Here is a 106,559-nt window from a genome sequence, read left to right on the forward strand (position 1 = left end):
TTTGTCTTAGTGGACCTGTTACATCATAAGGGGTGGAGCCTGGGGTGCCTACCTCAATGCGAAGCACCAGATATGGTGCTGTATGTGGGGCAGGGGTAGGAGAGAGAACAATGCCACTTGTTTGGTTCTTGCCAGCTTTTACTGACTTCTCCTGCTTCCCACAAGCAAATTTGGCCTTTCTGGGGCTGATTCCTGGGTGGGTGGGTTTGTGTACATTACAGGACCCTGTGGGTCTCTCCAACAAAGTCTCCTATGAGGCTGGGAGTTTCTCCTGCTGCAGCAACTTCCACAGGTTTTTACAGCCAGAGGTTTTGAGGCTTTATATTCCAGCACTGGAACCCTGGGTTGTGTGATCTGTCTCACTTCTCAATTGTTCTTCCCAGCTTCTTTGCATGTGATTCTGGGACTGCTCAGTTACCAGTCACTGCCTCACTCACCTGGTCTGCCAGCCACTGCCTTGCAGCGTATCTCCTCTGCCTCCAGCTGCCTATGTACACCCCTCCTACCAGTCTGGGTGAAAGTTTCTTCTTTAACTTCTTGGTTGTTGGACTTCCATGCAGTTCACTTTTCTGTCAGTTCTGGTTGTTTTTGTTTTTAAATTTGTTGTTGTCCTTCTTTCAGTTGTGCAAGGAAGTGAAGCGTATCTATCTACACCTCCATCTTGGCCAGAAGCTCTCTTTTAAGTTTTTTAAACATATTTCAGATTTATAGAAAAGTTACAAAAATAGTAGAAATAAATAGAAAGGAACATCTTCGACTAGATAAAGGGCATGCATGAAAACCCATAGCTAATATTATACGTATTGGTAAAAGAACAAAAATTTTCCCTACAGAGTCAGGAACAAGACAAAGATGTCAGCTCTTGTAACCTCTAGTCAACATTGTACTAGAGGTCCTAGCCAGAGAAATTATGCAAGATAAAGAAATAAAAGGCATCCAAATTGGAGAGGAAGAAATAAAACTATCCTTAGTCATAAATAACATGATCTTGAAATGTAGAAAATCCTAAGAAATCCACTAAAAATAGCTTATTAGCATTAATAAACATGCTTAGTAAGGTTGCAGGATATTAGGTCAATGTACAAAAATCTATTGTATTTCTAGTATACAGTAATGACCAGTTCAAATAAAATTAAGCAAACACTTATATTTATAAAGCATTAAAAAATAAAATAGTTAGAAATACATTTAACAAAAGAAAGTCAAGTCCTGGATGGTGTGGCTCAGTGGGTTGAACACTGGACTGTGAACCAAAAGGTCGCCAGTTTGATTCCCAGTCAGGGCACTATGTGGGTTGTGGGTCAGGTCCCTGGTTGGGGGCATGTGAGAGGCAACCCATTGATATTTCTCTCACACATTGATGTTTCTCTCCCTCTCTTTCTTCCTCTCTCTCCCCTCTCTAGAAATGAATAAATGAAATCTAAAAAAGAAAAGAAAAGAAAGGCAAGAGCGTACAGCAATATATTGTTGAAGGATGTTGAAGAACATTTCAATAAGTAGAAAGACATCCCATGTTCATGAATAAAATAATTAATATTAAGATAAAAATACTAAAAATACTCTCCAAGTGGATTTACAGATTCAATGCAATGCCTATCAAAATACTAGCTGGCAAAAATGCCAATCCTAAAATTCACATGGAAATGCAAGGGACCCTAGTAGCCAAAACAATCTTGAAAAAGAACAAAGTTGAAAGACTCACACTTCCCTGTTTGAATACTTACTACAAAGTTATAGGAATCAAGACTGTGTGATATTGGCATAAGGATAGACTTACAAATTAATGACTATTGCCCTGGCTGGTGTTGCTCAGTGGATTGAGTACCAGCCTGTGCACTAAAGGGTCTCTGGTTTGATTCCCAGTCAGGGCATATGTCTGGGTTGCAGGCCATGTCCTCAGTAGGTGGTGCGTGAAAGGTAACCACACACTGATGTTTCTCTCCCTCTTTTTCTCCCTCCCTTCCCCTCTCTTTAAGAATACATACATAAAATCTTTAAAAGAATTAATGGCTATAATTGAGAATCCAGAAATAAACCTTTACATTCATGGGTAATTAAGTTTTCGGAAGGGTGCCAAGATAATTCAGTGGGAGAAACAATAGTTTTTCAACAAGTGGTGTTTGAATGACTTGATATGTATGTGTAAAAAAAATGAAGTTGGATTCCTGCCTCACACCATGCTAAAAAAGTAACAAAATGGAACAGAGGCCTAAATGTAAGGAATAAGACTATTAAACTCTTAGAAGAAAACATAGGTGTATATCTTCATGACCTTGGATCAGGCAGTGGTTTCCTAGTTATGACACCAAAAGCATAAGTGACAAATGATAAATTAAACTTCATTAAAATAGTTCTGTGCTGCAAATGATACCACCAAGAAAGTGAAAAGACAATCCAATCCACAGAATGAGGATAAATATTCACAATGTATCAGATAAGGGACTTGCGTTTAGAATATATAAAAAACGTATAACTCTACAATAAAAATACAAATTACTCAATTCTAAAAGTGGGCAAGGAATGCAAAGAGAAAATGTGCAAGTGGTCAATGAGCACATGAAAATATGCTCAGCATCATTAGCCATTAGAGAAATGCAAATCAAAATCGTCATGAGATACCACTGTATACTGACTAAAATGACTGGAATCAAAAAGATGGACAAACATGTTGGTGAGAATACCAAGAAACTGAAACCCTCAGACATTGCTGATGGGGACATACAGTGGTACAAGTGGTTTAGAGTTTGGCAATTTCTGAAAATGTTAAACATAAAGTTACCATATGCCCCAGCAATTCCACTCCTGGGTGTAATCCCAATAGGTGAATTGTATGGCATGTGAATTATATTTCAATATTACTGTTAGAAAAAGAATAGGAGATAGATTTCTTCTATATCCTCTACATAGATTTTCTAAACGTTGACACTTTACTATGATTGCTTTATTCTTGTTGCCATACACATACGTATGCATACACACACACGCAATTATTTTGTGAATATTTAAAATCAATGGAGACATTATTCCCCTTTATTTCTAAATACTTAAGTGTGTATTTCCTAAAAACAAGGAACATTCTCTTATCTAACCATAGTACAGTTATCAAAATAATGAAATAAACATTGATAAAATACTATAATCTACAGATCTTATCCAGAGTTTGCCAATTGTCCCAACAATGTTCTTTCTAGAAAAGGAGCATCTCTGATCATGCATTGCCTTCAATGCCGTATCTTAGTCTCCTTTAATCTGGAGCTGTTGTCTTTATGTTTATGACAGTAACATTTTTCAAGGGCACAGGCCAGTTATTTTGTAAAATGTCCCTCTCTTTGAGTTTATCTGATGTCTCCTCACCATTAGATTCAGGTTTTGTACTTTTGGTAAGAATGTCAGAGAAGTGATGTGTCCTCGGTGCCTCAGATATGTAGGCACACGATGGCAGATTGTCCCCTTATGGGTTATAGTAACTTTGATCACTTGGTGAAGGTCGTGTCTGCCAAGTTTTTCCATGGTCAAGTTGCTGTTGTTTGCTGTCATTTTTCATTTGTGGGAAGACAATTTGAGGCCACTCTTTATTATACCTTCACCCACTAGTTTTTTCATCCATTATTAATTATTGCTTGAGCCAATCATTACTATAACGGTTGCCAAATGGTGATTTTACAGTTCAATTTTTACTTCTATGAGTATATTTATTATTTGGCTTTCTACTGTGAGGAAGAGCTTTCTTTCTCTCCATTTACTTATTTATTTATATAAATATGGACTCAGGGACTCCTAACCTTCTGGAAGAACAAGATGCTCTAAGCTTCTCCAGACTTTCCCTGTCCCACATTCCTAGGACCAGCCATTTAGTCTAGAATCTCTGGTTCATTTTGAGTGGATAACTGCACTTAGAAACCTATTTGGAAATTATACACACAGATACACACCCACATACATGTGTAGGTATATATATATATTCATGCATATATGTAGATATATGTATATATGTACGCTCCCACACATCTGTATTTATCATCTATCATCTATCTATCAACTATATATCATCTGTCTACCTATCTTCTATCAATTATCTACCCATCCATTCATCTATCTATCACCATAAGTTCATACTGACACCTCTAATTCCAGGTATGTTTTAGCTTTCTTCCCACTTACTTATTTGTAACTTCTTTATCTGTTACTGAGAAAGCTGGTTTCCATAATCTACAATATATTTATGTACTTGCTCAGCCCTAGAATACTCAGAAAGTAGTTTCAAGACTTCACTATGTCTTTGAAAAAAAATGCCCCCCAAAACAAAAACTCCTGCTCTCTAGAGTTTAATGTTTGTTTCTAGTTCTTTGTCTTTAGCCTGAGGCCATATAGGCCAAAGACTACTTTGGGAAGGTCCTTGGGTTAGTTCTCCTCCTCTTCAGGGTGGTTACAATATCGTGTGGTGTATGGTTTGGTCCATTTGTTTCTGTTTGTATTTCATTTTAGGACATTTCCACTAGACTTGTGATTTTATTTATTTTAGATAATTTGAAGCTCAGATGCTCTCTGTCTTCCAGTTGTGTTAGGGGCATGGGTTCTGTGTGGTTTTATTTATTCTTGTATTTTTTAAATGGATTTTTATTTGGAAACTCTGTGGAGACTTCCAGATTTACTTGGCTGCCATTGTCTTGGCTACTCAGAATTCTCCCCCCAAAATCAATGTTTTGAACATGCCAATTCTTTCCAATTTGATTTATAAATTGAATGCAGTTGTCATCTAAAGGCCATTTTTTTGAATGGGACTGGAGAAGGTGGCTCTTAAATTTATATGGAAGAGCAAATGGCCAAGAATAGTTTAGACACTGCTAAAGGAGGAGGTGGAAGGAGTTGCCTTAGCAAATTCTAGGAATTATTCTAAAGGTACTGAATTAAGACAGTAGAGCATTGGCAAAAGGTTGGGAAAATAGACCGATGGGACAAAAACAGAGAATTTGAAAGCATACAAGCACACGTACAAACTCAATTTATGACAAAGCTGGTATTACAGGCCAGTGGGAGAAGGAGGTGTTTTTTAAATAAATAATACTTGAACGATTAGTTATCCATATGGAAAATAAAGTCTGACAGCATCAGCTGTTGGCAAGCCTGAGGAAGCGTAAGGAAACAGGTACCACAGGTGGGCCTGGATTGGACAAAATTGCTTGGAAAAGTGATTTGTAATTCCTTAGTAAAGTGGAGGTTTCCTGTGGCCCACGAAGTTCCCCCTGGATGTGACCACTAGAGAAACCTGTGCTGGGCATCTAGAGGCCTGTCCACGACCTTGGAGAGTTGCCCTGTTTGTAACAGCACAGAGAGTGCAAAAAACCCAACTGTCCTTCCAGCCAATGTGTGGACCAGACGGATGGAGATTAGTTGTGAAACAGAATAGGAGGCTGAGAGGATGAATGGATTCCAGCTCTTATGGAGCAGCATGGATGAGTCTTGGGAATTCCATGTTCTATGTAAAAGCAGTTTGCAGAAGAATACGAACAGCATGATTCCATTTAAATAAAGTTCGCATCAGGTGAAATGAAACAATATAGTGTTTGGGGATGCATACCAAGGCAGCGAAACTATAAAGAAAAGCACGGGAGTGGTAAATGCAAAATTTAAGAAAGAGGTCACTTCTGAAGTGGGGAGGGGAGAGTGTGTGGGGCGGGGGGAAGGAGAAGGGACACCCAAGGTCCTTCACAGGCAATGTCACCCTTCTTTTTTCTAAGGTGGGTGGTGAGTATGCTGGGGCTCATGGTATTTATTGTTCTTTCTACTCACACATATTTTGTGAATTTCTTTTGCGTCTTCTCAATTCTAATAGAAGCAATCTTAAGCCCCAAGGGTTTTGCTGAATTACCTATGGAGAGACATTGTGAGCCTGTAGTGGCTGGGAACCTCCAGAGTTGCCTCTGGGCCCCTGTGTCTCCCCAGGGAGCTCGGCCCTGTGCTCTGACCCCGTAGTCTTGGTCACAGCAGCCGGTACCCTGGGTGAGCCGGTGCTGGAGTTAAAGTACTGAAGTACTTCTGTACCTGTGGGCTACATTTCAGTTGAAGTGCTCCCCACCAGCTGATCGTCCCAGCCTCCACTTCCCGATTTCCTCCCCTATCCCGCTCCTGTAACTAGTACCTCACACGGGGCTCAGCAGAGAGGCCCTCTGAGACCCTGCTTGGGGCCCCTGAGCAGCCTCCGTGCTGGGCCACCAGGGTCAAGAGGAACATTTGTACTTCCTCCTGAGGCCCCTACTCTGCAGCAAGACCCCGCACCAGACTCAAGGTTATATCCACCCACCGGATCCATTCGCTACCCCATCCACCCACAGCCAGTTTGCCTAATGACCAATTCACCTAATTACCAGGTCACCTCGAGACCCGAATTTGGAATTCAAATGAAGGAGTTTATTTTTACCTCTTATTCTAACAGTGACTCCAGCTTAATCAGTTCTTTAATGATCAATTTGCCTAATGAAAAAAAATTAAGCATTTTGAAACCATTTCAGCAAAGGCTCTTCTGTTTCTACGGTGTGTTTGCAAGGACCTGCTTTGTTGCTGGGTTAGGGTTACTCGCTCTCCTGCGGGCTTTTTTTCTGTTTCTTTCCGAAGTAGCTGGACTACACCTCGCTGTAAACACGTCTCCATGTCACAGCGTTTTCCAGAGCTGCTCATTCGCCCTTGGCTTCAGAGTTGCCTGCCTCTGGTTCTAACTGGTGAAGGACCCAGTGGGAACGAAACGCATGCTATGTGCCGCTCTATTGAATTCGTAAGGAAAAATGGAATTGGGAGACATAAATGATGTACAACATGTCTTCATAAAATATACTACTCAAAGAACAAAGCAATCTTTGTAAAAGACCCTTAGACCAAAAGGCAAAAAATGTCCGTCCTGTATTCCAGAGAAGAGGAAATGGAAAAAGACAAGTGGAAGGTGTCGCAAGTATGCTGACCGCCCTCCTGGCTTCTCTTGGCCTCTGGACCCAACAGCTTTGCTGTCAAAGGACCTTCTTGACCCCCGGACAGGTCACGCCAGCCTCCTCTTACGTAAATTGGGGCAAGGCTGGTGTGTCCTTCGGATTGTTAGAGGTCTGTTAATCCATGTACTGTTTACTATGGAGCTGGCTCGGAGATCTACTTTAACTACTATAGAAACACAGATTAAAGCAAGCTGCCCTGAGAGGAATGCTTTGTTATCTTTTGTTTGTTTTTTAAAAAAATCCTTAAAATGTCAAACAGTTGGGAGAAAAGACAGCCCCGATATAGACGTAGACCCTGTCTGCACCTGGAGGTCTCCTAGAAGCTTCCAAATGTAACCCCGGTATCTCCCTGTGACTCATTCACGCTCATTCCTTGGCCTTAAGAGCTCTACTCATATCTTTAGATCCTTCTCTCCATCCAGAACCCTCCCCCGGAGGCCTTCCTTGAGTATCTCCCTACCTCTGTGAGCCTCTGCCATCTTGGAAGGGTGAGGCTTGTGCCCCTCATTCTGCCTCCTCCACTGTCCCTCACACAAAAGCTGTTAATGGTTTAATGGGAGAGGAGGAGTAACCCCCAGCCCAATGAGGGGGTGACTCAAAGAGTGTCACTTGGAAAGAAGGAACCGTTACTCTCCTTCTGGGAAGCTCAGTTCCAGGCTGCCTTCCGAACAGGAAGTGAAATGTAGCCTCAGGAATGGAAGTGCGTGCTGGACTCCTGGATGGGTACCTGTGTCTGCCTGCTGGGGTTTCTGGAGGCAGCAGTCTTGCTGGAGGTGCTGCCCAGATGGGTCGGGAGAAGCAGAGTGTGTGCTGGGGAGGAAAAGTTGAGGCACCCATATCCCAACTCCCCTCCAGGAGCGGGAGACACGGGGACCAGAGGGCTGAGGTTGGGAGGACAGCCTAGGCAGCTAACCTTGCAGGAGATACCCACCTAGAGAGGGGGATGGGAGGTGGATACAACTGGAGTCCAAAGAGGACAGGGCTGGCCAGCCCCAAAGAGTCCTTAGCAAGGAGGGGGCTGAGCCCACCTTGAGAAAGGGGTGACCCCCCTGGCGGAAACCACAGGCAAAGATGGAGCACACTCCTCCCCTTGACCTTGGGCCAGTGCTTGAGGGGGGGTTGGTAGAGGAGGGGAGGTCAGAGCACCCTGTCTCCATTCCAGTCCATTCTGGCCCTGGGGATGGGGAGGGGTAGCTTTGAGTGGGATGTGAGTCTGGGCTGAATTTTAATCACTCAAAAGGACCAGAAAAGTTAATGGTTGGGGGCGAAGGGGTGGGGGTGGGAGGAGGTGCCAGAACACACCGTGACTGGCATAAACAGACCCTATTGTGAGTTACACTAGTGGAAAAGGTTGGTGGGGCCCCAGGAAGTGCTGGAGGGGCTATAGGCCCAGGTCTGATCCATATTCCGGGGCTCTGAGTGCCCAGCCCCCACCTCCAAGGCCTTAGGGTGGCCTCCTCACCCCTCCCCTCCAGAGAGGTTCAGCAGGTGGGCCTCATCTGAAACTGTCACATGAGCAGAGCAGGGAATAGCAGCTGAACCCAGGGGGGCAGGGGGTAACCCCAAGAAGGCAGTCAGGAAAGGGGTCTGGGGGGTAGGAAGGCAGGTGCCCTACCTTCCTAAAGTCGAGCTGGGTTGACTTTCATCTTCTCCCTATCCTGGGAGACATTTCCCATAATTGAGGCTATGGAAGGAGAGTGGGGAGAGACTCTGTGTGGGACAGAGAAAAATCACCAGGCTGTGCTTTGGGGACAAACAGCAGGAGAGAGGTGAGAGGGTCCCTGAGTCTGCACAGAGGCAGCCTGCAGGTCTGGAGACCAGAGGGACTCTTTTCCTTGTCTACTCTCCTGGGAGGGTGGTAGGCTGCCCGGCGTGCGCAGGCCTACAGGGAATCTCTGGGTCCATGGAGAACAGACAGGGCCCAGCAGAGATGCTGCAGCCCATGGGGCTCCCAGCTCAGACCTACTAGCAATTTCCTAGACTCCAAACATCAAGGCACAAGAGAGCTGGACTTCAGAGTTTCTTGTGCTGTGCAGGCTGGTGATCCCTGAGACACCTCTCTGTGGGGAACATGGCCGAGGGGTTCTCCCCTTCATTGTGTTTCTCTGGCCAGAAGATGAGCATCCCTGTCCCGAGAACCCATGTCCAGTGCAGTACAACAGTACATTCTGCCCAAGCATGTGTTGGCTTTAACGCTCTTATTTCCCGCATAGCTTCTCATCAAGGCTTTTTGATCTGTGCACTCAAAACTATAAAATGCCCTGATAATTGCTCTCTGGCCAGTGGGATTTCTGGAACCAGGTTTTTTGCTTTTTTTTTTTTTTTTTTTTACCTGTCTTTTGTTTGGTCACACCACCAGCTGCACATCCAGGCGGCTCCAGCATCCCATTGCGGAGAAATGGCTTCCACCCCATCGGCTGCCTGGTAGCTGAGTGGAAACCATGGCAACAGGAAGCAGGGAGGATCTTCCCCTCACCCCGTAGAAAGGGCAGCCTATTTCTGGGACCTGAGCCCAGTTATTCACTAGTTTTGCATTTTCCTGTGAATTTCAATTCTGGTGAACTGGTGTTGACGGTGCTGGGCCTGAGTTTGGGAGGGCTGGATGAGTGACCTGCTCCCCTTCTGTGTCCAAAGGAGACTCACTCAACTCCTGGCTCCAAACCTTCAATGCCGTTTGTACTGTCACAAGACTCAGTCTCTAGCTCCCAGTTGAATCCCTTCTTTGGCCAGAACAAGAGAAAATGTATGCTTTGGGGGTGACTGGGGTGGGACCTGGACCCATGGGGTGCTTCCCCTCACTGTGTGACCTCTTACTAAGAACCTGTTTCCCTATTTGGGCCCACTTGGCACAGCGTGAAGGCTCTGACATGGGAGGCAGACAGTCACGTTCCTTCAATCCAGCGACAAGCACTTCTCAACACACGTACACACACACTCACGTGTGAGTTCGTGCCTGAGTGCATGCACACGTGCACACTCTAGTTGTGTGGCTTTTGGTGTAGACGACTCTGCCCCCTAGCGGCAGACTTCAGCCAGCGTGCTGGACTGAGGGGCAGGCTGCCACCCTGGCTCACTGAGATTCCTTCCAGTCTTGACTTAGGTGCAGGGTCTTTGAAGATGAAGGAGACAGACAGGAGACTGGCCCTCCCATGCTAGGTCCAAAGAGAAAACCGCACAAAAAACTTGGGGCAGGAGAGCATGACAGAACATCCCAGAAGAGGATAGCACCTGGCTCCTACCTGGCTGTTCTTTCCACCTGCCCCTCTCTCTTTGGGTGACAGCAGCTCCTCTCATGGCTGCCCAGGCCTTTCCCTTCAGGTTGCCCCAAACTGGGGACAACTCCTTGATGCTCCCCACTTCCTGCTTCCCAACACCCAACTCATCATCCATCCTGGGGTGTTTACATCCCAAATAGCTTTTAAATAATTCTCTTGTGGTAGGCAGAATTTTAACTTCTGTGAACTTGGTCTTTTGATATCATACCCACAAATGTTACATTGTGTGGCTTTTGCAGATGTAATTAAGGCTACTAACTGATTGACCTGAACATAGGGAGATTAGCCTGGATTATTGGCTGGGCCCGACTTAGTCACAAGAATACTTACAAGCAGAGCTTCACTGACTGAGACCTGAGGGGAGTCAGAAAGTTTCAAAGACAATGGGAAGGACTCCATCTGCCATTACCAGCTTGAAGATGAAGGGGCTTCGGGTCAAGGAAACTTTGACCTCAGTCTTACAGCTTCAAAGAACTGGATTCTGCAAATTTGAATGAACTTGGAAGCAGAACCTTCCAGAGCCTCCAGATAAAAGTACAGTCCATCTGATATCTTTTGTTTGTTTTGTTTTTATTTTGAAATTATTACAGATTCACAGGAAGTTCCAAAGACAGTAGAGGGTGGTCCTATGTATCATTACCCCATCTTCCCCCAGTGGTGACATCTTACATGAATATAGTGCAGTATCAAACCTGGCCTCTTGGGTCATTGTCTGACTCCCTCACAGTGTCTCTGAGACCCGACCTCCTTTACCTTCTCGCTAGAGTTTGCCTTAGGTCACTAACCATTTAAGGGTTCCCTTCTGGCTTTCATTAAAGAAATACATTTTTATTGAGATAAAAGTTACATACCAATTCATCCATTTAAGCTATAGAATTCAGTGATTTTTAGAATATTCACCACTATCACCATATTGTTGAGCAAGCATCACCACTATCTTATTCCAGAACATTTCCGTCAGCTCCATTCCCAAAAGCCCATACCCACTAACTAGTCACTTCTCATTCCACTCTCCTCAGTCCTTGTAACATGCAGTCCTTTCTGTGTCTATGGATTTCTGACCTATTCTGACCTTTCACATAAAGGGAATCATATAGTATGTAACCTTTTGTGTTTTACTTCTTTGAATTAATATAGTATTTTCAAAGTCCATCTATGTTGTAGCATGTATCAGTATTTCATTCATTTTTATGGCCAAATTATATTTTGGTTATCCATTTGTCAGTTGATGAACATTTGGGTTGATTCCACTTTTTGGTTATCATGAATAAATCTGCCATGAGAATTCATGTATGAGATTCTGTGTGGCCATATGCTTCCATTTCTCTTGGGTCTATATCTAGGAGTGGATTTGCTGTGTCATATGGTAACTCTATGTTTAACTTTTTGAGGAACTGCCAAACTTTCCCATAGTGGCTGCACCATTTTACATACCCACCAGCAATGTTTGAGGGTTCCAATTTCTTCACATCCTTGACAACACTTGTTATTCCCTCTTTTTTTTATTATGGCTACCCTACTGGATGTGAAGTGGTGTCTCATGGTTTTGATTTGCATTTCCCTAATATCCAGTGATGATGAGCAGCTTTTCATAAACTCATGGCACATTGTACATAGTCTTCAGAGAAATGTCTTTTCAGAACTTTGCTGCTTTTTATTTGGATTATATGTCTTGCTATTGAGTTGTAATGATTCTTTATATATTCTAGATACAAGTCCCCTATCAGCTATATGATTTGCAGATAGACCTCCCATTCTGTGCACAGTCTAGTTACTTTCTTGGTGGTATCATTTGAAGCAGAGAACTGTTTCATTTTGATGAAGTTCAGCTTACCTAGTTTTTCTTTTGTAGTTTGTGTTATTGGTATAATATCTAAGAAACCATTGCCTCATCTTTGGTCACAAAGATTCATGTCTATGTTTTTAAAAGAGGTTTATACTCTTAGCTCTTACATTTAGGCTTATGATCCATTTTGAGTTAACTTTTCTATATGGTGTGAGGTAGGGCGTCCAACTTCATTCTTTTGTTTGTGGCTATCCAGTTGTCCCAGCACCATTCTTGGAAAAGATTTTATTTATTTATTTTTAGAGAGAGGGGAAGGGAGGGAGAAAGAAAGGGAGAGAAAAAAATCAATGTGTGAGAGAAACATCCATCAGTTGCTTGCGTGCTCCCCACCAGGGACCTGGCCCACAACACAGGCATATGACCTGACTGGGAATGAAACCAGCAACCTTTCAGTGTGTGGGCAGTGCCCCATCCACTGAGCCACACCAGCCAGGGCTCCAGCATCGTTTGTGGAAGAGACTTCCCATTGGATTGCTGTCTTGTCATCCTTGTTGAAAATCAGTTGACTATAGCAGTATGGATTTATTTCTGGGCTCCCAATTCTATTCCATTGATCTATATTTCTATCGGTACAAGACTATGTCATCTGCAAATAGTGATAGTTGTATTTTTCCCTTTCCAGTCTGAATGTACTTCATTATTTTGTTTGCTTATCTTCACCTTAATATTGTAACTCTTCTGATAGTTGCCTTCATATCACTAGACAAATGACTTCCACATCTATTTCTTCATGTACCAATTTAGACACTCTCTACTGACTGCTTGCCAAAGGAGTTGAAGATTTGACTTCTTTGCCCAGTGAACAGATAGCAAATAGCAAAGACAAGATCTCTGACCTTACCCATCCTTTTCCCTGAGTCTGTTTCTAGGTGTATGGTGATGGTGCACAAAGCATGACATCTGAGGCAATGGGCTCAGGCGCCCGTAGAGTAGCCCTGCCAATCGGGTTCCTGCCTCCTTCCCCACACTCCTTTCCACAAGAACTTGTGCATACAATCAACCACCCCACCAGCAGATTTCACCAAAGTTGGCTTTGTGTTTCAGAGGAACATGTTCCTATACTAGGCTCATCTAGTTAGACTCTCCCTCTGGACTTTGAACCTCAGAGGCAGAGTTGGTCAAATGATGGTGGGCACATGATGGAAAGTCTGGGCTTTCCACGTGCTGGCTCCACGGCCAAGGAAACAGGAGTGGGGAATCCGGGAGTAGGAAGTCAGGAAGGCAGTGGTTCTGGCCCTGAGCCTCAGCCATCCCAGCCACAGTAAGGATTTGCTGGCAGTCACCTCGAGAAGGTCCAATGGAAACGCCCAGTGGCTGGAGTTAGAAAGGTACAATGATAGTATACAGGAGAGGGGGGCCTGGGAAGGATGACAAAAATGGTAAGAACTTTCCAACCTCAGTGGGGGCTGCTTGGGATAGTAGGTAATGGCATCTACATGCTGAGTGACCTTGAGAAGTCATCTGGTCTTTTCGGATCTGATTTCTTCATCTACGTTCTTTCCATCTGTTTTTTTCTTACTGCCATGGGATGAACATTATGCCTCCTTGGGCCTTCTTCCCATCAACAGGGGTTATGAGGGGCCCATGCATTGGAAGTGATATCTGTCTTCTTTACAATCTCAAGTTCATCAGCAGAAGTCAAGGGAAAGGCTTAACTACTCCCTTACTTGCCCTCTTGTATGAGTGTCCTGGGGCTGCTGCAACAAATAACAACAAACTCAGATCTTAAAAACAGAAATTTCTTCTTTCACAGTTCTGGAGATTGGATGTCTAAAATTAAGGTGTTTGCAGGGCTGTGCTGCCTCCAGAGGTCCCAGGGGTTCCAGATGTCTCCTGGCTTGTGGACACATGACTCTAATCCCTGTATCTGTCTCCATGTGGCCTATGGGTTAAGGTGGTCACCTGTGAGATGGACCCTGGTCAAGATGTTCCCATCAGCACCTGCTCTGGCCATGAAGAACTATAGAGTGAAGTTTCCCCCAGCACCTTCAGGCTCCGGTGTTCCCCCATCTCTGACAATCTACTTAAGCTCCCCGCCTCTGCCAGGAGCCCTGGGTTTCAGAACTGACACCATTAACCCATGTCACTGCTTTGAGGGTGCACCTCACCCCTAAGGGTCCTCGCTGCACTTGCCTGCACCTTCTGTCTTCTTGGTATGCAGAGTCCCTGGGCTACCCTCACTGCAGCTGTACTACTGCGGATGTCCTGTGGCTTCTTGGCTTCTGCTCTGTGGGTCTGTGCGTTCACTTGTTCGCACAGAGCCTTAGCTCTTTGAAGAACTCCCTGACTCCGAAAACATCTCACAGTCCTTCCACTGGCACCGCTCTACCCTCTGCCTTTCTTTGCTGGCCAGTCTTCTGGCTCTTGTTTATGACATCCTTTCTCCCCACAGGAGGGTTTTGTTCTTGATGGCACAATTGTCTCTGGTAACTTTCAAAATACCAGCTTTATTGAGAGAAAATTCACATGCCATAGAATTCACCCATTTAAACGGTACAATGCAATGTTTTTTTTTTTTAGTATATTCACAGAGTTGTGCACCCATCACCATAATCTAACATTTTCATCACCCTCCAAAAAACCCCCAATCCCATTAGTGGTCACCCCATTTCTCCTGCAGCCCCCCAACCCCTGGAACCCACGAATGTACTTTCTGTCTCGGATTTGTAGCAGCTGCTCATGCATATCTATCGCTGGGGTGGGTTTTCTGCCTTCATGCGCCTCATGCAGCTCTCGGCACCTCTCCTGAGGCCCATGTTGGTCACATACAAGATCTTGATCTTGTGGGTGCTCAGAGCTTGCTCCATGTTTCTCTCTTGAGCCTCTTTTTACTCCAAACTTTGAAAAAGGAAATAACCCCAGGCAGCGAATTAACAAAGAAGTATCATCCCAGCAGTGTCCTTACTTCCAAGGAAACTCCCACCTTCTTTAATAAAACCGAACCCTGACCTGCCAGGTAAATGGAGCTGCATTCTGGCAGCTGGTCTGGCTCCTGCGGACTCGGAGAGGGAGGGGCCCTGATCAGACTTCAGTTTTACAAAGGTTGCTCTGTCTGGAGTGTGGGGGGTGGGGAGGAGGGCAAGGCTACTGAAGGGAGACCCTGTCTGCTTTGTCCCAGCCCCAGGCTTGATCGCGGCCCACGTGGGCACTCAGTCAACAGGGAGGGAGGAGGGGAGCCAGGGCAGCCAGCCGGAACCCACAAGGGGCAAGTGTTGGGGCAGAAGAGAGTGTGTTGTGGTCACTCTGTGGAAATAGGATGGACCCCCACCCCAAATTCGGTTTGGATGGTGCCACACCTACCAACAGGTTATGAAGTTTCCTTACTCATATACTGTGGCTCTCTGGGGGAAAGCAGGGCAGGTCCCCCAAACTGGTTAGAAAATAGCTTGAGAGGTCATGGGAGGGAGACGGGTGGGGTGCTTTATCCTGGTTGGGGCTGGGGTCGGGGTGAGGGTTCCTGTGTGTGGTTTGAACTCCCTTTCAGCACCAAGATGAGGGAGTAGTACCCAGGCTTTTCCAGATGTGGGCTCAAGGGGGACAGGGTGGATGAGGCTTCACAGTTGTCAGCAGTTACACATTGGAGTTTGGAGACAGACTATTACAGAGTGGTCAATTGCAGCGAGTGCTGCTGGGAGGAGACAGTTCGGAGGTGGCACATGACCTTGGCAGGCGCTATGGTCTGAATGTGTGCGTCCCCCCTGCCAAACTCATATGGTGAAATCCTAAGCCTCAAGGCGATAGTATTGGGAGGTGGGGTCTTTGGGAGGTGATTGGGTTATGAGGGCAGAACCCTCAAGAATGGAATTATGACATTCCAGAGAGATCCCTTGCCCCTTCCACCATGTGAAGACACAGTGTAAAGATGGCTATCTGGAACCCAGAAGAGGGTTCTTTCCAGAACATCACCTTGCTGCCACCCTGATCTTGGATTTTCATTCTCCGGAACAGTGAGAAATAAATTTGCGTTGTTTATAAGTCACCCAGTCTGTGGTATTTTGTTGTATCACATAAACAATCTAGGATAAGGATAGGGCTGGGGTGGGAAACAGTCTCATACATCAGGGGCCAGATTTGGGGAGCCAAGGGCAGAGCAAGCGGGAGACCATGGAGTCCAGCGACACAAATTGCTCGCTAGGGTGGTTGGTGATGCAGGCTGTCAAAGAATTTACAAAGAGAAGAAAGTGTACAGAATAAAGTTTTTATTCACTCCCCAAGAAAGGAGAGGGGCAAGGTGTGGAGAGATACATCGGCATTGAGGGGTGGGGGCTTTGAGCTTTCATTGGATTATAGTTGAATTTAAAAAGGTTGGAGGGGGTGCTGTTGGGTAGCCCCTGGGCAGCCGGGGGAATTGTAACAGAGACTGAAATGTTATCTCCTGCCTGTGGCGTAGGGAGTGGTTAGTCATGTTCTGTTCTTGCTTTTCCAGTAACTTCCAGCCCTGGGGACAGAAACTCAGAAGAGCAAAATGGCAGTCATGTTTAACAAGGTCATAGGCCCGCTCGGAAAATGGTGCTGTGATAGCAAATGGCACTGGCTTTGTCCTTTCACATATGGCTTTGGAGATGTAGAGTTAAGAAAGGTGGGTGGGTAGAGGGCGGCAGGGGCAGGAAGGGACACCCAAAGTGAGGCTGCTGGGTTAGCTGATGGTGGGAGGGAAGAGGCTTGAGCCGCTGCTCACGCTGGCACAGAGGTGCTGGTGGAAAGACGGAGGGGTAGGAAAAAACCGGGTGACAGTGGAACTTGGTTCTTAAGTATTAAGAAGATTCCAAAGACAAGAGGCAGGACTGGACTTTGATGAGGCTGCTCTTCAATTGACTGCACCTCTGCGAGGTGGAGGTGGGTGGCTCCGAGCACTTTGGATGCCCCCTGTCTTTGTAGATCTTCCAGGCTTTCCTTTGACCCTGCCTGGGCACAGCCTTTGTTCTGCACCAAAAATACCTTTCCCCTCTTGTTTTCCTTTGAGCTTCAGCCTGAGCCCCTCTCCCTCCCTCTTGTGTTAGACAATAGCATTATAAGAGGGAGTTTGTGGCTTACTTAAGGGTAGAGGCACGACAGTAAGGGTTAGATAAGGAAATAATACCATACAATCCTCTTCTGGTATCACTGTCCATCCCACCATTATGGACCATTTTCTCTGGATCAGGTCTGGAAATGATCTCTAGGGGAGGTCAAGGGTCCAGGGCGTGGGGAAAGAGGGGAAGATCAACATTTCAGAGAAGGGGAGGCCCCCTTGTTGGGTGTGTGGCTTCATGATAGGAGATGAGGTGCTGCCCAGGGGGTTGCTAGTTTCAATTGGTGGCTAGTGAATTATTCATTTATCAACCACTGCACCCAGGCTGCCTGCCAGGAGAATGCCCTGTGACCCAGGGCTTTAAAAATGAATGTGTTCATTGATTCATTCCCTCAATTCACAGTCATAGGGTACCTATGACTTGCTAAGCCGACTCTTCACGTCGCAAAGGGCCCAGGGGAAAAGAAGGAGTTCGAGTTGCACTGTTTAACTGGCAAACACAGTGGGTGTGGAGGTGACAGGCAGGGACCAGAGGAAAGGGGGACACAATTTGGGTGTGTGCATGTGTGTACACACATGAACCTCTACATCAGTGGTGGGAGTGCCTGATGTGTGTGCATGCATATGTTTGTGTGTGACTGCATGGAGAGCATGTGGAGTGTGCATGGATGTGGGAAGCTAGGAGGCAGCAGCCTGATCCTCCAAGACCCACAGCTCCTTTAGGTGGGTGCTTCAGGCTCTCTGAGTTTCAGCCTCAGGCTCAGAAGAGGGTGAAAATGTCACAGGTGGGCACAGGTAACCAGGTTCTTGGTGATTACAGATAAAGAATACAACCGAACACACAGACAGTTTATAGCAGAAAGAGAGAAGCAGATTAAGCAATAGTGCACTCCACAGAACATAGGAATGGATCGGCTCTGAGCAGAGACTGACCCTCAGTGGCTGGAGGGATTCTATTCTTACAGGGTGGATACTTCCTGGCTAGTTTTGGCGGGGTTTTATTGCACATGTACAAATAGTTATATTGCTTTAAAGGTCATGTGGTCTCCCATGATTTTTCTTGATTGGTCACTGGAGAAGGGGGGTCCCACAATGTTAATTTATTATGATGCTATTATATTGAAGCAGGGGTTATGGAGGTGCATTCATGATTCATTCACCATGACTCAGTGCTTTCCCAGAAAAGCAGAAACAACAGGTCTTGGAACAAGGTCTTTGTCCTGTATCAGTGTCCTTTGTCTTAGCCCTGGGGCAACTCCGGAGTTAACTCCCTTGTGACTATCTCCTGCCTCAGCACTGCTCCCCACCCAGGGTCAGATACCAGCGATGGAGGGCTCAAGATATGACAGAGGCCAGCAGCACAGGAGCTGGGCATCCTGAGCCCTTCCACACACGTACACACGGGTTTCTCACACGCAGGGACTCAGCCCAGAAGGCCTGAGCCTTGCCTCAGACAGAGGAAGCTAGGGAGAGGGATGTGAGGCAGAAATTCCTTCACTGGGTGGAGCATGTGCAAAGACCCTGATCTGGGAGTCCATTTATCTTCAGGCAGCTACCCTAGGCCCTGCCACAAGTGTCAAAGTGGTGAGATTCAAGGCTGGCTCGTTGACAGGGAGACTCCACAAGGACCGACATGTCAGGCCAAGGCCTCAAGCTTTCTCCGAGGTGAAGGGGCTCAGGAAGGTGTTAGGCAAGGTGGGGCCCATTCAGCCTCACATGTTAGGAAGCTCGCTCACTCTGGTGGCTGATCTTGTGGGCTAAATAGTATTGCCCCTGAAGGTGTGTCCACGTTCTAATCTCTGGAACCTGTGAATGTGACCTTATTTGGCAAAAGGGTCTTTGCAGATGTGATGAATTTAAAGATCTTCAGATGAGGTCATCTTAGATTACCCTGGTGGGCCCCCAATACAGTAAGTGTCTTTATGTGAAAGTGGAGGCAGGTATGGGAGTGGTACAGCCATAAGCCAAGGGGGATGCCAGGGGCCACCAAAAGCTGGAAGAGGCAAGAAAGGGTCCTCCCCTGTTGCTTTCGGGTGGAGCATGGTTCTGCAGGCACCTAATTTCAGACTTCTGGCCTCCGGAACCGGGGAAGAATAAATCCCTGCTGTTGTAAGCCCCCCACCTTGTGGTCATTTGTTTCAGCAGCCACAGGAAACTAACAGAGCTGATGCAGAAAGAGCACTGGGAGGAGCTGGGTGGTGGTGGGGATCTGAGGAAGGGGACCAAGGCTGGGTGGGTGGAAGGTGACTTCGGGATCCTCACTAGGGTCCAGTCACCCAGGTAGAAAGGCTTGGGAACAGTGGCATTTGCCTCTCAACTTCCTAGCTGTCTCAAATCCTATTCAACTGTATTGGAATGACCTCAGAGAGCTTGGGAGTCCCTTTGGTGAGCTACAAATATCCCTAGTGCCTGACGCACAATTTCCTGTTTGTGCAAGACACTAATAAAACGCGGGATGGTTTTGTGAGTTGAATATTCATTCAGCAAACATTTATTAAGTTCCTACTCTGTGCCAGGCTGGAAAGGAGAGCAGTAACCAGATCCTAAAGGGATGCTGAGACAAACACCCCCGATGCCCTCGTTCTGTGCACAACATTTCCTCTGGGGCTCTTCTGAGTGTTCTGGGCATTACAGCAAACCTGGATTCGGGTTTTACGGACACTGACGCTGAACCACACGCCATCTCCTGTTGGGAGGCGCCCAAGGCTCAGCGTGAACTCCTGTGCGTGCCTTTCGCCCACGGCTTGGCAGATGCCGCCAACTCTCCCCGTCCTATGTATACTACGCTGGACCACCAGCCCACTGAGAAATCTTAGTGGGCCCCCCAGCTCAGGTGCCTGGGGGTGGCCTCGCAGTGGCCCCATAGGTTCCGGCTGCCTGGGCGGTGTGGGGGTTAGGGCGTGCAGCTCCCTAAGGTGGGGTATGTGGCCTTCGGGGATTGAGCAACTGTGGGTAGAGCTCCCAAGTGCGGGGCTTGAGGTTCCCAAGGCCAAGGCATGAGGCGTCTGAAGGCGGAGCGGTCTGTGTCCCACGGGGAAAAAGAAGGCTCCCGGAGGCGGAGCTTGCGTATTGTGGCGGCCCGGGAAAAGCCTCTGAGGCGCGTGGTTGGCAGCAACTCGTGCTTGCTATCAGCCAGCATCGGTTTCTGCGCCTGCGCCTGGGCCTGCGCCATCCAGCTCCACCCGCTGGCCCGTAGCGCGCAGCCGCGCGCTCACCCCGCCCCCCCCGTTGGGGGCGGGGGCGCGGGCCGACTCGGGCGGGGCGGGGCGGGGCGGGGCGGGGCGGCCGCGCCCGCCGCTAGGACCCCCCCCGGGGCCGGCCAGCGCGTGCTGGGGACTCTAGTCCTTATGGCCGGGGGGTCTGGGGCCTTTGGGCGGGGTCCCATGGAAAGCGTCGGTCTGGACTGCTATGGAGGGGGAGACGCGACACGGGGAGCCCAGGGGTGGGCTGCTCCCGAGGCAAGGGTGCACTTCCGTGTAACGAGGTTCATCATGGAGGCAGGTAACCGTGGCCGGGAAGAGACCGTTCCCTGAGCAAATGGGGCTTGGAGGCCATGGTGCTGCACTTTCACGGAGGCGGCCCTGGCCAGCCCTTGGGGGGCGGGGCCTGTGACCTGTGGCCAGCGTCGAGGGGCCCTGCTTGGCAGGGGAGGGGACTTAAAGGACTTGGAGCTGGCGCGGCTAGGTAGAGGGAAGAGATCGGGCCTGAAACGGGCCTCTGCCTTTCCGCACGCCGTGTGTATTAGGCTTTGTGCTGCGAGGCAGACGCGGTCATTGTCATTTCATGATCCGGCGCTCAGACCCAAAGAGACGGCATGGAAAGAAACTGGCTCTAGCTACAAGGTGGCCAAGTCGGGGTGCCTGCAGCTGGGTTGAGTGTACTGTACCTTTTGCCACACCTATCTGTAGCAACGGGGATGGGGACACTGTATAGCGCTTGGTTTCATGGAGCCTTTTTTTTTTAAGAAAAAAATATTTTAGAGAGATAGGAAAAGAGGGAGAGAAACAGCAATCGGCTGCATGTGCGCCAGATGGGGACTGAACCCACAACCCAGGCATGTGCCCTGAATGGGAACCAAACTGGTGACCTCTAGGTCTGCAGGCTGGCTCTCAGTCCACTGAGGCACACCAGCCAGGGCTCATAGAACCTTTTGAAGCACACTCTTGGTGAGGTTCAGGACAAGCCTTGTTGGAGAGGTCCCAGGGTGCATCTGGCATTTTCAACCCTGTCAGGGCGTCCACAGTGGTTTTGGATGCCCCTGGTTCCAAGGCAGGATATGAAACCAACCAGATTCCTGTAAAAACATTATTCATCTTAATCACCTGAGGGACAGTTAGTTACTTTTTGTTACTTTGTGTGCACTTTGAGGGAGAGGGGATTGGATGAGTCTGCTATCAAGTGAAGGGGAGCAGAGAGTTTGTGGAAATGATGCAGGCTCATATTTCTAAGAAGAGTTGCAGAGTGTATCAGGAAGGATGGTAATGTCCCCTCAAATGCTCCATCCATCTGCTCCGAGGGTCCATGTAAACCAGGGAAGCATGCTGCCCTTTGAGACTTTGCTGTATAAAATAAGACTTCCTGGGAGGTCAGATGCAGCAGTACTACTACCTTATGGACATCTCTGGGAATGAGGGGTCCCGTGTAGGAACTCTTGATGTAACAACTGAAGTTGAAACTTTGGAATGCTAAAAGCTCTTTAGGTATCACTTTTGAAGGGCTTCTTTATAAAACTTACTGTGCATACTTTTGCCCTCTGTGCTGGGATGAATACCGGTCCTCTAGAGATGTCCCCATTCTCAGCCTTGGAACCTGTGACTGTTACCTTATGTAGCAAAAGAGATTTGACAGATGGACTTAAGCATCTTGCTGTGGGGGAACTATTCTAGATTTCCCAGTGGGCCTGACACACCCTTATTTTGCTGTGTATAATGCACACTTTTTTGCCCGAATTTTTGAGGGAAAAATAAGGATGCTCATTATACATGGGTAGTACTAATTCCATAGCTAGATACATGTTTTTAATTCTTTTAAGTATTCGTTACATGTAATTTCTTATAGTATGTTTAAAAAGAAATACTAAAATTCCTTTATAATACAACAAACAAGTATCTAAATATAAATAAGTAAATAATTGAATTCAAAAATTAAAAGAAAAGCCTTTTTTTTTAATCCTGAAAATTTGGGCCAAGAACGTGGGTGCGCATTACACATAGGAATGCATTATACACGGCAAAATGTGGTAATCACATCCATCCTCAAAGAGGGAGGCAGGAAGAGGGGCAGGCAGAGGAGAGGCTGTTTGATGGTGGAAGCAGACTTAGAGGATGCTGCACTGCTGGCTTTCAAGAGACAAAGGGGCCATGAGCTACAGACTGCAAGTGTCTCTAGAAGCTGGAAAGGGCAAGGAAACAGATTCTCCCCTGGAGCCCCCAGAGGAAACCGGTCCTGCCAAGCACCTTGAGCTTAACTCTGTAAGACTCACTTTGGATTTCTGATCACCAGGATCGTGAGAGGGGAAAAAAAAGTGTCTTGTTTTAAGCCACCAAATTTGTGGTAAATTGTTAATGTAGCCTTAGGGAACTAATACACTTTTTCTTTTAAAAGATTTTCTTTCTTTATTTATTTATTGGAGAGGGGGAAGGGAGGGAGAAAGAGAGGGACAGAAACATCAATGTGTAGTTGCCCCATTGCCTCTTCCATGCTCTCAACTGAGGGCCTGGCCCGCAACCCAGACATGTGCCCTGACTGGGAATCGAACTGACAACTGTTTGATTTGCAGGGCAGTGCTCAACCTACTGAGCCACACCAGCCGGGGCCTAATTATATCTTCTTAGGTGGAAGATATTGAAGGTGATCTTAATGATGGTTGGTTGTTCTCCACTTTTTTTTTCAGTTTATTAGATGTCATTTGACCTTATTTTGTTAATCCTGGTCCTTGTGAATTTGTTTCAGTTCTGTGACCCATTGCAGTGATTTCCTTAGGATCTGTCTAGGGATGGAGTCGGGGATGGACCTTAAACCCTAAATCAAACCACTGTGCTCTGGTTTTTGAGTTCTGTTCACTTTTCAGTGTGTCAGTCTTCTGTGGGGCCTGGCTGGGGCTATTCTGTTTTGCCTGCACTTGCCTTTGGCAGGTACTCTGCTTGTTTTTTCTAGCCTGCAGACTAGGAAACCAGTGCTGAGTATAATCTTTAACTGTAACCTCAGGACTTGAGGTATCTGTTTGATGCTCAGAGGGCTTTTTTTGCTCCTGTCATCTTGGCAGGATTTCAGTGAGGTGAGCCTAGTTAAATGCTTGTTAAGCAGGAAGCAGGCACGCAACAGTGTGTGGTCCTTTGCAAGATATTGTGCGGAAGCTGAGATGCCAGGTGCTAACCAAGCAGTAATTTAAAGCTTCGCTTCACCTAGTGGGGTCTGCAGACCTGGAGCTTGGGTGTGACCTGGGGGCTGGGTAGAAGAGGAGAATTTGCAGAGCTATTGAAGTACTTAACGCACAAGCCACAGGTGCTTGTTAGCCCATTAGAGTATAAAAAGGCTTTCTCTAATCCCCTCAGGCAGGTAGGGGACTTGGTGAGAGACCCAGTAGTCAGTGCTAGCTAGGATGCAAGCTCTTGGTCTTGACTGAGCAGAGGTGTGCACCGTAGGGCCCAACTCAGCAGGTGTCCTCACAATTTAGGAGGGGATGAGTACTGGGTTGAGTTATCTCTTGCCTACTTTCTCTTGGTAGGTGTCAAGCTAGGGATGCAGTCCATTCCTGTCGCCACCGCCTGTGCCATTTACCATAAGTTCTTCTGCGAGATCAACCTGGATGCCTATGACCCCTACTTAATCGCCATGTCTTCCCTTTACTTGGCTGGCAAAGTGGAAGAGCAGCACCTGCGTACTCGTGACATCATCAATGTGTCCAACAGGTAACAGCTTCCTGGTCCATGCATTTGGGAAGACGTCCTGGTGTCCACCCAAAAGGGGGGGCAGAGAAGGGTCCCATGGTGCCCTGCCTTCCAGGCTCCAGCAGTCAAGCTTAGAAGGAAGCACCTGGGTGATCTTGAACCAGGGCTGGAAGCAGCAGCAGCAAAGGTGGGAATGAGCCTGGTATCAGAAGCGTGGAGGGAGAATCTGTGGGAAAGAAGCTTGGACCAGATTATGGGGAGCCTCAAAGACCAGATGGAATGGGGAGGGGGTGGGTATGAAGAAGTCCCTGGAGTCACGGTGTTGGGAGGGAGGGGTGTGTGGCTGGAGTAGAGGGAGCTGGGAGCTGGGAGAGATGTGTCGGAGAAGGTTCCTCTGGAGGCTTAGACAGGACAGAATACACCATTTGGGTTCTGTGGGCTCCGCAGCTCAGCCCATCATATGGGGTGGGGGCGGAGCCAGCTTGGCCTTTATCTTATTTAGATGGTGAGAGAAACCCAGTTAGAGTTGCTAAGGAGCTTCTCCAGCCCTGATGTTGGCACAGTGGTCCGTGGGTGGCACCCCTGGGCCCAAGAAACTGTGTTCCTGTTGGGGAAGGGTGCAGGGGTCCAGCCAGCCAGACGCGCTGCGTTGAGGCCTGTAGGAGAGTGATTTATGGAACGTTATTGACTAGTGGTGCATCATAGCCTTTCCAAGAACTCTAATCATTAGGAAAGAAAACGATTTTGTGCTGTTTTTCTTTTAATAGACAGGTAACAGCGAAAGCACTCCCCACCCCCGAAAAGCATGACAGGTTCATGGTGTACCTCAAAAGACTAAGAGTGAAACAGGAGAGGGAAGCGAGGGAGGGTGGCGGGAGTCCACCCATAATTGCCAGGGCCGCAGCAGGGAGGACTGACAGGAGAAGAAATTGGATGGATCGCTAATTAGACATGGGGCCCCAGGTGGGGTTCTGTGGGAACTGGAAAACAAGTAATGAGCTAGGAAGGATGAGTCATCAGCAGAGAGTTTTGATTACTTGCGTGTGAATTTTGTACATCTCGGTTGGCGATCCTGCAAAGGGGAGAGTGTTGCAGACATGTATGGTGTAAAAAAAAAAAAGGACAGAATGATCTGGAAAGACGGAAAGACAGTCTGGGAAATACTAAGCTGAAATACATTCACTCTCCTGTACACATCATCCCCATGATATTTGAAGACCTTCCTTGTGCCCAGAGCGAGAACCCTGGGCATTGCCATCCCGGGTGCTAAAAACTGTCCCTGATGCCAGGCTGGCTGTAACAGGAAACATAGCTGACGCGGCCTGCCAGAGCTTCCAGTGCCTCTGGAGCAATTGCAAAGAGCCTGTCCTTACAGTGTCCTGCTGAGTGATATGGGACTAAAACTAGAAGTTGGCTTCTTTCCTCCGTCAGTTATTGTCTTTATTCTGTACACTAGACATATAGATGAAGAATGATTTGTAAAAACACAAGTAGAGCCCTGACTGGATGGCTCAGTTGGTTGGAGTGTTGTCCTGTACACCAGATGGTTGCAGGCTCCATCCCTGGTCAGTGGGGGCCAGAGGGTGTGAATTAATGGGAGGCAACAGAGGCAACAGATTGATGTTTCTCTCACATGCTGGTGGTCTCGCTCCCTCCTCCTCCTCCCCACTTTTCCCCTCCCCCTCCTCTATACTGCCTCCCTCCCTCTCCTCCTCCCTCTCTCCCCTCTCCCTCTCTCTTCCTCTCCTCTCCCTCTAAAATCAACATATCCTTGGTGAGGATTTTTTTTTAAAAGAGTAGAATGACACTATGTTAATTGTACTGCAGAAGGACATTGGGGCTTATATCTGGACATCAGGTGACTTCAGGGGTTCCTCAAGGCCACCCGTCTGGCTGCCGTGAGCATCGCCGTTTCTCTGTGCAGGTACTTCCACCCAGGCAGTGAGCCCTTGGAGTTGGACTCCCGGTTCTGGGTGCTTCGGGACAGCATCGTACAGTGTGAGCTCCTTGTGCTGAGGGTGCTGCGTTTCCAAGTCTCCTTTCAGCACCCGCACAAGGTATGAACCTCTTTGTTCTTTATACCAAAGGTGCACCCATCCGATCTCTGAGAGCATGTGGGGGACATAGGAAGAGCAGGGTCACAGCTGGACAACCAGGCGGCACACAGTGACTGGCTCAGGTGGCCTCTCCTGTCCCATTCTCAGAGTTTTCTCAGCTTCTGCCTTTCTGCCTGCTCAGCTGTGGCCACAGGTCGGGATCCATGTGAGCCCCTGAAGCCCTCGCAGATCCTGTGACCCGCATAGATTCTGTGCGCAGTGAGCCGTGGGGAAACACGGCTGGTTTCGTGACCTGCCAGAGTTTCTGTCCCTGAGAGTTGCTGCTCTGTCTTGGAGCTTGCATCCAGTTCAGTTTTGCTTAGAATTAGAAACCCATGAGAAAAGCCGGGTCACTCAAGTGAAATAGCACACTCTTGACTGCTAGGACCGCGAAAGTCCCAACAGAAGCGCTGTCTCACATAGCTGCAAAAGGGACCCATTAAACCCTAAGGCACTTGGAAATTGTGACCTGCGGGGGTGGGGGGGGAGGTTGTGAAGCTCTCTGCCAGGATTATTACTTCTTTTTAATTGCATTTTCATTGAGGCAAGTGTAGATGTACAAGCAGTTGGGGAAAGTAACAATGACATCTCGTTTAAGAGGGAGACTTTGCCCAGTCTCCCTGAATGGAAACATTTTGTAAAGTTGATACGATGTAGCTGCTGGGGCGTGGCGGTGTGGCTACAGTGTCCCCGGTTCATGGGGTACTTGGGCATGACTTGTACGGTGCTAGTGCCATACGAAATAATTTTATGGCTTGTGAGCCATGGTGGCATCTCAGTTAACTATAAAACAACTCCAGCACCGCAGGGGCCCCTCATGTTGCCCTTTTCACAATGTCACCCCTCCCTTCCAAACCACCAACATGCTCCTGGAAACCCCCGGCAGAGATTTCGAAGGCGATTTTAAAACAGTTGCATGTCCCTGTGCTGGCTCGATGCAGGGGCAAGGCAGGAGGGCCCTGGCTCTGTGGGGCAGTCACGCAGCAGAGTCTGGGGAAGGACAGCACACACCCGGAGTGGGGCCTTTCCCTTCCGTAGGGCTTAGGACAGGCATAAAGCAGAGGGTGAATCCCCTCCTCCACATGTGCTGGAGCCCCATGCACGAGTGTTCACACCTGTCAAGTAGGCTTATTAGTATGTTCAGTTGATCAGGAGATTCACACAAAGCAGCTGTCTTCCCAGGCAGACAGCTGAGCTGGAAGGTCATTCGTGAAGTGTTTACAGCCATCAGTGCTATTGCAAAATGCAGTCACCTGGCTCTGATTCTCCTGAAAGCAGGCGCCCTAGTACCGGCTGGCCCCCAGCCTGAGCCTGGGCACACGGCACCGTGTTCTGTTCTTCAGATAAGGACGCTCTTCCTGGAGCTTATGTTTGGGGAGGGGCAGAGTGATTGCTGACAGTGGCCAGTGCAGGACCATGTGGTGGAGAGGGATTTCCATGGGGGTGGCCATCAAGAGTGGCCCAGGTGGGGATCAGGAGCAGGGCATGGAGGACAAGAGTAGGTGGGCACATAGGGATTGGGGCAGGAACAGAGATGGTTTCAGGCACAGGGAGTGAGTGCAGGGCCCAGAAGAGGAGAGAACCTGGTACAATCAAACCCAGTGAGGGGGAGTAGGGTGTGGGCGATGAGGCTGAGAGGGGGGCTGGGCTTGGGTGCCAGCGGAAGGCACTGGGGCTTTTTTCTAAGTGATACAGGGCACCATTGGAGGGTTCGAATGGGAGGTAACTGGATTCAATCTGTGTTTTATACACATCAAGACAGTTTATGGTAGAGTGGCTGGCAGGCAGAGGAACCGCCGTGCCTCCCAGTGAGGAGGCGGGTGACTAGGGGCCAGAGCCCTGAAAGCCACCTGGCTGACTGGCTTGTCTTTGCAGTACCTGCTCCACTACCTGATTTCCCTCAAGAACTGGCTGAATCGTTACAGCTGGCAGCGGACCCCCATCTCCGTCACGGCCTGGGCCCTGCTGCGGGACAGCTACCACGGCGGGCTGTGCCTTCGGTTCCGGGCTCAGCACATAGCTGTGGCAGTGCTCCATCTGGCCCTGCAGGTGTATGGGGTTGAGGTGCCCGCCGAGGCGGAGGCTGAGAAGCCGTGGTGGCAGGTGAGGTGATGCTCAGTACACTGGCATGTGTCCCCTTCCTTTGCCTAAGGACCTTCACAAGTCTCTGTACCTGGGTGTTCATGTTCCTTTCTAGTAATAAAACCATAAGAGAGGTGAGGGCTTCTTGGGAATATCGCAGCTTGAAAATACCCTGTAATTTCGAAGTCTGAGGCAGAGATTCTCCCCCTTGGCATTGTGGACACTTGGGGCTGGGTCATTCTCTGCGGCGGGGCATCCTGGGCAGTGTAGGGTATGGAGCACCGTCACTCCACCCACTCAGAGCCAGGGGCAGCTTCCCCGCCAGTCATGACAACCAAACTTGTCTCTTGATATTGCCGAGTGTCCCAGGGTAGGGGTCCCCTCCCAGCTGAGACCTGCTGAGCTCAGACCGACACTTTTATTGAATTGAGTGGGAGCTTGGCATAGTTCAGACAGTAATAAACCTGGTTTCACACAAGAAGTATAGAGGGCGCTCTAAAAAGATGGGTGGATGATAGATAGCTACATAGATGGTAGAGATAGGCAGGTAGGTAGGTAGGTAGGTAGAAGATGGATGAATGGATACCTTAGATGATAGGTAGGTAGATGGATGATAAATGGGTGGGTGGATGAATAGGTTAGGTGGATGATAGGTAGGTGGAGAGAGATGAGACTGACGATTGATAAATTCCTGTCTCCCCAAGACCTACAGAATCCACAGTGATGTTCGTAGATACTGAGTTGAAACCTGTCCATCAGAAGGGCTGTGCTCAAGGACTTCTGCAGTCTTGTCAGATGTTCCCTGGGAAGTCCCATTGTTTCAAAATGGGATTTTGAGATCATTTTGTTTTTTTCTTTCCCATACTCGAAGTTTGCCATTCCTTTCTTCATGAAACGTTATTGCTTCGCCTTGTCCTAGAATGAGGTTCTTTTGTAAGCAGGATTTCAGGTAACTGAAGGTCTCTCCTTTTGGTACATCCCCCGTCCTCCACAAACCCACAGTGACCAGAAACTTTCTAAATGTGTCATCGATTTCCCTGAAGGGAATGTGCCCCGTGGGTGCCTTCCTGGGCCTGCCCCTCACTGCCTCTCCCCTCCTGCAGCTCTTGGCTTATATGGTGCCTTCGCCTTTCCTGACACTCCCTCCCCCTGGTCTGCTTGCCTCCCATGGGAGACCACAGCCTTCCCTGCCCTTTGCTCTGCCGGCCTTTATTGTCTGTCTGGTCTCCCCTGCCCCCCCCCCACTTGCCAGACTGTAAGCACCTGGAGGCCAGGGGTCTTCTCTGCTTGACCAACTGCCCCATACCCAGTGCCTACACCTGGCATATAGTAGGTGCTCACATATGTGAAGAAATGCATCCATACCCGGGTCTTGGGCTACATGAATCCCCCAGCAGCATGGGGATGAAAGGGCATCTGTGTGGACAGAATTATTGCTCCGTGCTGGGGCTTCTTAGGGAGCTCCGGATCATGTGCCTGCAGTGCCTCTGCTCTGCTGGGGCTGCCACTTGCTGGCCCTGCTCTCCGAGGCCATCTGGTGGACATAGAGTCCCCAGTCCATTGGGTGCTTGGATCCACAGTGTCGTCACTGGTTTCCCATTGTCCCTGCGGGTTGTCCTCTGTGTCTGCCTTCTCTTCGCTTGCTCCTGAACTTAACAGGGCGCCACTGTATTACCTGTGCTCCACACTCTCAGCCCTCACGAGATCAGAGCACCAGGAAGCAGCACCACCATGAGCTTGTTTTCTGGGCACCACCGACCTAACCAGTACTCTCACAACTGGGAAGAAGGGCTTCTTTGGGGGGTGGTGTGCTCACGTTTACTCAGCTCTTCACCTTTTCTGGATGGCTCTGGGCCCTTGGCACTGGTAGCATCTAGAATCCGGACACCTTTTGAACTCATGAGCGGTGAAGGCTGGCTCCCAAATGATGTCTCGCCTGCCCGGTCCTGGAACACTTATGTCTGATTTGCAAAACACTTTCCCTGCTTGCGTGCTCTCTGCCCGCCACTGTTTGCTGCAACTGCTTGTCATCACTTGTCTGCTGTGGGCTGGGGCTCCACTATGCTGGTCAGGAGACCTAGCAAAGCTTGACACGTTTCCCCGCTGCTAGCCTGCCAGCACTCGAGTGTGTGAGTTGCAGCAGGCCTTTGCGCCAAGCCTTGTTGAGCCTCTGGGTCCATGAGGCACTGCCTCTAACTCAGTAGCATGTTGTAGAGTGTGTCAGTTTCTGTCCTCTAATGCTGAATACTATTCCATGGTCTGGATGGACCACGTTGTGTTTGTCCAGCCCTATATGGAGTGACACCTGGGTTGCTTGCAGTTTTTGGCCGAAACTACTTTTAATGGTCACTTCTCAGTTTGGGGTCTCCAGGAGCACAGAGGTAGTGGACAAAGACAAGCCCATATTTCTGAGGTATTTGTTTTTCACCCGGAGCCCAGGGCGAGACAGACAGCCTTCCTCAGCCAGGGCTCAGGGGGTGTTCAGGTCACTGTTTCCCACGTGAGGTGGTAGCCTGTGGAGGGTCCTATGAGGACTTTGGAGGGGGTGGATTCAAGTCCAGTTTTTGTCCTGGCTCAGCCCCAGGCCTGACCCTCATGGCACCTTGGTTCCCCAGGCAGCAACCCCGTGGCCCAGGGTGGACACAGCATCCAACCAAGGTCTCTTTGTGTTGCTTGCTTTTTATTTCCCATGTCATCAGGAGCCCCCAAGAACGCCCCCAGGCTCCATGCTTGGCTAGGAGGACTCACAGAACTCAGAAAAGCCGTTATACTTGTGGCGATGGTTGTTAGGGTTAATTATAGTGAAAGGTGTGTGTAGGGCGGGTCCAGGAGAGACCAGGAGCAAGCTTCCAGGTCCCCCGCCAGTGGAGTTGTGCAGACAGCACAGTGTCTCTCAGCAATGATGTGTGACAACGTGCACAGAGGGCTACCACCAGGGAAGCCCCCCTGAGCAGTGGTGCCCAGGGACTTTACTGGGAGTCGGCCCTGCAGTCCTGCAGCGGCCACGTGGCTGACCTCAGCCACTCAGTCTGCAGCCCCTGCAGGTCAAACTCATATGTTCTCTCCAAGCCCCCAGCAGAGCGCAGTCTGTTGTCAGCACAGACTACCTGGCAGGGCCCTTGTGCCGGGGGCCTAGAATTCCCCTCCCAGGAGCCAGGCAAGGGCCAGACCTTCCTTGGGATCATTCAGAGTCAGCCCTGAGCTGCACACTACTCTTGGTTTGGGCCCCTGGGGACTCATCTTACAAGTTTATAATCTCTCTGGCACAGTCAAGAGGATCTTTTGTCCAGACTATAGAGCCAGATCCATGTGTTCCCCATGGGCCAGCCTAGGGTGGGGTGGGGTCAAGGTGATCTAGCATGTTTATTTCTTGAAATGGATTCCTGCCCCTTTCTCTCCCAAGATTCCTAGAGATCTCCAAGCTGAGAGAGGCCAGGCGGAGGTTGTGGGGAGGCAGGCGCCTGTGCTCTTGGCCCACCTCTATTGCCAACTCCCTGGGTAACCCAAGGCAAGCCCCCTATCCTGTCTGGGTCAGATGATGACCCAGGCCTCTTCCACCTGGAATGTTCTGTGATCTGCTTTGCGATCGACCTTGGCAGGCTGGAACTGGACTGGCATTGCAGAGAGCCATCGTCATTTTCCAATAGTGAAGTCCTCATGCCGTTCCCCCCACGTCCCCCGCCATGCAGTGTGATTTGCACTTAGCGGTGGGAGCCTTGTGTGACACAGAGGGAGTCTAATCGGAACCTGTTTCCTTCTCCTTTCTAGGTGTTCAGTGACGACCTCACCAAGCCAACCATTGATAACATTGTGTGCGATCTCATTCAGATTTACACCATGGACACGGAGATCCCCTAAGGTCCAGGTGCAGGCCTGCCCAAAGAGAGGCCTGAGGTGCTCAGTTGCCAGGGGACGGTGCCACCACATTGCCATCATGGCCAGTGCCCAGAGGACTGGCTGGGAGAACTGGTTTCCTGCTGCCGGAGATGGGCTGGTGAAGGCAATGGCATGTTGCCATGTTGAGCCTAATGCCATGACTGTCCCCGGCAGCCATGGTCCTGACAGTGACAGGAGCTGTACCCCTAGCAGGCAGGCGTGTGCTGTGTGGGGCGGCTCCGAGGCACCCCTGTCTGCCTTTGTCCTTGGAGAGGACACAGACTGCCGTCGAGATTTGGAATCATTGGAAGGAACATCAAAGAACAGATGGCACAGTACTTTGGGGGATATTTTTTAAAGGCCAGATTTATAGAAGGTATAAATAGATGAAGTTTTATTTTGTTTAATAAAAGATGATGCAAATGAATGGACACACCCTGACTTTGCTTTGTAGCCAGCGCTGCCCTGGGGTGTTTCTGGGTGCTGTCCGGACTCTGTTTCTCCTTCCATGCTCTGCTGTCCACGTGGGACTGCACCTTGTGCTCCCAAGACGTTTCTGGGGAAGGCCCTCTGTCACTTCTTCAGGGCATGACGGCACAGCACGGGCCCGTGTCGTGGCGGTGTCTTCTGAGGAAGCCCACATGTCATCACTGCTCCACCACTGGCACATTTGCAGGGCTTGGCGATCATCCTGCCCGGGTGAGAGCATATGTTTTGGAGGGGGGGGGTTAGGCATTATTGTGCGGGTTCGAAACACAAAGATCTGACCAAAATGTAATTAGGAAGTAATACATTTAAAAAAACATTTTATTTATTGGTTGGGGGGAGGGAGATCAATTTCTTGTTCCACCACCTCAGTGGTGGACCCTTGTATGTGTCCTGACTGCGGATGGAATCCACAGCCGTGGCACATGCAGATGACGTTCTAACCACGTGAGCCACCCGGCCAGGGCAGGAGCAATAAACGTTTAGTGTTGAGGTACTGAGTTTGAATGGGAAATGTAGAGAATTTCAGAGCCATGGCACCCCCGTCTCCAACTCCCACTCAGAAGGCACTTCGTGAAGGACTGCTCTTGGGTGAGTCAGGGAAGCAGACCAGCCTGGGTTCTGATCCCTGTGAACCCCCACTGGGCTCAGTGCACACTGGTGGGACCGTCCTGTCAACACATGATGGCATAGGGTCTAGAGGGCTGTCCCAAGTACTTCCCTTCATTTGGGAGGTTGTCACCAGGGGACCGTGGGCTGTGAACACTGGCTGCCATGCCCCGTGGCAGCCACTGCGGTGGGGGGTGGCTGGAACACCTGGAGTCTGCCAGGGCGCTTCCGGGCGTTCATCCCTGGTTGGCACAGGGAGGAGTCACACTCGTAACAAGTCAGGCAGTGCAGCTTGCTCGAGTTTACAAAGTAGGCTATTTAATCTTCAGGGTGAGGGACCAAAGTACATGTCAGTAAGTGTCCCCTTTTTCATTGTGTCCTTTTCACATCTGCACTCCCAGCTTAATTGGGAGCCCTTGGAGGGCAGGGTCAGCATCTAGGTTGGGGACCCGGGGTGAGGGGCCCAGCCCAGCAGGCCTCTGAGGACAGCTTCAGTGCCCTTGCCAGTCCTGTCTGCCTTCTGCTGTTCAAAAGGCACCTTGCCTGTGCCATACCCTTCTTCCCTGCAAACTGGGCCCCAGCACCCCCGGGCCTTGCCCGTGTTGTATCGACAGGGCACTGCTCTTGGCCAGTGCCTACCATTGATTTGAAGGGACCTAAGAGACGGGTGTTTTGCTTATTGAATTCTCTGTTGTCTCTGCCCTGACAAGGTCGCAGACTCCTATAGAAGTGTCCATTTCTTTGGATCTCCTCAGGTTCAGCTGCCAACGAGGTGGCTGGCCCCATGCAGTTGATGGGGCCATGTTCTTAACTCTCAGAAGGAAGAACCCCCCTGGTCTGGATGGGAGGGCGCTCCAACTCTGCCTGTTCCAGTTTGTCCCCTCCCTATACCCCGCCCCGGGACAGATCAGAACCAAGTGGGGATGGTTGGATGAAGCTCTCTAAGGATTCAGCAAGCATCCCTACCCGCCCCCCCGCCCCCCGACAGCCACCATACCAAACCCAGAAAGCGTGGCCTGCAAAGCTCTGGGTGGGTGGCAGGGGCTAATGCAGTCTCTGTGGAGATTCTGTGGGTCTAGGTTTCCTTTCCTGATGACTGGATACCAGGTGAGTGGCTTTCTCTCTATGGGACTCAGTTTCCCACTTTATAAATTCAGCAGGTTGGACCAAATCGTCTCAGACTATAATTGTTATTTTGAAATCCCATGGTAAAAAAAAGCGGGGAGTGGGAGGAGGTGGAGAAAGCAAAGAAGAAAAACCAAGAAATGAAAATCCCTTGACCTGCGTGTATACAAGTCGCACTGTCCTGGGGACTTGCTGGCTTTGCGTACTGGCCTCGGCCTGTCATCTCAGTGTCTGGCACTCTGTGTGTTTTGCTGGAAGTCACACCTTTGGTGTGTGTTGCCATTGGAATAGAGACGAAGGGAAGGCATTGGGATGTATGTGACACTGTCTGGGAATATGTGACTTGCCGGCCCTGCTTTGTAAGGACACTTGGCCATAGGATATAAATTAACATCAGTGGTACAAGGTGGCTTTTTTGTTGTTGTTGTTCATTTTGGCTTCCTATAACTGAGGCTTTTGTAAAACACCTAATGGGGATTGAGGATATACAGCCTCCCATCTCCTTTATTGTAAGTTTAAAAAGGTCAGCAATGGCAAATCAAGAAGATTTTCCAGAACCTGAAACTTCCAGGAGCTTTTTAATGTATAGCAGTTTTTTCAAAAGAGCTTTGAAGAGATTTTGAAAACAGATTTTACTTATGTTTTAGAGAGGGGAAGGGAGGGAGAAAGAAAGGGAGAAAAACATCACTGTGTGGTTACCTCTCTCATGCAACCAACCTGGGACCTGGCTTGCAGCCCAGGCATGTGCCCTGACTGGGAGTGGAACTGGTGACCTTTCAGTTTGCAGGCTGATGCTCGATCCAGGGAGCCACACCAGCCAGGGCTAGAGCACATCTTAATCACTATAAAGTGGTAAATGACTGAGTCTTACTCAACATGTCAACCTGGTAGAAGGAGGAATGCAAACCAGGTTCTATGAGGGACTTGGCCCATCTGTTCCTTTTCAGCTGCGATGGAGTGAATGGTGTCCCCAGAAGAGGTTCACATCCATCCCAACCCCCTGAGAACAGGTCCTTATTTGGAAATACGGTCTTTGCAGATGTTGTCAAGATTATATGAGATCCTTCAGGAGTAGGGGCCCTAATGCAACGTGACTGGTGTCCTTAGAAGAAGAAACATACACAGAGGGAAAAGATCATGTGACAACAGGAGTAGGGACTAGTGATGTGGCCATGAGCCAAAGATTGCCGGCCACCAGCTGAAGCTGGAAAAGACAAGTTTTCTTCCTTAGAGCCTTGGAGGAAGCGTGGCTCTGTTTACTCCTTGCTTTCCGACTTCGGGTTTCCAGAGCTGTGGCAGGATAAGTGTTTGTTGTTGGAAGCCCCCCAGTTTGTGGAACTGTGTTATAGCAGCACCAGGAAAATCCTACGTGGCCTTCCCCAGAGTACCAGTATGCACCCTTGCTCCCAGGGTGTCACTGGGTGATGAAGATGGTGTTGGCTTTGTGGATAGATGAGTGTTGTAGTGTTTCCTTACCCGAGCCATTCTACTAAGTACCAATTTTTCCCCCTGTCATATTTGATACTGTGAATCAGTGGGAAAAAGAATCCCTAGACACATGAACCATTCTTTTGAGGGAGCACAATACCTCTCCAGGAGTGAGGTGCTATCTGGCATTTGGCCTAATGCAGACTTACATAGCTTTATGGTTTGAGTTGGACTTGCACATCAATGAAGAAGCAAGTGCTCTTTGTTATTTGTTTGCTGTTTGCAGCTATTTATCCTTTTGCTTTTTTTTTTTTTAGAAGTGTAGGTTCTGGTGGTGGTAGGGAGGGAACTGAGAAGCCATTTTTCTCCTTTCTTGGCACCCTCCCTGGAAAATGCATCCTCTGGTACTGCCAAGTCTAAAAGGGTAACGTGCAGAGTAGAGAAATAGAAATATGAGGAAATGGGACGCGGGGAGTCTAGGAGCCATCACTGCAGTAGTCACTTGCAAGTGTCAAGCCAGCATTGACTTTGTGGCTCTGCTGGTGAAGCAGAGGGGGCGGGGTGCATGTAGAGCACAGATGTCCGCATGCACAGGTGCTCAAAGTCACCTGGTGAGTGAAGGGATGAGTGGCAGAATGACTCATGGAGCAAGTGAATGAGTAAAATAATGGGTTTTCGTTCCATGGCTTGGGGCTAAAGAAGTCTCTGATTATAAGCCTTGGGTATCACTTGGTGAGGATGGGAGTGGGTGGGGGAGGGTGGCTGGATATAAAAGGTGCAGGTGCTGTGGTAAACGGTTTGGCAGTTCCTCAAAAATGTAAACGTAGCGTTACCATATGATCCCACATTTCCAACTCTGGGTATATACCCCAATGGACTGAATGCAGAAACTTGAACAGATATTTTTACACACTTGTGTTTACAGCAGCAATGCTTGCAGCAGCCAAAAGATGGAAGCAACCCACGTGTCCATTGATGGATGAATGGATTAACAAAAAATTGTCTACCCATGTTACAGAATGCCATTCAGTCTGAAAAAAGTAGGAAATTCTGATACATCTTTCCACATGGATGAACCTTGAGGATATTATGTTGAGTGAAATAAGCCAGTCACAAAAGCACAGATTTTCCGTTCTGTGAGGGTTCTGGAGGAGTCAAACTCATAAGACAGTAGAATGGTTGGAGCCAGGGACTGGGAGAGGGTGATGGGGAGTTAGTGTCTCATGGGGACAGACTTCACTTTGGGAAGATGCAAAAGTTCAGGAGACGGATGGTGGGGATGGTTACACAACAATGTGAATGCACTTAACGCTGCGGAACTGGTTAAAATGGTTATGATGGTAAATTTTATATTGTATATATTTTACCAGAATAAAAAGAAGAAGAGGGAATTCACTCGTGTGCCAGGTTCTGCCATTTGGGTTGGTTTGCTGGCATTGGATTGTTGCAATCATCTCTAGTCCCTGACCCATACCTTCCTCTGAAGACACATGGAGGGGGGAGGCGACAGTCAGGCCAGGCCCTTCCAGGTCAAGACATTTAGAGGACTACCATGCACACCTCTGTCAGGAGTGCCTCTGACCCCACAGGATGGGTGAACCCCTTCCATAAGGACTAGAAAGGCAGAAAGGATGCTGTATGCTCAGGGGAATGCCACCACTCGCAGGGCTTGGCCTAGCTGGGCAAAGCAGATGAAGACATTTTCTTTTTGTCCCGGATGATAATTCACCAAAGAATAAATCACACACATCACCCAGACCAGGATTGTAGGAGCCTTTCATTTTTTTTATACACAGAAATTTTGGTCTATTCTTTAATTAGGAAATTCAACTACAGACTTTAAATTATTATGCATCTGTGGTCTTCCTCATTAAGATATTTTTGTTCATCTTTATAACAAGCAGATAAAAATGTAAAACATTTAATAACTGAACACAGTGGACCAAGCCATTCCATATAATATAATGTTTTATAGAGAGGGGCTCCCTGATGAGACAGGTCCCTTGGCCTGAAGACTACAGAAACCAGAGCAATAATCCGAGGTCACGGCCCCCCTTTTCTGAACCACACACCCCACGGATAGGCGATCTAGGGACTAAACAATTGACGTGTACAGTAGGCAACTTTGTACAGCAGCAGCGAGGGTTGTTTAAATACATGTGGACCATTAGTTCTATCAATGTGTCTACAACAGAGTGAAAAGAAGCCCATGAGTGTAGCGTTATGGAGCTTATCTTCTTCAATTGAAACGTTTCCAATTTTATTTCTTGTTTAAGAACACACAGACCCTCAACAAATTGAGTTGCCCTTTTTGTTGTGGTTGTTTAAACAAGGACATAGGGAACAATTTACAAATGGGTAACATTCTCAGTGTGCCCTTTGGAAAAAAGGGATGGCTTTAAGTTATCTGTAGCTGGCATTTTAAGTGGGATTTTCTTTTCTAACCGAAATTCCTTTGCCCGAGATTTGACTACTCCTGCTCAGGGGTAACATGGCATTCATGTTAATGGCGGAGTCCCAGCATGGATGCTTACAGATGCAGGTGGAGGTAAGATAGGACCCCGCCTGTGGGTGCTGGAGGAGGGGTGTGATGGGCGGACCAGCCTTGCTATCAGTCCAGCTGCTGCTCAGCTGCTGAGTGTGCCCATATGCACCTGCAGTTTCCACTCTGACCTATGGCCCTCAGTTCTCAGTTGACCTCCAGTGGCTCAGCCTCAGGCCCAAGCCACAGGTACATGGAGGAACCGTGGTTGGACCCCAACTGCCTCCCTGAAAAATGTGAGACAGATGAATTCAGATGGTAAAAGAACCCTTGCTGCTTTTTTTTTTTTTGCATTTCCCTCCCTGGCTAGGGTGCATTTGGGGGAAACTGAGACTTGGCTCACTGGATTCCCACACTGCAAAGCGGGGGCTCCCGAGGGAACTATCTGAGGAGCCCAGGGCCAGCTCTCCCCACCTGCAGACCAGGTGTTCGGCTGATGCGGTGAAACTGACCTCCTCAGTCTTTCAGACTCATGAGAAAGGGCCACAGGTGTGATTAGAGCAACAGCCACGAGGTGCCATGGCTCCCAGAGGCTTTGCTTCAGCATCTGTTTCCCTGATGTCTCTGTAGGTGGCTGCAGACACAAATGCATGTTGTCCATGGGTCATAGTTGTCTTTGAATGAGAAGACTTGGGGTCAGAAGAGTGCTTTGGCGAGTTGTGACTGAACTTTTCCCACTCGCTTTATGGGCGCCTCGGCAACAACTTGTTGGCATTTGCCAAAGCAAAGAGTGGGAGTCTAGTTGGAGGTGCCGAGAGGGCTGGGGTCTGCATTGCAGCCGAGTCAGCTCCTCTTGGGTTTTGATGGTACCTCTTCCTCTGCTTTCTGGCTGACTCTTGTCACTGCCTCCCCCATTCTGGGTCCCCCCATGGGGTCACAGGTGGCAAGGGGCAGAGGTTCATGCTCTTGAGGTTGAGTTAAAGACAAAGAAAGCCCACCAGCCAGAATTCAGCACTTGAAGTTGAAATGAAAGGAGACTGACAGCAAAACTCCCCGTTCTACCTCCTGTAAGGGATCCTTCTCATGAATACTTTGGTATTTTCCTTTTAAGTAAAAATTCCATTGAAATGATGTTTTCCCCTCTATAAGCAGAGGTCTCAAAGTGCAAATGTTCCAATTGTAACTTCTTTCACTTTAACCACGTCCTTCTCTCCCCCAACCTTCTACTGGGAATCTCAATGGTGACTTCGCCAGGAACGTGCCAGGAGGAGGGAGAACAGAGGGGAGGAGCAGGGGAGTCAGGGATGGGGCAAGCAATCAAAAAGATATTCTTGCAGTCTAGTTCCCTGAAAAAAAAAAAAAAACCCGCCACAATAAATAATGAAATTTCAAAATAAAAACACTGATAAGAGGAATGGAAATATCATGCCGATAAATAGTTCCTTATTCTTTAAATATGCATCTAGTCATATATGTACGTATATGTCTATATGCACACACGCACACACAGACTGCACATGTGTCCTGGGGATGGGGTGCTTGGCAGTTCCAGTATGTTTGCAGGTGGCTCCCTCTGGCGGCCGTCTGGTTAGGGGCATCCTTCCCATTCCTGCAAAGCAGTGCTTGGCCTATTTTCCTTTTGTATGAATCTGTTTATCCAATTGCTATCCAGTGGGCGCAACGAAGTTCCCAATAAACCAAAACCAACCGCCTACCCCACCATATAGCCCAAATGACAAACATCTGGTGGCATTGTAGTGTTCACTAAAAAAAAAGCTCTGATAGAAAAAAAGGGGGGAACACAGCTCTTCTTGTTCTCTTGTGTTTCCTTCCTTCTCCTCCTCCTCCATTTCCTTGGTCCTAGGTAAGAAACCTTGAATGGATTGGCTTCTTGCAAGTGCTGTGTGAGCAACATCTTCAGCTGCCTTGGCTGTGCCCTCCTTGCAGGCTTGTGCATCCTGCCTGGGTGCCCATGTGTGCAGGGGTGCGCGTGCTGAGAGCAGTTATGCTTAGAGTGACGTCTCCACGCTGTGGAGTGGACTCCCGGGTCTGGAAGAAAACACTGACGAGGTAGCTGACTTGGTGCCATGCGTGGTCAGGTAGATGCCGCTGTCTATGGCGTTGTTGTTCTGGTTGGGGGATGGGGGTGGGGGGGCACGCAGGTGCTCCTCGTTCTCATCCACGTCCGTATCATCTATGAGCGGGATGTTGTGGGTGTAGTCATTGATCAGAAATTCGGGCGTTGCCATGAAGTTATGGATGGAAGTCTTGGATTCCGGTTTCTCCAGGCCTTCATAGAGTGAGCTACGGAATGCTTTCACCACTCGGATCTAGAGCGGGAGGTGGGGGGACAGGAGCCCGAGGTGGGAGCATGGAGGGGGGGGGAGGGAGCAAAGAAGGGAGGAAGGAAAGAAGAAAGAAAGGAGACAGTCAATGGCAGACTGGCGCTGGCAAGTTCCACCCACGTCAATGGCAGAGGGGTCACTGTGTGACAAGTGTTCATCCTTTGGATTGGGACAGTTGGGGTGGCTCTGCCTGGCTGCGGTAAGGATTTTCAGTTTGGGTCTCAGTCTTGTCAACTGATCCACATGCAGGAAGAGTGACAGTGGCTTTCTCTAGGTTGATCTGGGCAGATATTCTGGAACTCAAGAGTGACAGAAGCACTGGGTTCTTGGCTGCTACCTCTCCTTTCCCTATCCTACGGGTGGTGCATTGGTAACCTTTCTCGAGTCGATCTCCCTTCCTGCAATTCTCTAGGGACCGCTTCTGTGCCCTCCCAGCTCTCTTGGCCACAGCCAGCACCTGCATGCCAGACCCTCACCAGCCCCCCTGCTAAGTCCAGCAGCCGTTTCTGTGTCTCTATCTTATCTGACCCCTCAGGAGCACTCAACACAGCCAACTGCCCTTTCTAGAAACTTACCCTGGCTTCTCTGACATTTCCCAGGCCTGGCCCCCCTTCTACCTCACCGGCTACTCTGGCCCCGTCTCTTCTACTGCTCCTTCCTCTGTCCCAGGGTGCCCCAGAGTCCTGGCCTGGCCCTGACCCTCTTCCTATCTGACCATACCTCCAGGTCCAGCTCCTAGCCCTGGACATGGCTCTGGGACTCATCTCTCTATGACCAGGGACTGCGGCCCAGGCCCTTCCTCAGAGTTCCAGGGTTGAGAGCTTTTCAGTTCCCCACCTGGAGGCATCCATAACTGAAAACGGCCCCGCTTTCGATTTGCACCCACTAACCCTGTCCTGAGCAGATTCCATGATCCACTGCAGTGATTCCTTGTGTCTCTGTACAGCCCCCTGGCCCACATCTGGGTGCATTTGACTGGATCATCATTTCCCTTAGAAGACCTCTACCCATGTATCTCCTATTAGCAGAAGCTCTTTGAAATCTGGTGCAGTCTGCCCCTCCAGCCTTTCTCATGCTGTGTTCGCCTCTTTTTTACTCTCCGAAACAAATTCTTTCAGTCCCTCCACTAAGGCTTTTCTACACCTTGTTACTTGGCCATCTCACCAGCATCTGTAGACCTCAGATTAGTGTAACTTCCCACAGAGGAGCTTCCCACAATGCCCTGCTCCCCAGACATGGTGGGCCTCTGAGCACTGCATCTCCGGTAAGACCTTGCTCCAAGAATTAGCCTCATGGTCTCTCTGACCCCTCCCTTCACTGGTTCTCCACCCTCACTCACGTTTATGCTCAAGTCTCACCAGGCTTACAAGTCACAGAGTTGCTGCCTCTCTTTTCTCACTTTCTGGTCCCCAGCCTGAGTTCCCTCTTGCTTCTAGAAGCCAGACACAACAGGAAGGCCTTTGCTGGCCTGAGGTAGGGAAGCCGGCCCCTCCCTTTGTGAGCGGGTGAACATAATGTGAGTTCCAAAGTCATTCTAGGTCCCAGGTTCTAGGATTTGGTTTTCTTGGTTTAGATAAGGTATTGGCAAACTGTGGCCCAAGGGCTAACTCTGGCCCTCGACCATTTTATAAATAAAGTTTTATTGGCACACAGCCACGCCCTTCATTTATGCATTGCCTATGGCTGTCTTCAAGACCCCAGGGCAGAGTTGTATAGTTGAAATAGAGGCTGGGCCTGCAAAGCCCTTTTTTGGAGACTTTTGCTGTCCCCTCATTTAGACCATGAATCACACTGTTGACAATGAGTTCCTTTCAACCCTCTAGCCTCTGGTCCCTAGGCATTGCTCCACTAAGCACAGTGCTCGTAGATCAGTTTAAACCAGGCAAACCTCACAGTCTTTCAAGTGCAAAATAGTGAGCCAAATAGCTCCATACAATTGAAATTTTCTACCTCCATGTTTTAAATTCAGTTAGGATTTTCTCTGAATTTGGGAAGCTGCACCTTCCAGATTGCAGATGGCCAACTATTTGCACTTAGTTCCTTAATTCCTGCAGACAAGCTTTGGCAATAGGGGTAACACATAAATTGAGAATTGTTTGGTATTTTTAATAAAAAGAAACAGAATGTACTTTTTATAGCCATTACAGATATGGCTTCATTATTTGTGCTTTTTCTGGTGCCAGAATTGTGGGGGAGCCAGCAGAACATCAGTCATGGCTGTGGGGGACTCCCCATTCCAACTGTCGGCCACACCCCTGAAGTCACAGGAATGAGAACAAGCTGCAAGCTGCTACCCTTGACTCTGGGAGCCTTTTGTGGTGGTTTTGCCAGCAATGATCTGGTGACCCTGGTTATAGTCCTTCCCCTTGCTGAGCTGGTCCTCTCACTTGGACCTGGGTCACGTGATCAGACCAAGCCCCCACTCAAACCCTGTGGTCTCCCTGCACCTGGTTAAACTCCAAATCTTTGCCCGAAAAGGTTAGTAAGCCCTTCCCTTCCCAGCTTCTGCTGTCCCAGCCTGGAAGGTTCCTTCAGGGTGCACCTCATCAGTGTAATCAAAGACTCACTTTAATGACTGTCTTGTCACTGGCCTTGAGGGACGGATTGTGTCTGCCTGTTTGCCACCTACTGGCACGGAGCAGTTGCTCAGTCACCAAGAGGGGGTGCCAGCGCTGGCCACTCAAACATTCCGCTGGTGGGGGCTTTCGGGTGGGTTAGTGCCATCTTGAGGGTCTCTAACAGTTGACCTGTAGGTTCCATTCCCCTGTATTCACATCTTGGGCTATTAACAAAGAGCTTGGCATTTGTCTTATGATGGGGTGCTTTCAGGCCACTCAACACTGAAGGGCGTAGTCAACTCCTGAGATGCTGGCTCAGTGAGAAGTGGCAAACATTTCTAAGACACCCACCCTGGGGGGTCAAGCTTACACATGGGGCCCAAGGGACATCCCTATGGTGGAGTTTAGTGTGTCCCCGCAAAAGCATGACCAAGACTGAGTGGAACCAGTGCCTTTACCCAGCACATGGCCCCTACTGCCTCCTCAGGCTCTTCTCCTGGCCTGGGGTGGTCCCAGGGATCCAGGGTGGGGTCCTCAAGGCAACCTCTTTATCTCTACCACTCCCAAAGGGACCTTGCCTCCCTGAAGACTGTCAGTGCCGCCTACAGCCCACAGACCCCCTCGATGTTAAACATGCCCTCTGTACCACCCCCACCTGTGTCCGTAGCCAGGGCACACCCCTTTCCGGCATGCCAGACTTATGTACCTGCTGCTCCTTCACCTCTTGTCCGATGGCTAATGGGTCCTTGAAGAAGAGTACCCTCAGCCTTATCCTGGCCAGCTCTGGTCCTCATCTAGTCTTTCTGTCCCAGTGCAGGGCTCCAGCTGAACTTCAGAGGCACCTGAACACCTGACACGTTGCCATATATCAGTGTGTCCTGTGGCACCCTAGTTCCCAACCTCTTCACAGTGACGCCCTTCCCACCTCTGCTGCTTCTGCCATGTCTGTTGGGCCCCTGGAGGCTACTCGGGATCTACAACCCTTGCAGGCAGAGATTCCACCTGCTTGGTCCTTCTATCTTTTCCAGGATCCTACCTGTGTGACAGATGTCCTTGGGGTCCCTTTTCTCTGACTGCTGAGTCAGGCCCTGCCCTCCCCCACCTTCCAGTGGGGACTCCAAACATTCAAGGAGGATAATTTAAAAGTAAAAGAGAGGTGCGAAAAGCACTCCCCACTAAAGATGACTCCTAAGGGTATGGCCACAGCATCTGGGAAGGAGGATCAAGTTGGGCTGGGGCTGGGAGGCTCTCCTGTAGCGTCCTGTCTCACCCTGACTAAGGCCTAATGTGCCACCGTGCCCTCACTTTTTCCTTTACTGCCTGAGTGCCCACCCTGGCCCCTGCACCCATCTCCCTCTCCCTTCTCAAGGTTACTGTTTTGTCCCATTCGGAAACAGAGCCTTTCTTGGTGCCAAAGTCCCCTCCAGCTGCTGGCAAGAGCCTGAAGAATGCTGTTGGTACTCACGGCTTCCATTTTAATTCACTCTGTTCTCTTCTGTCCCTGTTTCCTGGAAACCCCCTCACTGGGCACTCAGTGCTCCCCATACCACACCCCTACTTTCTGTCTGGGCTTGGGTCTCCAGGTCCTCCTCCTTCCTCTCCTTATCTCTTGTGTCCAGGGGCCCCAGGACTTGTCGTTGGGCGTTTTCTCGATTTTTATGCACATCCACAAATTTCCTAGGTGCTCCTATCTGCCAACACCAGCTCCCTGCTCACCACTCCCACATCTCCATCTCCAGAACCCTGCCTGCCTCTTGCACTTTACCTTCCTCCTCCCACGCCTCCTGGCTTTTCCTGCTGCTGCCCCAACCTCTGCAGTTTATTCTCAGCTTGACAGCCTGCACAATGCCTTCCAACAGAAGCCGGAGCATGCTACACCCTCCAGTGGTCCAAACCCTTCACTAGCTGTGTCTCAAAAGAAAACCCCAAGTCCTGACAGGGCCTGCCTCAGGCCATTCTCTTCCTCTTCCCCTTTCGCTCTCTTCGGCCTATGCCTCCCGGCTCTTCCCCAAGCCTGCCAGGTGCACTCCTGCCTCAGGGCCTTTACACTGGGGGTTTCCTTTCCTGGGAAGTCTCTTCCACAGTGAGCCGCATGGCTCCACCTTACCTCTTTTCCTTGTTTAGAATTGAAACCCACCCATGTCCTCCAACACCCCTGTAGCTCTTCTGCTTCATTTTTCTCCCTGACACGGCTCATCTTCAAATGCCCCATACCTCCCATTGTTCTCATCTGTCTCCTCTCTCTGGAACAGAAGGCTCCTGCGGGCAGGAATCTGTCTGTGTGGTTCACTGATATCCCCAGTGCCTGGCATGGTACCTGTGCCCAGCAAGGGTTCAGGGGGTGGGGCCTGGCGTATATCTGCCATGCTGGCTTCACCAGACCAGCAGTTTTCCTCTCTACCCACTTAACTCTCACTAGCCAGCCTGAGTCTCCCCCCACCCCCGCCCTGAGGCCATTACACCTGCCTTTTCCCTTGCTCTGGCCATTCTTCTGCCGGATCATCCCGCGCTGGCCTTTTCTCCTTATTTGGAACTCAGTTCACACATCCAGCCTCTGAGAGGCTGTCCCAGACAACCTTTACCTAAAATACTGCTCCTACCATTTCTCTTGCTCTGCTTTCTTCTCTTTGGAGGCTTGTGACCATCTGCACTTAGTGTAATCTTTCTTCTCTGCTCGTATTGGCTGCCCATCCCCTGCTCTTGCATGGAAGCCCTGGCCTGCCCTCACCTGAACTGTAAGCTCCGCTAGTGGGGGCAGTGGGTGGCGCTCCAAAGGCACAGGGCCACCCCAGGCACACTGAGCCGAGGCAAAAGGATGCTTGTGTCAGACTCTGCAATGGGACCCAACTACTGCTGGATGGTTGGGGCTCAAGCGAGGGGGGGGTGAAGGTCATGGCTGAAAGTGGATGTGCCTGCTTTTGTTCTGACCTTTGATCACCTGAGTTTGCAGTACAGGGTGGGGTGGGGTTGAGAAGGGATGTGAAAGCGGGGATGCAAGCCAAGGACCGAGGGAACACCCACCCCATTATAGGAATGCAAAAAGGGAATTAAAAGAAAAGAAGAGAAGAGGAGAGAAAAATAAAAGCAAAGGCTCCTGAACAAAGATGACAACAGTAACAACAGAAACTGTGCCTGACACCTTCTGGCTCCCCCGCCCCCCGGGCTGTGGGAGAAGCAGGCTCCAGAGACTGTCACACTCCCTGCCCTCTGCTCCTGTGTCACTGCTGAGACTCACAGAATTCTTCTGACTCCTGCCCTGCCATTCCACCACTCCCTGAAGGCCCCCCACACTTGTCGAACGTGTCTGTCTCTGTACCAACCACCAGTCCAGAACCTTCTGCAAGAAGAAGGAACCTGTCACCTCCCTTGGCATCTGGGCTTCGGATTTAGAGCAAATTCTGGATATAGCAGCCAGGGAAATCCATGTTTGCCGGGAACTTCAGTTCCCAGGTCCTAAAACTTCCCTGCAGGTGTGAGGGCGAACCATGACTTGAAAGCGACACAAAAAGGGATGGGGCGACATACGCACACTTGAAGGGACGGCAAGGGGAAGGCCATGGGATCAGGAAATAAGAAAATGCCAACTTCTAGAGATGAGTTGAACCTCAACTCCTCTCATTGAGGAATTGAACCCAACCAAATTAAAGATACAGCTTTTGTATGCTGGCTAGCCAAAATGCCAGTCAGTGGCTGGTGAGTTTTGTGCACATTGCCTCCTATCCTGAGTGTGCACATGTGTGCCCAGGGCCCAGAAAGCCCAGATTCGTGCTCCCAATAGTGAACAGGATGTTGCACTGAGCTGATGCAGGCATGATGAGTCCCAGGCTTTTCAGGGGTCAGCTTTGCCTCTTGTCCTGGATGTGTTCAGCTGCAAGGCCTCAAATAAATCTCCTGAGCTCCCTGGGCCTTGGCTCCCAGACTGGGTAGTCGGCCTAGAAGTGCCTACTGGGGAGGCCTCAGAGCAGAGGTTTCAGGGTCTGCCCTAGGCAGTGAGCTGCCATGTGCTTTAGGAATTGCCTGGAAAACCCTTCCCTGTGGCTGTAGAAAGGCTAGGAAAGGGCAGGGCTGGTGCTGTTCCTAGTGTGGAGACAGTATGCACAACATGAAATAGCTGAGAAAAAATGCAAATACATGATTCCCAGAAACCCGAGTGGGGAGACTTGGCTCTAAATCAATGAATTTCCTGAGAAAGGAGCAAACAAGACGGTTTTTACTTTGCAAGGCTGCTTCCTGTGTGGGACTGCCTCAATGACAGGAGCTGCTGCCTTGTGAGTGAGTGATGAGTGTGTTCCTTCATGGTGTGTCCCAGGAAATCATGGGGGCTCACCTGGCCTGGCTTTGCCAAGTTGGACAGAAGGTTGCAAAAACCAATTAAAATAAAGCAACTGCCACAATCTGATGCCAGCATGGTTAATGAGAACTAAGTAGCCCTGAGGGAGCCCTTCTGGCCACATCTTACCAAACTCACCGCAAGCCCCTGTCCCTTCCGCTGGGCTGGGTCAGGAGCCCACCCATGAACCACTGTCACAGTAAACGTTCGAGTATAGCGGCCCAGTGTTGCTTCAAGAAGGGTTGGGCCAGGCTCGGCTGCCTATTGGAATGGGAGGGCCATTGGTTTAAGTTGGTAGGGAACAGGCTTTGGGTGTGGCAGTGGAAGGGCTGGAGTGTGTCTGTGTGTGTCAGCTCACGCCTGGAAACAGCCATCAAGCACCCTGGACTTGCTGCTCATCTCTGGCCACACCCTGGGGGATCCCGATACTCAGCTGGGGAATGTGATTGGGGCAGGAATGTCAGGGGGAGACTGACATACCATGAGGGGATAGGATTTTGTACCCCTTTGGTTTCAAAAAGGCTGAAAATGGTTAATAAAGAACGCTCTTTCTCAAGCTACTCATAGGGACCGGCCTTAAAGTCACAGCTGAGGCCCCGTGAAATGAGATGGTGGCCATGAAGGGGAAGGTGCCACACCCTGGGCTGGGAATGAAATGGCCATGATGGGGAGTGGCTACCAGGCCAGGCGGGGTGGAGAAATGGGTGAGTGAGTGGCAGGGATGCACCCAAGGCCATCCTGGACCTGGGAGGTGATTACGTGCGACCAAAAGAGTGGGGACTGTGTTGGGATTCTCGAGTCCCGAATGGGCAAAGATGCATGTGTGCATGCAGGCATGGGGTGCGTGGGCTACCACAGGTCAGCTATAAAGGGTGGGCAGGGGTGGATGTAGACACACTGAGTCCCAAGATTCATAGCCTCTCTGGCTTCCCCTGGTCACCCCTCCGGGGAGTGCTCTTCTCCCTGTGGCTCCAAGGACATTCTCCAGACACTTCCTGCATTGGTGCTATGCGCTGGGGCTGGTGTTGGCGAGCAAGGTCACATATCACTGTGGCCGTCGGGCTCCTTGACCACACTCTTGCATTGGGCCTTCCACCTGGAGAGCCTGAGGTTCTCACTGGAAGTGGGGCCGGCCCAGAGGCTGGGGTATGCTGGAGAGACTCGCCCCAGCATGCGGGATAAGCGCAGACTGGCTGGGAGGTGGGCAAGGAAGAGGTGGGTTTTCCTTATGTGACCTTGCGACCTGTGACTACTGCACTTCCTAAAATGCTGCCTCTCAGCTAGGCTGGGAACTCTGCTGAGGCCAGCACCCTGCCTTCCTTCTGGCAAGTTCCAAGAGAGGGTGAAAGCCTAGAGCTAGCCCCGATTCTGCTAGGCCTTCCTCTGAGGAAGGTGCTGGGTTGGATGACTTCTTGGGGTCCTCGCAGCTCAGACTGGGGGGCCAGTTCAGAGTTCCAAACCAATCTGCCATACGGTGATGATGGCAGGAGGCAGTCGGGGTCGGTGGCTTCCGGAAGCAGGTGTGTCCCCTGGTGCTGCCTGGTCCTCCAACCAGCATGTTTCTCCATAGCACGGTCCTTACTGAGTTGCCACCACTTAACTGGGATGAGCCTTTTAGGCCAACTCTTGTGGGGACATCAGGACTCCCTTGCTGTCACACCGACACCCTTCTTAGACACCAGGTGCCCAAGCTCTCACTGAGGCCTTGCCACCTGCTCCTTGCCCAGCAGCACGTGGTATGGAAGGGACAGTGACCCTTCTTGTGGTCAGATGGTAGTTAGGTCCCCCTGGAGTGGCTCATGACCAGTGGGAGAGGTGGCATTGCTGGGATACTGTAAGCAGGAAGGTAGGGTGGGGTGGGGGTGGGGAATAGGTGGCTGCAGAAGGAAGGAAGATACTAGGAGCTGAGGAAGAGAGGAGAGAGAAAGGCTGCCCCCAGAGAGAAAGCCGAAGGAATTCAGAGGGAGCCATGGGCCAGCGGGCCTCACTAGGAGCACAGAAGGGAGGCCTGAGCTGACTTAGGGGTGGGAAAAGGCCGGAGCTATGAAGAAAGCCTGAGGGGCATGTGCAGTGGGATCCGTGTTGGCTGCCTTCCTCTCAAGTCAATGGACAGGCAGCTGGACAGAGGCGGAAAGTGCAGAGATAGATGGCAAAGAAACATGTGGAGGAAGTCAAGGGGGAGGGAGGGACAGGAGCGGGTCAGCATGTGCCCCTCATGTAGACCCATGCCCCCTCTTGTCCCCACGTTCCCAGGAAGGAAGGCGCTGCTGCCCAGCCAGGGCTTGGTTAGGGTACTCCTAGGAGGCTGTGCGCCCTCTCTGCCCTTAACTGACTGTGGCTGAGCCTCCTGTAGACCTCTCTGGATGGATTGCTGGCAAGGTCCCTCTGGGACAAGGCCAGAGCATTCCAATTCACCTGTGACATCTGATGGCCAATAGCTGTGGCCCAGGTGGGAAGCCCAGTGAGTATGAGAGGGACATGGAGGTGGCTGTGCCCTGTGGTTTGGAGAAGGGGTGTGTGTGTGTGTGTGTGTGTGTGTGTGTGCGCGCGCGTGCACATGCGCACTGTTTCCGAAGGGGGCAAGGTGGCCCGGCAGGGACTGGTGCGGCTCACATCCCTTCCTTAAAGGGCAGAGTGGCCTGAAATGACAGCTTTAGCAAGAGGAGGGACGCCCCCCACTGGGACCTCTCACCAGTTCCTAAAAAAAAGAAGAAAAGAAAAGGAAAAGGACAAGACAAGACAAAAGAAAAAAGGAAAAGAGATGAAATCAAGCAAAAGAAAATCCCAGGGTCTGGTGGGGGAAACAGCGTGGTTAATGACTCCCGTCTGTGGGGAAGTAGTGTGTTCTCGGAGGTGAGAGCTTCCGGGTCTCACTGGAAGGAAAGGAAAGAGGTAGCATTGAACCATCCTGGCAGGGGCTGTGGGCTCATACTCGAAGGTTTACTGTTTGGTTTTTGAAATCTCAAGTTTGTTATAAGAAGCAGGCTGCCCTGGGTGGGAGCAGGGGGGCCACGCCATTCCCTGGGCTGGGGGGTTCTGTGGTCTAGTGGCTTGCTTTTTGTCTTTGTGAAAAGATGTAATTAGGGAGGTTTCTATGTCTTTAGGACCCTGGTTCTCTTTAAAATGTGATGGTCATGGCAGGAACTTTTGATTGGAACATATAGAAGGGAATTCATATCTCCCAGTTTCTCAAAGGAAGGAGGAGAAAGGGTGGACCAGATTGGGTTAAGACCTTCCAATGCCAAAGCCTGTTTGGGAAAAGTGAAGGTGTTTTTGGAACACATGGGTATGTAGTAGAGTGCAGGCTCGGAGCATGAGGACGGCTCCAGCTCATGGTACCTCGGACACCTCTAACACCTGGTGGGGCTCAGGACAAGGGCGTATGGGACAGCTAGCACCTGAGCAGGAGCAGCTGACTACGACCAAGCCTGGGAACATGTGACAGTGGTTTCCTGAAGCTCACATCAGGTCTCGTGCCCTTGGAAACCACCTCAAGGAGAGTTCTGGAAGCTGACACTTTAGTCCCCAATAGGTGGGCTGGATTCTTCCACTGCAAATAATGCCAAAAAGGCACTTGCCTTCCCCTCCAGCCCTGGAAGGTGGCCCTGAGCCTGCTTGCCTCCCTTTTACTGCCCCGCCAAACACCGACCAAGGTCCCACCCTGACACCAGACACCACCGGAAGCAGCCCAAGTTCATGAAGAACCATCAGCAAATGCAGACAAGTTCGAGAAAAGAAAACCAATGACAGAAGGAGCACTAAATGAAAACCAAAAAACCAAACAAAGAAAAGGACAGAAGGTCCAGCAGTGCCATGGATTCAGTACATTTCTAAGAGAATATGGCTTTGGAGAGATACACCATCTGGGTGGGAAGGACTGGACAGGGCAATAAAGAAAGAACGGAAAAGCCACGGTGAGCGGAGGATGCAAGACTGGAAAAAAGAGAAGGAAGAGTTGGGGAGGCTTTTTTACTCCCCCAGAGATGCCATTTATGAGAGAAAAGGGGACTCAAGACTCACTCCCAGCGGCACTGGTGGGATTGGCAGCAGAGAGAATTACGTGAGTAGGGGTAGAAAGATTGGTTACGTCATGGAGCTGGCTGAGGACCGAAGACCGCCGGCGCACGGCACCCTGAAATGAACCGCTTCTCTTGAAGGTACTCACTACCTCCATCTGTGGGAGAGAAAATGAGATAAAGTTTGGCTTGCACTGTTGTCCCGGCTACTGCGCAGGGGTGGGGCTGGGCGAGGACAAGGACCACACTGGGCACAAATCGTGACAGCAAAGCCTCATCTAGGTCACCCAGCTCCCTGGCAAGGCCATGGCCATGGCCCAGGCTGGCCTCTGTTTCATCCACCAAGAGAGGTTTTGCTGAGCCAAATGATTAGTGCTCAGAAGACTGGGAGGGCGGGTGGTTAATAACGAGGCACACTGCAAACATTTTGTCATTTGCATTCACGGTAAGCTCATGGCAAGCCACTCGTCAATAAATACCTGTATCTGGCAATACTTTGTTATCCTAGGTCAGTGGTTTTCAACCCTTTTTTTTTCTGCCCCAACAAACCTGAGGGATATGACATGCTTCTGTTAGAAATAAGGCTCGCTGTGTCGGCGCTCCTTGATTACACAGCAGCCCTTCCCTGGGCGTGTCCTCATTTACATGATGTCTCACCCTGCCAACCCGTCTTACCCCACTCCCTGGGAGGTGGGGCCATCACTCTCCTTCTACAGCTCATCCAAGTGATTGAAGGGCACTCAGGGGAAACCTCAGTGGAAGAATGCATTTTAAAAAAGGGGAAGGGAGCCAGAGGCATGATAGGAGGGAGAGCAGAGAGCCTGGACTCTGGGGAACAGACTTGGCTTTTTGCTTTGTCCTCCACCCTTTAAGTTTCCTGGGAGTCAAAAGGGAAGTAGATATTTGGAAAATGAGAACCATGTGGCTGAAATCGCTGGGAGCTGTAGTGTCTTTGGACTTCCTGACCTGGCCTTGGACTGGTATGGAAGCCTAGGGGCAGATCAGACCCAGGTGTGGGGTTCCAAGGAATTGCATCTGAGTGGCCCCAGCGAATGCCCTGCCACTGTGAGATCATGTGCGTAGATTCTGGGAGGCCAGCCCAGTGTGGCACACTTGTGGCCACGTCTTTGGGAATGCCCTCAGTGCGGGAGTAGGGGGCAATATTTTCGTGTCTTAGAAGGTGGATCTGATTTCTGGAAAGTGTTTTATAGTTTATTGGATGATGTGAACAGCAAAGCAAGTATGTATTTCTGGAGCCTGCAGCTTACTGTGTACCTGCTTTGGGCCCAGGACCTGCCTCACCCTCAAGCCCCACAATGGCTATGAGGTGGCTGCCAGGTTCAGTGGGGTATCTGACACGGGCCCAGGCTTCTTGGAAGGAGGCAGGGTGAGTGCTCAGACCGCCCTTACCCCAACCACAATGAGTATGTCTGTCATTCAACCCTTGGGCATGCTACAGAAAAGGCTTATTGTCATGTATTCAGCTGCTGAGGTCCCCTTCTGCCTAGCACATCCCTCTCTTGAGCAGCGGAACCTCATGACCAGGACTGACACCTGTGAGGAAGGCAAACCGAACCCACACAGCGGGGGGGCTGGCACAGTGCTGAGTGTGTCTGAACACACAGAAGGAAGACGACCCATGTCATAATGTTGCTGACTCTTTGCAGGGGTGTGTCTCCTCCTTAGAATGGGTAGATGTTCCTGAGGCTATGGAGATATGTCTGTCTGAAGAGGAGACTCTTCCTGTGGCAAAGGTGATGAGGGAAGGGAAATGTGCTCTTACTGCCTCTGACTTGGCCTCTCCCTGTGGCATCCTGATGGATTGATGGCATCAGTCAAAATACCGCAGAATTGTCACCCATCCTCCCCTCCTGGAAACCCAGTTGCTGCTGAAGCTTCTCATTGGTTTATAATAGAATGTGAACTACATTGCGTCATGAGTGCTCTGAAAAGCTCCACATTCTGGGTTTCAAGGACTATTTTTTTTTTAAATTATGGAATGGCATCCTAACGATCAGATGCAATTCATAAGTTAGTATGAAATGATTTTGAGAGCAAGTAGAAGGTTAGAAATGCCTTCATTTAGCAACATGAAAAGTTGTGCTGGCCTCTGAAATCTGAGGAGCAGTTTTGTGGTTCATAAAATCCAGAAATCTAGGGCCAACTGTCTAGACAAATGTTTCTCATAGCATGGGGTGTACCTACAACCTGGGGGGCGGGGTTTAACCAGGTATTTTGAATAAAAAAGAACAGACACTGTTAAAAGGTGAGCTAAAGTACCAGTTGGTTCAGCATTGTTGAGATGAGTGGTGAATCTGATGTGACAAAGTCACGATCTCTTGCAGGAATGAGTGGCTGTATGGAGAGGGCGTGGAGTGCACCAGAGGGTCAGGGGATGGGGACTTGGTTGTCAGCAGACCCATACTGTCACTGGGTGACTTTGGTTAAGTCCCTTCTGTCTGAGCACATTTCCTCTTGTGTAAAGGAGGGACCTGACTGGCAAGTTGTCTGTATGGACACTGGCAGTTCGAACAACCTAGAAGTCCAAGACTTCAACTGCGGGGACCCGCTCTAGTAGCCTGGCAGCAGTGGCAGGCCCAGGGGCCCATAGGCACACAGAAGACACAGACACGCAGGTGGCCAGGGTGCTATTAACCTCCCCTGAGATGCTTCAGATCAGGGCAGAGCTGCTGCCTCAGCTGCTAGAAAAGCTAGGCTCACCATCTTGCATTCACTGATGAAAGCAGAAAGGCTGACCAGGGGCGCAAGGTGCTGCTGTATTCCCTTCCACCCTCACCCCTGCCAAGGCTCAAGCCAGTTTCAGGCTCTGCACGACAGACAGACAAGAGCCCATCTGGGCCAGGCCAGGGTGGATAGGGGCTCACAGTTGAGTGGCCAGAAGGCAATGAGGAGACCTAGACATCTGGCTGCAGAGGCTACTCCCATTATTCTACCATGCACTCAGTGTTCCGCCAGACCTAAGACATTCTTCCCTGGCCACATGGGCACACCAAGAGGAATGAGCCGGAGTCCTGGCCTCCTGTTTCTCCACTGCAGAAGCCCCTTGGACCACCGGGAGCTCCTTAAACATGCAGTTCTTTGTGCCACCACACCCAGCCCTAAAGAATCCCAAGCTCTTGGGGGCGGTCCTAGACTCTGTAGCTTTGGAAAGTTTCCTGGGGTTTTCTGCTCCTCATTGATTCTAGCACCCTGGGCTGGGTGCACAGATGGCTGCTCATGGGGAGAAATAACTGCCATAGCTATGTGTGCCAATGGTCCATGAGGTTCCACAGTGGTAGAAGGGAGTGGACTCTGAGAAGGCTTCACAAGGCACTGGCCTTTGGGTGGGCTGCTGCAGGAGGAGGAGGGGCTCCAAGGGGACATGGCGGGATCTGGAGCCCAGAGAGTGGCCAGCATGGAGGCACAGCAAAGCAGGTGAGCAGAGTGCACATCTGGAAAGGCAGCAGGGGTTATAGGGGCACAGGGTGCAAGGAGTGACACCAAGGGGCAGGGGCTTCCAGGGCACCGTCTGGACCCTGGACTTCACCCTTAGGACAGGGAGAGGGGCTACATGAGCAAAGGTATGGAAATGGTTTTGGAGGGGCCGAGCTGACCAAAGGCTGGCAGAGCAGGCAGGAGGCTGGGAACTTGTGGACAGAGTTGAGGCTGGAACCTGGGGAAGAGAAGAGGGGTGCCTGAGGTTGAGCCCCATGAGCCCGCCAGGGACTGCGCAGGAGCCGTGTGCACTGGGAGGTAGACTGGACTTGGGGTGGTGCAGGCACAGGCTGCTGAGGAAGGGTGCTTTGGGTACATTGCGTGGAAGATTCTTTGGGATGAGTCTGTGGCACTGTGTGACAGGCTGGAGGGCAGACATCAGGGAGAGATTTGTTTCAGGTCCTGCCCCAGACCAAGGGTCCTAAGGCAGGAAGTTACCTAAATAAACTTGAGAAGGGCCAGATGGTATCCTTCTTTCCGGTAGGACCCTCAGGAGGAGAAGCAATTGGAGCTAGGTCAGGAGCCGTGGGGCTGGGAGTCCTGGGTTGGAGGTGAGGCATCAGGAAGCACAGGAAGAGCAGGGGCTGGCTAAGCTGAGAGGAGGTTTCAGGGGCCCAGGGAGGCAGTAGGACTGGGGACTTGCATTTGGGGAGGCAGAGCTGAGCTGACGAGCCATGGCAATGCACCAGGTGTTCAGGGAGACCAGAAGAGGGTTTGAGTTGTCTCTGGGGCTCTGGAGTCACTAGTCAGGAGCTGGGGGGCTGGGAGGAGGTGAGCTGGGGGCTGCAGGGCCTATGGTCTGGGCCGAACCTGGTGTGGGTACTGTGAGTCATCCTGGTGTGAGTGTGGCCCTCCAGGGTTCTTGGCTGGGCAAAGGAAGAGCTGGTTAGTGATGGGCACCAGGAACTGGCCAAGAAGAGACCAGTGTCCATGGAGCCTAGTGGGGCAGGTTGGCAGGGGCTGAGGGAGAAGCTGAATGAAAGGGGGCTGCAGGTGACTCAAGGGGTCTGAGTGCTACGGGCTGAGGGTCAGGTAGGATCCTCCAGAGGTGGGGCAGCTCTCAACCACTTCTTCCTTCCCCACTGGGGTCCAATGCCCCTGGGTCCATGGGATTTTCAACACATGAGGGTCATGGCAGGGTAGACCGATGTCTCAGTGGGAGGCTGGGGTGCCACGTGGGAACAAAAAGTGAGGTGGAGAGGGGACAGCATGTTGCCAGGGAGAGCAGGGATAATAGCACTTCCAGAAGGGCTCTGGGAAAAGCTTCAAAGCAGGAAGGAAGGAGGAACAGCCTGAGCCTGAGAACCGTGAGGATGCCTTGCAGACCTTGATGTGAACCTCTGGGACACTGAGGGCAGAGGCTAGGCTGCAACGGGATCACAAATGAGTGTGTGGGAACATCATGGAGAGACAGCAAGTATGGAGGAACATTCTGGCAAGAAGGCTGGCTGGGAAGAGTTGGGGGCAGAGAGCAGGGTGGGCTCTGCCAGGTGGGCTCCTGTGAAGCCTTGGCAAATGGCCACGGCTGGGCAATCACTGTGGCTGCGTGACTTTATAGAGGACTGCAGCCCTGGTATTTGTAGAGTGGTGTGAACAGAAAGGACCAAATGAACGGTGAACTTGCCGAGGGCGACTTGAAATGGGCATCTAGGTCATCCTGTGAATGTCCCTTTTCTGTGACCTGGGGCAGTTTCTTCCAAATACAGGGAGGCCCAGCAGCTCCTCGGAGCCCCCAGAGAAACAGCCACTGGTCGCAGAGCACACCTGTAGTTTATACCTGTTCCCACTATGGGGAGGGCCACCTGTGCTCTGAGGGAGGTGTCAGGGACAGGCCGTCTCAGTGCCACAACTGCTGGTGGGTACATCTGTGGATGGCACAGGGACACTAGCAACTGCCCTTATGATCGCGGCTGCGAGACCTAAGGGTTTCCCTGTCAGTCTCAGTCTCAGGCTCACCTCACCCACTCTGCCTCTTGTTTGATTGCCACCCTCTTGAGGCAGAAAAGCCAGAGTAAGCTAATGGCGTGGCAGCTTACCTGTGTCTGGATCCGGTTGAGTCCCCGGAACCAGAGGATCTGGCCTCTGCGGAGTTCCCGCTCAGCATGGTCAATCTCTTCCTCCCCCTCGGCCAGCTCCTCGTCGGTCATCTCGTCCTTCCCGGGCCCATGGCCTGCTTCCTTCAGGCACTTGAGCTGGCTGGTGGGAATGGTGGCAATGACCTGAGGGGCCAGAGGCAAGGGACAACAGGCAGAGGTGGCCATCAGAGCAGTGCTGGGCTTTTGAGGGTGGGAGCTCTGCTGGGGCCCAGAGGGGATCCAGACTGCTCATCTCTCTCTGACAATGTCTGAGGCCGTGTCTCCCTGAACTTGGGACTGGACATCCCTTCCTTGTCCCTGAGGCTACAGGCTTGGGCTGCTTTTGCCTGCTGCCGAATCCATTCTCCAGAGGGAGAGCCAGCCTTTTTCCTCTGGAGGGCTTGTTTCCCATGTTTAACCAAAGAGAGCAGACCCAGAGCAGTCCCTGGGGAGCTGAGTGTGGAGTATTTCCCAGAGACAGAGCAGTGATATGGCTGGATGCCAGGGTCGTAGGCCGGGAAGCGCGGGTGGGCTGCAGCACGCCAGTATGCATGCCTATGGCTCCTCCTTGCTGTCGCTCGGCCACCTAGAGGGCCAGAGGAGCATGTGGCGCAACCTTCCCACATAGTGGGTGAACTGAGAGATTTGCCTTACCGGAGGGAGCTCTGGCCTGGGCACCCCCAGTCCTTGGGAGGGAACCTCTAGGCTCCTGGCAGTCCTGCCTAATGAGAAGGTCTTGGTTTTCTGGGCCAAGGGCCCTGCCAGGTAGTCTGTGCTGACAACAGACTGCGCTCTGCTGGGGGCTTGGACAGAACATATGAGTTTGACCTGCAGGGGCTGCAGACTGAGTGGCTGAGGTCAGCCACGTGGCCGCTCCAGGCCTGCAGGGCCGACTCCCAGTAAAGTCCCTGGGCACCACTGCTCAGGGGGGCTTCCCTGGTGGTAGCCCTCTGTGCACGTTGTCACACATCATTGCTGAGAGACATTGTGCTGTCTGCACGACTCCACTGGCGGGGGACCTGGAAGCTTGCTCCTGGTCTCTCTTGGACTTGCCCTGTGTATGCTTGATCTTAGACTTCCAGTCTCTAGAGCTGTTTGAAAATATCCTGTGCTGTTTAAGCCATCCAGACTGTGGTATTTGCTGTGGTGGCCTGAGGTGAGCAACACATAGGACAAGGTGGTTCCTGGACCCAGCACTCTACACCAGTGTTCTAGGTCTCAAAGGGACATGCTTTCACAGGCCTGGGCCGGATCCTCCTGCGCTCTGAGCAGCCACAGCACCCAGGCTCCTTCTTCCTGACTTCATCCCCAGGAGCTGTGAGCTCCCCTCTGTGCATTGCTTTAACTACAGCCCACAGAGCTTGAGGTGTCAGAGTTTCACTTTTCATCAGCTCAAAGTATTTCCTCATTTCCTCAGAGATTTTCTCTTTGCTTGTGGAGGATTTAGCAGGATGTTGTTTGTTTTCGAATTTGTGGGGATTTTCCCAGGCATCGAGTTTAAGGGGTGATTTGCAGGCCCTATCATGGAAAGAGGAGTGACAGGTGGTTTTGCCAAGACCCTGTGACATCCCAGCCATGGCCCTTTGCCTTCTCTCTGCTGACATTGTCACTTGTGGCCTTGCACCTGAGTCATGGCCTGTCCCAGGTCTGAGTCCTGCTGAGTGTGCCGCCCACCCAAACACGCTGCAGGTTTTCCTAGGCTCGGGCTCTGAGGCTCTGGAGCAGAGAGCTGGGGCAGGGGTCCCTGGGCTGCCCGTGATTCCCTGCCCTTGTGCCCAGCACCAGCACTGTTGCAGAGCAGACAGGAAGGGTGCTGGACTATGAAAGCTGACGAGGCAGACACTCACCTGTCCCCAGACCAGCTCCCCAACGCCAACAAACAGGCACCAGAGCCACTGCTCCGTGGACAGGGGGGAGCAGCTGAAGGGCTTTCCACCAAACTGGACGATGACAATCTGCAGGAGAGGGGTGGGAGGGAGGCGGGGGTCCAGCCGACACACTTACTGATACCACCCCCCTCCTTCAGCACTTGGGGCCCATCCTGCCATACAGGCTGGCCCTGTTGCCCTGCTCAGAGACTCAGAGGGGCTGTTGGTTTTCCCAGGCAGGTGGGCTTAGCAGATTAGCCACATTTTTAGCTTCTGTAAACTGGATGCTTAACATCTACCTTGTGTGCATACTCTGGACACCCTGGTGATATGTCTGAGCCAACTTGCCTGAGCCTCTTGCTTCCTCATTGCCTCCTCCTTGAGAGGAAGCCCCAACCCAGTGGTGAGTTTTTAAAATACAGACTAAACACCTCCACTACTAGGCTGTCACACTTCAGGCCACTGTCCCCCATCCTATTCACCCAGGGCCAGGTTCCAGACAACCGGGAACAGCACTCTGCCCCAGAACCCTGAAATCACTCACATGAGCCAATCCTTAGCCTGCTCACCCTGCGTCACAGTTCCTCCCTTAGGAACTGCAGTAAAGGCTATTTCTTGCCCACAGTTCCCCATGCCCCCTCAGCTTCCTCACTGATCCAGGTGCTTTCCCCGAAAGTCCCCCATGGTGCAACAGACCCCCTGCTCCGAGAACTGTGAAGAACAAACTATTTGGGCCTGTTGGCCTCACTATATATCATATTTTTGGTTAGTATACCCTCTGTTCGAATACTCAGCCTCCTCCGGAGAGCTGACCGACCAGCTTGTCCACAGCACTGTGGCAGGCAAAGATCTGTGTGTCAGTTCTGGTGACAAGCGCATCTCCAAAGGAAACTTGTGGAGTTATGGTAGCCTCCCACCAATGAATCACGTGTTAGAAATGGCAGTGGCAGACCCAGAGGGACCTGCAAGAAAGTCAGGGCTGAGAAGGCCTGATGAGCCCCTCTCTGGATAGTGGCAGGTGGACTCAGGGTATGGCTTGCTTTGATTCACTCAGAGGCCACCAGCAGGGGACATGGTTGCCTGCTCCCCCGCCTTTCCCAAGAATGGGGCCACTCCTCCTTACCTGGATTGCAAAGGTGCCCAGGACGATGGTGCAGAAGATGGGGTTGCCAAAGATGCCATGGAAGACATTGCGTTCGCCATGGATCTTTCGGGCATTGATCTCATTGAAAAGCTGCATCATGACAAAGGTGTTGAAGATGATGGTGTAGTGTTCTGAGGGTGGTGAGTGCAAGGGCGCGTTCCTCCCGCTGTCAATGTCGAAAAAAAGCTCTCCTGCAAGTCGAGGGGCACGTGAGGGGGCAGGGTCCCAAGCCAGGCACAGCCCTGACCCCTCTGTGAGACAACTGTAAGGGGTGAGTAAGGAGTCCCTCACCCCATAGGTGAGGGGCAAGGTGAGGGGCTGGCACTGAAACCTAAACCCCAAGGGCAGGGATGGAGTTGAGACAGACTCCTGGCACATCTTTTCTCATTTGCCTGTTGGGTCAAGTGTGGGGTGGGCTGGGGAGGACTCAGAGGGCTGCAGGGTGCAGGGCAGCCCAGCCCTCTGCCCTGCCTCTAGGCCTCAGGTGGCAAGCACAAGACCCACGGGCCAAATCCGGCCCTCTGCTTTGTTTTCTCGACCAGGCACCTTGTCTCTACCTGGCAGCAGCGCCAAGCTCTCGCGTAACTGTTAAGGAGTAGTTACATTCATACAGTCCTAAAATCACATTCGGCCCTTTGAAGGCAACCGCAAGGCTGATGTGGCCCCCCAGTGAAAGTGAGTTTGACACCCCTGCTCCAGGACAAGGCAGCCAGCCCAGCTCCTCGGGCAGACCATGAGAGGCTTCTGCTCCTAATGCATGAGAGAAAGGTCCCCCAGGGGGCCTCCTAGATACTGATATTTGGACCCCCCCCCCGACCATGAGTCCTGCACACTGAGCTTTGAATCTGCCCCTAGGAATATGTGCTAAAAGCTGAGCCTCACCAGGCTCTGGAGTACTGTGCTGGTGACCCAGGCCACCCCATGGTCTAGGGTTGCAGGTACATGGGGAGCACTCCAGCCTAAGGGAAAGAGGTCACAGACAGACGAACCACCAAACTCACCTCTTATATAAATAAAGAAACCTGCTCAATGGAGCCTGCCTGACATAGAAGAAAACTCGGAGGAGGACTGGATAGCCGACACTGGCACCAGGCTTCCAAGGAGCAGCCAGCGTGCTGGAGGGCTTGGTGCCCTCCATATCTGGGCTGCAGGCACAGCCAGTGGCTGAGGGCCCTATGGCTTTCGCCCTGTGCATCCTCTGTGCAGGCACTCCCCATCAGTTCCGCCCGCTGCTGTCCACACTCCCACCTGTGCCTTCTCTCCCCTCCCCAGCCCACTCCTTCCTTTGTGTTTTCTGACCCTCTCTTGTCCCCTTCCCTCCTCTCCTCCTTCTCCTCCACCCCGTCCCTCTTTCCCTTCCCTCCTCCATCCCCCTTCCTGCTCTCCCTCCTCCTCCTTATCCTTCCTCTCCTTCCTTCTTCTTTCCCTCTTTTCCCGCTTCTTCTCCTCCACCTTCCAGCTTCCCTTCTTTGCCACCGTTCCTCTACCCCGTTTCCTTCTCCCTCCTAGCTCCTTGCCCTCCTTCCCCCATCCCTCTTCCTCTCCCCCTTCTTTCCTGTTCCTCTTCCTCCTACAGCTTCCAGCAGAGTGCTCTGGTCATTGTCCCCTGGAGAAATAGTCATGGGACGAGTGGACAGATGGGTCAATGATCTGGGTCTGGGTGTATAATGAGAAATGCCACCAGCTCTATGGAGTGATGAACAGTTTCTCAGCTGCTCAGGGGCCCGTGACACCTAGGTGGGGCGTACACAGAGAGGAACGGCAGGAGGCGAGGGCCGAAGGGACCTCAGTGCAAATTGGGTCCTTGGGTGCTCATCTGTGCCTTCCACCACCTATAGGGTCGGCAGAGCCCGTGGGGTCAGTAACAGAGCAGTGTGTCTCTGGGCCAACCTACCCACGAACAGCAGCGTGAAGATGATGGTGAGCTGATAGACTGCATGGCCCAGGATGTTCTTCATCATGGTTCGGGAGATCAGGGGCTTGTCTCGGCCATATGGCTTCCTCAGCAGCAGTGACTCAGTGGGCGGCTCTGTCGCCAGGGCCAGAGAGGCAAACGTGTCCATAATCAAGTTCACCCACAACATCTGCACGGCTTTGAGGGGAGAATCCTGTGGAGAGGAGGTAGTTACCCCAAGGTGGGGCTGGAAACCCCATCGGCACCCAACTCCTGGGAAGAAAATTAGCTCAGGATCATTGTCACTGCAAGTTCATTTTGTCGAAAATTCAGCAAACCCAATCTTCCCATAGAATGTTTTCTTAAGGTTAGCAGAGAGATTTTCACCGGGCTTTCTGATTCCTGCTTTTAAAATGTTGCCAGTTTCCCTTCTCCTCTCACCTGGTGGCAATGATCTAGATTCTAGAAGGTGCGGTCCAAATTGTTAGCAGGTTGACAGTTGCCCCAGACTATGAAAGAGCCTGACTAATGGGGTGGTCTCCTGCTCTCCCACACCCAAGGGGCAGGACGAGGTAGAAACTCTGCACCGGACTCTCTTTCTCCTCATCACTTCTGAGTTGTTGGTTAAAAATAAGACTCACAGAAGCCAGACACCAAGGACCACATACTGCATGATTCCATTCTTATGAAACTTCCAGAACTGACAGATCCAGAGACAGAAAGCAGATGAATGGGTGCCAGGGGCTGAGGAAGGGGAGAGTGGGGAGTGATTACTTAGTGGATATAGGGGTGATAAAAAAAGCTCTGAAATGAGATAAAGGGGATGATTCCACAACATTGTGAATGTACTAAAAACACTGAGTTGTACACTTTTAAATGGTTACATTGGCTATTATGCTGCAGTTTGTGTTCTACAAATTTTATCTCAATAAAAAACCTTTGAGAGGGATACAAATTCTGGACACTCATTAATGGGAAGAATTGGACTATTGATAGAGGTGGAGAGGCTCTTTCAAAGGTGAAATATGGAGTTCCCAGAGGACCTAGCACTTCCACTGGTGGGTCTAGACCCAGGAGGATGGAAAAGGTCAGTCCACAGAAAGCCTCATCCGTGCATGTGCACAGCAGCATTATTCAGAGTAGCCAAATGGTGAAACCAATCCAAATGCCCATGGATGGAGGAACGGACACACAACATGTGCCGTAGCCACACAATGAAGCATTATTCCACCATCAAAAGGAATGATGCACTGATCCAGGCTATATAACATGGATGGACCTTGAAAACGTTGTGCTAAGTGAAACGAGCCAGACACAAACAACCACATATCGTTCAATTCCATTTCTATGAAATGTCCAGAATAGGTAAGTCTGTAGAGACAGAAAATAGATTGGTGGGTGCCAAGAGCTGGGGGAGGGGGAATGGGGAATGTCTGCTAATGGGTATGGGATTTCCTTTGGGGATGATGAAACATTTGGGAACTAGACAGAGATGATAATGGCACAATACTATAAATGTACTAAGTACCATTGAATTGTATACTCTGAAATGGTGAATTTTTTGGTATGTGAATTTTATCTCAGTAAAAAAACAATCAACAAAGAAAACACCTGGCTCGCCCAACTGGGCCCACAAGTGGGGGCTATTCAGCCTACACACTCTTGCCAGAGGGGTCCCCTAGGAGTTCTCTGTGCCCTGGGGTCCAAATATATGGGGCAGGCAGGGCCTTGGAAAGCAGCTGCCTCCTGCAGGCCACATGGGTTGTGGGAGGGAGAACCCAGCATCCTTTTTGGGTAAGGTAGTCCCCGGTGCCCACCTGAGTAATGCAGGCGCCTGTGAAGGCCACGATCACAGCCACCACATTGACCGTCAGCTGGAATTGCAGGAACTTGGAGATGCTGTCATAGACGTTGCGGCCCCACATGACTGCCTTGACGATGCTGGTGAAGTTGTCATCAGTCAGGATGATGTCCGATGCCTCCTTGGCCACATCAGTCCCTGCGATGCCCTGGGGGGCACACACACAGTGTCCATGGGCCCATTTCCTACCTCCCTTTGACCATCCAGTCCACCTGGCTGACTCCTTCCTTTCCTTCTAAATGGAGCTCCCCAGCAACTGGGAACAGCTCTCATTTCATCCAACACATCCTTGTACTACGAATAGCAGATCATCTCTCAGCTTTGTTCATAAGCAAAGAGGCTGCTGCCGCTGCATGGCCCCAAACAGGTCTTCTGTCCAGTTTTAGCATGCTAGACAAGCTATATAAGGAGCCTGAGTCCTGGGCAGGGACACTGTTGGTAGAGTGAGGACATGCCATCCTGGCCCACATGAGTGTTTGGAGGTCCCCCAGTCTTGCTTCTTGAAGGCTCTGACATGGGAATAGCTTGGTTCTTGTAGCGCCCAGGGGCTGGGTCTTGGTCTTCTTCTGGGTCTTGGCATCTGGGCAGGAGCGGCGCATGCCCCCAGTGCCTGCCCGTGGTGGGCTGCGTTGAATGTGGCACAGTGAGGGACACACCTTCTCAGTAGGGTAGAGGGAGGGGCTTGCTGGATTTTTTCCCTGCAGAAGGCCATGGTGCCAGGACCAGCCTCTTGGGCAGCGCCGACCAGGTCGCCCTGCTCAGTGTGGTCAGGGCTTTACAGAAAGAACTAGCTCCATATAAGCAACAAAAGGGAAGCACAGAGGCAAGGCTTGTTTGGGGACTCTGCTGATCGCACTAAGTGGACAGAGGTCCACTTAGAGGAGACTTCGAGTGAGAGAGGCAGGTGAACAATGGACAAGCCTCCTCCCCACCAAGCCCCTCAACACTGCAGCCGGTCCCCACTGTCCCCTCAGGCACTATCACACCAACTACCTTTAAACAACCATGTGTGTTCCTTGACTGGCAAGGCTTGCAGAGGCCCAAGTGGCCAGGGTGTGAGAGAAAGAAATTCAGACACTTTAAAATTCCTGCATAAAGCTAATGTCCTAGAGACATAAGGCCCTGCCAGGCACGGTGGGCCAGGCTGGCATCGGGTGGCTTACCATGGCGAAGCCCACATCTGCCTTCTTGAGGGCTGGCCCGTCATTTGTGCCATCCCCAGTCACGGCCACTACCTGCCGCTGCTCACCGGTGGTGCTGTCAATGATCCCTGAAACACAGTGGGGGTTTGTGTGACCAGCCAGGGGGCACGGGGGTGGGGGTAGTTGGGTCTAGAAACACTCCAGGATTTTGACTGCCTACTGCCCCCAGTCCGCTGTGCTGCCCGTCACCTTCAGGATCACGTCTCTGGACCTTCACTGGGAGCCCCATATCCCTCCTCCTGCCTGGGTCCATCACACAGTGAGATTCTCACACAGTGAGAATCACACAGGAGGTGTGATTTGGTAGAAGGCAGGGGCCCAATACAGTGTGACCTGGATGTGTCCCTCTTCTGGCCTCAGCTGCCTCATCTGGTACATGAGAGGCTAGGCTCAGCTGGCATCTTCCATTCATTTTGTTAGCCAGAGACATGGAGGGGTAAGCTCTGGTATGTCAGCCCTTTGAGGGGGTCTCCATCATTATCCCCATTTTCCCAATGAGTAAACTGAGGTTTAGGGAGGGCCAATGACTTGCTCAGAGACACAAGCCTACTCTCCAACAGCCATGGGTCTAGAGCCAAGGACCTCACTTCTTAGGCAGGCTCTGGAGACCCATTTGGGAGTATGGCTTTGGGTATCTAGGAACAGAAAAAATGCAGGGGTGACAGCCGCACCCAACCAGCATCGTGCCACCTTGGAAAGGGGAAGGAGAAGGGCAGGGGTGAGCGAGAGTAAGCTCACTCCTTTACCTTTGACCAGAGTGTGCTTGTCTGTGGGAGACGATCGCGCCAGGACCCTCAGCTTGGGCCACACCTTGTCCAGACGCTCCTGTTCTATCTGGAAGGGGAAAGCACACAGGCGCTGCAGAGCCAGAGCTGGCGGGCAGGCAAAGCTGAGCAGAGGTGGTGGATATGGGGGGAGAAGAACCGTGGACGGAGACAGACAGCCCCCTGTAGGAGGGCAAATGGGCTTTGAATTACCTCGCCTTTCTCATTGCGGATCCTCCGGTTGAACTCCTTCCCCTCCAGACACAGGAAGTCCTCTCCAGGCTGGATGATGCCACACTTGGCTGCAATGGCCCGAGCCGTGTTGATGTTGTCCCCGGTCACCATTCGGACCGTAATGCCAGCACGCTGGCATTTTCGGATAGCTTCAGGGACCTGGAAGAGATGAGAGAGGTGGGTGGGGCCGTGGAGGCAAGACACTATCATGTGTCCCTTTCTTCCATCCAGATCTGCAGTGTACCCACCTACCACCCCTGTGGTCATGAAGAAGGGCCTCTGCAGACGGGTGGGCCTGGAGGTGGCAGGAAGAATGGCCTGCGTGCTCTGCTACTGCCATCAGCATAGTCCCTAGTGACCAGAGTGCCTCTCTCGGTCCCTCAACTCCCATTCCCCCCAGGTGCCTCCTTTCACTGTGTTGGGCCCCTGGGACCAGCAATGATTTAGATCCAGGCCCTGACATCACAATCAAGGCTGGCAGAAGCTACTGGAAACTGTTACTCCATCCAGGGTCACTGTCTGAGTGGTGTATGGAAAGGTGACTGGAAATTGCCCAGCTCCGTCAACCTCATTTTCCACTGCAATATGGGGACCCAGTGCTGCTGAACCAGGACCAGCCCTGGTTCCCAGGCAGGCAGCCTGGTGGTTGCGTCAGTTAGCTGTGGAAGAATTGGAAAGGAACCTCTGCCACCAGCCCCTCTGCCAGACCGCAGCCCCCTACTGCGGACCTGTCTCTTTGGAGCCTGACTGAGGGTAAACTCTCAGCCGTCAGCTGGTTTGTGACCAAACTCTGGGCAACTCTTTCACTGATCTCCCTGGACCTTTTTCCCCCCACAATTTAAAATCTAACACATTTAGAGCTTCAGGATTTACTATTCAATAGAAGAAACGGCACATGATTTGGTTACTTAGCATACGTTTCCATTTTCCATAGATGACATTAGATTCTGGTAAAGGGAACAGAAAAAGAGATCCCCACAGTGCTGAATGGGAAAAGGCCCAAGGGAGTTGAGACCAGCCTGGAGGTGGCAGTGTCCTACCAGACAGTGGAGATGCTCCTGTTCCCAAACCAATGTGCAGCTGACTCTTGAGTCCAGAGGCTGCACAGAACTCTGAGCAGCGGGCTCAGAGCTTGGGGAATTGGATAAGGAGGTTAGGCCTACGTCTGTGAGATGCGCAGATGCAGTCCTAGCAAGGAAGCTGCAGCCTGGGGACGTGGCTCCCTGCTCTGCCCAATGGGCTCAGTGAATCCACCTGATGGGTGCTCACTGCTCCCAGCTGAGACAGAGGTCCTGAGGACAGACTGCCTGAGGAGAGAGTGAGAACACACAGTGTTCTAGGTTAGGCCCAATGGCCAGGCCTGGGAGTCCAGGGACAGGGGGTGAGCTGGGCCACCAGATGGTAGGGATGAGGCAGGGCAGCTGGGAGTCCCCAGGGGAGGTGGAAAGCAGGTGTGGCCAGGAGGGGTACAGGTGGACATCGTCTTGGGAGGACCCATACGCTGGTGTTCCCCAGGGTCATGGGAAGAGAAAGTGGGAATCAGAAGGACAGGGGGGCCCAGAGCCCAGTCAGAGGGGCCCCCACTTCAGGGTTCTGACAGAGCAACCTGATGATTACTGAAGCAAATACTTGCTTTCCAGTGGCCTGGAAATCTGAGACTCAGGAAAGGGGCTTGCCTCCCACACCTCTAGTAATGTGCCTCAGGGATACTGTCTACTGTCCGGGACCCTCGGGGAGTGCAGGATGAGCTACCGCAGATGCTCCCTTTCTAGGGAGTTAGCTCCTGTCCAGGAAGTGTTTGGAAGTCACCCCTCTGCTGCCACCAAGTGGCTGTGATGAGCCTGAGACCTGGGAGCCTTGCACCACAGCCTTGCTCCCCTGCTCCATGTAGGTAGCTGGAAGCCCGTCTCCCTCCAAGGACACGATCTCCTTCATTAGGTGACCGTCTTTCCTCACTCGTTTCCCTGTGGCCCATCCCTGGTCCACTCCACTTGCCATTAATATAGCTTGCCTCCAAGGGTCCCTGTGCCACCCCCTGCCACCCCCACCCAGGACGGAGGTCTCAGTCCTCCTCTGGCTGCTGTCATCCGGACTCCAGAGGCTTAGCAGAGACCCACCCACCCCCTGCCTGTACTGGCACCCAGGGCTCCGAGGGGCCCTGGCACTCTCTGTTTGGCTGTTACCCTGCTGGCTGATCTCCGTGGGCATCTGCCTGACCTCCCCAGCCTGACTGTACCAGTGCCATCTGCTGTGCAGACTCTCACTCAGCCACTCTCAAACCTGAAAGGAGTTGTCTCTTTCCCTGGGCCTTGTCACCAAGGTCATTTCTGGATTTTAAAGAAGCAGCCATCACTAGCCATGAGCGCCTCCTGCCCTCAGCTTCTGACTTCTGGCCGCTGCTACAGCTGGGCCTTCATCGTACCCTTCAAGGGATTTGTGCCTGTGTTTCACATTTTCTAAGATGAAAACTTACCAGAATAATAACATCCTATTCTGAGAAGAATACTGAGCAGGAACAGGGCCAGGCCTCACCCCATCCATGTGCAGCCATTCTGGACAGTTCCATCTGCCGCTGTCTCCCCTCGTCTGGCCTCACTTGCACTTCTGTAAATGAGCTAACTTGGACCAGAAGATCTGCGAATGCATCTAAGGTCTCCAGCTTTATATCTATGACTCAGCTTCAGTTTGTTCAACAAATATTTCTACCAGAATTTAGGGCTCCTTGGCCCAGGGAATCAGGCCAGAAGAGCACCTTGTGCTGTGTGGCCAAGAGCTGTTTCGCACCACATGCCTGGGCAAGCAGCTAATATAGAAGGGGATGGTGGGCTGGCTATGATGGTGTGGAAATGGCCTTGGCCAGGGTTCTGGGAGTCAGGGAGCTTCATCTTCCTGGGTCTACAACATACTCCAAAGGAGCTCCAGTTTCTTGGCAGCATCACGCAGCCCCGGAAAGTTGGGTGGAAAAGTCTAGAGCTACCGCTGTACTGTAGACACCTCCTAGGAAGTAAGGGGGGATATCCACCACCTGGGAGCAGCACTGAATACCAGCCTGGGGGCTGCAGCCACACCGCGGGGCAGAGGTGTGTGTGAATGGCTCCTTTCAGAGGGGCAAGGCCATTAGGTCTATGCGAGGGCAACAGGAATTTATGACTCAGTTTCACCGTGTGTACACAGTCCTCGTCTGTGCTGTGCCTCTGTTTCTCCCTGGTCTGATGAAGGGAAAGGCCCATCCCTCGTGTCCCTGAGGGCAGCCTTGCGACCCTTAGCAGTACCCTCTCCGCCTGCTCTCCCAGGCACCTCCTTCCACTGTCCCTTTGTCTGGGCCTGTTCCTCTGTCTGGAAGTCTGTCTCCTCCCCTCAACCACTGTTTGCTTCTTCCCAGGCCCGCTCCCCGCACATCGTGGTCCCTGTCTCCTCAGAATTTAGGGACATGTGGTCATGGACAACCTGTGGCTGGTGCTTACATGTGGCAAGCAACTGCCTTTTCAATCTCGGGTCACATGTGATCTAGTGTGTGAGTGCTTATCTCTTGAAAGAGAGCTCAGAAGCTTCTCCTTCCTCGTCTTGGCAACCCCCTGCCCCAGGGCCACTGGTGCATGTATACGGCCAATCAGCAGGATCGAAGTGCCCTGCTTCTTGCATGAAGTGAAGAAACCCTAGGAGGAGGGATAGGGTCCCTCCTCGGCTCTGGAAACCTGCATCCCCTGTGTCTTGCACACTCTCTCCAGGGCCCAGTGTGCTATAGCGGCCACAGGCACCTTGCTCCATGGCCAGCCCTGGCAGGCTTCCCCTCCCCGGAGGATCTCTTTCCCATCTTTAAGGACCAACCACCCTTTCCACTGGTCCTTTACTTGCTACCATGGCCAGCTCTTGCCCCGTTTCTGTTCAGAAAAGGTCTCTGGAAATTCGTCCACATGTCCTGACTCCTTGCCTTGCCATCCCATAGAATCTTCTCACTTCGAGGTCTCCAATGAACTGCTAAGGTCAAGAACCTGCCTCTGCCATGACCGGGTTAAGTCATCCTCTTGCTCTGGCCACATGACCCTGAAGATTTTTCTCCCCTGCCTGGCCCCTTCCTTCGAGCTTCCCTTGAAGGCCCCTGCTCCAGCCGCACACCCTCCCCTAGACATCATTCATGTAAAGATGCTTCTGGAATCTGTCTTCTGCCAGGACCATTGCTCTGGGCTCTCTCACACCTGCAGCCACCTACCCACTTGACATCTCCACAGGGATGTCCTGGACCTCACTTGGCACCAACCAAGCCCTCAAGTTAGAACTATCCTCTTTTGTCCCCCAAACCTGTGTCCCCTTGGATTTCCCAGACTAGTGATGGTGGTACCATCTACCCACTTCCCCAAATGAGAGCCCCAGAGTCTTGCTGTCTCCTCCCTCTCCCTCCATCAGTCCTGTGGGTGTCACAGGCATCAGACTTCTAACTGCTACCCTCTCTCACCTGGTGGAGGCAGAACCTGAGCCAGGCCTGGAGGCCAAGCAGAAGGAGCCATTCTAACAGGCAGGACAAGGCCTCTATGTGGGTGCAAGGGTGAGAGGATAAGCAGTGTCAAGTGTGCCATAGAGGGTCTGATCTGGGGAGTGGTGACTATGCCTCCTGGAGGACTTGGGGCTCTGTCATCACCCACCTTTCCAGAGTCCTGTGGGCGACCAGTTTTTTCTACTTATAACTCTGGCAGGAAGTGGTATAACATCCGGGAAGGCAGGAGAAAGAGGCTGTTCTCTCCTTGCATTTCTGCCCAAAGGCCACACCACGAAGGGCTGCCCCTCTCCCCAAACCAACAACCTGGGCATCTCCCAGAGGAGAGAGTGGGTACCTCAGGCCGCACAGGGTCCTCAATGCCCACGACAGCTATGCAGGTGAGATCGCCCACAACTTCATTTTCGTTGTCCCAGTCAGGCTCCTGGGTGGCAGCGAAGTCCCGGTAGGCAATGCAGATGGTGCGGAGGCCATCACAAGCCATCGGCTCGATGATCTTCTTCACCATGTCATCCCGGTCCCGAGGGCGGAAGCCGCGCAGTTCACCATTGCTGTTTAAGATGTTGGTGCACCTGGGTCAGGGACAGAGCAAGGAGAGCCGCTGGCTGAGAGTCTGGGCGGGTGAGAGTCTGAGCCTCTATGTGACACAGCAGAGGCCTTTCCAAAGAGGGAGACACTCTGCTCATGTGGGGCTGAATGGTATGTCCCTCAAAATTCATGTTCTTCCCAGAATCTCAGAATGTGACCTGATTTGGAAATAGGCTGGTTGCAAAGTTGGGGTCACACTGGATTAGGGTAGGCCCTCAATCCAATGACTGATGTCTTCATAAAAAACAGCAGAGGACACACAGAGACAGATACCTACACAGGGACAAGGCCATGTGATGTCAGAGGCAGACGCTGGAGTGTGTATGTACAAGTCAAGGAATGCCAAGGATTGCCAGTGACCATAGAAGTTGGGAGACACAAGAAAGGATCCTTTCTCGGAGGCTATGTAGGAAGCACAGCCCTACCGACCACACCTTGATTTTGTGGTTCTGGCCTCCAGAACTGAGAGAAAATAGATTTCTGTTGTTTTAGGCCATCAGGTTTGTGGTCCTTTGTTCTGGCAGCCCCAGGAGCTAAAAATTCATAGGGTGAGGTAGGTTAGGAGACCAGAGGGAGGCCAGAGCACAGGGTTCATGGCAACTTCTCATAGACTCCACAGGTTGTAGGGCAAGACTGTGGCACATTGGAAAAAACCGAATGCCATGTGGTGGGCCATGACAAGCTCACTATGAGCTTTGGTGACCCTGGAAGCTTCTCAGAAGGGCCAGGATGGTGAGACCTGGCAGAATTTCAGTGTAGAAGAGGAAGGAGCGAAGGAGCCAAGGGCCCCAGAGGCAGGCAAGTTGGAGGGGTGAAGAAGGAAAGAAGGAGCTGGCTGTGGAGGCTGGCAGGGAGCCACGGTCACAGCACAGCCTGGCATGCATTCACTTGTATAATTCTCACACACTTGCAGGAGGTAAGTATTCCTCTTATCTCCATGTTACAGGGGAAACTGAGGAGAACTCATTGACATTTGCACAGCAAGTAGAGTGGAGCTGGGGCTGGAGCTCAGTGTTCCACCACAGCCCTCTTCCATGCTTCCCCAAGTCCAGCTGCCACACCTACAAGGATGTAGCAGAGATGGCTTCAGGGAGGAGGTGGTCTTTGAACCACACATGGGAGGCTGTGCATGGGCAAAGTTTTGGGGAGGGCATTCTGGGTGGGGCAGTGGTTGGGAGAGGCCAGCACACAACCCTGGGGGGGCAGTGCACTTGGTTGTCCTATGAGTGCCGGGAGCCCCAGATGTCCTGCTGAGGACTCTGTCCTGAAGTCCCTGGAAGGCTGGTTATGGGCACAAAGGCACGATAAGGTCACACCTTAGAAGGTGGCTCTGTGGTAAGCGATTTGCCAGGTGGGCAGGGGAGGGTCGATGGGGCTGCTACAATACTGGGGAAGAGAGAGGCCGAGGCCAAGGCCAAGGGGAGATGTGGAGGCTGATCAAGCTTAGGGGGCTTGGGGCAGTTGGAGGTAGAGCTGCGTGCTTCCCCCTCAATTTTTCAAACAGCTTTATTGAGATATAATTCCAATACCACACAATTCACCTTTTAAAATATATAATTCATTGGCTTTTAGTATAGTCACAGAGTTGTGTAACTGTCACCAGTCAGTCACCTTTAGAACACTTTCATCGCATGTGAAAGAAAACCTGTACAGGCTACAGAAGGAAAAAAGAACCAAATTGGACTTTATAATTGAAAACCATTTATGCGTCCAAGGACTAATCAAGAGTGAAAAGAAACAAAAATCTATCAAGGGAGTGAAAAGATAGCCTATAACATGGAAGAAAATATTTACAAATCAGATACATGTTAAGGATCTAGCATTCAGAATACACAGGGAATTCTTACAGTTTAACAATAAAAAGACAACTCAAATCAAAGATGGGCAAAGTCTACATAGGGCATTTCTCCAAAGAAGATGTGCAAATGGCCAAGGAGCTTATGAGAAGGCACCAACATCACCAGTCATCAGGGAAATACCATTCAAAACCACCATGAGGTCTCCCTTCACATCCACTAGGATGGCAATTATAATAACAATAGTAACGATAATAACAACAAAAAAAAGAGGAGGAGGAAGGTAAAGAAGAAGGAGGCAACACAAGTTGATGAGCATGAGAAGTAAGATCGCTCATGTATTGCTGGTAGGAATGTAAAATGGTGCAGCTGCTCTGGAAAATACTATGGTAGTTCCTCAAAGAGTCATTCCCAGAATTACCATATGACCCAGTAATTCCACTTCTAAAAATATACCCAAGAGAACTGAAAACACGTGTTCAAACAAAAACGTGTACAGCAATGTTCATAGCAGCCCGAGTTACAGTAGCAAAGGCAGAAACATCCAAGTGTCTTTCAGTGCATGAGTGGAAAACCAAATGGAGTCTATTCATGCAATGGAATATTATTCAACCATAAAAAGGAATAAAGCACTGATCCATGCTATGACGTGGATGAACCTTGAAAACATTGTGCTGAGTGAAAGAAGCTAGACACAAAAGACCATATATTGTATTATTCCATTTATATGAAGTGTCCAAACTGGCAAATCCATAGAGACAGAAAGATTAGTAGTTGCCAAGGGTTGGGAGGAGCATGGGAATGACAGCACAGGGTTTCCTTTGGGGGCGATGATGACAATATTCTGCAACTAGATAGCGGTAATGTGTACAACATTGTAAATTCATTTAATGCCATTGAACTGTATGCTTTAGTGATGAAAATAGCCAATTATATGTTATGTCTATTTTAGCACAATAGTAATACCAGAATGCTTGTATCCTTCAGTTATCCCCTAGCCCCTGGCATCCCAAACCCTGGGCTTGTTCCTGTGACCCACTTACTTTTTCAGCAGGATCTCTGAGGCGCCCTTGCTGAAGAGGCGAAAGCCACCATCGGGCATGCGGATGACTGTGCTCATGGACTTGCGGACCGAGTTGAAGGTGTATACTTTGTAAAGCTTATCTTCTGGAATCTGTTCCCGCACAGGCTGGAAGTCTCGCTTCAGGTCCAGGATGAAGCCCAGCAGAGCGCATTCTGTCTTGTTGCCTACTTGGCGTGGGAGGGCACCTTCCTTCTCTGGAGGCTGTGAGGTGAGGCAAACCAGCATGGGGCCAGGGGCCCAAGCCCACCCTCCTTACTATCCTTGGGGCCCCAGCCTGGCTATGATCGCCATGTCTTTAGGGTGTGGTGGCGGACAGCCAAAGAGTGCTTCCAGAGTGGACTAGATTGGCAGTTACCACACTATTCACTGGGCTTGGAAGGGGCGTTGGAAACCAGCAGGCAGGGCAGGAGTACTGGGACCAGGGATGAGGAGACGGTGACCAGTACCCTAGAGATCATCGTAGTTGTAGTCAAAAGTTCTTAAGAGAGCATAGTGAACCCCAGGCCCCTTCTCTCATCCCAACCCCACTCTTGGCTCACTAGTATTTTGGTGGTGTAGGCACTGTTGATGGAGATGGCGTGGACCAGGAGGTCGAGTATCTTGGGGGTCAGGGCACTGGGGGCCGGAATCTCTTTGTAGTGGGTGTCCCCGAGGTAGGACTGGACCACGGTCATACGGTTGGTGGTGAGTGTGCCCGTCTTGTCTGAGCAGATGGCTGTGGCATTGCCCATCGTCTCACAGGCATCCAGGTGTCTAACCAGGTTGTTGTCCTTCATCATTTTCTGTAAAGCGGACAGATGTTGTGTATGATTCAGCTTTGCTCATCCATCTTTCTGTGTGGCACTAACAGACCAGGGGCTAATGGCAGGGCCTAAAGGCACAGCTTGGAGTAGCTGCGGGGTGATGGTCAAACCTAGGCAGCAAGCCTGGAAGGCCTAAGTATTCTGAGTAGACTGGCTGAGTGACCGACTCTAGGCAGCTTTTCTACCCACAGCTAACCTGGGGTCTCCCTGCTGCCTAAGACCACTCCTCTGCCTACAGTGACCTTTCAAGTCACATGCTAGCCCTGCAGCTCCCCCTACATCTCTGCCATACTTCACCCACTGTCTCCCAGTGGGACCTGTCCTGAATACCCTCCCCCCAGCCCCACTTCTGCAAGTGGAAACAGTTTCCTAAACTCCTCGGCCCCTCTGTGCCCCCTGGTCTCATGCTGCAGACGCCAAGTCTATCCCACTGCCAGCCTTTCTTGCTCATGCCACTGTGCCCAGGAAGCCAAGTGGGTCCCAGCTTAGCCTCCCACTCTGCCCCTGAGACATGGATCCCAAACTCTCCAGTCATCACTACATCTAAGATGCTTACAGGCTCTACAGCCTAGATTTTGGGTTTGTATCTTGGTATCACAGATTCTTAGTCCTCCTACTGTGTTTCATATTATTACCTTGACAGAGTAAGCTAAGGAGATGGTGACGGCAAGAGGCAGGCCCTCCGGGACAGCCACAACCAGCACAGTGACACCGATGATGAAGAACTTCACGAAGTACTGCACATAGACCGGTGTGCACTCTGCCAGCCACATCCGGCCCTCCACGACGAAGGTGTTAATCACAAAGTAGAGGACCAGGATAATGACGGTGATGGCAGACATCACCAGCCCTGGTCAGTCACAGCAGAGGCGACAGAGGATGGGGGCAGGAATGGAAGTCGGCAGGGGAGAGAAAGGGAGAGAGCAAAAGGGAAGAGGTAAGGGATGCTGCAGCTGGTGCCAGCTTGAACTGAGTTGGGGGAGGTACTCCCTGTTCCATACCTTATGATGGTTTTAGAATCCATGCTCGCCAGAAAGGGGCTGGACAAGGCCCTGAGGGCAATCACCCCCATGGCCTGGTGCCTTGCTGTCTGGTCCACACCACCTTCCACACCCGTTTCCCACTTGCTCTCCACAGCCTAGCCTCATGTCCAGGAAACCTGGTGTCCTCCTTGCCGAACAGGGGCCCTGGGCTGCCCCTCTGCAGTCCCCACCTGCTTTCCCGATCTGCACAGCCAGTTTGGTGAGCTTGCCCTGCAGGACCGACTTCTCCTTCTTGGGCACGTTGGCTTTCTTCTTTTCCCGCTCCTCCATCTCCCCGCCCTCTGCACTCTTCAGGGGCTGCATTTCCATGGCAACTGCCCCATCCTGCTTCTTAGCTGCACACAGAGGAACCCACAGCCAAGATTAGGGCCTGGCTTCTGGGATGACAGCTACAAGGGGCTTTCGTAGGGAAACACATGCCACATCATACAAGAGGACATGGGGTTCAGGGGGTTTCTCTGATTTCTGAGTGCGACACTGCCTGGTGCTTTCTCTTCTTCCTCCTCTGTCCTTGGCAGCCCAGGCCCTCCTGAGTGGGATGGAGATGGTTCTCTTGAGGCTTCACAGGGGAAGGGAGAACAGACACAAGCACAAGTAACTTGGGCACACAGACAAGCAGCCAGTGCTGTAATGCCCCAAGTCTCAATACCAGAGAGCAGAGGCCTGGGCTCAAGGAACATTCCAGAACCCTGAGCTGATTGATTCATTGGCCCATCTGTGTCTAAGCCACCTCCTCACTCCCCTCAGGGAGGCCCAGGAGCCCCTGCGCTCTCCTCTCCTGCTCCTTGCTCAGGCGGTCTCTTTTCCTGCCGGCCCTTCGACCTCCATCGAGGACCCAGATCACCATGAGTGTTCTCCTCAGTTTGCTCCCTGGTGGCTGGAGGCTGTTGCCCAAACGGGCTGCCCTGGGCAAGACTCGCATCTCTCTCTCTCTTCATTGAACTACTCTTCTGCAGCTATCTTCCTGCCTCTCTTGAACAGGCAGCCCCCTCACGACTTCCCCAGTGGCCCTGCACTCTGCATGCTGCCCGTGATGTGTTGGTGTTGGTGGTGTGTCCCATACCCTGCCTCCATCACCCCTGTCACTTCACACACGCTGTGGCCTGAGGCTCTCCAACTGTACTGCTTCAGGTGATCTTGTGCATCCATTACCCGGAGGGGACACCCAAACCTGCCACTCATCTTTCTGCCTCACTGCTCTTGTCCCTACCCATGGGGCTCTGGGTGCTCTTGACATCACCTTTGCACACCCCCTGCTTCCTTGCTGTCTGCTGCTTCATCTTGCTTCCAGTCTCCCCAGCCATCCCTTCTCCCTTGGCTGCCTGAGACCACTCATCGATGGCTTCTTTCTCCCAGGGGCCCCGGGCCACAGCCTCAGCAACACTCAAGGCCCCACCTAGCTGGACCACTATAGCCTTGTGCCCCACTGACTGTCATGACTGTCACTCTCTGCCCCAGCCAGAGACCCTAGCCATCAGGCTGTCACTCTGTCACAAATGCCCTCCCAAGCCAAGCTGTGCTCTGAAATTTTGTTTGCTTCTCTGACCCTGTCCTGGTCCCTAGGTCCCATACTACACTTGAGGGCTGCCCCTGGGTCCATCTATCTGGACTGTAAACTTTCTGAGGGCTGAGACGGTGCTTTATCCACCTTTGGATCCTCAGTGCTTATGAATGACCGCTGATAGGCCTTCATCCCGGCCACCCAGGCTCGGCTCTCACCAGGCATTCAGGCTGAGAGGAGAGTAAGCCTTAGCCTTTGGATGTCTATCCAAAAGAAAGGCAGCTCAACTGTGAAACCCACAGGCCTGGTTAGGCCGTGGGCAAGTCACAGAGGTGATCTTTGCACACTCCCGGCAGGGTTTCAGAGGGGCCACCCTACCTGTCTCACCTGGTTTTTATGTGCTGCTCCTGGGACTGAGATGGGCAGCCCCCCACCCTGAGCCATGCCCTCTGTCTACCACCCCATCCTGAGTGCAGGGCAGGCATTACCTTTGGTCTGGCTACTCTCCATCGCTCCATCTTGCTGCTTGCCTACAATGGAAAAGGAACGACAGACACAAAGACTTGAGAACAACCACATGGCCCTGGAGCATGCACACACACAGGACAGCAGGGCACAGACAGTCCAATGGCGATCACAGCCAAAAGGCAGGAGAGAGGGGAGGGGGCCCCTGTTTTCTCCACGCTCATGCTGATGCCCTCTTGCCACCTTTCAGCACATAGCACGTGGTTGCCATGAGCATTTGGGCTTCCTGAGTGAGACCCCGAGCAGGGGCTACTCATTGGTCCTTGATCCCAGCCCTCCAGTGAACTCCCGAAGCCAGCCCTCAATTGATCCTCAGTTATGTGTGGCTGGCAGCAGGTTTCCGAAAAGGTCATGACCATGGGGAGTGAGGGCTGCCACTGTGAGCAGGGCCCCCCAGTCAGAATGTCTGTTCCTCCCAGGACCAGTGCAAGAAGCTTAGCTAGATGGTCTCTAATCCCTGCTGGCCTAGAGGTCAGCTTTCTCTGTGCCATGGCTTGCAGTAAGCTCTATGTGTACTTTTGAGGGACAAAGGAGACTTTAGGAATTTGCCAGGCTCAGGGCACTGGACTGGGTGCTGAGCACCTATCACTGGAGGGAGCAGCAGGGGAATGGGATGGGCTGGGCCCCAGGTGGACTTAGGTGGGGGGTTCGGGGGTGGGTACACCTGAGGGAAAGAACCCAGCTAGCCTTCTCCATAGTCCCTGCAGCCAACAACTGTTACACAAAAGCAGGAGCTCCCAGAATGTGTTTTGCAACCACAAAGCCTGCACCTGGGTGTCAGGGCCTGTGTTGTGACAGCTTCCCAAGGCCAAAGGAAGCAGTGCTAGTCACGCCTCTGGTTTCCAAAGGCTGCAACTCTGGAAGTGCCCAGAAGACCTGACAAGCAAGGGGGTTATTGCAGGGAGCCTGGTGCTGTGCTTGGGGCCCAGCTCTGTACATCAGTTCTTCCTAGAGGCCACATGTGAGCTGACAGGATCCAGAGATAACCCAATCTGGGGCAAGAGGGGCTTATGGGATGACCTGTCAGTCACCACCCAATAGCTCACGTCACTGGGGATCCATGAACACGGGGTGCCAGGTGGCTCCCAGGCAGTAGGGTCTGCTGTGGGGGCCCTAGGGAGAAGTGAAAGACCCCTTGTGGGGAAAAGGGGGAGTGTAGGTTGGATCTTCTCTGCCTAGATCCCCTGAGGAGGTACAGAGGGGTTCAGAGAAGGAGAAGACTTCTGGGGGGAGGGGAGACACTTGCGGACACATGGGGACAATACAGCGCAATGAGGGGGTGTTGCTGGAAGCCCTGGAGCTGTGGAGGCCCAGAGAAAGAATGGACCCTCACAGGGAGGCCTGTGAAGGAAAGAGGGAGGTTTGGGATGAACACTACAGGAAGAGGAAGATTGTGCCCAGCCTGAAGAGGGACAGGAGCCAAAGGAGGGGAAGGAGAGGGGAAGGAGGGCATCCCCAGAAGGGTGGCTAGGAATCAAGATGAAAAGGTAAGCCACAGGTGGGAGGAGGCAGCAGGCAGACAGGGAGTGTTGGGGAGATAGCCCAGGCTAAGACACAATGAGGGTCAGGGAGAAGAACTGGGAATGGCCACCATCCTATCTCCACAGTAGCCTAGTCTTTGCGCTCAAACCTCAGTGAGGGCTCATGGATGCTGCTGCTCGCTCCCCTGAACCTGGCCAGCTCTCTTCCCTGTCCAGGGTCCCTTGAGGGTTCCCCTCCTCCAGGAAGCAGGCTGGTGGAGGTGTCCCCTCTAACTCCTAAGTAGCCCAGCCTGGGGTGCTGGAGGAGGGCAAGGGGGAAGTTTCTGGGGGGGGGTATGCATTTTGTCAAGGTCAAAGTGGAGGGGCCTAAGAAAGAGTGTGGAAAGGGTGCCCCACCAACTAGCTACCAGGGTGTTGGTGAAGGACCACCAGGCAAAATGAGCTGGGCTTCCCTGAAGAGAGGCATGGGGACCCCAGCCCAGCCCAGATGAGGCCCAGGCCCTGCCTACCCATCTGCTTGCCTGCTTATGGAGCCCAGGGCACTCACTGTGGAGAAACACTGGACTGAGCCCCGCAGGGAGAAGGGGCTGGGTGTGGCAAAGGTGGAAGAAGGTCCACCAGCGGCTGTGAGGGGTGGGCCTGGCCAGCCAGAAGCTGGAAGGTGTAAGGAGACAAGGCCCATGGTAGCTTCTAGGTAGCAGCTCTCATCCACCTCCTCCATTGCTACCTTCAGGTGCTAGGACGCTAGCACATTCCTACCTTATGCCGATGTGCCCCTGTGTTGCTAGGGCTGGGCAGACTGATCCTGGCTGCTCTTCAGGCCCACTGGCCTAGACAAACTGAGATAGGGCCAGTGACTGACACCCTTCTGTCTCCTGCCCTGCTCAGCAGCCCATGTCTCACTGACTCTGGGGCCCTGGTTGCAGGCTTCTAGCACATGTTCTTGTATGTGTGCAGTTTGTTTATGCTTCTAGTAGGCCCTGGTAGATTCTCTCAGAGGTGAGACACACATCTAGAAAACTCTGTTTTCCACCTGGTTCGACTACAGGGTGGGAGACCCAGGCAGAGCATAGTGAGTTATGAGCAGGTACAGGCCTGCATCACAGAAGAGAATGGAGTCCTGACTGGAAGGAAGGAAGGAGAGAGGGAAAGGGAAGGACAGGATGGTGGATGCTGAGGGAAGTTCTGTAGCTTTGTAAGCCTTATTGTGAGGACTGGAGGGGACACTGGCCGTGTCTGTGGCTCAGAGCAGAGTTAAGAGGAAGCAGCGGGAAGGCCAGGATGGCTATAGAGCTGGGTTCTCAGAAAACAGTTGTTCCTGGATGTTGCTTTCTCTTGGCATGAGGATCCATGGCCATTCCAGCTTCCTCCAGCCCTGGACATCCTTTGGGGGTTCTTTCTGCCTGGGAGCCCTTCACCTTTGGCTGCATGATCGGCACATCTTGACTGCAACATTGGCCTGGGACCCTGACACTTTACCATGGTGGTTGAGCACCTCTGAGGGTGTGTGACATTGTCCCAAGCCCCTGTCATTCTGACCTCATTCCTACCAAGGGCAGGGCACTCACCCAACCCTGGCGCTTAAATCCCAAAGCCTTTGAGAATAACCATCTGAGCGAAGCTGCTCTTACACAGAAGTTGGGGGGACCCCTGACCTACTGGCTCTGGGGCAAAGACTCCAGAAGAGGGGTCCCTGATTCTCCAAAAGGAATGGGAAGAGAGGGTATGGCCTCCCACCCCCTGAGGACTGTCTCTCCCGTAGAGAGAGCCAGAGTTAGAGCCAGAGACTGGCCCAGTGAGTGTCCGCCAGCAGGCAGGCAGAGAAGAAAGAGTGAGCTGTGTAGAAGAGGGGCTAGCCTCTCATTAGCGCTGGGAACTGGGGGTCTGAGTGGCCTTACCTTTCTTATCCTTCTTCTCCTCTTCCTCTCCACCTGCTCCAAGCAAGGTAAAGATGATGCCTGTTTGGGAGTTCACACCCACAGCTGTCACCACCATTCTTCCAGAACCTTCCATTACATGAGTGCCTGGCAGAGCCAACACAGAGAGACCAAGACAGAGATTTGCACCACCAGGTGGGAGGCATGCTCAGCACCTATAGGTTTGGTCCCAGGAATCCCAGAAGCAGGGATTTAGTGTCTAGAGGTCCTTGGAGGGACCTCTAAGCCTAGAGGGTCAATGTCTCACCATTGACCCTAAGCCTAGACCAAAGCCTTGGCTTGGAGCAGCTGGTTTCCCAGAGGCATGGGGTGAGCCATTCATAAGGCCCAGCTGGAGCTTCCAGCCTCTCTGTCCTGTTGTATACTGCATTTGCCACTGGGATAAACACTGGACTAAGACGGGATCTTCTGGAAAGGGAACACTATCCCCCCTAGCTCTTCATGAGGGTTTGGACTGGAGCATGGCGCTGTGTTAACCAGAGCCAGCTCCTACCTCTAAGGACTTCTTTGAGGACATCAGGGGTCTCTGGGGTTACAGAGGCCCATGTCTTTCGCTGAGGCTGGAGCACTACCACCATGCCTCCCACAGGCTGCTCTGGCCTTGAGGAGGGCGAAGTCTTCAGACTCCCTAAGCAGAAGGGATACTGGGGCTGGGGTGGGGGTGGGCAGTGCTGGTTGAAGGGGTTGTTGGACCAAATGCCTTCCAAGGCTTCTCAGTGCTGGGCTGCTCCAATGCGGTGGCAGCCAGCCAACTCCCAGCTTCCCTAAGGGCTGGGCCAGTGCCCTGAGGCCTCACCTGAGAGCAGCATGGGGTCTTTGTCGGCCGATTTGCGCACGTGGTCTGATTCTCCTGTCAGGGAGCTCTCATCGATTTTGAGGTCGTTGCCCTGGATGAGCACGCCATCGGCAGGCAGCAGGTCTCCTAAGGCCAGCCAGGCAGCCAGAACCACAGACTATGGGTCCAGGAGGCCTTTCTCCCTGTGGCCTTGTGCCTCACCCGGGGGGAGGTCCCATCGGATACGGGGCCCTCATCCTTCAGCCTTCTCCTTTCTGGGGAGACCCACCAATCACTAGCCCTGTGGTCCAGCTCCCAGAGAGTGGGGACAACAGAAGTGTCCTGCAGTGTTGGGGAAGGCTTTGACAGGACATGAGGATAGCCTGTGTTCCTGGGACCTCCTGCTCATGAACCCCCTACTCCAGCCTCCCATAGGTGAGGGCACACATGCTCCTGGGGAGAAGGTCTGCACTGGGTGTGTGTGTGGGGGTCTCCTCTGTCCCACATTACCCCTGAAATGGGAGCTGAGCTTCCTTTGCAGAGTGGGCCATGATAGTCACACTCACCATACTTGACCTGGGCGATGTCTCCTACCACCAGTGCAGCCACGGGGACCTGGAGGAGCTGCCCATTACGGATGACTGTGAACTTCTGTTCCTGCTCTATACGGCTCTGCAGGCCTCGGAACTGTTTCTCCTTGCTCCAGTCATTGAAGGCCGTGACCAGCACCACACAGATGACAGACAGCAAGATGGCTGCCCCCTCGATCCAGCCAGCCTCGGCCTCTCCTTCATCTTCTGCCCCAGCTGACACATTCCCACATACTGTGCCCAAAGACAGAAGGGAGCACAGAGGTGGCAAAGGAGTCACTCCAGCTGGCTCCCTCCTGACACTGGAGTGGGGACATCCTGTGACCCTCCCTCATTTCAGGTTCCATTCCTCCCTTCCTGTCAGCCCGACTGTGCTGCTGCCCTTGTCCTGCACCTTCCTGCCACGTCTCTCTCACCAGCCCTCTGGGCCCTGGCCCTCACCTTCACTCTCCTCGCCAGGTGGTGCGTAGAATGAGAGGCCCAGGGAGACGATGGCAGCCACCTCCAGAATGATGAGGGTTACGTCCTGTAGGGCCTCCCACACCAGCTGCAGGAAGGTCTTGGGCTGCTTGGGTGGGATGAAGTTCTGCCCATAGATCTGCCTGCGCTTCTCCAAGTCACTGGCATTGTCGGCCAGGCCTGCAATGGAGAGCAGAGGTACAGACATGATGGAATAGGCAGTCGGACCCCACGTGGCCTTACTCCTTCTTCCCCTTCTCCTGAGCAATTCTGTGTCGGTGGAGACTGCACTGGCCTGGCAAATGCTGGGGGCATGTATGTGGGAGTGCCTATGTGGCCCTTCCAGCTGCCTGGATAGCTGGGGCGTGTAACCACTACATACCTCAGAGCTCCTAGCACGAGGAAGGGCTGGACTACCCTCATGATACACTGTTGGGGGGGGTGCCTCTAGGGACTATGTTGGGTGGCTCCAAAGGGATCTTGTCAGTCTTCCTCATGCTATTGAGCAAGCGCCTGGCACCCATGATGCATAGGAGGTGCACAGAGACTGCTGCCAGCCCTCTGCCTCTAGAGAATGAGTCTTATGGCCTGCCCTCCGGAGACATCTGCCTCCTTCCTGATGTCTTTTGCAGACCCCGCTGCAGTGCCACTAAATCCAGGGCTGGGGGTGACAGTGAAGAACAGGACAGGACATGAGCTCCTTGTCCTGCCCATTGGCCCCCTTGCAGCTGCACGCTCGGTGGCTACTGAATATCTATATGTCCTAATGTGATTGCCAATGTGTCACACTCATGCCACAGTGTCTTCAGGCTATCAGGCAGAGGACAAGGAGGGTGAAGGCTAGAGAAACTCGTCCCAGTGGGGAAGACCCTGTGGCCTGAGCAGATGAGGCACAGCGACATGGGGATGAGAAGCTGAAAGGGGCCTGACCAGATAGTTCTAGAACCTTGGGAGGCCCCTCTACATCCTGAACAAGCTGCTGTCTGTGGGCTGGGAGGGAGGGTGGGTCTGGTCAACTCAGGGGCTGCGAATGGCTACAAGGGGGCTAGCCTGGCATTCGGAAGCTAGACCTTTACTTCTCTTCCTGGGACAACCCCCTTCCTACCCAGGCCTGTCAGGAGGCCTCTGGTTCTCTGCCTCTAGAACATGAGGCTCCTCAGGCCCAGGCCTGAAAGTGGCAAAGGCTGTATGGTACTGGTGTCGGGGCCACTGCCTCCCAAGGCTGGATTCTGACTTGGTCACCTTCCCCAGAGGCAGGCAGATGGGATGATGCAGTCCTCTGCCCCACCCTCAGCCCTCAGGATTTGGCTTCCTTTCAGGGTCATCTGTCCATGGAGCTTCCCGTGCCCCGGTGCTGCCCTTGTCCCCCAGCCTTTCCCGCTTCTCTTCTCCCAATGCCCAGCGTCACACTGACACCTGGTGGACTGATGGCAACTTGCAGTTCCCAGCCCTGAGTAGCTGCCACTCCCATGGTCTCTCTCAGGGACAGGGGCCTACCACAAGGCTTGAGTCAGCCCACGGGGTACTCCTGGCCAGCTGGGAAAGGCATACAAGACCAGGCCCCACAGGACTTGAGAACAAGAAAGTGCTAAGTGTGGTTTCGAAGGAGTTAGGAGGAAGGAGAGTGGGCGTGCACTGGGCAGAGAAAGAAGGCTTCTGGGGAGGAGCATGGTGGGGCCTCTTGGAGGTGGAGGGACTGATAAGAGCAAAAGCCCACAGCCGGCACAGAGTTGGCACATCTCCTGAGCTAGGCAATGACCACATGCTGTCCTCCCCACCCAGCAGAGCCGCAGCTGTCCCTGCCCTTCTCCCCCTGGCCTCCTCGTAAGGGGCCAGCTGTGGCTCAAGTTTCTGGAGTCTGCAGCTTCCTAGTTGGGTGTTTAGGAGAAGCTCAGGTCCTTATTTCCTAAGGGCTAGGGGCCCAGCTGAGTGCTTGTACCCCACTCCTGACTGGGCTTGTGTCCTTGAGCTACAAAGAGATATAAAAGGTGTGGTCAGGACGAGGGAGGAACTGAATCCAGGGTCTCCCAGACACCCAGGGTCTCCCCTCCCCCTGCCCCAGGAAAGGACACTGATCTGGAGCCCATGAGAAGGACTCCCCCACCCGAGTTCATGGTCTATGGCACCACATGAATCTGCATCCTGCCTGCCCTGCCCCACGTACCCAGCTTGTCCCCATTGGAAGCTGTGCCCTCAGGGGCCATGTCCCCAGGAACTCCTTCCCTCCTTACTTTCCTCCTTCCTCCCTCCCTCCCTCCCTCCCTCCTCCAGCCTGTCCCTTGGCCTTGGTTTGCCCTTGATGCTGCAGCAATGCTTCCCTCTCTCTTGCCCTATACGAGCTGGAGGCCTTGACCTTCCTGTAGGCTCAGGGGTCCTGACATCTGCTGCCACTGAAGCACTCACAGGGTGGGCAGGCAGCTGCAGCCCCTCTGGTTCCAAGCCTGCTCTGGCCTAGCAGGCCCCCAAGGGCAGCCCACATCCAGGGTGTGGGGACAGGGGCCGCCGGTTGGCATAGACACAGATGGGCGTCCTGCCCAGAGCAGAGGCCAGATGCCATTGGAATTGGATTAAGACCACGTTGTGCGGCTCCAGGCTAATCCGCCCCCTCCTTTCCGTGACTGCTGGTGGAGGCCAGACAGAGGAAGGGCCGGCACCCAGGGCCCCCAAGCAGGCCTACCACTGAGCTCTGCCTAAGATCTGGGTTCCTTGGCTTCTGGAATCCTCCTGTATTGCTAAAAGTCTCCCTAGTACACCATGCACCTCCCCACCTTCCCCAAACCAAGACTGCCAGCATATTCCCAGTCTGCCAACTAGTGTGCCCTAAGGGGTTGGTGTAGCACCTGGGGCACAGCTAAGCCAACCCCCTGCACAAGCTAAGTCCATTGTGTCTGGGCAGGAGTGGGTGGGGGGATCTGGGTGAGAACTCTAGGACTAGGCTGGCAGGTGTGCGAGGATCCTACACTTGCTGGAGGGCCAGAGTCAATCACTCTTGGTGCCCAGACCTTGAGGGCTCCCAGGGCCAAAGAGGTGAGGGGTGGTCCTCACACCACTCGTCCTTGGGGACGCAGGCCAGGCCTGGTCGGTTCCTTCTGTTGGGGCTGGGCCACCAACCTGGGCACCTGCTCTTCTCCCTGCCAGCCCCTCCACAGGCAGCGGGTGTGCTCCAGAGCTGCTGTGGCAGAATCAGGCAGGTTCCCAGGGGCCTTGACATTTTAAATATTTAACAAAGCCTGACAGGCAGAGGAAAGAGCTGCCAGCTGAAGCCCATCTGCTTCCTTTTATCTGGGGGAGGCCAGAGCTCTTGTGGCTAAATGGCCCCAGATCATGAGGGAGGGCAAGGAGGAGGGAAAGAGAGAGATCCTCTGGCCCTGAGCCAGGCCATCTGCCCCCATGACATACCGTGCCGGGCTGAGCCCCTTGACAGTGCAAACCAAGAGAGACCTGGGACATCCAGGGAAGGCCACCTACCTCGGAGTTCCTAACCTGGTCAGGTGGGCACACTCTCACCTGGCCCTCAGACCCACTTCCTCCCAGGCGGGCCATCTGCGCTCCCTGTTCCAGCCCGTGAGCCACCAGCAGACAGAGGGACCAGGGAGCAGGAGACAAGGGCGATGGCCAGGGCCCTGGGTAGATGAAGATGTGATGGCTGAGAGCAGAGCTGATGAGATCAATCAGTGCTGGCCCAGAACAGGCCTGGCACTGGGCTGGGACAGCCCCAGCAGCCTTGCCAGGGAGGTGCCAGCTGGGACAGAGAACGCTCCAGCTCCTGGAATCTGGAGCCAAGCCTGGCTCCTGGTGGTCCTGGCTTCCCAGCAGACCCAGCAAGCAGGACTGGGGAAGGCTGGTACAGGGCAGGGCAGAAGATCGCCTCCAGATCAGGGGGAAAGGACCACAGGGCAGAGGCCACAGGGCAGAGGCAGGGAACCAAGGTGGCAGTCAGGCCTCCACTCCTAGAACCTTCTAAAGGATGCCCCCAGGCTCCAAAGAGGCTCCCTGCAGCAGATTTGCTCAGATCTACACCATCTCAAGCTTGCACCTCTTTGGGACAGCCTGCCACCAGTGCGACCTCCACTTGGTACTCTGGGCACCGCCCCCTCAGGCCCCACCTTCCCGAAGCCATCCCCTCCCTTGCCAGGGAGAGGCCTCTTACAACCAAAGCCCTCAGAGGGTCCACACTTACACTCCTTCCTCTTCAAGTCCTGCTTAAATGGGCACAAGGCTGAGTACATGGGGCACCCCAAACATACAGAAAGGGGCCATCTGGCCTGCACGTGCTGACGTGGTACTGTTTCCTTCCTTCCCCTTTTCTGTCACTCGATCTCTATTATTCCAAAGAAGAGACGAATGCAGGGAGCTGCCGATTATGAAGGTGCAGGCACAGGGGTCTGGCCAAAGCTCACTGAAGACTGTGGGTTGCCTAGAGGGTGACCCTCACCCCATGTCGACAATCTCCTGCTCCGGAGAAAATGGCTTGCCGGAGAGGGCGTGGTCAGGGTAAAAGTGCCTCTCAGAAGCTGCTGCAGTGGCACCACCCAGCCCTCAACTGGGCCTGCCTGGGGTAGGGAATATCTTCAGGATGTCCCTAGATGGCCGGGAGGAGTGTCAGGTGGACCCAGAGTCCCCTGTGAACACGTGGCTGTGTTGGGTCTCTGCTGGCAAACTTACCCTCTGTGGGCGAGGTCTTCAGCCTCCTACAGAGCCCGCTGACATCCCCATAAGCTTCTTGGACCTTCTGCAGTGCTTCAGCCCCTCGGAGCTCCATGAGGGAGCGCAGTTCAGCCAGTGTGCACCCAAAGCCGCCTGCATGGGGGGCCTCCCGCTGCTGGGGCTTGGGGTGGAACTCGATGGAGCTGTTGGCCATGTCGCCCATCCTGCCTGTTGCACTGGGAGGAGAGGATGCTGGGCCTTCTCACAGGTGCAGCCTCAGGGGCAGGTGGCCACCTGAGGTCCCAGTGCCTGGGGGAGGTGCAGCAGAGGCGGTGGCAGCAGGGAAGTGGCCAAGTGTGGACACCTGGGAAGATGGAGGTGAGATGAAGCCGGGGTGCAGTTGAAACAAAACCAAGGTCCATTCTTCTAGAACGTTTTCTGCCAGTCTGCACTCAGTCCAAGTCATGATTCACTAAGTACAAGATTCATCCCTCAAGCTGGGCCTGTGGCCCTGCTGCCCTGACAGGCTCACCTGCCAGGCCAGCCCTCTCAGTCCTGCCCACCAGGAGCACCCAAGCTGGGAGGGGGGGGACTGATTAGTGGTGGCCTTGTCCTGGCATGGGTGGGTTAGCCGTGTCATGGTTCTCCCATGGCTATGCCCCTCCTCCAGCAAATCATCCAATCCATCATGCTACAGTTCTTGCCTGATTAAGACTCGCCCTGTGAGGCCCGCATGCTATAAATCCTGGGCAGTGAGGTGATCTTCCAGCACAGCCTCTGCTGCTCACAGCTCACGGTTTCAGGCCTGGTGATGCACAGGGGCCCAGGGAGCAGGCCAAGCCATGGACAGGGTGAGCTGGGTGCCAGGTCAAGGTGTCTCTGCTGTCCTGTGAGTACCTGGGAAGTGGAGGCAAAGAAGGGAGGGGGCCCAGAGGAAGCAGGAAGGGAGAGAGGGAGAGGGGAAGGAGGCGATAAAGGGAGTAAAAGAGGAGGGGTGGAGGAGAGGGCACACAGGAGAAATTGGAGAGCAGCCATAGGTCACTGGCCACTTCTCTTTCGTCCTGCCCCGCAGCCCAGTGCCAACCACTCCCCTACCCCAACACACACTGAAAGCAGCTAGCTGACTCCTGGGCCACACCACCTTCTCTCCTCTGTAGCACATCATGAAGTTCTCGTCCCTCTTACTGTCCCCATACGGCACCGCCACTGCCCATACCTGCCCAAGAAACTGCTGGCGCCTCAGCTGCTTCGTCCTCAGCCTTCACAGGGTCCGGTGGTTTGGACCACAGGTGTTTGCTGAGCCTGCTGGGCCTATGTGTCCCAGGCCTCTAGCTTCTCCTGCTGGTCTTTCCTTACATCTCCTTCCCAGCCTGCAGCCTTCCTGCGCATGAGTGGAAGCATCCCCCAAGGCCATGTGCTAAGCTCCTAGGACTGAAGTAGTCTCAGTGCAAATGGCCTTGGCCTTCACACCAGCGGAGAGGCCTCCTGGCAACGTGGCTTAGTTGGGCCTGATCCCTCACCTCTGAGGACGCTCCTGGCTCAGAATAATCCTTTTGGAGGCAGAACTTGGCCACCAATCCAGTTTTCTGATCTAGAACCGCCCTTGAAAACACAATAGCCCAAAGCCCTATGGCTTGCTACTCTCAGGATTGCCCCTCCCGTCACTCAGAGCTTAGTGAATGCTGGGAGTAGAAATGCACCACAGCCCTCAGGGGCTTGGAGAATGGTGGGGCCCTTAGTTCCTCCAGGTGCTGGCCCCACCTGTCAAGAAAAAGCATGTGTACCTAGAGCGGTCCTTGTCAACAAGGTCTGGGAAGCAGAAAGGCACCTCGGAAAATGGCTATCCATGTTTTAAAAGTTTGGGCATCTCAGTCTTCACTCCCTAGATGCCTTTCACACAGAGCTGCCTTCATTACCAGATGTGGGAACCAAGTAGCAGACCCACAAATGTGCCGTCCTCTCCCACAGCCACAAAACTCCCCGTTGCCCATCCTTCCAGTCTGTCACCTAAAAAGTCTCTACTGAACATCTACTACATGCCCGTGCTGGGGACACGAATGGTGGACAGGCTACCAGGGGGGTGGACAGAACTGAATGCATTCCCACCCTCTCCATCTGGCTGGGATATGGGTACATAGTAGGTCCTGTCAGTGAGTAAGTGAAATCAGAGTGATGGGGGGCACAGTTTACGTTGGGGGCAGAGGTCAGGGAAAGCCCTCAGAAGAGGCATATCTAAGAAATGACCAGAACAAGGCGTGGAGTGAGCCATTCTTTTGGAGCAAACTGTTGTGACATCAGGAATAAGGCAGATAATGGGACAGGTCAGCGGTGGGGAGGAGCTACAGATCCCTTGGAGCCATGAGTGACATGGGCCAGCACCTGGGCAAGGACAGACTGGAGGGGCAGAAGCAGGGAGTGGGAGGGGACTTTGGTCAGTCATTCTGCCTGACTGGGTGAGGGTGGAGGCAATGTGGATGAGCCCTGAGTTCAGGGATGCGTGGGGCAGCAGAGTGGTATATGAGGCAAGTTAAGTTGGGCTCCTTTTGGGGTGCTATTTACCAGGGCAGGAAACCAAGGCTTGGCCATCTGAGGTGGCAGAGCCATGAGGACACTCATGTCTCTCGCCTCTGACCACAGGCCTCGCCGGACCACGGAACTGCTGGAGACAGTGATGGAAGCTTTCGGTGGTCACCTGCAATCCTTGGTCCTCCCCACACAGCCTCACCTGGCATCTCCACCTATGCCTGTGTCCCTGCCAGCTTCCTTCCCCTGCTTAGGACCTTCGTTTAGGTTACTGGAGGGGATGGGCAGGGTCTGATTTATCTATGTCGACACTGGCTTCAGCCAGCATCAGGCCCACAAACTCCCTAGTGAGTCGGCTTCCTGGGCTCAGCTGTCTTCCAGGCCCCAGCCAGGCAGGGCTGCTGGGGGAGGACCAAACAATTGGTTCTGTGAGTGCCGGGGCCAGGCAGCAGGGGCATCCAGCATAAACTCAAGTCAATTGTCCCTGAGCAGAGTCCCCAGGCCATGCCAGCCCTGGCAGTACTGGCTGAAGAGAGTGGCGGGCACTCACTCCAGGCTCTGATGCCTTTGGCAGGCAGGCCACTGGCCTGCATTCTGAGACTTTCCACATGTGTCCAGGGCACCAGGGGTTAGCTGTGTACCTGAGTGACCCTCACTGAGCCACCTAGGGACTCACTCCATAGGGGCTCTTTCTAAAAAGGAAGCAGAGGACCAGTTTCTTCCTTTGGAACCTTTTATCTTTTCAGCCTCTACACCCACTTGGTTAAGGCTTGGTGCCAGCTCCTGTCACAGGGCACTGGTGGGTTTCAGGAGTGACAGAGTGCATAGTTAGGTGGGCTAATCTCAGTGGCCTGACAAAAATGCCTATTCCATCGATCAGGGTACCCTGCATGCCGGCAGCACAGCATCCCTACCTTCCGGCCCTCCAGGGTTCGCCCAAGGCCAGCTCCGTCCTCCCTCTCAAACTCCCTGCCCCTGTCCCCCAGGGTGGCCCTGCCCTTGATTAAGCAATAGCAGCCCGGACAGAGCCACACTGGGTCCCTGAGCAGGTCCTAACTGGTAAGCTGTCATTGCTGTGGCCGACTGGGCCCATGGCGACTCATGATAAGGGGACTAGGTGGGGAGGTGAAGCCTTGCCTTCTGCTAGGGCATAAAGCATTTTGGCCCCTCGCTATGGCCTCTCAGCTGGCCCTGTGTCCCTCCACACTTCAGTATCCCTTGGTACCCTGCCTCCACCCATGACCTGCTCCTTCTTTCTCATCCCCCACCAAGCAAATTCAAAGTCCCATCCACCACCTAATTGGTCTCCTTCCAATTGGGTGGCTTGTTATGCCCTGCTCAGAATCTTCCCTGGTTCAGGCATTGTCACTCTCTCTGCCTCCAAGATGCACTGACCTCCAGAAAACCACACACAGTGTTTCAATCCCCTCACCCCCATTAAGTAAAAGGCCACATTCCTTCAAAGAACCTTCCAGCTCCTCTCCTGCTCTGGCCTGGTCAGCCACACCCCTGGCTGGTCTGCCCACCACACTGCTCCCCCGCCACAACAAACAACTCTGCCAGCTCTGAGCACTCTGTACGTGCTCTACCCTGCACACCTTCTGTTCCATCTCCACCTGCTGCCTTCCAACAAATTTGAGGGGCAATTGAAGTGGAACGTGCTTGAGGAAGTACCTGCCCAAACCTATTGCTGCTGAGTCTAGAATCCCATGACTGGTCCTATTTTGCTCTGCTCGGCATTGCAACAACCTGTGAGCATGTCTTTCCTGCTCTTGGGGTTGTAAGCTCTCTGAGGCACATGGTTATTGAGTTGGTGGGAAGTCTATTGTTTGATCAGCCCCAGGTGAGGACGAAGGCCTGGAGAAGTGAGTGAGTAGGGGCCTGGCTGGCGAAGGAGGAGCTGGGAGCCTTGGGAGGGGGGGGGGGCACTGTCCCCGAGAACAGGAGGGTGAGGGGCAGGGATAAAGTGCAGGAATGTCCACGAACCCCAGCAGGCTATTCTCAGCATGCTCAGGGGTCCTGCTCCAGCTCTGGGGGCCTGTCAAGTCGAAGACTGCTTGTGCTAACCTTTCTCATCTTGATTAATGCCACAGGCCACAGGGCAGACAGGAGCCATCAGTTATATCAAGGTCTATCATCGACTGTTGGCTGCTGCAGAGGCATAGACTCTTGTTTTCCTGGGTTCTCTGTAAGTCTGGCCATGGCCTTCCTTGGTCTGAATAAGGACAGCAACACCACTGAAATGGCCAAGAACAGAAATGACCGGGCCTATCAGTTCTGCAGGCCTGACAGAGATGTTCCGGACTGGGCTGGTTGCCTAGAACGTTTTATAGACACCAAAAGGGCAGGGAATGTACCATTTCTGTACTCTTTCATCTTTCAGACTTTAATTGGCTTAATTGAATTGAAAACATCCACAGAAGGGGACTGGGACCTTCTGGCATTTGCTCCACCTTTGCATAAACTGACCAGCATGGTGGGCCGGCGAGAGCAGAGACCTGCAGAGGTTCCCTTGCCCGCTTCACCCTTGCGCTGGCATTTTTAACAGGCTGCTACTTCAGGGGGTTGCAAGAGTACTGCAAAAGATAGCTTAAGTTTAGGTCTGTCCCCCCTGCCTTCTGGACCTTTCTCCTGCCCCTGGGCCCAGTGGCGCATGACCATGTGATGAGAAACACAGGAATCCTCTCCCCAACCCTGGCCCTGTCTGGCTACCTCTGTTCAGGCTTTGGGTGCTCTCCCAGCACCTCTAACTTAATCTGTCTGGGTCCCCCACTTCACCTCTCTGAACACCCCCAGGCCCTGAAGCTTCCTGAAAGAGATGGGGGCACCCCTGTTCCCAGGGTCCCCTCTCTTGGGACCTTCACTCCAGGTGTTTTCTTCATTGCCCCCTCAAAAACACCCTGTGAGGGCTGAGGGAGATCCAGTGATTAGATCTCCTGGCCATGTTCCTGAGGACAGTCATGATGCCTCACGGCTGCCAGGAGACAGGACCTTTCTGCTTCCTCAGCTCCGTGTGGATCTGCCCAGCCTCGCCTTTACAGGCAGGAGAAGGGATGGGAGATGAAATCCCACTGCTGTCCAAGTCAGAGGTGCAGCACATTAGAACATACCCTGTCCTCATTGGTGGAAATACGCTCTCATAACAGTCCTTGTCCACCACCACCGAGTCTGTAGTTGCTGGGGTCTGAATGGGTGTCTATCCCCACATTGATAGTGGGGCATTTGCTGCCTCCCCAGGGTGGACGAAGCCCGGCTGGCAGTACCATTTAGAAGCCAGGCAGTCGCAGTTCCTGGTGTTGCTCCTAAGTCACCGTACAAGTCCAATGGGAGGATGCCTGAGGGAAAGGGCTGGGTCCTACCCCCTGGTGGGGGCTCCCACATGCCCAAGAAGTCACCTCCTGGGGCAAGAAGGAAGCATAATCCAGCACAGCTAAGTCTGAGGCAGTCGGAGACAGGGTCAGGGCAAGAGATGCAGGCCTGAGCACCACCCCGCACAGGCACGAGCACTCCACTGCCGCCCTCCTTGAGGCACGCTGCCCTCTGGCATCTCCCCACAGATCCACTGAGCAGGGGCTCACCTTCCAGAAGAACCCATGGCTCAGCAACGTGACTCATTGTGGGGATTCCTTGAAATAATAGCCCCCTCCTCTTTCTACCTCCGGGCACCTGAAAGCCAGGCCAGGCCTCGCAGAAGCAAGACCAGGAGGCCCCACAGTCCAGCTTGGGTCTCCTGAACAATTGCAGACACCGGTGGGCCTTGGTCAAACCTGCTAGCGGCGGGTGGAGAGCAGACAGGAAGGCAGGTGCAGGGGCCCTCGGGGGACCCCACTTGCCCTGCCCTCTTCTGGGACTGGTTTGATCCAGGCAGGTGAAAACAGTAGTTCAAGGTGCCCCTTTAACCCTTTACTTCCCACAAAGCCCCTTCCTGGGTTAGCATCTAGATCTCCTGCCGGGGCCCCGGTCCCCTGCCCCCTCTTCTCTGTTCGACACACCTCGGTGACCACGCAGTAGGGGAAGAGGGCTCTAAGGACAAGGCCTGCTTTTAGCCAGGGAGGGTGGAAGGGAGCGGGAGCCGAGGCAGAGAACAGCCTCATTAATATTTCAGAGGCACCGTCACTGCAGCTCCTGAGCCCTCCACAGCCCCGCCACTTGTGCTAGTGGAGGGAGGAGTATGGGAAAAGAAAAGGAAATAAAACAGAGAAAACAGATTTAAAGGGACAGCCCCCCCCCCTCCGTTCTTACTCCCCCTTGTTCCTGGTACAGTCTGTGCACATGTCAAGTGGCTCTCCCAGGGAACAGCTTTGGGTGAAAACAATAACAGCAGGAAAGGGTCACGCACTGCCATGGCGCCCTCTCTCTAAACTCAGGAACATACCCTCAATTGAACCTCCAATCTTGTGGGGCTGTCCCTGGAGAGGGCCTGTTGTACTGCCACCGGGGTACCAGGACCACCTCAGGGACCTGCTGGGGGCTGCCAGCAAGGCCAGAGGATGCTTCCCATTCAGTGTCAGGTCCAGACTCAAAGGACTGTCTCAGGCCAGCAGAAAGACAGATGCATAGAGTCCAGGCTAATTAGAGTCCAGCCAAAGAGAATTCTGGAACCCGGAAAAACCCAACAAGTGCAGATACCTGGAGATGGCAGAGACCCAACTTGGTGAACCTCTGTAGCTCAGCACTTTAATCTGGAGTGGCAAATGCCGGACCTAAAGGGGGACTTTAAAAATGCTTGGTACCAGCCAGAGCTTCACAGTCGGAAGATGGATGGCACAGGGACTCTTTGAAACCCCCCAGGGGATCCTGAAGCCCAGGCAGGTTGCCTTCAGAAACTCCATGGAAGGCCCAGAATCATCCCGTTAAGGCAAGTGCCAACAGAGAATGTAGACTGTTGCAGCCACTACAGAAAGTGATGTGGCAGTTCCTCGAAAAACTAAACATACCAATTACCACAGAACCCAGCAATCTCACACTGGGGTATGTACCCAAACGAATCAAACACAGGAGGACTTGTGTTCATGCCCATGTTCATAGCAGCATTAGTCACAGTCGCCAAAGGTGCAAGCAACCCAAGTGTCCAACAGCAGAGGAGCAGATGAACAAAATACGGTCCATTCATACAATGGAATAATATTCAGTCTTCAAAAGAAGGAAATTCTCACACAAGCTACGAAATGGGTGAACCTTGAGGATGTTATGCTAAGTGACATAAACAAGTCACAAAAGGATAAATATGTGATACCACTTGTACGAGATCCTTGGAGTAGGCAAATTCACAGGGGCAGAAAATAAGAAGGGTGTTTGCCAGAGGCTGGGGAAGAGGGACAGGGTTTAGTGTTTAATGGGTACAGAGTTTCAGTTCGGGAAGATGAAAAGTTCTGAAGATGGATGATGGTGATGGTTGCACAGCAATGTGAATGCAGTGATGCCGCTGAACGGCACTTAATCATTTAAAAATGATTCAGATGACAAATTCTCTGGTATGTATATTTTGCTGCAATTAAAAAAAACAAACAGCCCCCCCCCCAGCCTTTTTATTCTCTGCCCAGAGTACTTCCCATGATGCCTCGGGCAGCACAGCGATAGCAGGAGTCCCACTGCCTTGACCACCAGCCAACTGATGATTCTGCCCATGTGGATTTTCACTTTCAGGAGCATCCCCTCCCTGGCATGAAAACCTAAGCAGACCCTTCCATAGGTGCCCTACCCTCATCCTTTAGTCTCTGACCTTTGACATCACCTTCATCCTACCTCAGCTGGCTGGTTACATATTAGGTGGCAGAAAAGCAGATGAGTTGAGAAGCTGGGCTTGCTGGTGGCCGTTGCCAGTGCTCTTCTCCCTCCCTTGGAAGAAGTGTGGCCCTGTGTCCTCCCTGCCTATCCCCTCTTTTATTGTTTGTATGCATTTCTTCAGAGTTGCTGACTTCATCCCATCCTCAGAAGGGACCAGAAGGGTAGGCCAGAACACTTGGGGAAGGCCTGGCCTCCAGATCACAGGTTCTGTGTATCCAAAATGGCTTTAGGAGGCACTAAGGAACCCTCAGGAGGCTGTGGCATAAGCTTGTTAGATATTCCCTGATTTCTATTTCCCTCTTCTCATGCAGTATTTTAATTTTTAGCTAGGTGTTTTGTCATCCAGCCGATGACTATATTCCCCCAACGCTGGTACAGCTACCTATGACCATGTGATTATAGCCTGGTTCATGAGATCTGAGTAAAAGGAACAGAGACACACCTGACTCATGGACAGCATTAGAGGTTCTCAGCACATGGGGAAAAATAAGGGGTAAGGTCAACTTCAGGGTTGTGTCTTTATTTATTTATTTTTAAGATTGTATTTATTTATCTTTAGAGAGGGGAAGAGAGGGGGCAAAACATGATGTGTGTGAGATACATTGACTGGTTGCCTATAACACACCCCTAGCCAGGGACCAGGCCTGCAACTCAGGCATGTTCCCTGAATGGGAATTGAACTGGTGACCCGTTGGTTCATGGGCCAGCGCTCAATCCACTGAGCCACACCAGCGAGGGCAGGGTTGTGTGTTTAAAGGGAAAAATGTGATTTCTTCTGTCCCTCTCCTGATGTGAAGACAGAAGCAGAATCAGCTATCTTCCTCTACCTGGCATGCTGCATGTTGAGGATGGCAGCACTAGCAAAGGAGCCCGGGCCCCTGATGGCCAAGTAGCTGTACACCAGCCCTAGGTGGCCTAGACCTTTGCATGTGAACGAAATCAACTTCTCTCTGGTCTATACCTCCATTAAGCTGGGTCACTGTTAAAGAGGGCAAGGCAATCAGCTAGGTAATTCAGGCATGTAGGGAGGAACCCAGTCTCAGTCTCTGGGTACTGTGCTTGCTTTCCCTTTGTGGCCAAAGCTAGCTCTGGTTCTAAGAGAGCCAGGAGGTCTCCAGGAAGTCTCCACGACCTGCCAAACCTCTATACTTCCGTGGGCTCCCTGGCACATGTGATGATTTGTAGCTGGGCTCCCTCTCACCTGTGCCAGTTGCCATGGTCCCAGAAGTTCTAGCCAAAGCAGGAGGAGACAGAACCATGAAAGTATGAAAGAGAGACAGAATGACAATCTGGTCATAGGCACTGATAAGTACCTGGACTGTGTAGGGCACTCTTCTCAGGCTTTGGTGGAATGATGCATTCCCTCTGTGCAATAAGCCTGTAAGGCAGGAACACTGATTATCTCCACTTTAGAGCTGAAGCTGCTAAGGCACAGAGAGGTTAATGAGCTCTCTCAAGGTCACACAGCCAAGCAAGGAACAGAGGTCGACTCAGGTGGTCTAGCTCCAGAGAATTCCATATTGTTCATCTGCCAAGTGACTGCCCAGAAAACTCCAGAAAAACAGCAAACACATGATTAAAGCCAATTAGAGTTCAACGAAGTGACTAGACAGTAAATTTGTTCCTGTAAACCTCAGAGCTTGGAATTACAGGCGATGGGGTCAAGCCTGGCTGTGTGACATGGCACAAATTACTCAACTTCTCTGAGTTTCCACTTTTGTCTGGGAAATGGGTCCTTGTTCCTTTTGGCTGGGTTGGTGTGAGCTCCTAGGACAGAGGTCACCACATGTATATAACATAGGAAGATCCCTATTTCCCTGGAGGGTTTCTTCTCCCAGAAGATGAGAGAGAGAGGAATGTTTCTGGTTGAGTCAATCCGGCTGCTATGCCTGCCCTCCTTCTGCCTGCCTTGAAGCCCTGAGCTCTCTCTGAGCCCATCTGGACCCCAGAATTCATAGGTCAGGACCAGGCTCCATTAGTGAGGCCAGAGCATTCTGCTTGGCCAGACGCTGTTCCTATACGCCTCTCAGATGCTTCCTTGTTGCTGGGGCCATCCTCAAGCTTGCCCTGACTCTGAGTCCCTCCTGGAGAGGGCTAGGCACTGCAGGAGCAGCTGGCTCCCCAGGATGCTTCCGGAGGGAAGTACATACTCCCACATGGTGGCCCTCACAACACTAGGTGCCTCTGGGTCCCAGGGGGGAGTTGGAAGTCCCTTTTCGGCTGCTGCCTTGAAGTGTCATTAAGGGGGGTCACGACTCTACCCTTGGGGGGGCAGTCATTTGTTTCCTGCCAGAGAAGGCGAGAGAGCTAGAAAAGGAGAGCTGGAGAGAGCAGGAGAGCGAGAAGCGATGGGCAGGAAGCATAATGACACTAATTATCCAATTACTGCAGCTGTGGCAGAGAGAGCTGCATTGCAGCAGGGAGCTGGAGCCAGCCGCCCCCTCCCCGCCCTCGTGGTCCAGCCCACTCTGGCCCACACCCCTTCTGCTTTAGCCTGTGAGCAATTGGTGGGCAGTGAGATCCTGAGCTTGCCCTGAAGAGTGTGGTCTGGCCTGTGGGCTCTGAAGTGGTGGGGCGCGGGGAACCCAGAAACTCCTTGGCTGGCCTGTGGGACATGCCTCCAGCCTGCAAAAAGCAGAGAACATACATCTGGGCTCTAGCAGGTAGTGGGTCCCTGTCCTCCAGGCCTTCATAGCCAGGGAACACATGGACAGAATAAGGGTGCCCAGTTCCAATCCTCCCCCAAGTCTCCCCAGCTCTGTCCATGGTACCACGCTGCCGATCCTGCCAGTTTCCAATCCCAAAGGCCAGCTCTAAGACACCGAAGCAGCCAAGGCCTAAACAGGTAATTAAGGAAAACTTGGGGCGCTGCAGCACCGGGGTGACTAGAGAAGGTGACTGCCAGAACACACATGTGTTGTCCTGGGGACAGGCTCCGCTGTGGGTCTTGGTGGAGAGATGATCTGGTTTTTGGAAACAGGTTGAAGCCCTTTGGAAGACAGGCTTGGAAGGACTCACTGGGTCAAGGTCAGGGGCCGGGAGGACTATCAGGGAAGGAAACCCACTTCTCTATAACCAATAAAAGAGTGTGGATGGCCAGGACCCTAATGGGGGACCAGAAATATGTGAGCTGCCCAGGGGGTCTCTCCCTGATGACAAAGTAGGCTTCCGTGAACCTTGTAGGACCCAGCTTGGCTGGAGGTTAAAGCCAATTCAACGAGGAGAAAGAGCTGATGAGGACTGTCACCATACAGGGACCCTGGGCACAGGCTCCTTTGAGATCACTTAGAAAAGACTTTGGCTTTGGGCAAGGGCGCCAAGGGGGAGCAGAGAAGATGTGTGCAGGCTAAAGATGGGAGTTGAGTCTAGCTGGCCTTGTGTGACCCAAACAAAAAGAACTAGCAGGCCAAAGTGTTCGTGCCACCTTTCGAGGCTGACCACAGAGGTACACTTGCTACCAAATGCACCAAAGAAGAGGACAGAGGGGCTAACAGTGCCACCCCAGAGGACACCTTGGAAGCTGCAGCCCAGGGATAGGCATCTGCAAGGCTTCCCAGTGCTGCTCCAGTATCTTAACTAACCGCAACAGTGATGACAGCAGGACCTGAAAGTCACCAAGGGCCTGGCTACCATCTGAATCATACAAAGAGAGCCACGCCAGGTCCTGAAAGGCTAGTTCTGACAGAGGAACTGGTATGCAAATCCAGAAGCATTTCCAGCAAAGTCATGAGAGGGTACCACCACGGGGGTCCAGTAGGCCCGGGGGTGCTGGGAGGGATTAGGGGAATCTTACAGAGGCACCAGGGCCCCTCTCATGTAATGTCTCAATAATGACAACATTGTCAGGGTCTGAGTCTCTCCCTTCAGTGTACCCCACACCATGGCCCATTCACCAATAGAGGAGTGAGGGGCCACAGGAAAGAGAGCAAATGGGGTAAGGGGTGATCCGGATCGGCCTCTGCTCCTGCTCTTCCTGTTGTCCTGCTGCAGGAGCTGAGCCACAGCAGGTGGGAGCCTCCCTCTGATGGCAGGGGCTGTCCCCTCACAGGGCAGGGCTCCCAGCCAAGACAGGACATTTCACCCCAGGTTCTTCCAGGAAGAATGGAGCAGAGGCCCATGGTGGGGGGGGTATCAGGCTCTGAAGATCCTACTGAAGATCCTCAGGACCTGCTGTGGCAGCTGGGGCCCGAATTCAACCCAGGAGGCAGGGGCCCGGGCCATTCCCCACACTGGGCAAGGAGCGCTCTGAGCACTTCCCACAGGGCTGCTCCACTGTGGAGAAGGGTCCTCCCTGCGTGGTCGCGTCTCGTGCCACCATCCTGGCCTGTGCCAGTGATCACGCGGATGGTGGTTCAGCAGAGCCCGCTGTTCCAGAAGCCTCCACCCTGGTTCAAAACTCGGGCACGTAGGATGTTCGACGTCAGGATAGTCCGGGGACTGATGACATTGCCAGGCCAGGTGAACAAAGCTGACCACGGTGGCTCTTTAGAACGTGCTCTAATTCCCAAGCAAGCCAGAGATGTGACTCCCTTCAACGGGAAGCCAAAGGGCCAAAGCCCTGTCCTCTGGGTACCCAGCAGCTAGAACGGAGCCGGCCAGCAGCGGCTCCGCATCTCCCTGTCCCTTCCTTGGTTGCCAGCCTTGTTTTCCTCTTTTTTAATCAGGAGGGTCTGGTGTTCCTGGGACGTCTGGCCATCCTCAACTGTGGGCTCTTGCTTCTGATCATGCTCTCCTGCCCACAACTGCCTCTCTTGTGTACCTCTGGGAGGAAAACCCATGGAGAGTCAAATGCCTTCAAGTCCATGGGGAAACACCCATAGCTCTGAACTCTAAAGAGGTCCAGAGAATGCCTGGCAGAATGCTCGATTTGGGAGGAGGGACGAATGGGACTTGCCAAATGGTTCTAATGTTCAGAAGACAAGTTTTGCTTTAGGATGACTGAGCGGGGGCCTACAAGTCAGGAATTGAAAGATACAAGGTTTGAGAAGTAAACACGTGTTACTGGCATTGGAGCCCGCGGGCAGGTTCCATGTAATGGAACAGACAGCCCAGAAACAAGCCCTTCAGAATCTGTGCTGAAGGAGGCATCACTCACTAGCCAGAGGACAAATGATTGGCTAAAAAAAAAAATGTGGACATTAGATGAGCATTCAGGAACTAACGATGTACCTCGGATCCTCACCTCATATTATTCCTCAAGACAAATTTCCTTTGGATTAAGCAGGGTTTAGTGAACATGGCACAGGGGCCAAATCTGGCAGCCAAGTGTTTCTGTGAATAAAGTTTTATTGGCACATTCATTTCTGTTGTGTCTGTATTCGTGCTTCTATGCAGAGTTGAGCAATCAGGACAGAGACTTGTGTGGCCCACAAAGTGGAAATATTTACTTTCTGACCCTTTGCAGGAAAGGTTGACCCACCCGTGAGTGGAATAGTTAAACGTGGTAAAAATGCAATGACACACACGCATGCACTCACACACGAGTAGTTCTCATATTTCTGTAAGGTGCTTTGTACGCCTAGAAGCAATGGAAGAAATCACGCACAGAAACAATGTGGGACAGAAAGTATTTACCTTTTGCATGAAAAAAAGAAAGAAACAGGCAAAGAGCAAAGAAATTTTAAAATTATTTGCAACAAACATGCAAAATTGTCACTATCTTTTATGTATAAATGTGTTCAAACCCACAAGAGAAACACTAGGACTGTAATAAAAGTGAGGGACAGACAAATCACTAAAAAAAAAAAAAAAGACATACAATCAATAAACATGTGGTAAAATGCTCACCCTCATGAGCAATTAAAGAGACAGAAATGAAGGCAGATATTTTAGACCAAGATATTTATGCCAGTTTGTTTGATTAGGATAGACCGGCAAGGCCAGGGTCAGCCAGCCCTGTGGGATGTGCTGAAAAGCCCTTGCGGAGAACGGCTTGGCAGAACGAGCTTTGACCTGGGCACTCCTCTCAGGACAGGACAAGCATTACCCACTGAGGTGCTCAGCAGAGCCTCACCTATTGAGAGTGAAAGAAACCCGACTGCCTGGATCTCCACAAATAGCCAAATAATTAAGCGAATTACACTCTCTTGAGAGAATATTATTCATCCATTAAAAATTGTAATTACAGCCCTAAGGACTGCCCTGATACATCCTGGGTACTTGATAAATAGCTGTCGAATGAGTGAATGATTATTTGTAGTTCCTTCTTTGCATAGTTCAAGTTCTTTATTTTTGCAATCAGCATTTACTGCTTTCATAACCTTAAAAAATTAAACTGTATCCATTTTGAAAAAATTCATTTAGGAATGGATTATATTAATAAAGAAAATGTGCATGTGAACTAAAAAAAATAGATTACACAATTATGCCCATGGTATAATTACAGTAATGTGAAAATAAATAGCCTATGCAAGAAAACGGAGTGGAAACGCGTCCAATAAAATGGAAGCACTGGCTTGCATTTTGATAATAGGGTGGATGGGGCTTCCTATGTCTTCTTTTCTATGTGTTTTATGAATTTTCTATAAAGAGCACATATGTTAACACCATTATTTTTAAATGAAAAAAAATTCTTTTTAACCCCAAGCATCTCGTCAGAGCCACCTGGGCCCCTCCAGCATGCTTCAGTAAGCCAGCCTGAGCACAAGACAGGGGCCTCATCAGAAAATAGCAGGGGCCAGATCTGGGTTTGCCCCAGGCTGGTGCACCAGGGCCACTGGAGTCAGCATGCGGCCAGGCCAGTCTGGGCATCTCACTGCATGATGGGCTGTTCTCTCTCATCTATCCGCCACATGTGTGGGGCACCTGGCCAGTCTTGAACAGTGTGGCAAACGCCCCCAGACTCCCCAGGGCACAGACAGGCTGCCCTGAGGCATCTACACCTGCTTAATCCAACTCTGTTTCAAGGAGCCATGGGGAAGCAGGCGTGGGAGTGACCTCAGGGTCTGTGTGAGGACTCGGGTCTGCTTTGGCTCTAAAGTGACACCATGTGACAGAACCTTCTGGAGTGATGGAAATGTTGTCTATAGGCACTGTCCAATATAGTAGCCATCAACTACATGTGCTTCCTGAGCACTTGAAATGTGGCTAGTTTGAAAGAGAACCGAATTTTAAATTTTATTTAATTCTACTTAAATCACCACTCTGGCTGCTTGCTAGTGCATTGGACTGTGCATCTCTAGAAAGTGCCTCGAGACTCTGGCTGCATTCTCTTTTCAGACTTCTCATTTGACTAAAAGAGTTCCCTTTTACGGAGGGAACTCATGTACAGAACACCAAATCAGGCTCAGAACCCTTTTCAAAGAGGCACTCCCCAGGATACTGATCATAGCATCCCTTTGCACACCACTGATTTAGATCCAAGTCCCTGGAAACTTCTTGTTCTCCAAGTTCACTGCCAGTCCTTGAGGTGGGACTCAGGACAAGCCTCCAGGCCTTTCCTCCTCTCTCACCCTGTGGCTCTGGTTTGGGTTCTGCCACCTACTCAGCCATGTAACCTTGGTCTTGTCCCCTTCCCAACCTTGGGCAGTTCAGGATGCCCGGCCTTCAATCGTACATCTGAGAGCCCCTTTCCCTGTGTCCTGGTGACGTGTGGGCTCAGATCCTGCTCTCCAGGCGGCACTCTCAGGCCCACTTCCAGCACCTCCCACCCAACAGAAGGTGCACAGGCAGGGGAGGGCTTTCCAGCCAGGCGCCACTTGGCCTGGCTTCTCCAGCTCAGTCAGGGCGGGGAAGAGAAGAACAGAGAGGAGCTGGGGCCTCAGATAAAGAAGTGGCCTTCTGGGAAATGACAGGGGGCAGACAGAAGACATCTGTACATTCCAGGTCTCTGCCTGCTGTGCCTAGCAAAGTCACAGCCAGAGCTCGGTGCCCGGGCCCATCTCAGAGATGGCACTGGTGAGGCTCTAAGGCAGCAAGCCCTCAGTTACACTTAAGCATCTGACTTTGGTGCCACAGCCCAGGCTCCCATCTCTAAGCCTCCGTTCACACACACTGAGACTGCCCCTTCATAGAGTGGACAGGCCACACAGAAAACTTACTGCAATGCAAACCACTCCCCAACTTGTCTCAGACTGATATAAATCCATGGTTTAGCTGTTGTTTTTTTCAGTCAGTAGATGGGGGAAGGGCACAGGAGGCTCAGCTTTCGAGCCACAGGGTCTTCCCAGGGCTGGAAGTGCCCTCGACAATCAGCTCACGTGCACAACACTCCATTCTGCTGAGTTCAGCACAGACTTCCAGAGACTACGGAACTAGTGGCTACATGCACGGACCAGACTCAGGAGCCCAACGGTCTGCCTTTCCATCCTGGTTTTACCATCCACTGGCTCTGTGACCTTGGGCAAGTTGCCTAACCTCTCTGGGCCTCAGTCTCCTCCTCTGCAAAGTGTGGATAGTAACAGCCCTTGCTACATGTGGTTGTTTCAGTGAAGTGAAGGGATGTCTATGAAGCACTGAGAACAACATCTGGCACAAGTGCCATTATTATTATCACTGTCCTTGCCTACGGTGTTTGATGTGGTGGTAAGAGACAGCACCCATCAGTTGGATACACACACCTTCAGTTTAAAATCGGAGGGGGTGCAATGGGCACAGCTGCATATGTGCTGCGCTTTGTAAGGCGGGATGGAGGAAGCTGGGTCTGGCTTTGTTAGCTTCAAAAATCCCAGCTGACGGTCAGCTCTCACAGTCCCCGCGAGCCCAGGGCACTCTCATCTTGTCCACCAGGAAGGCAAGGGGGGAGAGGGGAGGGGCTTAAGCTGACCCCAGCACCCTTCGGCTGCCTCCCTGGGCTGGGAGAAGACATTCTTGGATGGAGAGAACTCACTGACTCACTGCCGGGCCTCTCCCCACTTGCTCGCAAATGATTCAACCTCTGAAGCTCCAGCTGGGAATCCTGAAATGTCGTTGAAGTGCACCGAGACCCCCCTCCCAGGTCTGCAGCAGGGAAGGGACCTGGCCAGAGTCACAAAACCATTAGTCCCAGAGCTGGCAGGAAACCCAGGAGCTCCCCCAAACTTTCTTTGCCCGTCAGGGGCCTGGTAGACTGCCTCTGTGCCTGTGGTTGTAGCTCTCTCCCCAGCCCCAGCGCTCTTAGCCTAGGGCTTCCTTCCCCATAGGACTGGTTCTCCTTCTGGCTCCATGCAAAGCCCCCTCCCACGCCGCCCTAGTGCCATCTGCCTGCATTACCCCCCACATGTCTGTGCCAGAGCCGCCTGCCCCTTTGCTCAAACCACCTGGCAGTGCTGGGCATGGACCAGGTTGATCTGATCAAGACTAGCTGTGTCCTTGGCCTTCCTTCTCCTTGAGGCTAGCAGGAGGGACAATTAATACCCTGGGACCCAAACTGCCTGCCCCTTCCAACACCCTCGGACCCTCTACCAGATCTCAGCCGGGCCCGGCAGGGACTGAGGCAGCCCCCAGCCCTCCCCTCCGAAGGCTAGTTTGGCTGGGATTCTCACTGCCCAGGTCTGCATCCCAGCTCCTCTGTCATGAGCCCCATGGCCTTGGTTTCCTTGGCTGTAAAAAGGGACAGTGAAAATAACAGCTCGCACTTGGCATTGATGGCGAGATTCAGCTGAGGGTCCAGGAACCCTCATCTTAGAAATGCGATGGACCTAGGGTGTCCCCCATCTACTTGTCCATCCAGTCAATGTAAGCCCTGTGAGGGGACTCTTCCCTCTCAGGGCCTTAAGTTGTCTCATCTGAAAAATGGGGACAAAACCTTAGGCCTTGCTTTCCTCATTGGGTGATTCTGCAGATTCAGTGAGGTCAAGGTCGTGAATGTGCCACACAGAAACCTGTGCTCCCTCTGAGTCACACCTGGGTTGGGCACTTGATTAAGAACTGGCACAGATTAAGTACCAGTCCCTGACTTAAGATGTTCACAGACCAGTGAGGGTGGGAGCAGGCCTGAGGGCACTGAGCTAGTGGGCAAATTAGGAGGGTGTGTAGCAGGCTGGCACCCAACACCTTGCAGGGTGCCAGGGGAGACTGAGATGGCCAGGGTCAGGCTGGACTGAACCCTGCAGCTGTCAGGGACCCACTTTAGGTTGGAGGCCCAGTGGCCTCATCTTTGAAATACTGAGTGGCCCCACTCTTCCGCCCCAGTCTGGCAGTGTCAAGTGTCTAGTTCAGGGATGCTGGCCCTGCCCTGTTCATTGAGGAAGCTTTTCCCCCCGCTCTCTCCCAATTCCTCACTCAGGCCCTCACAGGGGTTCTCTCAGGCTCCCACCCTTGCCTGCCATCCACCCTCAGCTGGTCTGGCCATTAAGTCCCGCAGAGCCAGCTGAAGGAAAGAAACCAGGTCCTAGAGAGAAAATCGGAGGACTGTCCAAGGGAGAAACCCAGTACTCCCTCCTCTGGGACATGCGCCCCCCGCCCCCACCCGTGCTCCAAATTTCAGAATCCTAAACCCTTGGGAAAACTGAGGCCTGCACAGGAGAATCCTTCTGGCCAAGGTCACACAGGTGAGGAGGAGGAGGAGGAGGACGGCTATGCATAAAGGGATGGAGAGGGAGTTATCCAAGTGTGGCCGGGGAGGTTAGCCATGGCAC

General features: G+C 52.1%; 2 protein-coding genes across 3 annotated transcripts; one reads left to right on the forward strand and one right to left on the reverse strand.

Moving 5' to 3' along the window:
- Window positions 1-20,398: 20,398 nt before the first annotated feature.
- Window positions 20,399-32,483, forward strand: CCNQ (cyclin Q). Its single transcript, XM_037150892.2, has 5 exons — window positions 20,399-20,613; window positions 23,840-24,023; window positions 25,927-26,059; window positions 27,974-28,201; window positions 31,949-32,483. The coding sequence occupies exons 1-5, from the start codon at window positions 20,460-20,462 to the stop codon at window positions 32,036-32,038; spliced, it is 789 nt and encodes a 262-aa protein (XP_037006787.1). The 5' UTR covers window positions 20,399-20,459; the 3' UTR covers window positions 32,039-32,483.
- Window positions 32,484-39,601: 7,118 nt separating this feature from the next.
- ATP2B3 (ATPase plasma membrane Ca2+ transporting 3) lies at window positions 39,602-88,042 on the reverse strand. Of its 2 annotated transcripts, XM_037150874.2 has the most exons (21): window positions 87,712-88,042; window positions 83,029-83,226; window positions 82,564-82,821; window positions 82,019-82,144; window positions 81,184-81,309; window positions 77,768-77,809; window positions 75,949-76,113; window positions 75,371-75,585; window positions 74,472-74,714; window positions 73,892-74,133; window positions 70,802-71,036; window positions 65,952-66,131; window positions 65,721-65,808; window positions 64,936-65,042; window positions 63,729-63,920; window positions 61,912-62,125; window positions 59,997-60,208; window positions 58,853-58,960; window positions 56,967-57,149; window positions 51,480-51,593; window positions 39,602-40,516 (listed from the first exon to the last, which is right to left on the reverse strand). In XM_037150874.2, exons 1-21 carry the CDS (start codon window positions 87,914-87,916, stop codon window positions 40,196-40,198), a joined length of 3,774 nt encoding a protein of 1,257 aa, XP_037006769.1. In that variant the 5' UTR covers window positions 87,917-88,042; the 3' UTR covers window positions 39,602-40,195. The 2 variants fall into 2 exon arrangements, with proteins under 2 accessions (XP_037006769.1, XP_037006775.1); XM_037150880.2 differs by lacking the exon at window positions 51,480-51,593.
- Between the last annotated feature and the right edge of the window lie 18,517 nt (window positions 88,043-106,559).

Source organism: Artibeus jamaicensis, unplaced genomic scaffold, assembly GCF_021234435.1.
Source record: "Artibeus jamaicensis isolate MK-2021 breed Jamaican fruit bat unplaced genomic scaffold, CSHL_Jam_final contig_1417, whole genome shotgun sequence".
NCBI lineage: Eukaryota > Metazoa > Chordata > Mammalia > Chiroptera > Phyllostomidae > Artibeus > Artibeus jamaicensis.

Excerpts from the sequence above, each read along its gene's own strand:
- CCNQ (XM_037150892.2), top strand. The coding sequence starts at position 20,460 with ATGGCCGGGGGGTCTGGGGCCTTTGGGCGGGGTCCCATGGAAAGCGTC. Across the intron at positions 20,614-23,839 it reads GAGGTTCATCATGGAGGCAG|GTGTCAAGCTAGGGATGCAG; the intron begins GTAACCGTGGCC and ends TTCTCTTGGTAG. Across the intron at positions 26,060-27,973 it reads CCTTTCAGCACCCGCACAAG|TACCTGCTCCACTACCTGAT; the intron begins GTATGAACCTCT and ends TTGTCTTTGCAG.
- ATP2B3 (XM_037150874.2), bottom strand. The coding sequence starts at position 87,916 with ATGGGCGACATGGCCAACAGCTCCATCGAGTTCCACCCCAAGCCCCAG. Across the intron at positions 81,310-82,018 it reads AGACCCCATGCTGCTCTCAG|GCACTCATGTAATGGAAGGT; the intron begins GTGAGGCCTCAG and ends TGGCTCTGCCAG. Across the intron at positions 57,150-58,852 it reads GGGAGCTGGTCTGGGGACAG|GTCATTGCCACCATTCCCAC; the intron begins GTGAGTGTCTGC and ends CTGGCCCCTCAG.